Source organism: Phoenix dactylifera, unplaced genomic scaffold (genome assembly GCF_009389715.1).
Source record: "Phoenix dactylifera cultivar Barhee BC4 unplaced genomic scaffold, palm_55x_up_171113_PBpolish2nd_filt_p 000405F, whole genome shotgun sequence".
Lineage (NCBI taxonomy): Eukaryota > Viridiplantae > Streptophyta > Magnoliopsida > Arecales > Arecaceae > Phoenix > Phoenix dactylifera.
In genome coordinates this window covers 11,109-149,645 of record NW_024067847.1, presented here as the reverse complement: position 1 = coordinate 149,645, position 138,537 = coordinate 11,109, and the positions used below count along the sequence as shown (strand labels likewise).

Here is a 138,537-nt window from a genome sequence, read left to right as displayed (position 1 = left end):
TTCAGTATTGCAACAATGAAGGCTTATCTTGCAATGCCAAGGATGATCGTCCGTAAGAGGATAGCCTACCATAAGAGGACTGCCACTAGGAGTGAGCCTCCATTAAAAAGGGCTCAGAAGGGTTCATCCTCAGTCTCTCTGAGACCATTGATCGGAGTCATCCTAGCCTTGACTGAGGGACCTAGCCCTAATCCAGAACCTTAGGGTGAGAGATTCAAGCTCAATGCCAAGTTTGAGATCATTTCGTCCATCTACTCCACCCCTCAAGAGCCTGTCTTTTTTTCTCAGTCGTTTACCGCCTACTGTAGCTTCACCATAGCCTCCGTCATCTACTCCGACCTCATCCACCTCCAAGTTGGAGATATATTCTTCAAAATTGCCTGTAAAGACCTTTGACTCAGGGTTAAGGGACCCTCGAGTTGCCAAAGAGATGGTTTGTTCCATGGAGCTTCCTACAGACCGAGCTATACTTTGATCTTGGCACGTGGACGAGCTTGTCAAGGAGGCTTATGTATCTATTTTTTGGGTAAGCATCGAACTATCACATTTTATTCTTTTCACTTTAATTTTCTAACAATCTTCTTTTAACAGGAGACATATGGCGCCAAGTTTTTCGAGGCACTACATTGCAGCAATTGAAGAAAAATTAAAAGTCATTAAGCTCAGGTTGTTCGAGGTCGAGGTGAATTGAAGGTCGGGCTCTAATAGGATGATGAGAAGCTAAAGGGGGTAGAGGAAAAGGCAGAGGCGATGGAAGCTCAAGCTACAGCAGTGAGATCTATGGCCAAAAACATAGAGCTCCAGCAGGTTGATGCTGAGAAGAGAGCTCAAGAGGTAGAGCAACGAGCAACCGAAGCAGAAGAAAAGGCTGATCAAGTTGAAGAAAAAGTTGTTAAGGCTATGAAGAACTATCTAGTCTTAGAGGAGTTCAAGCTTGAGATCGCCACAGGCATAGCCGACACCTTCATGAAGGGATTCAAGGAATACTAGGCTTAGGTGGAGAAGCTTCTCCCCGAAGCAGACCTCAGTAGCCTCTGACCAGGATTATCGATGTTAATAACAATAACAATGAAGCAGGGGACTTACATCCAACCATCAATAACTAGGATTCAAAAGCCTTTTTATTATTTTCTTTTCAATGTTTTGTGCTCAGTTATTCTAAGCTTATTGTAAAAACATGTGCATATCAATGAAGTAAATCTTTTTCTTCTGACATTTTGCCAAGTATCAGCTCGAATGAAATACTTAATTTGTAGGTCGTCTTAGTCAAAATGTAGATCACAATTGAGCTCGTAAGTCAGCGTTATGATCACTGTAGATCCAAAATGAAATGGAGATAAGTGTCTCTGATTGGTTGTCTTACCCTCATCTGTCTGACATCACCTTGGAATTTTTGACTTGAATAGGTCGGTTTGTTGGCTTGTTTAGCTTTTAATATGTTGAGTTTTTTAGACAACTTCTGCTAAGGTGATTCAATCGAGCATGACTCTTTCCACCCAAGGCAAACATTTTGTTAGGTCTTTTCATCGACTTGCAGGTTGGTATAATAGAGGTCCTAGACAATTTTGGGTCGTTGTTGCCCAGCGATGCAACCCAAGAGGAGAGGGTAAATTAGGTCTGAAAAATTTTACTATTATGTGTAGCAAAAAAAGTAACTATTAAAGTGTTTGTGAAGTGAATTAAGATAAATATGTGCAGCTATAAATTTAAAGGAATGAATGTAAGAATGAGAAGAGAGTAAATAATACAAACACAAAGTTTTATAATAGTTTGGTGCTAAACTCATCACCTTCATTTATTATGCAAGACACCTTTTTATTAAATTTTACTATAATTTATTCTAAGATTACAGTACAACTGTTTTAACTTGGGCTTACAATCAAACCCAATTAATTTTCTATAAACCCAATCACTGCCTTTCTTAGGCTTAATTACCACTTACAATCCAATTTAAGGTTTGGATGAATTTTTACCCGAAGTTTCAAACCTCTTAAAACTTGTTAGACTCTAACAAAGAAGTTACAATCAATGTGAGACCAAAATACAAAGATCTTTAATGAAAAGAATAAAAATTCATTGAATTGCAAGTTGGATGCAAAGAAAGATCTTCTTAAATGCTTGGCTACTTGACTTGAACATTCACTTAATGGCTCTCCAGAATGGGTGGACGTATTCTTGGAGTTATATCCTGTATATCACTTAATGGCACTTGATATTCTTCTTTCCTTTATTTTTCTTGTGTCCTAATTTGTATCAAGGCATTTATACCTCTATAATTGGTTGGAAAATGATTTCTAGCCATTGGAGGGGAAAAATAGCCATTAATGATGAAAAAATCTATTCTAGGCTTGTAGAGAAACTAGTTGTTTGAACAATCTGATGCAGAGAGGTCGCCTCATACTCTTCAGGGATCGACTCTTCTGCTGCTTGGGTCGACTCGAGAAAGGGCTAATTTTTACTACGTTCTATCTTTTCCCTGAAATTATTCTAGAGTTGACTCGTGCTCGGCATGGGCTGACTCTTGCACTGCTTGGGTCGACAAGCAAAGGGGTTGTTTTTTATTGCATTCCATCTTTCACCTGAGACTGCTTTAAGGTGACTCATGTAATGCTGAGGTCGACTCATGAAATGTTCCAGTTTTCTCTAGTGTGTCGGGGTTGACTCTTGAAATCCTTCAAAAGCATGGTCTTTTGTCTAACCCTTTAGTTATTCAGGGGTTGGCTCCATATATCTTCGGGTCGACTCCTTTACTCCAGAACTTCAATAAGCCTTATAAAATTCTCTCTAACTTGGGCTTTTAAGTTAATTGCATCTCCATCTAGTCAAATTATTTTGGGATTATTTTTTCTTTCTTCACATATCTCTAAGTACTCCAAAAGCACATGATTACTAAGCTTATACTTAAATATTTTATATCATCAAAATCAAACTTTTGGGTCAACAACTATGCCCTTAGGAGTATCTAGAGTTCAATTCTTCGAGTTTGGCTCCTTAGCCGCATAGGCTTGGATAATGGAGGTCCAAGTTGATTATGAGTTGTCGCTGTGAAAGTAATTGGTTCTTTCACTAGATTCTTCCTAGACTTGTAGGCTTGTAGATTTGGATCCCATGCTTTTTTGGATTGTTCTTATCGTGAAAGTTGGTGATCTTTGTCCGACCTAAAGTACTTGATCACTTCAAGGGAGAATTTTGACCTAAAACACTTTGACAAGATTTTGGAGAAAAGAAAATTTTATTAATTGAAATTATAAAGTACAATCATTCAGCTTACTAATCATAAGCTCTTAGATCGTCCAACTTCCAAGTTTGAGGTACTGAGGTGCCATCGAGGTGTTTATGTTTGTATATTCTTGTAGGATCCTTTCCAGATCAAGGCTAGCTTTTCTTGCTCTCTAGGTTGTGATACTTCGGCCTTTTTGAGAATGAGGTCCATAGGTTTGGAATAATTTTTTCTTGACTCTAGAGTTGTAGTACTGAGCCAACCTCAATTGGTAGGTGGCCATTTGAACCCGAGCATGCTCTCTTGTTTCTTCAAACAGGTCCAAGTTTTCTCGAAGTGGTACAGAGAACTGCTAATCGAAATGTTCCACCCGAAGTGATGGTAGGCCAATCTCGATTAGGATCATCGCTTCTGATCTGAAGTCAGGTTGAAGAGCATTTCTTTCATAGGGGTCTGATGTGTCATTCGGTAAACCCAGAGGATGCCATACTTCTACCTAAAGCCCTTTTGCTTGATCCAGTCTCATCTTCAAGCCCTATAAAATTATTCGATTATTTATCTAGGCTTCTCCATTGGCTTGGGGATGCGTGATTGAGGGGAGTTGGTGATCAATTTTGAATTTGGTGTAGAAGTCCTTGAATCGAACATTGTCAAACTAGCATCCATTATTGATGATAATTACTCAAGGAAGACCGAACCTGCATATTACTATTTTTTGGACGAATTTCCAAGCCTTACCATCTATGATCTGAGCTAAAAGCTTAGCCTCAACCTATTTGGTGAAGTAGTCAATGGCCACCATCAGAAATTTTTGCTGCCCAGTCACTGGCAGGAAGAGCCTGAGGATCTCCATACCCCATTAAGCAAAAGTCTAAGGGGCATTGATTAGTGTCAACAGAATAGCTAGCCGATGTTGGATGTTCACATGTCGCTGGCATGGATCACATCTTTTGATGAATTAGCATGTTATTTTGTAGCGTCAGCCAGTAGTGACCTCGCCACAACACTTTATAGGCTACTGACCTCTTGCCAAATAATTGTTACAAATACCTTCGTGTACTTCTTGAAGTGCATAATTTTTCTTAGATGGCCAGAGGCATCTGAGAAGTGGTAAAGTAAAAGACCACTTGTATAACTTATATTCATGCAGGACATACCATGAAGCTTGATATTTTAGCCTTCGAGCTTCAACTCGATCTTTAGGCAACCTACAATCTTTGAAATAATCAATAAGAGTATCCATGCAGCTCAAATCAAATTAGTCTACATCACCAAGCTCGGTTCTCCGTCAATACTTGGCTCCTCAAGCACTTCGAAATAAGCAGCCTTCTCCAAGTCGATATCCTAAAGTCGCCAACTTGGAAAAGAGATCAGCTCCAGCATTCTCCAATCTAGGAATTTGTTGAACTTCAAACTTCATAAATATCGAGTATACACCTTTTACCTTTTGCAAGTCCTTAGCCATCGAAGGATCCTGTGCTTCATATTCTCTTGGGATCTCGTGAACAACAAGTTGTGAATCGCTGAAGGCCTTTAAATATTTCACCCCGAGCTCTTCAAAAGTTTGAGGCTGACGAGAGCCTTGTACTCGACTTCATTATTTGAAGGTTTGAAACCGAGCAGCAAAGCATATTCTACAATCACTCCATCCGAGAGGGTGAGAATTATCCCGGCTCTGATTTCGTCTAAGCTAGAGTATCCATCTACATGGAGAATCAATAATTTCTTTGGTGTGGCCTCCTTTTATTCACCCTCGGCTTCCTTTTCTTGGGAATGATACACTCTACAAGAAAGTGTGCTAATACTTGAGCTTTAATGGTTGGCCGAGGTTCTAGTAGAGGTTGAATTCTTCAAGCTTAACATCCCACTTTGCCAATCATCCTTAAGTTTCTAACTTCTACAGAATTTGCTTCATTGGCTAGTCAGTCAACATAGTAACTGAGTGGGCTTGAAAATACAGGTGCAATCTCTAAGCTGAAATAATGAGGGCATAAGCTATCTTCTCCAGCTTCGTATACTTTTCTTAACATCTCGAAGGACCTTGCTGATATAATAGGTCGGCTCTTAATTCTTTCTTCTCGAATTAGCACCGAGCTCATAGCGAATGATCCAAGAGGATTACCAAACTCGATGTGATCACTTTGGCCACTATGAGTATCCAAGAAGTTCACCAAACTCGATGTAGATCATTTTGGTCACTATGAGTATTCAGAAGGATCACTAAACTCAATGTGGATCACTTTGGCCATTACGAGTATCTAAAGAGATCACCAAACTTGATGTAGAATACTCTAGCCACTCTGATTATTTATGAGGATCACTAAACTCGATGTGAAATATTTTAGTCGCTACAAGATTCAAGAGGATCACTAGACTCGATGTGGAATACTTTGTTTACTGCAAGTATTCAAAAGGATCACCAAACCCAATGTAGAATACTTTGGCCACTACGAGTAGTCGGAAGGATCACCAAACTCGATGTGGAATACTTTGATCATTATAAGTATTTAGGAGGATCACCAAACTCGATGTTGAACACTTTGACCACTATGAGTGGAGCTAGATAGGGTTCATGAACGAGATCTACCACATCGAGAGCCGAGTCACATGCTAAACTTTCAGAGGCTATACTTCGCATACGATGCACAATTGAGATGCTGTTCTTTTAAAATTGGGTATCTTTTTGAGATCTATAACTTTGGACAAATATTTTAATAGGTTGAATCATACTAAAATTCTATTGTTTAGGCCCTAAAACGGACTGGTCAAATTGAAAGTTTTCTTTTTGGGTAAGACTTTGATCTGGCGTAGCTCTCTATCTAAGAAGAATCAAGTAGAGTGACAGAAGATAGAGTTGATATAGAAGTCGAGATCTACCTCCTCAAAAAAATTTAGCTTTTTTTAGAATATTTTATTAATCAAATTTATTTTAGGATATCTAGTCTTCTTCGAAGTAGAAGAGAAATCCAACTCAAATTGTGAAAAGAGAGACCTCACTAGCATTATAAATAGGGGTTATATACCTTGGTTTAAAAGGTGAAGCATCAAAGAAAGCAAAGAAGACTTAAAGCCCTACTTTCTAGATTTTTCCATCTTCTCTAGCTTTCTTTTGAGAGATTCGAGTTGAGCAGATTGAAAAAAATCTTCCTTCTTTCTAATCGGATAAGCGAAAGAGGAGACCGCCAAGTATAAATAAAACTTTTCTCCTGACTTTGATTTGGTGAGAACAGGAGGTGAACTACGATATTCTTTAAGTTGATTGAAGGCGGCTCGGCACTCATCGATCCACTGAAATTTTCTTATTTGCTTTAGTTCCTTGAAGAAAGGAAGGTATCTTTCTACCGATCTTGGTACAAATCTACTAAGCACAACTACCCAACTTGCCAAGTGCTCAACCTCTTTTAGTGTCTTTGGCGGCAACATCTCCCGCATAGCTTGGATCTTCTCTGGATTAGCTTCAATCCTCAAAAAAGTTTATTTGCTCGGATTAAGCTTCATGCGGTACTTTCTTAGGATTGAAAAAGCTTCTTCCAAATCGGCAACATGTTGGCCGGCTTCTTGACTCTTTACTAACATATCATCAACATAAATCTCTATGTTCTTGTAGATCTATCTTTGAAAATCTTGTTAACCAGCTATTGATAGGTCACTCCTTCATTCCTCAAACCAAAAAGCATGACCTTGTAACAATAAAGACCTTTGTGAGTAGTAAAGGCAGTCTTCTCCTTATTCTCGGAGCCTATCTAGATTTGATTGTAGCTCGAGAAGGTCAACAACCAATGTCTCAAAGTCGCATCTACGAGTTAATTGATCCTTAAGAGAGGAAATCTATCCTTCAGGCATGCTTTATTGAGATCGGTATAGTCGATGCAAACCTATCATTTCTTGTTGGCCTTCTTCACCAAGATGATGTTGGCCAGCCAATTAGGATTGTTGACTTCATGAATGAAGCCAACCTTCGAGAACTTATCAACCATGTAGTTAATGACTCGTTGTTTCTCTAGGGTGAAGCTCCTCTTCTTCTGTTGCATAGGTCCATGCACTAGGTCCATGTTAAGCCTGTGAATAATAACATCAGGACTTATACTTGGCATGTTAGATGCCGACCAGATAAGATATTTGTGTTTGCTCAAAGCTATTCTTTTAGCCCATCCCAGACATCCAAGCTTTTAATGGGAGCATTTCGATAGGCTATTTTCCTTGGAGTGTAACCATGTAATGTTGACGCGCCAATGCTTGGTCACCTCGGACTTCAACAATTCCATGCTTTGTAGGAAAACTCATCAGTAAATAGTAGGTTGACACAACAACTCAAAAGGTATTTAGTCTAGGCCAACCTAAAATTGCATTATAGACAAAGGGGACTTTGAACACTAGGAAGTCCAAGTTGGTAGTTGCCTGCCGAGGCTCACGACCATCAGTGACTAGAAGACTATGACACCTTCTATAAGAACAAGAGCTTCTAAAAAATCAATGAGGTGAGAGTTAATTCTCCTCTATCGATCCACAAGCAAATTCATCTTTTGGAAGGCATTATAAAACAACACATTGGTAGAGCTCTAGTATCTACTAAAATTCTTCTTACGTCGTAATTAGCAGTAGTAAGAGATAACTTCCCTAGTCCTTTGTCTCATCGACATTGCATCTTCTACTCGGTTGTCCTAACCATGATCTGGCATCTCTAGCCACAGGGCCTCCAAAGATAATATTGATTACTCCTGCTATTGGCTAGTTATCCTGTGGTTCTTTGGAAGGGCACCGGTAACGACCGAGGTGTCCACGTCGGATGAAAGCCTCAATCTCATCCTTCATTTGAAGACATTGCTTGCACTACAGGAAAACCAACCTATCCTAATGCATTTTTCGACCTTTAGCGACGCTTATAAGCGTCGGCTAAAGTTCAGCCGACGCTTCTAAAAGCGTCACCAAAGCATTGGTGATACCTGCGTGGAAAAAGTTTTTTCCGACGCTTTGGGAAAGCGTTGTGAAAGGTAGGTTTTTAGCGACGCTTTCTAGCGACGCTTAAAAGCGTCGCTAAAAGCTTCAAAGCCGACGCTTATAAGCGTCGGCTTTAGCCTTCAATTATTAAAAAAAAATTATTTTCTTCACTGGGGACCGAGTGTAGGCGAGAGGGAAGACCACCAGATTGAGCAGTGAAAAAATGCCCTGAAATGGAATCAGGAATTCTAGACTTTATCGAAAGCAAGAAGAGGAATTAAAGAAAAAGAAACAAATAGAATCTAATACTTACATAAGAGTTGTCCTGCAGCCAGAATTGAAGCTCGTCATTCTCCTTGGCTAATTCATCGCAAGACTCCATGGCTCTCTCAAGATCCCGTTCATACAGAGAGCACTCCTTCTCCAATTTGGCGCAGTGATTCACCAAATCAGCATATCCCGACGCCACCATCTCCTGCTCCTCGATGCACCTCCTCAACTCCTGGGCATTCATGGTCGCCTCTGCCTACCCACATCAAAATCAAAACTTCCCCATAAAAAACCAAACCCTAGAAACCCAGGAACAAGAAGAAGCCGCAAAAGATCAAAGAACCTGCACCTTATATTGCTCTACACGCTTCTCGGCCTCCTTGAGGCGCTCCTCAAGGACGAAGATCTGATCTTGGAGGCGGCGGTGGGCGTCTTTGGAAGCAAGGACCTTGAGGCGGAGGTTCTTGTCAGAGATTGGGAGGCCGAGCGAGTTCTCAATGGATTCACGGATGTACTCGTCGGTCTCTGGATCCATGGTCTCTTGGCCAAGAAAACGTATAAACCCTAGAAATCCTAAATATTTGGCTGCAGTCAAGAAGTATGGAACCTCGGAAGCCCGAGGAAGAGGGAGTAAGGCAGATCGAGAGAGAACCCTAACCTGGAGTCATCTTTCCTCCTCCTCGCTTTCCTGGAGTCATCTGAACGCGGTGGATTGTCGGTGCTGTAGGGAGGAGAGGAGAGGATCGAGAGGGTTATAAGAGCTAGAAAAGAAGGGAGAGGTGATGCCGAACTCGTAGAGCTTCATCTTCGTCTTCCCCCTGACCATCTTCCCTCCTCCTTTTCCTCCTCTTCACCTAGAGTCATCTTTCCTCCAGATTGGGGTTCGGGATGGAGGTGAGAGAGGGGGGGAGGCGGTGGATTGTCGGCGCCGTATGGAGGAGGAGAGGAGAGGAGAGGGTTATAACAGCTAGGGCATCTCAATGGGAGGCTGATATTTGAGGGAATTTGGCCTCCGACGACGCTTATAAGCGTCGTCGTAGGCCAAACCATTAACGACGCTTTTTAAGCGTCGTTGATTTCCAAGCTTTACCGACGCTTTTTAAAAGCGTCGGCAAGGTTCGGCGGTGGAGGGGGATTTCCCGACGCTTCTCCCTAGCGTCGGGAAAAAAGCGTCGGGAAATCACCATTTTCCTGTAGTGTTGATGTCATGGCCATGGTCCTAATGAAACTTGCAATATTTCTTCTTGTCTATTTTGTTCACCAATTCTCTCATCCTCTAAGGTGGCTTCAAATATCCCTCGATCTCCATAAGAAACTGGGCCCTTGGTGCATTGATAAGAATGTACCTCTCAAATTTCTAACATTGGCTCCTCAGCTGGTAGGAACTTCCTTCATCTCTTTAGAACTTGCTCCTCAGCTCATCCATTTCTTCACTGCTTCTCTTATTCCTTTTGGGGCTTATTCTCGACTAACTCACACCAAGTTGCCATCACGTCCTTGACATTCACATACTTCTTAACTCAGGCATGAAGTTCGATGAAGTCTCTTGGAAATCTTTTCTCCAAGAAGAAAAGAAAATGAGATAACCTTAATCCACTCTTTGTAGTAGACATCGCGGCTAATTGATTCAGATCACAAATCTCCAACATAACTGCATTGAAATGACTAACAAAGTCTCCAAAGGATTCTCCCTCCCTCTTCTTCATAGCAAAAAGTGTTTCAGAACCACACCACTGCTTTTTGTTGCTCATAAAATGAGCAGTAAACAGTCAGCTGAGTTGCTCAAACGAATGAGTTGATCCTGGTTGAAGGCTTGAATACTAGAACTGAGTTTTCTCTTGGAGTGTAGCAAGGAAAGCTCGATACCACACAATGTTGATGGTGCCTAGGAGCATTATGAGAGCTTTGAAACAATCTAAGTGATCCACGGGATCCGAAGCGCCATCATATGACTCTAGCTAGGGCATTTTGAACCGAGTTGGAAGCTGCTCCTTTATGATCTTCTGCAAAAAAGGTAGTTCAAAGTAAAGCCCAAATCCTTCCTGAGCCCTAAAGTTTTTCCCTCAGAGCTTCAATCCAACGATCTCCTTGATCTTCCAATCATGGTCAGCTTCTCTCCTAGAATTCTTTCCAGCTGGCATAGGGATGAAAGACCTGGAGTTGAATCCTTACCGAAGAGTGGGCTCGAAGAGTGATGTCTGTCATCCTTCTCGAGACTCATCAGTTTGGAATGATGACTCTGCTAAGTGATTCCCGAGCTCCTAGAATGAGAATGATGGCTAGGTAGAACTAGAGCCGAACTTGGATTCATATCGTATGCTCGCTATCAATTAGCTATCACTTGCTACAAGCCTTAGACAACTATTGTTAAAGTTTGAGCTTCCTGCATGAGCAGATTAAACTATTAAATAGTGATGGCAGGTGTTGATGATGGATGCTGAAATGATAGAGCTTGCTAAAGGCTCTATCAGGAGGAATCAAACTTGGGGAGAACCTTTCTTTGAGAAGCAGTTAGTGCATCATGAGTCCTTGACTTCATGGTTGAAACTCAGATCTCCCCAAACTTTCAAATAGGGAGCAATCACCCTTCCTCTAGCGCCAATCTGTTGCCGCTGGAATCCAAACTAAAGAGTTGAGATTGATAGGCAACTGAGGTAAAGAATTAAGGTCGAAATTCAGGCTTCAAGCTTGGAGGTTACACTAAAATGTTGGAGAAAATAGTTAGTCGTGGACGAATTTGAGTTCGGGCAAAAAGATGTCTGGCCAACCTGAAATAGAAAAAAGGGACTCCTCTTACTAGAGTTTGTCCAGTGAGGGACCATCCGATGCTTAAGTTTCCAAAATTCTTGAAAAACAAGAAGAGTTTGAGAGAGAGGCATGGTTTCTGGAGAGAAAGTAGAGAGAAACATACCTAGGGTCTTGCCCCCTTATATAGAGGGAGGTCAGCATCCATTACTAAAATTTGTGGAATATGCCTTAACTACTTGGTAATGGATCCTAGGTCATGCATATGGGTAAGAATTAATCCTGATCGTGTAGTAATGACTGACCACCCATAACGGGTTGTAACTGCTCCTGACTAAGCTAGATTGTGATCACATCTTTATTGTGCATTAATTGTCATTAATTAGGCTTGTGTTGTAGACACATGACTCTTCTTCTGATTGGTTCAACCAGAATGGTGCTTTGACTAATCTCGAGGTCAAACACTTTAGACAATACCGACGTCAAGTACTTCGGCTAAGACCGAGGTCTTGTCGATGAATACACACCATATCACATAGTACAAAGTGCTTTCCTTTCTAAGGGAGGAGAAAATATTTTTTGGTCTTTTTTCTTTCTTTGTTGAATCAGATATCTTATATTATATGTGAATAGATATTCCATAAGAATCGAAATATACAATAATCAAAAAATTGTGAAGAATATGTTGGCTGAGTCCCATAATGTAGTTTCCGTATGTTAGCCATATAAGATGCCATCAAATTAGCTACACTAAACTTCCTTATAAACACATGTCGCCTAAAAAAAAAACAAGCATCCGGTCACCAACAATCTTGAAGAACTACCAAAGACAGAGTACACTCCCTTATTTCTCAACATTTGCATATGTTTACTAGGAAAGCAAATAGGTCTAGTTAACATGTGCATGCATAAATTGTAAATCCCCCACCACCAAGGTTAATTACAAGTACATTAGTTTAAATTTGTGTAGAATTGTTATTAAAAGGATTCTAAAGGAAAAAAGAATTGTTACTAAAAATTGAAATCTCTTGCACAATGTTCTCCTAGAGATGCATACCTAAATTAATCAAGCTAAGGTTGCTTTAAGCCATCTCATCATGAGCCTTATTTCGGCTTATGCAATGCATGCAAATTGTTGAGGTGAAAAGAATATGCAATTGATGGAAACCCAACCAACAAATAAAATTGATCCTTTATAGTATTTTATGTAGACATTTTTGGTTCGAAATACAGCAATTTCCCCCTCAATAGTTAGAGTTGCTTATTAGAAGTAGTTCATATAAATGCTAGCAATTTAATAGGTAATGTTCCACCACTATAGTGAGACTTTAGGTAATAATGATTTATTTGAATAATTATGACCTAAGTGGAGTAGATATACAATAAATTCAAATTTTGGGCTTAGACATTTGCTTGATCTTTTTCAGATTAGTCACGTGCCCCACATGAGCCGCGTGCCAGTAAAAGAAAAAGTGGCTCCAACCATTTAAACAGGGACAATATCAACTTCTACTAAGTTATACAACCGTACTGAAAACTTAATTATTAAAATGTTAGAAGGTAGAGGGAAAGGATTACATTTTTTTCTAACAGGAAGGTTGCCGTTAAAAATAAAGAAAGAAGGAAAGAAAGAAAAGTGACCAAACTAGAATATATTGCAATAAAAATATTATTTGATGTAAAATGATCAGAAAAAGAAAGAAGTTTTGGAAATAAATAATTAGAAGGCTGTTTCTAAAATTATAAGAATGGAAAACTCTCCATTCAGTAAACCAAAGGAGTATTAATTTTCTTATTGCAAATTAATCCTTCCTAAGCGAAGAAGCTTTCTTGCTTGGTTCAGACAATCACCACTTTAGAAACCTTTATCATATTGATTCGGGAATATTACGTTTTTCTGGATGTATATATTCTGGTTATACACTTATACTATCACATAAGAAAAAGACTTGTATAAAATGCATAAGTTATAATTTCAATATCATTTCTAGATATACATATTTTATATTCTTGATGTAGTTTAGAAATAACAGCTCATATTTCCTACATATATCCAATTCTTAATAAGAATGCAGCATTATCTAGAAAAAAAATGCAAAGATGTTGGATTTTCAAATGGAAATATTATAGAAATTATAAAATTTATACATATCTTTTCAACTATAGTTGTATTGTACATAATTATGATTCACCCCGAATCCAACATGCAAAATAATTTCCCATTAATTGTCAACCCAGCTGCACCAAAATTTTAAGAAATTTTGAAGCAAGAACATTAGGATAATATCTAAGTAGCACAATATTGAAGAGAGTTGGACCACTCAAGTGTAGTTAGCATAAGCAAATTATGTGCACAAAACTCTCGTAGGAGGATTAAATCACAAGAAACAAAGAAGTTTTGAGACCAGGGGAAAAAAACTCGAATTTAGATTAATCAGATATTGGTCCCAAATGGCGCTGATATGAAGGGTCTTTTAGAAACTATTTTCTCACTTGCACCACTTGATAAACCCCCTGTCTGTATGCAGAACTTTGACACTTCTAAACCATTTTTAAGGTTGTTAGATTCATTAATTAGAATTATATTGCCATCCAAATTTCTTAGATATTCTCTATAAAACACTTCACGCTACTCTTCATTCAAAGGCTTCTTTTAAGAAATTTCTATGGCAGAAACTATGTTTTCCTAGCAGTGTCATCTAAATTAGAGTTTTTTTAAGGGGGCAACATATATAAGCGCATTTATCTTTCACGAGATACATTGCTTTCTTCTATTGCTCCAAACATTTTTTTTTTTTATTGTGCCGAATGATTCCTACAACTCTAATATGAATACATTCAAAAATATCAAAATACAGCATATCTCAGAGCATACTGGGCAGCTCACTCTTTTCAACTTAAAGAATGTCTCTGGAGTGGTTGGCCGCGTATGAGGCCACCTAATCTGCAGTCCTGTTGACCTTTCTGTAGATATGAGGTGGCACTCGCCCACACCGCCAACAAAAAGTTAATTTTTCTGAAGTGCCAAAGTGCCAAGTGGGATTCTTTTTTTTTCCCCTCAAAAGTTAAATGACATGATCACTTTTCATGGGTATTATTTTATTTTTATATACTAATGAAGATCTTCTTGGATCACGATAGAAGACTTTGTGAAGACAGTGTTGTGGGCTGTGGTCCACACCTGCAAATGATTACCACAGCCCAAAGACTCGTTCACAAGTCCAAAGAGAAGTCAGGCACTGTGTATTCCATTGGCTCTCCCCTAGCCACATGGAAATGTATTCCATGCGGATACCCAAAATTGGAGAAATTATATCATTATCTCAGTCATCTCATTTTCTTTCTATGAGTCTATTTTTGTGCGCTTATTTAAGTGAATAATTTATATAAAAAAAAAAGAGACGACTGATGGGGTGCACAGTTATATTGGTGCCCGCCTTCCTTGATCCCCCCCGGACTTGGTCACTTTGGCATTAGGTACGGAATATCCTGACCCAAGATCCCACTGTCGTTTTCTGCTGCCGTGCAAGGCGGCTCCTGGTCGTCTCATTCCCTGGGACAATATCTTCCAGAGATTCTGCCGTACGAAGACTCCTTTTACGTGAAACTCGCTTGCAAATGTCCCATAAGGACCGTGTCCTAGTCATCATATAGAGGCCCAAATGCAAGTTTGTACCGAGAAGAGAGAGAGAGAGAGAGAGAGAGAGAGGCCAGATGCATGAAGCCAAGACAAGCCCCGAAAGCTACATTTGTGGAGGTCATTCCAATCCTTGCACCAAACTTCCGTTTGAACTCACTCCATATATTGCTGGTAATTCTCAGAGTGAAAGAAATGTGGTGTTCCTGGGACCCTGCAAGCGTGCAAAGTTAGGTGGGAGAGTTTGGTTTGTTAAAAACTCGTTCATACTTCTTTCTTAACACAAGCAAGGCACAGCTCGGATCCTCTGCAACCTTGGCTGTACTACTTGTGCCAGAGTATTGTTGCTGGACGGACTCGAGCATAATTCACAGCCAGACTCTCAAGCTACAAAAGATCCCTTCAGCTTTGATGTGTTTGTTTTGCCACCCAGGGTTGAAAGTGAAATAAAGCTAAAACATGGAAGTGACTACTTATGTTTGATGCTTTTGAAGTGGTTACTGAAGTGTCCAATTTATGTCGTCTTTCTTAAAAAAAAAAAAAAAAAGATAAAAACTTTTAATTGGTTGGAGATGGTCCAGAGACACTATGGGCAACCTGCCTTCACTTTTCTCACTGCCAATGAGGGCCAAACACCCCTCTAAGTTGGGGAGGATCTACTATTCAAACAAGGACAAAAGCAACATTTGTAAGTGTAATAGAATAAACTGCTTTTGCATTTTGCACTCAGGATTCTGCCGATATTGCATATTTAATGTTCTTTTATTCCATGTTGATCTGAATAAAATTATTTGTATTTGCAAGATTGCCCTTGGGTTGAAGTCATGACCTCAAAAGACCTCACTGTTGGTGTTAGTATTTTCTCTTTTTGTTTGGTCCCTTTCTCTTTTCTTCTCTGCTTCTGGCGGATGGAGATCAAGCTCCTTGGCACCCTCGAGCAGTCTTTCTCTAAGGCCAATAGGAGGAGCCTCAATTCAAGATTTCTAGGATCGAGTCCAGTGGAATTAATGGTGGCGCGATCTATGGAAGGAAAAAAAAAAAGGGCATGCCTGTATTCTTTTGCCTTCAAGTGAACCCTGGCTTAGAATAAGCAGACGTAAGAAAGTCATTTTTCATCGCTTCTTAACTTAGCCGAAGGTCGTAGTTAATATGGAAGACAGAAGCCTAACAGAGGAGGTATATTGCAAATATAAATAACTTTATGATGGTTGATTTATAAATATGGATAAGGAAGTTAATATGGAATATTAGCAAAATTCTGAATATGATATGCAAAATTACTTTATAATAAAATAGTCATTTTAAAGCTGAAGGAGATTTGAAGTTTACGAAAAAAAGTACTAGTAAAACTAACACCTGTTATATAACCACCATCATAAAAGGACAGGAGGTGGCTACTGCCTAACTCCACCTTATATATTAGGTGATGGCAAATTTGGTCATATTAATTAACAGCCGTTACTTTTAAACTTTGCCATACAGTTTCAGCGGAATAAAATTCCGAGGTCATTTTTTGCTGCTTCAACATGAGCAGATACAGAGCTCGATCGCATGAATTTGTAAGTGATGGACGATATATTAAGGCCTTTATTGACACCTTACCTTTATTTTTGGTGAGCCTTGCCTTGGAAGTGATGGGTGATATATTGGAGCTAGTTTCAGCTTTATTATTATTAGGCTAAAAAAGAAAACATCATACATTTTGCATGAATTTACAAAAATCTTTCTATATATCTAATTGTTCTAATGTTAACTTTGCATTTTCAAATTGTTGCAATGTTGTCCACCCTCCTTCTAGTTAGGGTTAGAGCTCGCCGACAGTACTTGTCAACTGATATGGATATAACTCATCGAAATGCCTACTCGCCAGCCGATGTAGAGAAAAGTATCTACTTATTAGCTAATATTGATATAATTAGCTATTGATTGGATGTGTCATCAGCATCACTCCGACTAAAAAGCCTACCCTCAAATCCTAACCTTAACCTCATCCTCTACTCCAAATTTCCTCCATCCATCCTCCTACTTGGAGCGGTTTTCTTATGGAAGCCACCACCAAGTGCAATATATTGGAACTTCGAGAGCTCAGGAATAGATCCCATCGGAACAAAGAAAGAGAGCGAAAGAGAGAGGGGAAAGAGAAGAGAGGAAGGCTTAGAACTTTTGAGCTTCTTAATGGCGGACGCCCATGTGTCGCAAACATTTAACTCTCCACCCTCCCCCTCTCCTACATTCTCCCATAATGGGTAGTTGATGCAGTGTGGTTTGCTTTAGTTTGATGTATTTATGTGAAATTGGTTGGGGAGTAAGTCTAATATCTTCCTGATATATTTTCATCTAATAGAAAACAAGTGAATCTTTCCAAAATCGGATTAGTAAGCAATCTATCTTTTGTTTGCTTATGACTCATTAATTATAGGAGACGAGATGATGTACCAATTTTTTCTTCTCATTCTGGATACCTATCACTCATCAAAGCTTTGTGAAGCTATACATGAAGGACTAGTTCTCTTAGTTCTTGAAGATAGATAAGTACTTGCAAAAACTCATAACTAGGAGTATATTACCATGGAGCCATTTGGTCTCTTTATAATGTTAATCCTCCATCTCTATTTTGGCTTGTGAAAACTGTCATGGAGGAACAAAGACAGTCTAAGCACAAAAGGATGAAGGCTTTAGAACTTTTTTTTTTGTTGCTAAAAGGGCTTTAGAACTTTAACTCTCTCATCTATAGGATAAATCAATAGAAGTACAGTACTTAAGTAGTTGCCTAATGAAAGAGGTGGCGGTCATATGCTTGCTAATTTGTGTCTACTAGTTGCAATCGAATGCCAACCCAACATGTTCAAATTGAAAAATGGTCCACGATCTTAGTCCACTGGAACAGAGAAAGAAGGGACCTCTTCCACACCTTTTGTGGGGGCACCCAGCCTACGTGGCCCCCAAGATCCTCACCCATAAGAGTTACAATGGTGCCAAGGCCAACATCTGATCGTGTGGTGTCATCTACTTCTTCCTCATGGTGCGGAAAGAAAGGAAGAGGGAGAGGGAGAAGAAGAGGAGGAAAGAGAGGGAGATGGAAAAGAATAGGAAGAGGGAGAAGGAGAAGAAGAGGATAGGGCAGTGGTGACTGAGGCAAAAGGGTCACCGGCAGGGGCTATGCGGTAGTCTTAGGGAGGAGGGTTGGAAAAGGGGATGGAGTTAGGGTTGGGATTTGAAAGTAGGTTTTGTTCATGGGGGTGATGGTGATGATAGATCCAATCAACATCTAATTACCTCTATGTCAGCCGATAAGTAAGCACTTCTAGCAAACTATGCCTACGTCAACTGATAAGTAAGCACTGCTGGCAAGCTCTGACCTTAATTGGAAGAAGGGTGGGCAACATTGCACCAATTCGGAAAATGCAATCTTGGCATTTAAGCAATTGGACATATAGGGTTATTTGCAAATTCATCCAAAATGCAAGACATCATTTTTTTTTAGCCCTGTTATTACTTGCTCATAAACATAAAATATCTTGGCAGAAAGGAAGCATTTTATTTTCTAGGATGGCTTCCTTGATAGTGCTAAATCATTTTAATGGTACTAGACCACCTAGCTACAATATAAACACCCTACAGGTGCAATGTGACTAAATGTTCTAAAAGGTAGTGAAGCCAACAAGCTCTTGTTATCTGGATATGTGCCATATACTGTCAGTGGAAAAGGATGACTCTGGCAGAGGACCATGGAGAAAAAAGTTAAAAGGATGGAGGCCACGAAACCAAACTAGAGAATCCCAGCTGCTAGAAGTTGGTCTCCTTTAGTAAAATTATCTGGATGGGTTATATAAAAAAAATGTGTTGATAACACAATTTGCTAAGTGGATGGTCTCAAGTTGAAGAAGAACCAGGCCAGCAAGTGGTAAAACTTTAATTCTTACCAGGAGATAGAATCAATTAATCTGAAACAAATTTCTCCCAAGACCACATACATCCTCATCAATTATAAATGAAGAAACTAATTCGCCTCTTCCAAACAACAGTAGCTTTCTATTTGTGCACAGGGTATCATGATGCATAGGATTTTTATATATCCTTGTGATTCAATTGGATGCCTTCTTATTTATGTAACAAATAAAAATCTAAATCAGGCTTGCTTAAATATAGTACAGATCAACAAGCATAATTCCTTGTTAACTGAATAACATATGCACTAAGCTCTAACAAGCGCATTGCATAAAACTAAACTCAACGGTATAACAAGGTGGACCAGTTCTGTGTCTTTTCGTTACTTGATCATCAACTGATGCTCTCAAGGTTGGCCAAGAAGAGACGGTCTGTAGAAGCTTCGTGCAATCTCAATCCGCTCACGAGGATCATTCATGGTTTCATCTCTTAATGCTTGAAGAATGGCCTGCGTAGAAACTTCCCTGCAGATCCCAAATCCATAATCATATGAGCCATGCCAACAACAATCAACTCCAACAGGAAAACAGAATTATTCAGATCCTGATGACAATATAAAGTCATCTTATTCAACCATTTGTTGAGGGTATGTATTCTTGTATGGTAGAAAAGGGAAGCAACACACATCGTCTCATCACCCGCTAGATGAGGAGGCAAAGAGCAGGATGGACATACATGTGACAACTAGCCAATCAAAATTCTTATTGCATTGGTATCTCATGTTGAAAGTTAAAGGTGTTTCCTCCATTTTTATTCATAAGAGCTAAGGACAGAAATCACATGAAGTTACTAGTGATGTAAGCTAGCTCACGAATCCTCTCCATTACAACAGAAATTTGAAAAAGAGATGCGGGGATGGAGTCCAACCTTTTCATTAGAATTCTGTGAAGTGTTTTGAGGATGGGGCACAGCTCAACTGGAGCAACGGGCTTGTTTTCTTCAGGATGCAGTACACTTAAGCTGGGCTGACTGAGAAGCTCATAGAATGCATCAACTGCAGAGACACCCTGCATGAAGCAAAGAAGAATGTGAGTTTGTTCAAATGCATTAAATACAATATAGTGCTAAATCATGTGAGATACTTAGTTCTAGTTTAGTGAAACAAGTAAAATGTCTATTGGTTTAACACCAGTTCAGCAAATGCAAGGGAGTCAAAACGCAGAACTTGGAACTCCAGGAGTGATTGAGTACAAATATCTCTGATGATTATAAGAGTACCAAAGTAAAAGATCAAGAGGCTAACCTGAATCATCCCTTTCCCCTTGATGCTATCACCCATATCAGGACTCAGTTCCCCTTTCGCTAGCATCTGACCATACCATGAATTGCGACCTTTTAAAAGGGTTACATAGGTATCAGCTAGCAATGGACCAGCAAGTTTCTCTGGCTGCTCTGACAAGAGATGAGTAATAAATATCATCTCAGAAGTGCAGTGGGCAAAGTATACTGATTTGCTAGTTGCACTCTCATTTGTCAGAGCAGCTACCATCCCTGAAGAAATAAGACCAATTCGCATAAGCATGATTCCAGGAAGAGATTAGAATAGGCATCTTAAAAAGGATAGGTAAATTAAGATGCAACCATGAAAAGTAAGGTCTTGCTTGGTATTCATTTTTTTTCCTTTTTTTCATATTTAGAAGTGAAAACATGAAATCCGGTGCAAGAAAGATACTTGATTCCCTTATTTTTATTTTTTATTTTTAAAAGTAACTTTCATAGTTTATGGAAAAAGTAGAAATAAAAAATGTTTACTTTCACTATTTTTAAAAAGAACTTTTTAAGCCATGAAATCAAATCAAGTCTCAATTCTCATAATTTATTTCTGCCCTTGGCGACTACTACCTCGTTGCTTTCCACTCACACCTGCTTCACCAAGAAGTTCCTCCCTCTTCCCTCCCTACTGCCTCTTCCACCAAACCGTCCTCCCAATCCACAGCACTTCTCTGCCATGATGAAAACAATGGCGTTGTCAACAACAACAACATCCCACAGCGGGATGATGGGAGGAATTGGGAAGTATGTGAACGTCAAGGGTTATGCTACCCTCGCCAGCATTTGTTCAATGGGTATCCATGAGATGGATGACACAGAATTGGTGCTGCAATTCATGGTATATCTCACATATCCTCTACCACCTGATGATCGCCAGTGGCTGCATGCCTAAGATCTGCTATCGGAAAAGCATTGCAAAGGAAATTCCTATTTTGGCTTATCCGAAGCCTTTCAGATTTCAGCAGATGCGGGTAGAGCATCGTCACTTTTTGAAGTTTGTAAAGGTGGAACCTCAATATGACTCAGCTTTAGAAGTATTTGAAAATAAAGACTTCTGTTCGTCAAATTTGTGAAAAATGTCGACTGATCCGTAGGCGCGGACGAATTATAGTGATTTGTTCCAATCCGAGTCAAAGATTTAGGGAAAAAATAGAAACAGATTTCCTGTTTTATAAGGAAAGTGACAAGGATGCCAAATGCAGCCTAAGGGTAAGACCATATTAAAAAGCACTGAAATTATGTAAACTTGTGAAATGGTACTCAAATAATATCACCTTTTGAGCAATAACTATTATGATAACCAAAACAGGTTGGAGTTACAAACATGTTTAGCTCCATAAACTAAGAAGTGGACATTGCAAAATATGAACAATGGATGAAAATTCACAAGCAGTATCATTTCATGTACCAATCACTGGGATCAAGCTGATCCACCAAAAAGGGAGTGAAATATTGAACTAGTTCTGAAAGAATCATAACATTTCACAAGTAAATTTTGATTGAGTGAAATTTTAGTAGTGAGAGTTCACAGGTTGGATGAAGCCCAATAAGCAGAATGACAGTTAAATAATCAATAAATTCATGCCAAACAAATGACTCAACTGAATTGCTCTTAGACCAAATTAACAGGACTACACAAAAGAGTAACATGTAATAGAATAAGAAACAGTTCTCTTTGACAGGACATCACGGATGCATAAATAGAGACTAATCAATACTTTTTGATATATCTCCTCATCTAGGTCTCTAATCCATTCTTATCATTAATTAATATGGTCATGTTGTGCAAGTTAATTCCTTTTGGCTCTACCCATTCTTTCTGACCTTCAACTCCCTCCTTTTGGCAATCAGTGATATCTTCATAGACAAATAATCGTTCGAGCAATGAACCTAAAGCGGTGACTATTCCATACAACCCATATGACATGGCCCAGGTCCTAACTTTAGCTAGTTATTAATGACAAGTTATTATGATCCACATTGTTAATATTAGCGAGAGGAGCGAAGAAATTTATCGTCATCAATTAACTCTAAAGATTGGTGGAGTTGCAACACATCTTAGTAAGCCTGTTTTGACTCTATAACATTTTAAGTTCAGCAACTAAAGAGAATTTAAATATCAGCAACCATAGAATTTATCCAGTATTGATGCATAATCAAGTCCTCCTTTTGAAGACCATTATATTTATAATTAGAACATGTTCGAAACTCATGAACACAACTCTGCCATAAATTTATGGACAATAATAACATAACAGCTGCTCAGTTCTTGTTCTAGACAAAATATTTGACCTATATGAATTCAAGAATCTACATGGAGCTTCATAGATTGCACTAGAATCACCACATATTAGCAATCATTTTGAGAACCACCATAGATGCCCGTGTGTGCATCCTTCTGCAAGCTCATATATCTAGTGTATCAAGTTTTCACCTTCTAAGTCTAAATAGGAAACATCTCCTCACCATTCACTTACCTTTTGTTATTTTCTTCTTCTAAGAACCAGATGCTGAGAGGTATTGCAGATAAAAAATAGAGACATAAGGACAGGACTAACTTCTCATACTTCACATTCTTTACCACTAATGATCCAACTCATCAGGCTTAAGTCCATCCATTTGAGAGATATATTATGGTGAGCTGTGAAAACCAGTTGACTGAGTAATTTGAAAGCCCTCTTATATCTAATTATTCATGCATCTTCATGATAACTCATGTATTGTTGAACTTTTTACTGTTTTTCTTATATCCTGGCAATTTTCATCATCCTCTCTTTTACACTTCCTTCTTTTATGTGTTCCTTTTCCATCATCTTTTCATGCATTTTGCATGATCTTACTCTCTTATAGTTACTTGGCTTCTGAATGATTTAGAAAGAAACTATTTTGATGAAATTAATAGTGTCACATTTTTCCCTTAAATTGAGCATCTCACTCAGTATTTTTCCGTTTTTTAATTTTATAATGCATACAACACATTGCGTTGTATAGATATTAAGCAGAAACGATTTTTCCCTCAAAATCATCGTGACTGCCTCACTTAATGCTAGCAGTCTGGGCTCAAATGAATAGTCAATTAACTGCTAGAACTACTTTGAAAGTAGAGTTTATGACCATATATTTTAAACATTAGTAAGGCTGTTCCATAATACCAAGTTAAATAGAATATTACCACCCTTCATTTGTTGTCAGGTTACCAAGATACATTAAAAATATAGCCTAATTTATACAAAGCATTACAATTTTACACATTAAAATCCCCTTATATCTTTAGTAATTCTTCCTATTTATCAATCCTCCATAACATTGTTTAAAATTGATATAGTTATGAAAGTTTGTCATAAATAATATAATTATTTTTCCTTAAGGATTCTACCTATAAGAGGGAGGAGTATATAGACAAACATGTGCTTTCTCGGCCAAAAGAAAGGAAAACTTTGAAGTTAGATAATTGATTAGATGGTAAGAAAGAGGACTGTGATATATGATGGTTTATGGTAGTTGGTGCTAAAGAAGTGCCTACTTTTTAAATGATTGCCAGAAAGGGTCATATGGATAACTGATGCCTAGTATAAATAATAATGATCATTCAAATTTGTTCTCTAATGTCCTCTATGGTATAATTATATAAGGTGGCAAAATAAGAAATGGCTGGAAGAGAAATATGACTACGATGCACATTCATTAATCCTGCTTAAAAACCAATTCCACACACTTCTGAAAGGTCAATGGTTCATAAAACAGAACAAGAAGTACATACCTCAACTCTAACACCATAAGAAGATAATAAATTACTTTAGGGTTTCATATATCCTGATTATTTTTTGTGTTATTCAATGCCAAGACATAATTTGATTTGGGAAAAAAATATAAATAGAAAACTTTTGCAGTTCAAACTCTAAGATGAATAATAAATCAAAAGTTCATGGCAAGAAAAGGAATGTGAACATATGCAGCAAGCTTTACTGCAACTATAAGAAATGACATGAAGAGGAACTGCTATGCTGGTTCATAACTCTTGAGTTTACTGTGCATTATGCAATGGCCAACTTTAATATGGAAAAAAGGTGAAGAAAACTCTTGAAGCCTGATACGGATTTAAAAAGGTGTAAGATGCAGAGTTAACAGGCCAGAAATTTGTTAAGAAAATAGAGAAAAAGTAAAAAAACATTAAGCAGGCCATGCCCCTTTTCATGATCAACTTTTTATCGACCCTTCTACATGATGACTCCTACGAAGAATTTTGTCCACTGTCATTACAAATTTATAATATATAACATGTTCTTACTTTGCCACCACATGTGAAACCCTCCTTGTACAGACCTTTCCTACTCTTGTTGCCATATCCATATTATCTTATTTGTTTCTTCAAATTGGGAGTCAAAATATTGTCCCAGATCATCATACCAATAGGGACTCATACGACAAAGTCCCATAAATCTTCTGAGAAACTATATTGTAGCAATGCACAAATGATGACTTGTTGAAGTAACACTTCCCTGTAACCGCAGATAGGGCTAAAGCATAATTTCATCTGTTCTTTTGATTACTTCTGCTCAACAGCATCATTATATGTCTGCCTATAATCTATTCAATGACTCCATTATGCATTAGAGAACTAAAAAATATATGAATATTATTGTAGTTTATTTTTGTTTTCAAACAATGAAATATTGACAAAATATTAAACTTACCAGCACCAATAGCATATACATTTTTCAGGCCACCCATAACTTCATGAGTGACAAGATCACTATTATCCCACACAATGAAATGTGGTTGCCTCAAAAACATAGCAAGTGGTTTTCTCCACTTATCAGATCCACATATTCGAGCATTAGCGTATTCCTTGTTATAAATCTCCGAAGCAATGTTTGGGCCCCCAAGATAAAGAATGTTCTCAATTGGAACTCCAGCTGCCAGGCATATATTCAAGATTAGAAGAGACAAGAGAAAATGAACCAAAGACTCAAATGGGGATAATATCTTAAAATTTACAAGATCTAAAACAGTATTTCTGGATAAAGGAAAAAATATCTGGAAAAAAAAAGAATAAATAGATGTGTTTAAAGAGATTTATTTCTTTAAAGAAATTTAGTGATGAATTTTACTTACGGAAAAAGAACACAACAAATATATTTTTGAGATTACAAAAACAAGATGATCATCAAATAGGAACAGTTGTAAAGGGTCAAGTATATTTTTTTCCAATATCAAAAAAATGATATCATCAATGTATGACATCAAATTGAAAATTCTAATTTATTCTATGACAAAACAAGTGAAAACAGGGGTGGCACCACCATTTAGCTCAAAAAAAAAAAGAAAGAAAAAGGAAAAAGAGTGGAAGCAAAGCTATATGGATATTGTACTTTGTTTTCCTGTCTGGAGATAAGGTACAAAAACTGCAACTAAGTTATAAAAATACAAGAACAATAGTGAACTAACGTTTCATAAGTATATCCAATCTGTGGTTTGCGATGTCTTGGGACTTTTTAAAGAAAAAAAATGGTGCTCTTCTAATATTCTGAACCTATAATACATCCTAGAATACCAATAATTTTGCAGTACATCTCTGTTCAATCAAATATATGTTTATGTCAAAGAAGAACAGCCATAAAGACGAGACATAAAATTGAGACACAATTCTTAGAACAATTGAAGACCGATGTCTGCCTAGTTCCATAGATTTTCTATCTATCTTATTGTTGGCAGTTACAAACTGCTCACTTCCAACTAATTGGGGACTCAACAAGTGACAAAGCTAACAATCTAAAACCCCTTGCATGACCATTATAAGCCAGTGGAAAAGAGGAAGAGTACATACTTGCACATCTGATCATCTGTGTAGGCGTTACTATCCGCGGAACCGGATCTAAAGCTGCCTCAATACCCTTTGCCAGAGAGATTATAATTGGAACAGTGATTCTCTCCTTCCAGTATCTACTGATCTCCTCAAACACTTCGCGGGTCTCTGTGGAAGGCAAACCATTCACAACGATATCAGCATCCCATACAGCCTCTTGCAAATTCGTCACAACCTTCAGCGGGCAGAGTGGTGTGTCAATCATGTTCAAGCAGAAGCCATCCCTCAAGATCTCATCTGCATACAGCGTTCGATCCCCAAGCCTTGCTTCAACATATTTCAAGTATGCACAACGTCGAAGCAGACGCCTCAAAACATCCTCCCTAGAATTGATTACCTCAAATAGATGCTCTGCTGTGGACCTGTCAACCGTTCTCCCGGCCCGTCTCCATATCCTAATCTGAACCTTCTCACGAAAATGACCATAAGCATCTTGCAAGAGAGCAGCAAAAACACTGCCCCAAGCGCCGGCCCCTATACCCACAATCTTTAACAGATCTCCGTCAGACTTGCCGAGAAGGCGACGGAGCTCATCAAGCCTTTCTTCAGCACCATTGGAGCTGTGAATAGATCCATTAAAGCGAAGAGAACCACGATCCCTTTCAACAGTACCAACCATCTTGATCCAAGCAGAACACACTGAAATCTCCCAAGTTTGAAATTCCTTATATGTTCCCAGTAATCAAATTCTCTGAATCACAGCAAAAACAATTTAACAATTCAACCAACAGCAATTCTGAGCTTCAATACTTCTAACAGCTTTCAGCAAAACCCAGTTATCTAATTCTTTGGCTACCTTTTGGCTTCTCCCTAGATATCAGAATTTCTTCAGCTTTCACTAATTTTGTTAACAAAAAACAAACTTTATGCCTCTCCGACCACCCAGAACTCCCAAAAACCTTGATTCAAGATCGAAGAACTCGTCTCCTCTATGATGTAATCTGCCTCAGAACCCTCACAAAAACCCAAAAAGCTGTCTTTTTTGCAACAATAGTACCAAGTGACTCACCAGATCAGTCTTTCTCCAAGAGGTCGACTCCAAAACACTCAAATTTGTCCTACCTCCAAACTCTTACCAGATCAAGATAAAGCCCGCAAGTAAACTCAAAAAGTATACCTTTGGGATCGCCGCTGAAGTTTCGGTCATCTACCCCAACCAATGATAAAACGCCCGGCTTTCGTGTCGGAGACTCCAAAGCCGGCACCGCCCACGTGGTCTTCTCTAATCCTTTCACACAAAGCCCACAGTACCAAAACAAGGAGCCGGCATTGCGGTTGAACAGCAGATGGGCGGTTGGGCTCCTTCAATCTCTCTTATAAATGGGCGGATGGAAGCAGCGTTTGAGATCTGGCGGCCGAAGCTTTGATGGGAGAAATGGGGGAGGGGCAAGAGAGGAGGGGGAGAGGAAAGGGTTGGGCTTTTGGAGGGGTTTGGGAAAGCTCTTAGGACTTGGGAGTTGGAATTGGGTGGGGGCATTAAAGGCTTGCGTATTCCCAACGGCCGTAAGCAGGGGAGCTCTTGGGGTATAGTTGTTGAAGTTCGCTAGTGCCGGTACTCTCGTAAACACGCATAAAGAAGGATGTTCCGTCGGTATGTCCCAGGATTCCCCGCGGTGAGCCTTCTACATTATAAAATACTGTGCAGCATTCGCCGCAATTCATGGCATACAAGCAAATTCTGAAGCTATAGATGCGCTGATCTTAATTGTATTCAAAATTTTTATATTAAGCCTATCATATATGAATCTAACCTGAATATCTTATTGGGTCAAATATTATAGCGGTGGATTCGATCCGACCTGATCTTCTATTGAATTGGATCTGAGTTTAAAATTAGGATCTTCTATTGAATAGAAAGTTCACTCATGATCCGACCCGATCCGATCCATTTATATCCCTACTTTTGCATTATAAAATACTGTGCAGCTCTCGTGGCCAATATCAGATGAATGGCTATCAACGGTGATGTATTATGTATGTCTATCTATTGGGGGGAAAATGGACAAATACAATTAAAACATCCAAATCCGACAGCAGGTCGAGCTCATGCAGTCCGAAACGAGCTCATGCAGGCCGAGCTCATGCAGTCCGAGCCGAGCTCATGCAGGCCGAGCTCATGCAGGCCGAGCTCATTTAGGCCGAGCTCAGAAGGCCGAGCTCATGCAAGCCGAGCTCATGCAGTCCGAGCCGAGCTCATTTAGCCCGAGCTCATGCAGTTCGAGCCGAGCTCATGCAGGCCGAGCTCAGAAGGCCGAGCTCATGTAGTCCGAGCTTATGCAGTCCGAGCCGAGCTCAGAAGGCTACCAAGCACAGAAGGCCGAGCTGACCTCAGAAGGCCGACCTCGTCGTTCACATGCTGCGGCCATACCCTGCAGTAGCCTCACCGCACCATGCTTTACTTGCCGGCCACGCCACGATATATCAACCAGGGATCATACCCTGCTATGACTGTCAACGCCTCACCATTCCCAAGAATAGACTGCACTACGCACCACAAACAAGCTCTGGCTGCGCGCCATCTCCTCCCATAATAGGAACAGGCCATCCACGGCAACTCATTACTTCACACGCCCACGTCCAATCGTGACGGTAACCCATTAATTCGCCCAGTCACATCACGGGTAACCCTGCTACTCCCCCTATAAAAAGGAGAACTTCTTCCTCTCAAGATGAGGCTTCGGACTTCTACATACAGTCCATCTCCTTCTCCAAAATTAAGCCCCCCTCTAACTTAAGCATCGGAGGGTCGGCGCCGGAAACCCCGGCCACCGGCTTTTTTGCAGGTCCCCGAAGGACACAGCCCGCCGACGTACCGCCACCCGCCATTCCTGCACCGGAGCTCCTCCTTCTCAGCCAAGTGGTCACCTTCGGGTCAATTTCCAGCAACAGTTGGTGCTAGAGGAAGGGCCCGAGTTGTGGCCATGAAGCTAAAGAGTAAGGGAGCCTCTAACGCCTCCCGGCATCGCGTACCAAGTTCTGGACACTCAATCCAGAACCCATCACCAAGGTCTCTGGCGGATCCAGTCCCCCAAGTTCAATCAGAGCAGTTCAACCTGCTTGTTCAACAAGTCCAAGCACTCACTGCGGCCGTTCATGGCCTACAGCAAGTAGAAGACCAACCTCTACTCCCTCCTCACGAGCATGAGTCCTCAGGATGCCGCTCGCGACGTCACTTCTCTGTAGAGCGTCGCCACCACCGAAGCTCCCACCAAGCTCGACCCCCAAGCTGGGAGGCCTTGTCACGCATCCATTATCCTGAGAGCTCGCGCCGAAGCTTAACGCCTCAAGTACGGGAGCACCCATCTAGGCAGGGTTTGCCCCATGCCAAGCTGCAACAGGAGCCCCACCCAAGCTCGGCAGAAAAGTCGAGGACTTGAAGCAGCAGATACAGATGCTTCAAGATCGAAGCCCAAAGCGAGACGCCGACCTTGACTTTACAACAGAGTCTCCATTCCCTCAATGGATCATGGATGAATCAATCCCCCAGAGGTTCAAGATGCCACAGATTGAGTCATATGATGGCTCATCCGATTCTCTGGATAATTTGGAGAGCTACAAGGCCATTATGACACTTCAAGGAGCCACAGACGCTCTACTCTGCAAAACCTTCCCAGCGACTCTCCACAAGGCAGCTTGTCTTTGGTTCTCCGGACTAAAGCCCAGCTCGATTCTCTCCTTTGAACAGCTGGGCAGGCAGCTCGCCACCCATTTTGCCGCTAGCGGCGTCAGCGCCGGACCTCAGACTCTCTCTTCGCCATCAAGCAGAAGGAGGAAGAATCCTTAAAAGACTACATCAGTCGCTTTACCTCGGCTATATGGGAGGTTCGCGATCTCGACCAGTCAATCGCCATGTCAGCATTGAAGACTGGAGCTTGGTCCTACAAATTTCTTTTCTCCATCGAGAAGAGCTTCCCCGCTGACTTTGTTGAAATGTTGGCCCGAGCTTATAAGTACGCCAAGGCTGAGGAAGCCATAGCCTCTCGACAAGAGGCAGCCGAACAATCTGCCAAGATGCAGAAGACACGCCACGAGGAGCGCTCCCAACCAAGCAGCAGATCCCTCTAGCATGAGAAAGAGCCTCCTTGGCCCAAGAGCCTAGCTCACTCGAGGTCTCCCCTCCAAAAGTTTCAGACATACACTCCCCTCACATCCACCCGAGCAGAGATCCTCATGAAGATTGAGGGTCAGGGCTACCTCCGACCTCCATTGAGGATGCGACCGACAGAGTCGCGGAAGCACTCGAAAAAGTACTGCCACTTCCACCAAGATCGCAGCCATGATACGAAGGATTGCTACGAACTCCGTGATGAGATCGAGGCACTGTCCGCCGAGGTCGGTTGAGTTGTTTTGTCCGTGATCATGCCTACAGGAGAGAGCCTGAGGAACAAAACCTAGTTCCGCGTGAGGAGCGAGACGACAACTGACCTGTCGCGGGCATCAACAATATCATCAGAGGGCGGGCGAGTAAAGGTGTCTGAAGCATCGAGCTCGGAAGAAGAAGCTTCCTCAAAACATCCGTGCACTACGAAAGTCATCTCATTTTCCGATTAAGACCAAAAGAGTGTTGAGCTCTCTTTATGACAACGCTGTAGCTATTTCCTTCATTATTGCAAGGCTTTAAAAAGAATTTTAGTACATAATGAAAGCTCGGCTGATACCTTATTTTGTATGCCTTCCAAAGGATGAGCGCTCCTCTGGCTAGATTCACAGGAGATTCCATCCCAAGAAAGTACTATGAAGTTAAATCCTCTCATGGTCCAGAAGATCGAGCTCATGCAAGCCGAGTTCATGAGGCCGAGCTCAGAAGGCCGAGCTCACGAAGATCGAGCTCATGTAGGCCAAGCTCATGCAGGCCGAGCTCATGCAGACCGAGCTCAGAAGGTCGAGCTCATGCAGGCTGAGCTCATGCAGACCGAGCTCATGCAGGCGAGCTCATGCAGACCGAGCTCAAAAGAACGAGCTCCAAAGGCCAACCTCAAAAGGCCGGTGCTGAGCCAAGTCCTGAGGGACTTCGAAGCTCGAGAGCTATTAAAATGTCTCCAAAAAAATACAGGACGCCACTTTGGCTTCAAATAATTTTAATATTTTATCTATTTTCAGGTCGGAGAATCCAAAAAACGACCTACGAGTATCTCTATTTCCAACATCGCCCCGCTCTGAATAAAGGCGCACGATCGCCAACGGACGAAGTCCGTCTCCTGTATGTGTCTCCAATGATGCCCCGACCAAGCTCGGGACGCCAATTCGATGCCCTTCGACGACATTCGACGACATTCGATGATATTCGACGACTTTCGACGCCCTTCGACGACCTTCGACGCCATTTAACGCCCTTCGATGACATTTGATGCCATTCAACGACATCCGACGCCATGTCAACGTCGTTCGACGCCATGTCAACGCCGTTTGACGCCCTTCAACACCATTCAACGCCTCCTACGACAACACGCCCTGGTTTGAGTGGGGGCACTCTGCTGAGTCGACCACAAGCCAAAGAAAGCCGCTGAGTCGACCTAAAGCACTTAGCTTAAACTGCATGAGAGGTACCCCCTACTTAGCACGTACATCTCCATAGACAATTAGTTATATTACAGGATGATCGCGACTGGACTACTTTCTTCGCTCGAGCCAAAAAGCAGCTCGAACTCAGAAGTCGGGAGGTAGTGTTAGGAAAAAAATGGACCATCCTACAAATACAATTAAAGCACCCAAATCCGACAGCAGGCCTGAGCTCATGCAGGCCGAGCTTATGCAGTCCGAGCCGAGCTCTTGCAGTCCGAGCCGAGCTCATGCAGGCCGAGCCGAGCTCATGCAGGCCGAGCTCATGCAGTCCGAGCCGAGCTCATGCAAGCCGAGCTCAGAAGACTGCCGAGCAAAGAAGGCCGAGCTGACCTCAGAAGGCCGACCTCGTTGTCCACATGCTGCGGCCATGCCCTGCAGTAGCCTTACCGCACCATGCTTTATTTGCCGGCCATGCCACGACATATCGACCAGGGATCATACCCTGCTATGACTGTCAACGCCTCACCATTCCCAAGAATGGACTGCACTGCGCGCCACAAATAAGCTCTGGCTGCGCGCCATCTCCTCCCATAATGGGAACGGGCCATCCACGGCAACTCATTACTTCACACGCCCATGTCCAATCGTGACGGTAACCCATTAATTCGCCCAATCACATCATAGGTAACTCTGCCCCTCCCCCTATAAAAATGGGAACTTCTTCCTCTCAAGAGGAGGCTTCGGACTTCTACATACAGTCCATCTCCTTCTCCAAAATTAAGCCCCCCTCTGAGTTAAGCATCGGAGGGCCGAGGCCGGAAACCCCGGCCACCGGCTTTTTTGCAAATCCTCGAAGAACACAGCCCGCCGACGTACCGCCACCCACCATTCCCGCACTGAAGCTCCTTCTTCTCAGCCAAGTGGTCACCCTCGGGTCCAATTTTTAGCAACACTATCTATCTACCGTGGTCATTGAATGCTGCACAGTATTTTACACTACGAATTATGTAAAGCAAAGGATCTTGTTGGTATTGGGCACTTGGCAGGGTCTCATAGTGACCATGTGGCAGCTGGCACGAAGTGTGTTTCCGCATGGATTATTGCATGATGGCTTGTTTGTTTTTTCATGAGAAGTGAACATGACATAAGTGCATCTCTAGTGTGAGTTCTAGATCTTCTCTAATTCCGAATTGGAGTGGAGAGATCCAGTTCTAAGTCAAGGATTTTTCATGTTGGCTTGCAACTAAATAGAACCTACCATATGATGCATTTTGGAGCAAGCGCTCTCTTTTCGATCGTGGACCATTCAGTAATATAGAGACAGTGGTGTGGAACTAGGCTTATGTAGTGCAAGATCCAGACACATTAATGTGCCATTGTGACGCATTTGAATTAATCCTTTGAGAAGATGAGTTTAACACTGTTGCTACTAATTATGGAGATATGTTATGGCACAAATTTAATGCATGGACATATGCTAGAACGTATGGATTGTTGTAACTTTTTTGAAGATATGCATGCAGCACTCATTGCTTACACTCTTCTCCAAAGTGAAATTACTATGACAGACCTAAAACGAAGGTTTCATGGTCCGTTACACTTGCTTGGACTCTAAGCCCTTCATATAGTAGAATGCTATGCTACGACGAGACACAATGACATTGGTGGCCAGGTAACACATCTTGCAAAAAAGCTATCTGACGAGAACTTTAATGAAATGGGAACAGCATTAAGGATCATCTGAGCTATTTCTTGCTTTTTGAGATTGGTCCTATCAAACTTTCCTTGCTAATTTTCAGTGTTTTGATAAAAATTTTGGCTGGTAGAGACCAACACACAGCATATGACCCCTTTTATTTTGATAACGTGGATCATTAAAGGAATAATCTAGTCTCTTGGAAGTGATTAGATAAGTATTGTATTTTCATGCCTTCATTCTTAGACTGATCTAACAATACTTAGAGTCTTAAACACTATGAGCTTGTTTTCAACGGTATTCCATGAAAAAATATTGTCAGTCCAGTATTTACAAAGAGATCTAGGAAGTAGTACAAATAATGTGACAATTTGATATTTGAAATATATCAAAAAATATTTCAAAAAAAATTGTTTACATGAGGTTTTCCTTGCCATCTAGGGATGGGCGTGCCAAAAAATTTGTTTGACAAGTCAATGGTAAAAACAATTAGATACATGCACGGGCGTGCTACTGGTGTTAATGCAATTGGAAAGGGGGTGATTGAAGAGAAGCGCACAGGTCCAAGCATCTTGATCATTATGGACTTTCGCCACCATCACACTACCATTCGAGAAAGATTGCTTGGAATAGATTGTAGCTTGAGTACTGTAGGAGAAATCTAAGTTAACGCTGCTCTTATGATATTAGAAAGTAAAGCTAAGATAAAATAAGATTCATCATCTTACATTATGGTAGTGGAAAGATAGATGCCACTACTTAATTTGGATAAATATCCTTACATTGTACGTCACATGGCCCACTATTTCCATGCATAGTAGGTAGTGTTACCATTCTACTCACTTTTTTTTGGTAGTACACCCATCCCTCCTACATTGTGAATAGTAGACAACCATAGACTCCTCCATTAAATATCTCGCCTTAGGTTGATAGCTCTCACCCCTCTATACATTAATTACTTGTTCTTGCATCTTTAGTGTATCGGCCGGCACTCTTAGTATTTTGGCCTACACCATCTTGGTATATCGGTCATTAGATCACAGTCGGTCTAGATGTGATATAAACAAAACCCCCATATCCCAGTAGTTGATGGTCAGGAGGTTGATGGAATGTATTTGACACCACATCCACCGGCCTACTTTGGGACTTGATAACATTCAACTTGGCCAATTTCAAGACTATGGAGGATCTAGTAGGGGTGAGACTCAAACTTGAGTAGCAGATAGAATTGTCCTCCAGATCCTATTTGCTCCGTAAAACATGGGTGTGGTAGATACAATTAAGCATGATATAGATTTGGAATGCATGGTTGTTGATGTCAAGGAGGTGTGGTATCCAATATGGTGGTTGCCCCCCAGCCCTTAGGGTAGGGATAAGCTAGCCACACTATGGTTTGAACTATTGCCCCTCATCCGTCACTCCAAGAGGACGACTAGTTCCGGTGACAATGCTCTTTGTCAGCATGATCCCACCTATATTTTCCTCGACAGTCATCTGCAAGCCAGATGGCTGCAGCCTGTCTTGAACTTAAATATCGACCTAATGTTAACTAAATCATCATCAATTGCCTAATTTACTTTTACATTTGCCTGCAAGATTTATTCCTCATTGTCCCAGTCTATAGATTTCGAGAATTCCACAAGATAAGATTCGACCTCTTCCTTTTGATAAGCTGAAACTTGATCGTCAGGTTTCTTGCAAATCTCGACATCTTCATGATGTAATAATCGATGAGCCGATTCATCTATCGTGAAGATAGGATCGGCTAATTTTGCTACATTGTACATTGGAACGTGGTGTGCTTATAATACAGCTCTCAACAACAGCAACAAGTCTTGTAACCCATTCTAATACCGAAAATGAAGATGCCATATAGTGCTCCATAAGTAGCCTTAACACGGTTGTCACTTTACTTACAGTTGTTTTATTAATCTCCTCTTGTAGCAACATGAAAGTAGCTACACGAGGCTTTCATTACTGTCGAGGGATGGATGTGCTAGAAAGCTTGTTTGACAAGTCAATAGCAAGATTGGTAAATAGATACACAAGCATGCGATTGTTATTAATGTAGCCGAAACGGCAGTAATCAAAAAAATGATACAAGAGTAGTGCAAGCAGATGTTTTGACTTTCAATAATTTTCACCATCATCACACCACCATTCGAGGAAAATAAATTGGAATAGACTATAGCTTAGGCTAGGATAGAAAAAATCTAAGTCAACATTGCTCCTAAGGTACTGGAAAGTAAAGGATAAAGTAAATCTAAGACAATAAGAATCATTGGCATGGACATCGGAGGGTTTTTATTTCTAGAATACAATCTAATATTTATAAGTAGCTCTAATTGATTGTTAAGTTGGATGTCATTATTTATCTTAATTATTTATTCACTATTATGCGTTGCATGCCTTACTATTACTATGATAAGTAGTGTTACCCCACCTCTCACGTCATAGGTAGTAGAAAATAAGTAAGAAAAAAGATAGGACTAGCTACCATGCATAGCAATAGTATCATTTGCAATTGAGGATGGGTCTCATTCAAGCACCAAATTTATGAACAAAAGTACGCCTAGCATCAAATTAAACCACCATACTGTAGGAATGTTACTGTCTGTGAGTACATCTACATGCACTGTTGACCAAAAATCTGGGCTAAAAAAAAATGATATTTGTAAAATGAAATGTATGCTAGCTAGTGTTGGAGTTAGCAAGGTGGTCACGTGATAACAAGAAAAGAGTGGGGAGAATAGAATTTTAGGGCGAAAAACATTAAAAACCATATAACTTTGTATAGTAATATTGAATATAAGAGTTCAGCCTTAGCAAATTAAAAAAAAAAAAAAAGAACTATTATGTGAGCATTGAGAACTGGTGGAATCAAAACAAAAAACTACGATAAAATAATTAAACTTTTTTTTTTTAGAATAAAGCATTTGCAAAATGACAAATAAGCTCTGATTGGGACTTTTGACAGAAAACAAAGAATTTGGGGGGACCAAACAAATCAGTAGTTTACTTCCAATCCAATGCTAACAGTACACATATCTGTTGAAGGGGTAGTGCAATAAACGATTACGGTCATCCATCAACATCATCATATATCATGTGATATCAACGTATGATTTATTTTTTTAATTCTATATATAGCATATAGTTACTCATTAGTTGGAATTTCTCTACCACCCCAGCCACATTAATGATATTAGCATTCAATTTCCCTGTCCCATGGAATAAATCCAATGGGCCCTCGCCAATAGCGAGATGTGCCCTTAAACTTAAATCATCCAACCAACTGCTTCAGTTTATTCTGAACCACTTGTCCTTTGCTTTAGTGACTGCATGCACTTGAGTCAATGTCATGGTGCAGTGAGTAAGCCAGATTTGCTCAAATCATTAACAGGGTTCTGGGCTATAAAAGCCGAGACCCAGTATGTGTCGTGGCCTACTGGAACTGTTTGAAGAAGGCTACTTCCCATCATCATATATATAAAAAAAGAAAGAAATCACTTTGAGTTTGCTCTTCTCTTGGAAAAAATTTCACACCACTCATTAGACAAATGATGGTTGAACAACAATAAAACCACCGAGAGCCATGTGAAGTGCATGCATATTTTTTTGTTTATGGTAGACAGCGAAAGAAGAAGCCATTGCTTATTTGATGTGCCTCTCCCATGTAATTTTGTGAATAAATAGGAATATACCGATAATATTTTAGTTTTATTTTTCTTTTTATATCTATTTTTTAGTTATTTAAATTCTTGCAGACTTCACATGAAACCAGTCTACAGCTAGTTCTAGTGATTCAATTAAAATGTTCACCGAAGTATGGACTCGAAAGCCTTGCTTTGCAGATAATTTAAGACCTAGATACCATAACTCAGTTGCTGTTGAGCTACGGAAATCTTCACACACCAGTAATGAAAGCCCTAAATGTCAAATTATCCTCCATGCACCTGCCCAGCTATCTAGTATTAGTACCATAACCCCATGCACTTCTGAATCACCCACAGCCCATACCATAGATCACACTCAAAAACGTTACCAGATAAAGTTGGGGTGCACATCAGATTATAAGGAATACCTGAATGCCATGAAAAAAAATGAGGAGCAATATTTTGTATTCTAGGCATTTGAATCCGTTTCACAACATACTTAAACATCTGCTAAGCAGATAAGAACTAAGAACCAATCTTCAAAAAGGCAAATACTGATATCCGGCGTCCCTTTTTGCCTTTCATTTTGGGTAGAAATGAGACACGCTCAACATGGCACTGCTTCCAGGGCGAAACACATTGATCATTGAAAGATTTCCTGTAAATTAGAGCCAACTGCGTTTCCTAAACATCGGGCCAAAACTATTAAACACAGGAAATACAATCTGTTGCTCAATAAGCTGCAACCCCATTCAGAGATTACAGAGTCTGTGCCGTGCTGGTGATAAATGTTTTGATAAAAGTCACTCCAATATCCAAGTGACATCATAGACTGCTGAGGATTCTAGAATAACATATGTAAATAGAATGGCAGCTAAAATTATCACATGTAAAAGAAAATATGTTTTACCATAATAAAATAGCTTCAATACTCATAAAGTATGTCCAACCATAACATACCAGCAGCAAGTTTTCAGTTGTAATGAAAACACAGTCAGGAAAGTCATAAAAACAAGAGTGTGGAAACTCTTCAACCCATGCTACAATAACAGGCACACCACAGTACAATACCAAATAGGAAAGTCGTCTAGTTATTTAATATAACGGCCTCACAAGGCACTAACAAACCACGATCGCAGCATCAGGCGGCCGAGAAACCTTCAATTTTCTATATCATATCATCATGACAGCCAATGAGATGATCCATAGTGATCACTGTGAACCTGTTCTTTTGCTCCTGGAGGCAAAAATAAAACCACCTATTAGCAAAATGAAGATCAGCCTGAAAAGTGTAAATCCCAAAAAATCATGACAAGGAAATGCAAATGTCTTGAGATCAACAGCAACAGAAAAAAGGCACAAACCCATCACATTTTTTGGAAGACATGTGCAGCCCCCAAGGAGCATGTCCGGTCACATGCAGGGCCAGCACAGGCTCCCCCTGGACCGGATCCAGTTCAAGGTTGGTTGATTGCTAATCAGAATCTTCATAGTATTCTCCATCAGAGAGCTCATCAAGGGCCCTAATATCTAACTGATAGCGAAGGATCCCACCAATGCCGCCAAAGCCCCTGCAAAACTGGGAGCCCTCTTGAGATTTGTTGGTAACAAACTCGAGGGAGCAACCAAAACGCCTGTACTCATTCGCAAACCACTCCAAGAGAGACGTCTTCTCTTGCACTTCCAGCTCTGCAGATGTTACAGGATCTCGAAAGTTGTTCTGATTTGCTTCTTGATCCTTGTTCAAATGCTTTATAATGATTTCCCCACTCGTGCTGTGCTTTAGCACATATCTGTTGATATCCAAATTTTCCCACACAATTAGGATCTCAACGGCACCCATTTCAAGAGCTTTTAGTGTATCATCCACACCAAAGACATATTTTCCAGTGTCTTGGCTTATCTCCTCAAAATACTTTCCTATCAACTTCTTTTCCTGTATGAACTTGACATTCGATAGAATCTCTGACGACAATTCAATGGCCTGATTGAAACCATTCTCACCTCCATATGAGACATCAACCACGTTGAGAATCTTAGCCTGTAGGCGAGCATCAAACATGTCGGACTGACTCAACTCTGTCTTAAAATCAGCAGAACCAGCCAAAATTAACCCAGCAACATTTGGTTGACTGGTAGAAGGATTGATATAGAATTGCGTAGCCAGTTCAGCCGTCTTGCGGACATAGTTATGACGCTTCTCCATACGAAGGCGAGCAAATCGCAATGCTGACTGCCCTCCTCTTCCATGCTTCTTTGGAAGATCCACGGAGAACTTGTGAAGCACTTCTCGAGTATTGCCACTTAAAGTGCCAAAAAGAGTTCCATTTCCATCCATTACTATGAAACCAAACTTGTCATCAGATTCAAGAAGCTCGTTCAGTGCCTCAGTATGAAACTTGTTATCACAGAGATACAGCGATGCATTAATTGGCTTGAATGGCTCAAAATCTATGGTGACCTTCTTTTCTTTCCCATCTTCAGTAACAATGGTACCCGTATACAGAACTAGTCCATTGGAAGGAACCTTGTTGTAAAGCTTCAACCTCTGCTGAGCAGAGGTAATGGCAGCCAACACAGATTGTCGATTGACTCTGCTTTTGATGTTTGAAGCGGTTCCATATTCATCGCCCAACATTTTAGCAACCCGAGAGATTTGATCACGAGGTGGCATGATGAGAGAGATCATGCTAGTGCCATTACCTCTTGCAGTTTCCAATGCTTTAATTAATTTCTTAATCTTCCATATCTCAATATTCCTATCGGTTTCATGTCCATCAGCCATTTTAAGAAAGCTCACAGCACAAAGGTCAGATTTCTACCTGCATAAATATATTATCCATAAATATATATGCTAAGAAGCCACATCATGAACAGAATAAAGAATTATAGAAAGTGCAAAATTGATAAATATATTTCTTTAAGAACGGCAGTAGACTCTTAAACATTATATAGCATGCTGTCTACAAAATGTTGGAAAGCACAATTGGAAATGTTGGCACAAAATAAGTGAAAATATAATGAAAACAAAATTGAAACAGTGATGCACCTAATGGTGACAGCACATGTCATGATTTGATAATTTGATGTACCATACAACTGCTCCAGAGCACATAATGAAGTAGAAGTCTTAATTATTTAGGATCATTAAAACCACCTCTGTCATAGATCATTGCCCATATGTTAACAAGATCCAAACTGACACTATATATCGAGCCAAGGCATTTCTAATGTAGTAGTTGCATGACCGTCGACAAATAGATTGATTGCAATATAAATGAGATATATTCTAGTTTCATATGACCTGTTTGTAATTCTGATAAACCAGGAGTCATTTGTGACGGAACTTGTTAAAAAAAAAATCAGATTCAAAAGGAAATGGTATTTAGCTAGTATACTAAAAGTAAAACAGGGACAACCCCTCGTTTTTAATAAAACATGTCCAATTATATTTGAGGTTTATTCTCCAATTTCAGCAAGTGAATATCAAAAAAGCAAAAGGTAAGTGAAAAGCCTTTAGGCCCAATGTCATCACCACAAACATAGGATAAGATCAGATATATCAGAACTCATGCAACATTCCTCTCCTATTCTTGGGTAATCTCTCAGGCAGTTTCACAATTAAAATTGATAAATTTTTGACTTCATATAGGTGTCAAATCATATAACAGAGAACCATTCTTAAAAATTCTTTGGTCAATCATAGTATGGTTAATTGGTGCGACATTAATCACTTCAAAAAACTCTTTGTCAATTACATTTAGTTGTACGAGTATGGAGAGATAAAAAATATTTAGTATATCAAATGAAAGATGCAGCGGAAATGAACTCCAAGAGTGTACTGATCAATGTATCAGAAAATGTTACTGAGAAAACTTATCCATAAAGTACTGAAACTACATATATTGGGTGATAATGATGTTGTATACACATATAACAGGCACCAAGGCTCTTTCTGATTGCCAGGAAAATGTCATGAAAAGAAAGTAGATTAATCCAAGAAAAGAAAAGAAAGCAATTAGAAGCGTCCACATGTTTGGTTGAATAGAACTGCAATGAAACTTACGAAGGAAGTGACTAAGATATGGTTAAATTTTTATGATCCACTTATCTTCTCACTGTTTCTTTCCAAACTGCATTTAGGACAACAAAATTTTAGGACCCTTAGGCAAAATTTAATTTTTTTTTAAAAAAAAAGAAAAAACATTATTTGATCCTCCTCATCCTGGTTTTCTTGTTGTTATCAAACAATGGATAAGAAGATTCCCTCTTAAATTTCTCTCTCATCATCTCAGCAAACAGCAACCAACAAACCTAAGAGATGATGATAAAATTGGTAAAATTTAAGAATAAAAATCACTGACAAACTAGATAAAGCTTAGATGCTATATTGGAATAGAACAAAGTGATCACTACCTATTGAGGTGCTTAGTCTTGCAGGTTGTGAATGGGGAAGGGGAAGTTTAATATCCCCTGTTCACCAATATGGCAAGCAATATCAACAAAAGAAGCTATGGCATTAAAGAGTAGACACATAGTGATAGGCTTGTTGGGCATGATTACCACAGAAAAATCACATATGCTGACCTAGAATTAAAAAAGAAATCAACATTCATGCAGAAAAAAAATTAAAGAAAGAGTTATACACATGCATACCTCAAAAGTTAGGAGGCCCCAAAAAGCAGGGGCTTGGGCATGTATGGGTTGGTTTACAAAAGTGCAGGTAAAAAACCTAAGAACGCCTGGAAAAATTTCTGAATTGACGGTCATAAGGCCTATAGAATATCATAGAGATGAAAGTACAGAAATATCTATGGTTTGTAAGTTTTTGGCAATGCAAATGCCGAGGCGAGAGGTACAAGAAGTTACTAAGAAAAACTTGGCTAATGTGTTCCTCAACATTCAAAATTATAATTCAGTAAATTGATAACTTCAGGACTCCAGCTGCTTAAATGACCATTTACACATAGCTTGCATTTTCCTATTAGGTCCTCCACAGAAGTTTCCACTGTCGATGTGTGTTGTGCAGCTAGCTTGTCCTTCAACCATGATAACCCTTAAACAGACCTCAAATCTATTAATTTATCATAACAAAGTGATGTGGACCATTGAAACCATTGCACTGAGTTGACCACCTATTTAGAACCAAGAAGATGGTGGAAAAGTAAAAGACACTACAAATAACTTTAAATTTAAATGAATTTCAGTTTATCAATGAACTTCAGAGAAATACCTATTAAGAACCAGATTTACATGAACCCAAAACTAAGGTTGATCTAGAAGAGAACTCAGATATAAAGAAAGAAGTTTGGAAATTAAAAGCAAAAGAATGCAAAAAAGGACAAAATTCAGTTTAATATTTCAAAGCAGAGAATTGAAGGAAGGCCGATAATTAGTGGAGTAAACCACAACAAAGAATAATAATCTTTTATTAAATCATTTTCTAAAATTCCAGAATATGGGGAGGTGTGCTTCTTATTCAATTTCTCATCCTGGTAGTCACAATATGAACTTCAAAGCAGAGAATTGAAGGAAGGCTGATAATTAGTGGAGTAAACCACAACAAAGAATAATAATCTTTTATTAAATCATTTTCTAAAATTCCAGAATATGGGGAGGTGTGCTTCTTATTCAATTTCTCATCCTGGTAGTCACAATATCAACTTCTAATCAGGTTTGTATTTTTTGAGATATGATAAAACAAACAAGAGAGAACAAGATAGGATCCACATGGATGGTATGCTTAATCTTCAACCTTTTCTAGGATGACCACATACCTAAGAGAAATAAAATTCTTCTTGTATTACAGCAACTGTTCTTGTTAAAGAATTCTAATAGACCACAATTAGTGAGCCTAACTATGCTAATCAAGTTGATAAATTAACATAAGGGTCTTCTCCAGCCAATAGTTGTCAACTGAACCCATAGTGACCATTCTGTACTCAAAGTAAGTTCCCTTGATATCTTTAACAAAAAAATGTTTTAAAAAAAAGGATCAAATCCGAGCCCAATTTCTTTTCTTTCAAGATGGTCCAACAGGAAAACTGCATGCTTGCATGACTTGGATAAAGTCTCGAGCTTTAGCACAGTACTTCGGGCCCTGGGCGAACGAACAGCTCCTTCATCTCTGAGGGACAACTCCTTCACTTTTAAAGCTACGCCCTCATCTCCTTCCCAATCTTCTTACCAACCACAATTCTCTCAATAGTGGAAGTATATTTTCGAGTGGAACGTGCCCATCTCCATGTGAGATTTTCAGGATTCAAGTATCCATCATAGCTTCCAACCTTTTATATATTCTCTCTTTTCAAGATTTTCAAAGCTTGATAAGTGGATCATGGATGCGAATAGATTGTTCCTTCTAATATAGTAAAGAAGATAGTAATGTTGGATCCATCGACAAAACAGGGAAGTTATTCGAATTTTCTTGGTCCAGATGCGGAATTGAATTCTCATCAGCAATTTCCGGCAAATGGCTCCAATTGGCTCAACCCTAGCCCCCTAGTAATGAATTCACATGGAAAAGTTTGTTTCCCAGCGATTACAACCTTGGATACCCAATTTTAGATCAAAGCAAAATAGCATCTAATTCATCAAAGAAACCAACAGAATTAATTACTTGTTATTAATCGATTGTTATATATTATCCAGCAAGGGTAGGCCAATAACTCCAATCAGGCTGATCACTTGCTGCTTTTAGCTGGGAAGCTAGTTTCCTAGCAGCTATAATCAGAAGCATGCAACTTCACAGCAAAATGCAATAGCATGCAATCCTTTCAAAGAGGACTATGTACACCAATAAATCTCCTACAGTTCAAGCCACACCACTGAGACGCTGCCATAAGCATCCTAACAAACAGACATCTTTCCCCTCGAGTTTGCAATCAATAAGCATGTACACAAAACTTACTAACTCTATATTACAGGTAATCTTTTTTTTGGCCAAAAAAAATACATTTAAGCAGATTGAATTCATAAAAGGATCATAGCCACAAACAAAATCATCCTACTGGTTCTATTTTCCTTGGGGTTTTTAAGAAATCCCATACAAACCAACAGAATCAAACAAAACATAGAACAAATAGACACAAATTAAAATAAAAACTGAAAACCCTAGCATTTAGGAATCACATCTAGGATTCTCCTCGCAAAAAGAAAAAGAAAATTCATAGCAATCAAGAATCACCAATACATAGTCATGGATCTAAACCGGATCCAAGTGCAATCTAAAGAGAAATCCATACCAAAGAAGCAACAGATTAAGATCGGATCAAAGAGAAATAGATTAAAATCCAAACAAAATCAATCAATCAATTATAGCAAATAAAAAATTAAGACATATACTTGGAGAGAACGGAGGAAAATAGAATCAGTAAGGGAAAAAAAAAAAAATCGATAGAAAAGAGAGCGGAAGAGACAACCTCGGAGGGCTGCTGCGATCTTCAGTCTCGCGTCGACAGGCCCCAGAGACTCAAGGACCGAGATATTCATACTGGGGCAGACATTACCGAGGCCTTCATAACCGTTATCTTTTCGATCTAGCGGTCTAAAACTTTTCAACTTATTAAAATAAAAGAATGTTAAAATTGTAATACTATTTAATAAAGGAGACAGTGCCGTGCCAGGTTTTGATATCGGGATGTGGTATGGAGTATGGACGCGTTTTCCCTTGCCACCATTTTAGTAACAAATGCTTTGCTTGACGGCTCAACCCTCGCACCTCCTTGAGTCACATGACACGTGGGTTAGCTCAAATGCCGCGCAGCCCGCCCGACCTATCCAAGCTCAAAGCATTTCGGACGGGTCTTAGATCTGATTTTTAATCCCGGCAGATCGGATTAAATCTGAAATTGGAGCCTATTTATTAAACAGATCGGGCTTGAGTTTAAATTAATCCAGTCTGAGCTGAGTCCATGTTCTCCTCTTATCTCTTCTTCTCCGAAATCGGAAGGTCATCTTGAGGTTGAGCTTTGGATCCAATTCATGCTTGTAGATCTCTTCGCAATCCAATCTTCTCTTCCTCCGATGCTAATGCCAACGTAGATCTCCTAGGACCTAGTGCTTGTTGGTGAGAATCCAAGTTGGCCTTTAGAGTTTCGAGATGGAAATTTCTTGGGGAAGGGGAGAAGGGCTCCGTGCCGATGATGGGGGAGAAGGGCTCCCTTCCAGGAAGGAACTCAATCCTCCTCAACGACGAGACTGTTGTGGCCTTCGGCTTCTTCACCTGCACCAACTTTTCTACTATCGGATCCAGGTTAGATCGAAGAGCCTAGGGATTTCTACCTTGAAAGAGTTGGTTAGCTTAAATGGCTGGTTGGGAGAGAGGCCACCCTCTCGCTCTCACATGGTTGAGGAAACATCGGGCCGAGGTCAAATTGGATTGCCGCTGCCGCAACTTCCCTCTTGCTCTCATAGCCATATGAGAGCAAGAGGAAAAGGGGATTGGGAGTGGACTTGATATTAAGGGCAAAAGGAGTAATCGGGCCGTTGATTTGTGCTGGTGGGCTTTTTTATGAAAAGTTCTGAGATATGATCAGAAGTCTAAAGCTATTGGACTCAGGCTTGGGAAATGAGCTTGAAGACTAGGTTGGGCCAGGCTCGGGCTTGAATAATTTTGATCATGCTGGGCCTGAGCCTAGTTCGAACCCGACCCGACCCACCTGAGAAGAAGGTCTAATCACTGGCATCATGGCCTTATGAGAGGATCAATTGCATCATAAAACATCAACATGTACTGTTTTGGTAACTTGCTACTTAAGAGGACTTATAGTTAATAGGTTTCTTCAGCTCAACTCGGCTAGAGGTGAGTAGATGTGTTATCGGCTAAGAAAGTCGAGTTAGGCTCAAGGGTAATGGCCTAGTTGGGATAGCAAGTAAGGAGAATGGGAGAGAAGGATTGCAATGGAGCCAAGATATCTTGATGTTCAAATATCTCAGATGAACAAAATATTTGAAATATTTGTCCAATTATAAAGCTCGAGAGAGGTACTGATGTGGGCAGGCATCTTGGGAGGATTTACCATATAATTTGATGTCAGTTTAGCTGGCTACCAACTATTAAATATTTGAAATTAGTACTAGTTTAGGTGTTGGATATAATGTTTAGTGATTAAAGTATTTATTTCAAAACAATTATAAGGTATAGAAAGAAAAATCTTCGGTGATAATTGGTAGTTTGAAATCACTTCATGCATTCATGCCCATAAAAGCTAATTAAGAAAGCTGGTTTGTACCTAGAGGTGGCAATTTACTCTGCCATATCAGGTATTGACTTATTCTGATCCTGATGGGCCGAGTTTTACCTGACCTGCAGGATGGGTCTTCATTCTAAAACCTATAGTGGATCCAAGACAAGTGCAAATGATGGCAATACCCATCCCAAACCCGCCCCGATTATATACAAGCCTTTATGATTATGATGATATGATGATAATAGAGAAAAAAATATTGTAATCAACCATGAGAAAGATTAAACATGTGTGTGGGAAAGAAAGAATATGTAGAAAATAAGAATTTTGTGGGAAACTTTCCTACCTCAATATTATGAGGTGGTCATCATATATACAAAAGATTACAAGTAAGATGATACAAAGAAAGAAAGAATTAACAAATGGATCTCTAGTATTAAATCCTAAATTTATGTTATATACAGAATTCAAAATTCCAAATTCAAACCTCAAAGTTCAAAAGTCAAAATTTCTTGAATAATAGACACTTGGTATGCGGCTTGATATGGGGCTGAGATGAAGATATTGTCAACACCCCCTCCCCCCACAAACTAAGGTAGGTACCACCGAGAGCTTGGAACACAATTGTTAAAAGTATTGGAAGACAAATTCTTTGGTAAATATATCGGCGAGTTTGTCATTGGAGAAGATGAGTCAGGTATTAAGCTGACAACGAGTCACTCGATCTTGAACAAAATGAAAGTCAATTTCAATATGCTTGGCCCGAGCATGAAACGTGGGATCGACGGTGAGATATATCGTAGATAAGTTATCACACCAAGTATAGGTAGTTGAGAAAGTGAGATACCCAACTTCTATAGTAAAGATTAAATCTAAATTAGTTCAATAGTGACATTAGCAAGCCCTTTATATTTGGATTTGGTACTTACTCGCACCATAGTGAGTTGCTTTCTAGCACTTTAGGATGTGAGATTTGGACCAAGAAAAATATTAAAGCCATTTATAGAATGTCAGTCATTAGGATTACCGATCCAATTGGCATCGAAATAGACATGAAGAGAAGAGTATGGGCTTTTGGTTAAATAAAGATCATAGTCGATGGTATGCTTCAAGTAGCAAAAAATATGCTTGACTGCAAGCCAATGCATGGAAGTGGACCTATGCATGAATTGACATACTTAGTTGACTACAAAAGAAATATCAACATGCATAAGAGTAAGATATTAAAGTGCACCCACCACATACGATATTGGGTCAGATCAAAAATTGGCAAACTATCAGAATGAGAGAGTTGGAACCTAATAGATATAGGTACTGAAATAGGCCTAGAACTATCAATGTAGATTTTGAGAAGAAGATCAGAAATGTACTTTGATTGGATTAGATGAAATTAAGAAATAGTAGCCTTAGCCTCAATGCCTAAAATGTAGTAAAAAGTGCCTAGATCCCTTCATAGCGAATTCAATTTGTAAAGAAGAAATAAGATCATCCAACGAGCAGTAGAAGTGCTAATAAAAATAATATCATCGACATAAATCAAAAAGAGTGCCATATATTCTTTGATGCATTTGATAAAGAGTGAGACATCAACATTAGACCCACGAAAGCCAAGAGTATGTAAGTGAGAGTTCAGCTATTAAAACCAAACATGTTGTGTCTGTTTAAGACCACGAAGAGAACATCATAGCTTGCAAATATAAGTGGAATGGTTAAGATCAGTAAAACTAAGAGGTTCTTTCATATAAATATTCTCAGTGAGATGTCCATGGAGAAATGTATTTTTGACATCCAACTGTCGAGTGAGCAAACCTTCAGAAACTGCAATAGAAAGAACACTAAAAATTATGATGGGCTTGATAATTAGACTGAACATCTCATTATAATAGGCTATAAGATAAATGCTTAGTTGTTCATTTTTCTAGTTGATTTCTTTTCTTAGTTTAAGGTACACTTGGCTTGCTAAAAAATAATATTTTTTTATTTGTGGTCTCTATTATTGTTCAAAATTTGGATTGTAATGTTCTATATGTTGGACTTATTTTGTTTAATGTTATGTGGCATATTGAGATATATTTTTTATATTCTTTTTTTATTTGTTTGATTTATATGCAAAATATTCTTTTGTGGTATGAGGTAGGTATGGTTATGTTGTTTCCAATTGTAGGACATGTATCGATAATAGCCCCTACCTAACCCACCTTTGCCCAATGAGTGAGGTGGGATGAGGGATTGGATGCAGACGTAGCTGACGAAAGTGGAAATATAAAGAAGTCTACTCAAATCAGCCCAAAAAGATGGAGCACAGGATTAGCCATAGGTCAATGATAAAAATGCCAACTTGCCAAATTGGAAAATTAGAGATGACGGTATTGACCTGCTTGAAACAAGATCCTAATTTATGGTAGTATGCTAGTTGGAAGTTGGGTGGTCAAAATGAATGGGTTGCCCTAGCCAATTATTAATCTCATTATGGTAATTAAAGGAAGATTGAAGGGAGGCATGAGGTTATTCACAAAGAAGAAAAAATGAGCACTAAGAAGAATGATGCAAGGTTTATTTATAGGACAAGGCATGCTCTCACAGAAGATGAGATAAAATCTCCATCAATGCGAAGAATAAAATTGAATTCCTATAAATATTGTCGATCCTTTGAGTAATGTTTGAACTATTTAGATACCTATGAATAAGTCCATAAACAGAAATGCAGCAAGAACAGACAATTTGAAGGAATGAAGGTATAGGGAGTTTATCAAAGAGGATGCTTTGGTAAAAAGAACATTATTCAGTCAAAATCACGATGGTATATTTTCAAACTACAATCACTGAGAAAATGATAATGGGCATCCCGTCAGGCTCTTGATTATCGGCAAGCAAGATATGGGAGACATTGCTTACATTACATATCAGCCACCTAAAAAGTAGCGATGAGCAAGGGCCATATGAACCAAGTTGGACTGGTGAAAGTTACGTGATCCTTGCTAGATGGATAGGATTCGGTCATGATGAATCTTATCAAGCATGAAGGAAATAGTCAAAGTTAGAAATTTTGGCTACACAAGCCAAATGACTAAGATAACCATGATCAGCCTTGAGGGGAGACGAATCGGTCACAAAATTGTCTTTAAAGGCAAGAAGACATTGTTGCAAAGCGATCAAGGAAAACAGCCAACACAAGATATGAATGTATAAGATGAAGGAAATGAATGATGTGCAAGGGTCAATAGGGGATAGCAGATATTGTTGATCGTGTGTGTAGTTGCTAACCGATATTAGTTACCAAAACCGCCAAAGGTGGTGACTAGATGTGAACTATACATTCCCTTTGCAACAGGAAATTGGAAGTGAACTCACCTGACAGTCCACTGCAGATTTAAGGGGGACGCTGTGTATCATGTCACCCCTTCTCCTAGATGGCTTCAATGGCATGATATGAGACTTTGCTATGATCTAAGCATCAAAACCATCATTAAACTCTGGTCTACGCATTCTAAAATGCACCAGATCAGTGTGGATTTTCAATTCACTTTGTCACGATTTTTGCCACCATTTTTGCCACCAAAAACAATGAGATGAGGGAATAGAACCTAGATAAGCTAGTAGGATGAAATTATCTAGAAGAGCAAATGTGTTTTATCTTTAGAAAGCCTAATATCACTTTATATTAAATAGAACCCCATCTATGTATCTCCTTATATATATATATATATATATATATATATATATATATATATATATATATATAGAGAGAGAGAGAGGGAGTTAGGCACAAGATGGTTGTATTTATGTATTGTAAGATAGGGAGTGCAGATATAAGGTTTACAATTTGTGTTTAACATAATATCATATATGGATATCAAGACCTTCATAACAAGTATGCACCTGCAACAACAAAAGTGACAACAATAAGAATAGAGAAATCCATCAAGATGGGAACCACTATAAACTTATTAATAACCATGGAGATATCTTCTTAGTATCCTTGTAGCTTATAACATAGATACCTTTAGATAATTCGTTTAGAAAATATTAGTTGATAACGGTTATAAAGTATATACAATACATCTGCTATATTTTTTGCACGCATCCAACAGGCATCGCTAAATCTCTGAGTAAAGGTCTGATTCGACCAAACATTATCGAAAGTTCTGCGACTCGCACATTTGGTTCTCAATGGGTCCAAATTTTAAGCAAGGCTATTTTAGCAACAAAGATGCTTTTCATGAACCTAAAAACTAATGGATTAATGAAGGGGTCCTACTTTATTGGTTATGCAAACCAAGCTCATGAAAACTGGGCAGACAACTTCATGATTCTCCTAAACTTAGAGCCTAGACGAGAAAAGAGGGCAAAAGGCAAGACAAAAGAAACTGCACCTTTTCGGAAGGCAAAATTTGGAAGTTGAAGAACCTAATAGAGGCTATATGTTAGCAAAATATTGAAGAATAAGCTGTCATTTGTTTAGAAAAGGCACCTGTAGTAGGAAAAGTTTGGCAATTTATCTTTTCATTAAAAATAAAATCATTCAACATTAGAAATAAGGTGCCAATTGAAGAGTTGTTAATGATTAAGTGTTGATACTAGAGGCCTGTGTTTGATTCCTGCCTTCACCCAACAAAGGAAGGAGGCACCCTGCTTCTGCTCCTCCTACTCTCTCTCTCTCTCTCTCAAAAGGGGGCGCGGGGAAAGAAAGAAAGCATAATACCTCCACATCATCTTGTTTTAGATAATTAAAACAACCCCATAGTTGACCTCTCTAGTTGTTATAACTCAATTTTCATCTACTACTAAACCAAAAGGACATCCAATATACCACACGAAAGAACAATCAATATTCTGTGAATAAGGAAAACATAAGAGAACTACCACACAGAAACTATAAATTCAGCCAGTTGAGATCCAAAATGAAAAACCATGCAATAATGGTGCTAAGCCATAATTACAAGAAATGTTTCATATTTTTACTTAAAACATACAGTTACAATGGATACCTGGCAAAACACAAATGTGTTGAATATGAAATTATTGAAAACTGAATCACCACCTGGACCCCTGATTTTCAACAGTTGTTTCCCATCAAACATGAGAAGTCCAAGTACAGCCAGCTTATATATACTCTGGCCAATGATATTACTCCACATGACCCTGGTGATGAAGTTCTCTCCCCGCCCATCAGGTGGTCTTTCCGTTAGTTCATCACTTGGAGGCTCTGATGTTAATGCTAACGCACCGAACATATCCATAATCTTGTTGACCCAGAGCAACTGGACAGCAGTAAGTGGATCACTCCCTAAGAATTAAATAACATGAGAAAAAAGTGATTTAAAAGGCATTACAACTTAAGAGTCCCTAAAAAGGACGGCAAGAAAGGAGTTCCAATGAGGATTTGGTGTACCTGTGATGCATGTAGAAACAAAATTGACCATCAGAGCAACCACATTAACTGTCAATTGGAACTGTACAAACTTCTGGATATTTATGTCAACCACACGACCCCATTTGGCTACATTTATAATGGTAGTGAAGTTGTCATCCACTATGATCACATCAGCACTCCCTTTTGCTACCTATGCATAACATACGGGTTGAAGAAATAGCATAAAGAAGTTAAAAATAGCTGCAATTATTAATGTAATAATAACACAGCAAGAATTTCTAATTTAAAGATAGAAGAACAAGGCTTCAGCGTCACAGTTACTTAGAATTTTCACAATTGTACTGGACCGACAATTATCACATAGGAGCAAAAGCTCGGATGAACCATTTTGAGGCTTCAGTTTTCAACCAATAAGGAATTCTCGCTTTATTTTCATACGGAATGCGCATGTCCTCTGCCCATCCTCATTAAAAAGTTGAAAAATCTAATAATTAACTGCGATGATTTTCATCATTTTTCAGGTATATTGAGCACTTGAAAACATTTTTGCTTTCTAGAGTGCTACTAACATTTGTTATGACATTATCAGCTTACGTTGGGTAAATAGGGACATGTCAACAATGTTAACGAAGTTCTGACATGAATTCACAGCAGGATTTTTAGTCGAATGTTGTGTAACTTATTATTGACTGCATTCTGAAAGGAAAATGTTCAGGTCATTCCAGGAACAGATCAAATTCTCAAAGCTTTCTTACCATCTTTTCTTAACTTTCTAAATTATTTACAAATCAAGAAGCTTATAAAATGCAAAGGTTATATATACAATCAACTTAACCCACCATCCTCCTTCCCAAAACACGCAGACACAAAAGGAACATTCGATAAAAAAAATTTGTAAGAGTAATAATAGTTAAAAAATTGGCATCATAAAGTGCATATGCAAAAGGAAAGCAATCCTATCAGGCAATATCTCTTATATCAGCAATAACAGCTTACAGCTTCAATGAGATACTCCGATATTAGACCCAAGCTATTATGTTGCTGATACAACAATATACCCCATAGCTATAACGCATGCATGCACACAATAACAGATACCAAGGTACGCCGTTTCGATACTAGGCCCCGTATCAGTGCCACTTTGTCATTGTGTCGGTATGCCCGGTACAGGGGGCAGTTTGGTGTACTCAATGTCGATACGCCTCGCATACCATATTACCGGTGTCGTACGTCTTGTACCATATGATTCGGTGCGGTGTAGCGTACCATGACAGATACCCTTAAAAACAGTAGGCCTACATGCCACTAGCAACCCCATTATGGTATCACAAAACCTTGCTGCTCTTCAACATATCCAAACTTCTCAAATAAATGCAATCAGCTTGAACTCATAACAGGGTATATGGAACCAGAAAACACTGTTCTCTGAATGCTATATAACAAGGCCTGTCAATCTATGTCTCATTCATTTCAAGTTAAAACATGTGGTAGCATGTTATAGAGCTCCTCACCCATACTCATCACTTAAGTGACCTTTCATCCGTTCATCCTACAAAAGCATGTAGATTGTTTTCAGAAACACCACGGGTGCATCTTCAAACCCTTTAATGTGGAAACACACTTGCAGCCATATAGCAGTCAAAGAATTAGCAAGATCATTCTTTTACGAGATTACACGTAAATGTCTTTCATGAGCCATGTTATCATTAACTTAGATTGTTAGACTTTTCAAGCACCTAAGACCACAGAAATTTACAAGCAGCAGTCATCCTATCTTATAGTATCTCATCCACCAGCTGCTTATCAAAGCAATACAGAACATACAGTTACAGCTTGGTACATGAAGTATAGGTTAGCCTGCTTTCTTTTTTTAAACCTGTCTCACTATCTTAAGCAGCCTATTGTTTCAGTTCAAGATGGCCTGATTATCTTATTTGTTGATTATTTCGGTTTTCTTTTAGGAATTAGACAGCCCAATGGACAGAATAATGAGAAGAAAAGTATGTCCTGTTTCAGGCCAAAGGTTAGAAACTGTGGTAAATGATAGTATTGAAGCTTCTCATTGCAGTAGAAATCTACAAGCTTCCTATAAAACCGAAGGAATATATAGGACCACTCAGAATCTCTTGTCAAACATAGTTATGCATCTGTGTATCCTTGTCATGAATTTTTAGCTCATTTCTACTGTTGATATTATGAAGACAGTTCGGAATGTGAGTATGTATGGCACAAAAAAAGAAATTATATGTTAAATGAAAATCACCACAAGTATATAGGATAATTTACAATATTATATTTACATGGAATTGTTCCAAACACGGTTCAAAGTTTCACCAAAATCTCCGGAACCAAAACCGGGATATTTCAATTTTGACTAGAATCAACACAAACTTTGGCCAGTTCCAGGATTTAAGCCAAAACTAAATTATGGGTCTGCATATTGTACAAGTTACTTATGAAATTTCTTTAAATTTTATAGATATTTTTGAAAATTAATATCTTATTTAAAAAATTAACGTTTCAGTGTAAACTCAGTGAGGCAATACATCCAAAGGTCCATAGACAAAATAATATACTTTAGAATGATCTCTAATATATTTTTTTGAATTATTTTATCGTTCTCCATCTCAACATCTTTCAGAAAGCATGGCCCTAAATAGAGCGGAATGGAGAAAAAGGATTTATGTAGCCAACCTCAACTAGTTTGCGATAAAGTCCTAGTTGAGTTCTGTTAATTTCATTTTTCTCCATATTTTCCCCTAATATTAATTGATAATTCTGGTTTTTGTAGGATATCCACTGCAACTGATGAACCTAAAGCTTAACCACTCTTGACTGCTGAAATCAAAACCCATATGGTTGCACACAAAAAAAACTGCAGTTAGTTTGGACCAAGATTCCTGTGTTATTGCTTGTGCCTAAGGAGAGTTAAAACAAGCATTATTCATGTAGGGTTTAGGGGCTCCAAACACAAGGGTTATATGATGCTTAATGATATGCAAGAACCATAAACTATATCCAGCAAAAAAGCACACGAGAAATAGGATAAGTTCATTATCTTAATTTTCCAGATGTCTGCAATTCTTGTAGTTTCTTGTAACCAAGCTGTTTCATTAAACATAAAACCTCCAGTTCTAGCCTTTCAAACTAAAAGACAATTATAACAACATCATCTCCAGTAATGGCCTTTCAAATATAATAAAATCACCTATCTGTTACTAAGCTACATGCAATTCTGAATACATGTAACTTAAATTGAAATATAAACTCATTTGCTCAGTTCCAAACAACCTTGCGGTTGAAATTCAAAAAGGGTACAAAACTGCACTTACCTTTTAAAAATTAATGGATCATCAACCAACTCCAAAAAAAGTGGTCGGTAATTATATCAACCAAGATTTTTTATTAATCAATTATATCTTAGCAATTGGATGGATCAAGGTTAGCCACTTGTTATTTACACAAAAGACAATACATGGGTAGTTTATTGCTGGAGTTAACTACCTAGAGAAAGTTAGTTACACAAAAAAATTATCCATATAGGAGAACAATCGGCAACCACCCATAAGAAGATACTAGCGCAAACAATAAAAGATCATAGTTATTAATGGAGATAACTACCAATCTACATTATAAGAAGGAAGAGAAGCTCCATTCATGATCCCTCACGCTCTATACACATTCAATGGATATTCAGAAAAATGGACAAGGCTTCTAAGGCTATCCAATGTACCTTTTTTCTTTTCTTTTCTCTAGAGTGTAAGTTCGACATACCCTAGAATTTATCTAGTAGTTCTTACTCACTTTTTCATGGTGTTTCTCAATTCATTCTGCATTCTTCATTTATTATGATCATTGTTTCTATGATGATAATTATCATAAAAAGCATATGATTCATATGATAATTATTATTCTAATTTAGAAAATGATCATTATCATATGAATGAAGCACGAAATAATTTTCAAAAGTTCAGGGACAAACTACCTCAACACATCTCTAATGTTATAGCCAAACATTTAAATCATATGACAGATTTTAAGTCCTCATTGTCGAGGAATAAAAAAGAGCCCACCACTTCTCTCATCAATCATCGCATGCTCGACATCAACCAAGTCAAATTGTTTTCTAATAGAAACATCTTTATAACTATTTGACCCATGTATTACATGGTTGGTATATAAAGTCATGGTTTCTTTTTTGCCACTATAACAAATAAATCGTCATATTAGAATATATAACTGCAATAATAAACAAGAGGAGCCCATTCCAATTCCTTTCTACTGGCATTGATTTTCCCTAGTGGTAGATAATGAATAAAATTCCTTTTTATTAAATCCTAATTCAATATATTTTTCAACTAAAATAATTTATATTAATAGTTATGACACAAATTAAAAAGTATATATACTCTTCATGTGAGAGAGAGCATTCTACAGATTCAATCTAATTTTGTGACGACTTTGGATCCTCTCTAGTTTGGCATTGAACTAGAGAGGGATGACCTGCAAACATAGCAGTCCATGTATTGCATGGTGTTTGTAATTGCATCAGCCCCATTATTTTACAATATGCTTTATAAATGTGTAAGATCATCCAATCATGGCTATCGTGCAATATATAAATGGTTGTCATTGCAAATTCAAATCAGAAAGGATCCAAATACAAATTTCAGTGTTACAAAAAAATCCAAATTAATAATATAAGGTAAATTTGTAGCCATTATAATGATTAATAGTGATTTTTAGTAGAGAATCGTTGTAGTAACATTGTTATTGGAAGCTTGCTTGATATGCAGTATTTTTCTTTTTTAATAAGAGAATCATGTGGCCTATGACATTTGATAATTTACTATATAGTACATAAAAGGCTAGAAAATAAGTGTAGACCCACCAGCAGTAGTCTATTATGGAGATAGGTACGATAGATGGTGGTAACCGTCATCATCATCATCATTGTCAAGACATCACTATTTCAATAGTTACTAAAAGGAGGGACATCTAAGCATGAATGCAAGAGTATTGAACAGTATACTATGTTGTTGTTCTCGCGTGCTAACTTGGCAGGATATAGTTGAAAATAATTTTGAATTTATCTGAATTTTTAACGAGAAATGCTTAAGGGCATCTGTCCTGTAACTGTTCAATTAACCAGCCCTACATGACAATTTTTCTTAGTACTGGCTCCAATCACATGTTAGCATGTTAACTTGACAATATACAATAAAATAATATATACAATACTACCCATATTGTAGAAGACGAGGCAATTAATTGGATGCATCATGGCTTGTGTTTACATGAGAGTCAAGAAAAGCATCATTCAAGAATGTTGTTGGGTTCCCATCATCATTAAGGGCTACATGGTGCTTCATCATATGCAAAAATCCGTGATAAAAAAGAGCACATCGAACCACCTTTGGGCAAGATTATAATAATTTAGATAGTCTTTGGATATCTGTAACTGAGAAATGCATTTAAATGAGATTATGTTTGGTTGTAGTTGCTCCATTTACAACTATAATTTCAATGCTTGATGTAGTGGTTTTGTAGTTGCAGAAAAATAACATCACATATTTGTTTGCCTGTATATGATAACTGTAGATGTAATTGGTTGTATTACAAAAATGGTATTAATTATGTCTGCACCGGCCAGTAACCTTGCTAGGATTTAAACCCATCATAAAGATGTTTCCAACGATTTTTCTAGTTGCAGTAGCTTGTCTTCGGCGAATTTGGCTATAAAACAAAATACTGCGAATGGACCTCCAAATGTAGTTTGACCCACAAGAATTTCATCAACTTATAGCAATCCAAACACTAGAAAAGAGCTACCTCTTATAGTCCAGATTCATATAAACCTAGTTGCAAATATCCAAACACACCCTTGATTAAGTTGATGGCTGGAGGAGGCTTAAACTTGTACATGATACTTTCATGAGTGTTTGACCAGTTTATGGTATAGTTTGTTTGCAAAGTCATAGTCCCAGGTGTTTTTCCAGTATAGTAGATAATCCAAGACTTAAATACAGATATTAGAGTGTGCTATAATTGTTTATCATTTTTAGTAAACAAGTGTCCTATTTATCTGTTGCCATAAACAAGCTAAGCTTGCTCTCCCTATTTCCCTTTGGTGTTGATTATTTCTATTGCTAAGATTTTGAATAAAATTACTTTTACATAAAGCCTACTCTTTCATCCCCCCTCCCCCCACCCAAAAAAAAAAAAAATCAAACTTTTCAATTAAAATATTTTTCTAAAGTGGATGATTTAGATTAAACAAGAAGAAACATCCATGAGAATTCTAATACAGCCATTATTTGCCAAAAGCTTTAAACAATGGTTATACAGTGTTTCCTATGGATGAGAACATGCTCATGTGTGTGATCTATCAATTCAATTTTCATGGGGCTTAGGCAAATGACTAAACAACAAGAATCAGCACGGGAAAAAGAGTAGAGAAGGGATGAGCATATAGGCATGTATGAGTAGTCGAGAGCCGGTATTCTTTGCAGAATACTCCAACCATGACTAAAGAGACAAACAAAATATGATCAGAGAGTAATTGCCAAATTACACTCAAATCAAGAATCAAAATGTCATTTCTTTTTTTAAAAACAAAAAAACTTTCTTTTCAACTTAAGCGCCTCATTCAAGAAAGAATTAATTCCAACCATAGGACTAAACAAATACATGAAATAGGACCGGATAATAACTATTAAACCACAGTTAAATCAAGAGTTGAAATTTTTTCTTTGAAAAAAATATTTCTTTTCAACTTAAACACCTTGTTCAAGAAAAACTTTTGCCTACGTACAATAAACATCAAGGCATAATAACCCCACAACGTTATTCGCATTTGAATTGTAACGTGGTAAAACTCAACTTGACCTAGAACGCTAACATTTAACAATCGGTAGGCTTGGTCTACGCATATTCAACCTTAACTAGACCAGGCTCAAAGATGAGAAAAGTAAGAAACAAGAGTGCAAACCGATGCATATTCAGGTAGAAAAGAAATGCTCAACAAAGGCCAACCTGAATCAATATTCGAATTTTAATTCCCATTACACATGTATCACCTTAACCATGACATGAAAGAGCAAAACCTGATCATTGGATAGAAGGAGACTTGTAAGGAGACTTGCGCATTGAGAAAAGCAAAAAGAATAAAAATATAAAACAAAAGATCTTTAGTTTGGCCAATAAATCCTTGGTTGAATGGTTGGCACCCATCTTCCAACTTTTAGGCTAGCTCTTCATACAGGTCAGGAGTACAAATATAGATGGTTTATTAAAAAAATATTATTAAACAAAAAAAAAAGCAAACAAAAAGTTGCAAACTAGGTCTACACTAATTTGCTAATAGAGCCTCTTACTAGATGCTCCAAGGACTATGGACATTTGCCTTCTTTAGTTGAATTTAGTTCAACATTAGGAAATGTTTTAAAGCTCTTGCTTGAATAATCACCTCTTGTCATCTGAGTAATAAGTCTCCCAATTAACAAAGCCATGGTTCTGTGAGCTTTTTAGTCTATCTAGGTGCCCATATTCCAACCTAGGTGGGTGGGGTGAATATCAAATAGCAAGAGAAGATTAGCCCCTCCTTGTCTCAAAAAAGTGGGGAAAACAAAAGGAGATGGAAGAAATAAAATAAGCTGGAGAAGGGAAAAAAGAGGATTAATCCAAGTTGAATGAGGAGGGATAAACCAACGAAAAAAGCAACCAGATGGATCAAATGCCTCACTATCATTGCGCTGGTTCGAGGATTCTGAATGATAGCTTTGAGCATCCAGGATGATATCTTGTTCATTGGCATGAAGCTTACTAAGTGGTTATAGTTTTAAGATCCTTTATGACAATTTGATGGCATTTAAATATTTTAGGATTGCATTTCATTCAAGAAAAAGAAGTGAAATACAAATACTTCCTCCTTTTAAATTCTTATTTTTGTCGGCTAAAATTTCTGCAAAGAAATCTAGGCACAGGGCTGGATGTAAGAACAAACAGGGGCCTTACACCAGGAATAAATCATAGCTACCTTTCATATTCATGGTTATTCTTGGCATAAGCAGGTTTAACTGGAATAAGTATTCCTTTTTCATTTATAATTAGATCTACTTGGCCAGCACAAGGCTCACCCTGGATTATATCTACTTTATTCACAAAGCAGATTATTCATGTAATAACAGTCTTTCCTTGCGATATAAAGGAGGAAGGCATGGACTGTTTGGTGGAAAATGCTTCACAAAGAAGTTCTTGGCTTGCCAACTTACTGCTCAAGCACGTGCTGTCTCGCAACTCAATGTTCAACCACTTGCAATGTATCATACCAACCCCTTGAATTGCAGTATTGCACTAATCATTCATCCGATCTCACAAAGAAAGCATTTTCTGTCAATCAAACAAGTACGCCATGGCTTGTGAGAATACACACTTAAGAACTCAACTAATCAATAAACTCAACCATCCACACAATACCTACCTTACCCTACCTCAGAGCCTATGGATTAAGAAAATTTCCAAAATTAGGAAAGATACCATACTTCACCATGAGGTTTCATAAAATTAGAATTTCTGCCTGAAAAGTAGTTCCTGACTTTGTCCCAGGATCCATGATCTAGTTCAACTGTTTGTTGGTAGATCCTTCTCTAGTCAAACTAATCAGCCTGCTTAAAATCCTATTTTGTTACTAAACAGATATAAAAGCTCCACAGCACTTCAAAGATATAGTCATCAAATAGCAAACATTTTTTTATTAAAAGCTTACTGCACAAAAGCTCTACCATCTACAGCAATATCAAACTAGGTCTAAATCTACCAACCATATAACTACCAAATTCCTTTGGATGTCCATTTATCAAAGAGATGATGAGGAAATATTGTAGTTGCAGCTATAATCTGTTAGCTTCAGATTCCGATACTGGAGTCCATGTGACGAAACCTTGCATAACTGTCATGTATCCATGTAAGCAAGCATCAGATCTACACTTGAACAATAATCAAATGATACCCATTGAGTGATCGAAATAAATTCCTTGACACTGCTGTCTTCCAAGCATACAGAAGATGAGACACAGAAATTTACTAGCTGGTGAGATCTGAATTTCTTTCCACTGGGGCTTCTTGCTCCTTCCAGTTTAAGGTACTTGCCTGGCCAGAGGTTCTGGTTAGTCATCCCAACCAAAAATGCAAGAAAGTCTCAACAGATCAGGGTACTCATTGGGTTTGAATCTCATCAGGGTTTTGCAAAAATGTGACACAAGATCTACCACCTTTAGCTATGGACTACTTGGATGTCTGGGTACATCCCTTGCAAGAATGCATTGAAGAGGTCACAGAATTCCAAAAATAGAGCTGTAATTATAGACAATGACTCTTTATTGATGTTGGATTTAGTTTTGTTTTAATTGCAAGAATGGCCCACTCTGTAGCCACTTTTAACACTTAGAAAGCTTCACAAAAGTAAGGACCAGTATAACTGACATAAGAAGCACGTTTAACAAGGCAGCAGTTTGGCAAACTATATAACTCAGTAGTATTTAGAACTAACAAGATTTATTGAGAACCATCAGACCTGATGGAGCTAATTTTATGCATGCTTGAAAAGCTTCATGCTGAGCCAATGAAAGTACACTGCCACGACAAGTACAGGTAGTGTCAAGGGGACCAGTAGGCAGTAGTATCTGCTAAAAAGGAACCGCATTAACAAAATATTAACCAATAATGGAGCTGCAGCATTCAGTTGCATATAACAGGGTAAGTGCATTGCAAATTAACCAAAGGAGGTAAGAAATGTACCTTTATTATGAAAAGATAAGCATGATGTATTATGTTAATACACTGATTCACCTTTCTGCATACAAGTTCTGAGATTTCATCCTATGTCATTAAAATTGATTCTCAGTTATTGTTTCTCCTCGTTATTTGTAATTCCATAACAACAAAATCTGTTCTCTGTAACTGTTCTCCTAATCATTTGATAAATAAGTATTGCTCATAAGATGAGCAATCCAATCACGATATATGAAACAACCCCTCAAGCAAATTGGGTGGATGATGTTTCAGATCCAATGATGAGAAAAGAAAGAGGAAGCATGGGCCCGTGCAGGATGGGGACGGTTGAGAACAATGTAAAGTAAAGATGAGGAAAATGACAAAAGAAAAGGCAGCATAGAGAAGATAGAGGAAAAATATAAATAAATTAAGAGAAATAAATGGAGGAAGAGGAAGGAGGGGGAATAAACTCGAAGCTTTTTATCTAGACTCTCTGCAAAAAAAAAAAAAAAGCTGTCCCTTACATACTAAAGAGAGACTCATTCTATTAAATCAAGAGTCTGAGTCATTTTAGTCCTCTCATAGGATAAAAGATAAGGACAAAAAAAAATGCATGCTTTTCAGCCAAACAGCTAATTCCTGCATGTCAGAAGATAAAAGCAACGGAATCTTCAGATTCTGGTTGCCCTTTTCCTCCTTAGATTTGCCGCTTGAAATCACTAAAATCTGCCTTAATAAATAATGGTTGGAGAACCAACTATTTGAATATGTGAGGATTCTTATGATTTAAAATCTGCCTTAAAAATATGAGAAAAACCATATGCCGTGCCAGAAAAACAGCAGGCCCAAATTTGGATATTTGTGACCTTCGCAGTCCAAATAAGGGCCAATAAGATTTGTTGTCCAACATTAGGTCCCCAAAATGGGGCAAGCAGCTGCTTTAAACCATGGTGTACAGAATAAGATTTGTTGTCCAACATTAGGTCCCCAACATGTGGCCGCAGCAGTTGCTCTAAACCATGGTGTACAAAATCGTTACATCTCCACTTCTTTCTGCAGACATTGGCAAACTTCCCATCCACATAACTTTGCAGTATTTTCTTCCCTATATTTGTCTTAGGAGATATAACATTTTTGAACACATCTTATCAACAGTTGAAGTCACTAGTTGCCAATCCTGTTCTTAAAATATATCTGATGCTAGACAATAAATCATCTTTTAAGTCAAGCCCAAACATCATGGCATACCACGCTATTTCAAATAGACTTTAACAATGAGGCATCCATACACTTTCACAGTGTACAAGCAGAACAGATGATACTCATATTTCAATATTCAACAATGAATTATCCATATCCAAAATAATGGCATTCAAATGGCTAGTGAGATAATGCTAATTTCAGGACCAATCTAAGATGATAAGATAGTAAATGCACATCTTCTACAATTTCATACCTGTCACTCTGAATGGCAGATAAAAATATATTCTCAGATTGTGGAAGAAGCTTGGATAGTATAGCAGCATAGGAAAATCCCACAAATGAAATGAACCCAAATGCAATAAAGATCAATCCCCAAAATTGATTTGCTTTCAAATGGACAGGTAATGATATTGACTGTCCTGACATGTTTCTCCAGTCCTTCACGATACTATCTCAGCAGAAAATCCACTCAGTGTAACACCATAAGTAGCACTCTGTTACTCCATCCTGCTGATGATAAGAAATAAATAGTTATAATTTTCATGTTAAAAAGAAAAAACCTAAGTTAAAAGCGACCTAACCCATTCACTGCAAGAAAAAATTCATAATGATACTTGGTTGGGGACTGCACGCACCTTTTAGAAGTACTTTAAAAGCAAAATATTATTTGAGACTATGAATTATAGAGCTTGACATAAATGCAGTGTCGTTTCGCCAAAAGAATTCAAACATGACAACGGCATGATAATACGATATGACGACAATGCAGCGGTCGTCATTGATCAAGATGGAAATCCAAAAGGAACTCGAGTTTCCTACGGGTTCTATTTGCCTTGGGGTCTTTAAGAAATCCCATACAAACCAACAGAATCAAACAAAACATAGAACAAATAGACACAAAATTAAAATAAAAACTGAAAACTCTAGCATTTAGGAATCACATCTAGGATTCTCCTCGCAAAAAGAAAAAGGAAATTCATAGCAACCAAGAATCACCAATACATACTCATGGATCTAAACCGGATCCAAGAGCAATCCAAATAGAAATCCAGATCAAAGAAGCAACAGGTTAAGATCGGGTCAAAGAGAAACACATTAAAATCCAAACAAAATCAATCAAGCAATTATAGCAATTACAAAATTAAGACAAATACTTAGAGCGATCGAAGTAAAATAGAATCAGTAAGGGAAAAAAATCGATAGAAAAGAGAGCGGAAGAGATGACCTCCGAAGCCTGCAGCGATCTTCCGGTCTCAGAGTCGATAGGCCGCAGAAACCCGAGGACCGAGGTATGCAAACCGGGGGAGAGGAGAGACTTGTTCTTCTGAAAGCAATACCGAGGCCCTCATAACCGTTGGATTTTCGATCTAACGGTGTAAAACTTTTCAACTTATTAAAATAAAAAAATGTTAAAATTGTAATACTTTTTAATAAAGGAAACACTGCCGTCCCATGTTTAAATTTCCGGACGTGGTATAGACGCGTATTCCCTTACTCTAATTATAGTAACAAATACCTCATGGCCCAATCTCACCTACATTTATGGCCCAGTAGAGCTGTCTGAAGTAGAGCTGTTATAAAAAGCTGTTTGCTGTTTGGTAACTACATTCGTAAAGTACTGTGGTACTTTGTTTTGTATTTGGTAAACAAACTGAGATAATACTTTTGTATAATAAAATTACCATAAACGACATTGCATAGTATGATACAACAGAACATAATAAAATATAACATAAATTAATACATAAATACACGATATAGTATAATATTATTGTAATATAAAATAATATTATGTTAATATAGCATAATAGTAATATAATTATTAGAGTAAATTAATATTTGGTAATATAACATAATATTAAATTATTTAACATAACATATTAATGTATTATGATATAATGTAATATATATTATATTTATAGTATAATACAATAATAAAAGTATAAAATATTATAGTTATTATTATAAATTAATTTCTCATAATATAACATAATATTAAATTATTTAAAATAATATATTAATATATTATAATGTAATGTAATATAATACAATATTTATAGTACAATACAATAATAAAGTTATAAAATATTATAATTATTATTATAAATTAATTTTCCATAATATAACATAATATTAAATTATTTAAAATAACATATTAATGTATTATAATGTAATGTAATATAATATAATATTTATAGTATAATACAATAATAAAGGTATAAAATATTATAATTATTAGTATAAATTAATTTTCCATAATATAACATAATATTAAATTATTTAACATAACATATTAATGTATTATGATATAATATAATATGTAATTATGTTTATAGTATAATACAAAAATAAAGGTATAAAATATTATAATTATTAGTATAAATTAATTTTTCATAATATAACATAATATTAAATTATTTAACATAACATATTAATGTATTATGATATAATATAATATGATATTATATTTATAGTATAATAAAAAATAAAGGTATAAAATATTATAATTATTAGTTAAAATAATTTTTCATAATAATTTCCCATAATTTCCTATAAAATAATTTTCCGCGGTCCAGGGGCTCTTCTTCGTGGTCCACGCTCGAGGAGGACCTCAGTGTGGGCCGCGAGGTTGATGATAAAAAAAAAACAATAGATTGATTTTGGAAGGTATGGAAAAGGATTAAATTTTTTTTCTTCTAAAATGTGGCTCAAGAGATGCATACAAAAATTGAAAAGAAAAATACATTTTCTTACGGAAGGAAGTTCGACGGCTAGGATTATTGGCTCTAGCAGATTTTTGGATTTATAAAGGGACAAACTATGTGATTATGTTATTTTAATATGGGCATTTTTGTCAAAAATACAGCTTTCCGAAAAAGCTGAAACAGCTTCCTTCCAAAAGCTCCAAATTGGAGCTTTCTCCCAAAAGCTGTTTTCAGCTTCCCGCAAAAGCTGAAATAGCTTTTTGAAAAATTTACCAAACACAGTTTTTCATCTAAAAGTACTTTTGGAGGGTCAGAAAGTGCTTTCTAGCCCTCCAAAAGCTCCCCCAAACAGGACCATAGTCGATGGGCCTTTTCAAACGCCGTGCAGGCCGTCCAACACATCCAAATGCAAAGCATTTCAGACAGATCTGAATCTGATTCTTAAATCCGGTAGAACGGCTCAGATCTAAAATTTGAGCCCCTTCATTTAAATAGATAGGGCTCGGTTTAAATCGACCTAGCCCAAGCCAATTCCATCTTCTCCTCTTCTCTCTTCTCCTTCAAAACTAGAAGGTGATCCTAAAGTTGAGCTCCATACAGGGCAGGCCCAACTCTTAGGCGACTGACGCGGTCGCCTAAGGCCCTGGCCCAAAGAAGGTCCACGGCAGGGAAGGCCTCAACGACAAAACAGAAAAGAGAAAAGCCCTCCTTAGTGAGTTCAATATAGGCTGGCCCACTGCAGGGAAAGCCTCCAAGACAAAACAGAAAGAAAAAAAACCCCTCTTAGTGAGTTCGCCTTGGGCCCCAAATATATTGAGCCGCTTCCGACCGCCAGATCAATTCCATGCTTGTAGAACTCTTTGCAATCCAATCTCCTCTTCCTCCGATATTGCCACTGTTGTAGGTTTCCTAGGGCTAAGTGCCTGCTAGTAAGAATCCAAGTTAGCCTTTAGGATTTTGAGGTAGAAATTTTTGGGGGGAGAAGGGGACAAGGGCTCGGAGTCAATGATAGGGGAGAAAGGCTTCCTTGTAGGATGGAACTCGATCCTCCTCGATGCCGAGGCTATTGTGGCCTTCAGCTTCTTCACCAACTCTAACTTTTCTGCTATTAGGCTGAGGTCCGATCGGAGAGTCTATGGATTTCCACCCTGAAAGAGTTACTTGGGTTCAAGGGCTGGTCGGGAGAGTGACCTCCCTCTCACTCTTAAATGGCTGAGGTCGAATTGGATAGCCGCCTCCATGACCTCCCTCTTGCTCTCACAGCCATATCAGAGTGAGAGGAAAGGAAGGATTGGGACTGGACTTGATATTAAGGGCGAAAGAAATGATCGGGGCATTGATTTGTGTTAGTAAGATTTTTTTATGAAAAGGCACAAAATGCAACCTAAAGCCTGAAGCTATCCGGCTCGAGCCTGGGAGCCGGGTTGGATCGACCTTGGCTAATTTTGGTCATACATGGGGCTGAGCCTAATTCGAACCCAGCCCGACCCAACCAATAAATAGGTCTAGTCACTAGCATCACAACCTTATGGGAGGACCAATTGCATCATGAAACATCAACATGTACTATTTTCCTAACTTCGTTAGGCTGCATAAGAGGACTTATAGTTAGTAGATACCTTCAGCTCGGTTCGGCTAGAGGTGAGCAAATGTGTTAATGCTTGGCTAAGAAAGTTAGCTTAGGCTCGAGGGTAGTAGCCTTGTTGGGATCGCAAACGAGGAGAATAGGAGAGGCAAATTGTGGTGGAGCCAAAATATCTTGATGTTCGGATATCTCAAATGAACAAAATATCCAAAATATCTGCCCCATTTATGAAGCTTGAGAGAGGTACTGATGTGGGCAAGCATCTTGGGGGGATATACCATGTAATTTGATACCAATCTTAGTTGGCCACTGTCCACTAAAAATTTGAAATTAGTACTGGTTTAGGTGCCGGCTATAATGTTTAGTGATTAAAGTATTTATTTCAAAATAGTTAAAAGGTATAGAAAGAGAAATCTTGAATGACAACTGGTAGTTTGAAATCACATCATGCATTCATGCCCAAAAAAGTTAATCAAGAAAACTGGTTGGCACCTAGAGGTGGCAATTTACACCGCCACATTGAGTATCAACCTATTCCGATCCTGATGGGCCAAGTTTTATCTGACCCGCTAGAGTTCGAGGCGGAATGGGTCTTCATTCTAAAATCTGCAATGGATCCAAAGCAAGTGTAGATAATGGCAATACCTATCCCGAACCCGCCTCGACTATATACAAGCTTGTATGATTGTGATGATTATGAGGATAATGAAGAAAAAAGTATTGTAATCAATTATGAGAAGATTAATCGTGTATGTGAGAAAGAAAGTATATGTAGAAAAAAAATTGTGAGAAGCTTTTCTATCTCAATATTGTGAGATGGTCATCAAGTATATTTATAGTTGAAAATATACAAAAGATTACAACTAAGATGATAGAAAGATAGAAAAAAATAACAAATAGATCCCTACGAGCAATCCAAAATTTATGTTCGGTACAAAATTCAAAATTCAAAATTCAAACCTTAAAGTTCAAAATTCAAATTCAAATTTCTTCAAATCATAAATCCTTGATATATGGCTTGATATGGGGGTGAGATGAAGATACCACCAACATACCCACCCCCTGCTACAAGTCAAGATGGGTACCACTAGGTGCTTGGGATACAACTATTGAAAGTGTTGAGAGACAAATTCTTTAGTGAATATATCAGCGAGTTGGTTGTTAGAGGAGATGAATCGAATATGAAGCTGACAACAAGCCACTTCTCTCTAACAAGATGAAAGTCAATTTCAATATTCTTAGCCCAAGCATGAAACATGGGATTGGCAGTGAGATATATGATAGGCAAGTTATCACACCAAAATATAGGTGGTTGAGAAAGTGAGATACCCAATTTTTGTAGTAAAGATTGAATCTAAATAAGTTCAACGGTAAAATTAGCAAGCCCTCTATATTCAGATTTGATACTTGATCGCGTCATAATGCATTGCTTTTTAGCACTCCAAGATATAAACTTAGGACCAAGAAAATATTGAAGCCTGTTATAGAATGCCAGTCATTAGAATTACCGATCCAATTGGTGTCGGAATATGCATGAAGAGAAGAGGATGAACCTTTGGTTAAATAAAGGTCATAGTCAGTGGTATGCTTCAAGTAGCAAAGAATACACTTGACTGCAAGCCAATACATGAAAGTGGGCCTATGCATGAACTAACATACTTGGCTGACTACAAAGGCAATGTCAGGATGCGTAAGAGTAAGATATTGAAGCGCACCAACCTCACTACGATATTAGACTAAATTAGAAAGTGGCAAACTATCAGAATGAGGTAGTTGGGACCCAGTAGATATTGGCATTAAGATTGGCTTAGAACTATCCATGTTGGTTTTAAGAAGAAGATCAAAATTATACTTTGATTATGTTAGATGAAATCTAAAAGTATTGGTCTTAGCCTCAATGCCCAAAATATAGTGAAGAGGGCCTAGATCCTTTGTAGCGAATTCAATTTATAGAGAAGAAATAAGATCATCCATGAAGTAGTAGAAGTGCCAATAAGAATAATATCATCGGCATAAACCAAAAAGAGTGCCATATGTTCTTTAGTATGCTTGATAAGAGTGGGACATCAGCCTTAGACCCACGCATGCCAAGAGTATGTTAGTGAAAGCTCAATTGTTGAAACCAAGCATGTGGTGCTTATTTAAGACTATAAAGAGATCGTCATAGCTTGCAAACATAAGTGGGATGGTTTGGATCAGTGACACTAGGAGGTTGTTTCATATAAATATCCTTAAGTAAATATTTATGGAGGAATACATTTTTGATATCTAGCTGTTCAATGAGCCAACCTTCAAAAACTATAAGAGAAAGAATAGTGTGAATTGTGACGGATTTGATAATTGGATTGAACGTCTCATCATAATAGGCTACAAGATACATGCTTAGCTATTTATTTTTTTAGTTGGTTGCTTTTCTTAGTTAAGGAACATTTGGCTTCCTAGAAAATAATATTTTATTTAGGGTTTCTATTATTATTCAAAATTTGCATTGTTATTTTCTATATATTAGACTCTTATTTTATATAATGTTATGTGAAATAATGAGATATATATTTTTTTTTATTTGTTTGATTTGAATGCAAAAAATGATTCTTTTGTCGCGTCACTTATGCCCCAACCCATTCCATCTAACTCTACCTGCCCAACTCTGCACTGAGGCAGGCATGTGGCAAATATGGTTATGTTATTCCATTTGTAGGACATATATCAGTAATGACGTACCAGACCCACCCCTACCCTACGATGAGGTGGACTGAGGGATTGGATGCAGATGTACTTGACAAAAGTAGAAATATAAAGAAGTTTACTCAAATCAGCTCGAAATAGTTGGAGCACTCAATCAACAATAAGCCGATGATAAAAAGGCCAATTTGCAAAATTAGAAAGTCGGGGATGACAATATTTCAATCATAAACTGCTTGAAATAAGGCCCTAATCTATGGTGATATGCCAGTCAGAAATCAGATGGTCAAAACGAATAGGTTGCCCAAGCCAATTATTAATCTCGCCGTGGTAATTAAAGAAAGATTGAAGGGAGGCATGAGATTGGTCAGAAAGAAGAAAAAATGGGCCCTAAGGAGAATCGCGTAGGGGTTATTTATAGGACAAGTCTTGCTCTCATAAAAAATGAGATAAAATCCCCATCAATATGGAGAATAAAATTGGATTTCTATAAATATAGTAGATCCTTTGAGTAATGTTCAGACTATTTAGATATCCAAAAATAAGTCCATGAAAAGAAACACGACAAGAATAGATAGTTTGAAGGAATGAAGAAGGTACAAGGAGTTTACCGAAGAGGATGCTCCAATAAAAAGAACGGTACTCAATCAAGATCGTGACTGTAGATTTTCAAATTGTAGTCACCGAGAAAATGATAACAAATATCCTATCAACCTTTATATCATCGACTACCAATATGTGGGAAGTTTTGTTTCCACTACATATCAGACACCTAAAAAGCAGCAATGACCAAATGCCATGTAGAATAAGTTGGATGGGTGAAAGATATATGATCCTTGCTGGATGGATAGAATTTGATTATGATGAATCTTATCAAGTATGAAGGAGATGGCCAAAGTTAGAAATTTTGGCTACACAAGCCAATGACTAAGATAGCTGTGATCAATCTCGAGGGGAGACGAATTAGTCCCAAAATTATCTTTTAAAAAAGAAGATATTGTTGCAGAGCAATCAAGAAAACAACCAATGCAAGGCATGAAAGGATAGGCCGAAGGAAATGAACGATGTGCCAGGGTCGATAGGGGATGCATATTAGTCTTACAGTTAGAAGATTTTGATGATGGTGTGTGTAGTTGGTAACCAATGTGAGTTACCAAAACCACCAAAGTGGAGACTAGATATGAGAAACAACCATCTGAGTAGATAATTATTACATTTGTGAGCAATTATAATGTATTAGTATAAATTAGTGGAATTACAGTTTATCAGATTAGATTATTGGACAATCAATTTATTGTTATTTTATCATTTTATTCTATGAGTAGGGATAAGCTTTCCTATCATAGCCCAAAGTTACATCCTTTCCATATTTTAGTACTATGCTCCTACCGTAGCCCTATGCTACACCCTTTCCATCATAGCCCGACGCTAAACTCCCATCCATATCCATCTACTTTAACTGGTGGTATAACGGTGGTAAAAATTCTTGAATGTCAAGGCACCTAGACCTATGCTACTCTCTATCCTTCATTCAACCCACACATTTCCAGCTAACCCAATATCGGTGGCATGCCCATGCATGTATCTAGGCCTCGCCCAATCAAAGCTTGATGCGGCTCCCTTCTATCTTGACCAACTGAGCTTCCTAGGGATCTCGAGTTCCCTGCCTCACCCAAAACAAGATGGAGAGAAAGGGCGGCAACAAGCTTTCTGGCATGCTCTATGGGATCTTATATAGTCGTCACATTATCTCTGATGGGACACTACACAGTCATCATCATGTTATTTCCAACATAATAATTGCATAGATGCCATCATACCACTATCAAAGGAAGCCACAGAAGTAGTTGCAAAAGAAGTGGCTACTATACTGGGGCAACTTTTGGAGTGGTATGTAGCATCTTCAACTCTTATAGCGAGGCAGTTTGAAAAACTTGTTTTCATGATTGAAAGCCGATTCACGAAGACACAGTATATATCGACAAGTCCTATGTTGATGACAACCTCTCCATTCTTCTGATGGACAAATCCGCCTATCAGTTAGCATGTAAAAGTACTGCACTGCATAAGGAACTAGAGTTGGAGACTTCATCTCATTAGAAGGTCATAGCCGAAGACTATACCATGGAGGACTTGGAATCTACTGACCGAGCTATTGCAGAAGTCACATCAATAGAGTTGCAGCAAACCAAATCATCACATAATGTTTTGGCTAGTACCTGGCCGAAACCATAGAGTGTCGGTCGTAGAGAGATTCAAAGTGTTGATGGTAAAGTCGTCAAATCCTTACCAATAATATCTCTTGATCACTTGCCCAAAAGTAAAGGGTAAAAGTTTGACGACTTTATAATACTAGTTGTATACAACACAAAAGCTGGAGGATAGCCTTATCAAAAGAAGCTTTCAGAAATTTTCTCTGCAGTGCATGTCCCACATGTTAGAGGGCAACATAACAACGTTAGGACTGATTCGGCCTTATACCCAGCATTATAGATGATAAAAGAGCTTTATGTTATACGAAATAACCACTAAAAGATCAGAGAAGTGGTGAATTCGATCTAAAAATGGAGTAAATAATAATATTATATTATAGTAAACAGTACATTCTCTTTAGTTTTGGCCAAGAGGCCGATGTAAAAGTATTGCACTACTTTCTTCTATAGTCCTCTCACGACTCTTTTGAATTTTTTCCACTTTTTTTGAAGAGCTAGAGGCATCAACCTAGAGGCAAATACTCAGGGGAAGATATTTGCAAGATTATAGTTATTTTCGGGCTACACTTAGGGACTAGATTTTCCCTTGTTAGCGTTCAAGTTGTATTTATTCTTTCCTTTAGGTGTTATGCTTTGTGAACATCAATCACAATTTGCTTAGAGGATTTCAATGTTGTTCTTCCTTGTTGGCTAATGAATGATTGGTATTAGAAGCTCTGGCTAGCATGTGTTGGAGATCATCGATCTGATTCGCTGAAAGATAAGCCTAGCGTCGATAGAGAATAAATACGCATAAGGTGCAGAAAGAGGTTCTGCTACTTTATTACATTTGGCTAACATAAATAGTTATACATATATGAATACAAGGCCGAATAGGCTAATACTATCATGGTGCTCACTTTACTTAAGATGAGAAGCCCTTCACTATTTTGGTGGAGAGTTAGAAGGATCTGATGTTCTATTCACCACAATTCATCATTGATAGCAAGAAGGGCAAAATAAGTGATGTGGGTAGAAGGATTGCATACCGACATAGCTGATAGAATTAGAAATATAAAGAAGTCTGCTCAAATCTGCTCAAAAAAGGTAGGGCATAGGATTAACCATATGCTAGTGATAAAATACCAACTTGTCCAATTGGAAAATTAGGGATAACAATATTCCAATTGGGTAGAGCAAGGCCCCAATCTGTTGCAATATGCCGATTGAAAATCGGGTGGTCAAAACGAATAAGTCGCCCTCACCAATTCTTACTCTCATCATTATAATTAAAAAAGATCAAGGGAGGCATAAGACTAGTCAAATAGAACAAAGAATGAGCACTAAAGAGAATGATGCAAACATATTTATAGGATGAGGCGTGCTCTCACAAAAAATGAGATAAAATCTCCATCAATGTAGAGAATAAAACTAGATTTCTATAAATATGGTAGATCCTTTGTACAATATACGGACTGTTTAGATACCAAAAAATAAGTCCGTAAAAAGAAACACAGCAAGAGTAGACAATTTGAAGCGGTACAGACAATTTACTAAAGGGGATGCTCTAGTTCAAGGAATGGTACTCGGTCAAGATCATGACTGCAGGTTTTCGATATGAATTTATCGAGAAAATGATAAGGACATCCCGTTAGCCTCTTGATCATCGACAAACAAGATGAAGAGGACATTGTTTACATCATATATCAGCCACCTAACAAGCAACAATGAGCAAATGCCACGTTAGGTAAGTTGGATGCATGAAAGTCATGTGATTCTTGCAAGATTGATATGATTCAGTCATGATGAATCCTGTCAAGTATGAAAGAGACGACCAAAGTCAGAAATTTTGACCACACAGGCTGAATGACTAAAATAGCCACAATCAGCCATGAGGGCAAACAAATTGGTCCTAAAGTTATCTAAAAGTACAAAAAGATCTTGTTGCATAGCAATTAGAAAAGCAGCCAATCTTGACATGAAAGGACAGATCAAAGGAAATGAATGATATGGAGGGACTAATAAGGGATGCTTATTAGTCTTACAATTATTGGATTATGATGAACATGTGTGTAGTTGGTAACCAACATTAGTTACCAAAATCGCCAGAAAGGGAGACCAGATGTGAGAAACAATCATTGGAGTGGACAGTTTTTGTATTTATAGGTAGTTACTATGTATTAGTATAAATAAGTAACATTGTAATATGTTGCACCTTTGAACAATCAATTTATTCAATTTATCTTTATTTTTTTTTGTATCATTTTATCCTAAGAATATGTGTAACTTAGCTTTTCTATTGTAGTCCAATGCTACACAATTGCCATTGCCCGCTGCACTTCCATCATTGCCCAATGTCATACCTCCATCCATATCCATCTACTTGGAATAATAGTGTGACAATAGTAAAAGTTTTTGAAGTTAAGGTATCTAGATCTATGCTACTCTATCCTCCATTCGACTTATACCTTTTTGGCTAACCTGACGTATTTGATATACACATCTAAGCCTCTCTTAGTCAAAGCTTAGCACTCCACCCTTCCACCTTGACCGATCGAGCTCTTTAGAGAACCCAAGTTTCCTGGCTTGCCCGAAACAAGACGGAGAAAAGGGATGACAACACTATTAAAAACTTAATTTGAATTCACACCCCATTGTTATAAAATAATCGAGTCATGTTATCAAATTTTGGATATCATATACACTCTAAGCAAGGGTAACCTTGCTTTTAAAATGCCTTTAAATTTATATTTATGATCAATTTAATTGAAAGATAATTAAAATCTAAGCATCGGCTAGGATTTTGGCTTTGGCAGGAGAGGGAGTTAAGGAGAGAATACATGAGAAAAATATGTGAATCCAAACATGAAACAGGAATTAACAAAAGTTATGTACCCAATTCTCTTTATATTCCTTACTACATATATAATTTCTCTCTCTCTCTCTCTCTCTCTCTCTCTCTCTCTCTCTCTCTATATATATATATATATATATATATATATATATATATATACTGGTGGTTCAAACATAACTACAACCGAGTTTGATAGATAAGAATTTGGAACCTAAATAGCAAATTTGATTTCAATCTAATAAGGTCATTGAAAACTTAATTTGGAGCAATATTCCATTATTATAAAAATAATCAAGTGGGATTATTAAGTTTCCGAGTATCATATACCACTCAAGCCTCCATAGGCAATTGATTCCATTATTGCCTTACGTAGCAGCAGGTTGAGCTAAGATATTGGGGTGACTTCAGACAACCGTACTTAGAGCTAGGTGGCAAAGTTTGACCTACATCCGCCAACCTGCAAGAACCCGCTTTGAGTAAATGGATTTGGATGGGGTTTCTTTAGATAATTCAATTATACATGGATGAGTTCAGGTTTAACCTCCAAACCGTTAAATCACCTAGGGTGATCCTATTGGGAAACAAGCAACTCAAAGACCCAACATAGTTTATAATTATTTTATTTTTTTATATGGTCGAGTTCATTAAAATAAAATTAAAAAAAAGGTCACAAAGAACCATGAGATTTTCGGATATTGGATTGCATTTTAGCAAGTTTTATCCTTAAGTAGTTTATGACCATCATATATCCTAAATTTTAATTAGTTTACTGTGATTTGATGGGCAAAAAAGGACCTTGATCTGGCATAAAAAAGCAAACCCATGTAGTTTCTGAATTGGAACCCAGTCCCAGCCCTTCCATTTTTCCATGAAGAGGTAGTAAGTTTACTTTCACAAAGTCATAGGAATGAGGTGCCAAAAAACTGAACTGTTAGAATCATATAATGATCTCATTGAGCTGCCAGCACCCTAGTGCCATCAGATAGCTGTGTCAATATATATCTAGAGCTGAAGCCTCATAGATTTCAAAATATAGATGGTGAGCCACGATTACTAATCTATACCATTTGTATTCATAGGCCTGTTCTGAAATAATCTGAATCCCGGTAGAGTCAAGAAGACAACCTGCACAGCAACATAAGGATCTATCCTTTTCTCTAGTCATGCTTTCTAGGAAGAGAGGGAGGCAAGAGAATCAGAGGAAATTGTTTGGCTCCGTGCTATCAACAGTTCCATGTTTCAATAGCTGGCTGACCATTGGCTTTAGTAGAAAATGAAGTATGAGAAGCAGGATTACTAAATCTTTCTTAGTTACATAGATTGGAATGCTGTAGATTTCTTTTTTATTTTTTTAGCTTGGTTACCAATTCTTACCTCCCTAACGCATGCACGATGTGTTACTAAACACAAGCCTATAGGCTATAGTAGAGGGAAGGAAGAAAGCAGGAGAAAGGACAAAGGCATCCGAGGGGCCAAGGGAGTCTCTAGATTCCATGGTTCCAAGATTTACGGGGGTCTGAAGTCCATCTTTTTAATTGGGTACCAGTGTCTCAGAAAACTCAGGGATGGGAAAACAATGGCCTCCACCAATTTATCACATTTCTATCTTCCTTCAATTTATATATTTATCAACTCCATCTATGTGGTTGATATAAAATATATATGGTGATTGGATATGTCCAATCAAAGCCTTTAAAGTTTACGAAGAGAGAAAGTAATTTGAAAATAACGTGGAGGCAAAGAAAGACTAAGTACTTTGTTAGTAAGCTAATCGCTCTCTTAAAGTATCTAGTTTTTAAGTGACAACAACATGGAGATCTATTTTTTTAATTATGTGGTATCTGATCCAGTCTGATATCATAGTTAGGTTTTATGAAAACTGGTTTCTAGATCTAAGCTAGCCATCTAGTAGAGCAGGAAAACTAGGAATTCATCTAAATAAACTAATCTATTATTGATCAAGTCTGACTATAAGTATGAAGTGCATGAAAAGTTGATATCAAGTGCACTCACTCGATCAAGTCAGTAGGCCAATGCCCAACACATGCATAAACTAGTCAGCTATATATTACAAATTTCTATGGTCAACATTGTCTCTAATCTCGCTCCCACTAAGTTTATGTGTCAATAATGCTGGTCCTGTTCAATAAGCTCAAAGTGACACCATCAAACATTGCCGAGTCAGGCTTGTACATGTATAAGATGAGCAGCCCAAAGTTAAAATCGATATTTGTCGTCTAAGTACTGGACCCGTACCGGTGCTACACTAGCATCGTATATATGGTACGAAATTTTTTTGACGGACCGACATTTGGTACGTCATCCGTACCAGGTACCAAAATAATATGGTACATCATGTACCATTTAGTTTGGACCGGTACGGCGTACCATGATTGAAATTTTACATATAGGTAAATTTCTGTTCTACCCAAAGCGGATCCTAGACAAGGATATGCTGGGCCTTCTTGTACTATAAGGCCGAAACGGATTGCTTGGCTGCTCCGCTGTAAATTCACAAAATACTAGTTCTGTTCCAACCAGAGGCTGCAATACCACCACTTGGAAAATGTGATTGCTCGAGGGTTCTGGTTAGTCTTGGGACTCCAACTAACCAGTCATTCCAGGCAGGCTCGAAGCATTGCAAAACCAAATGAAAATAAATGGTGTTTCAACGATGCATTGAATGTTTTAAATCCTGTGGGATGGAATTGTTCTAGTTTTCTCGTCTATCCTGATACTTGAGATAGGAAATGTCCCAAGATAGGACACGGCGAGACATTTATGTTCCAACACTTGAGATGGTATCCCGTCCCACCAAGATTGAGTCTATCGCATCCACTAAAACCATGATGGATAAAAACCCTTTCCCACTGAAGTATGCGTTTTTTGTGAAAGCGAATTGAAACCAATGCGGCTCTTTTGAGAGATCTAAAGTCCAAACTTGGGGAAGAAACGAGACGCGCGCGCGCGCGCGCGCAGAGAGAGAGAGAGAGAGAGAGAGAGAGAGAGAGGAGGGGGGCGGGTTCAAAACAAAAGGAAAAGGAAAAAAGCATAAATTAATGATTCTTCTTAATGGTCTGCATCCACTCCTTTCATATGATTCAATGCACCCTTGACTTCATTTTCTTACAAGAGAGCAAATATTAGCAAGAGAGGAGTTCGAAAACATTTATAAACTTATTCAAAGGGAATTCAACTTGAAAAAACCAGCGAGAATTCAATAGTTTCTCAATATTAGCAAGTTTCTCAATAGTTTTCCTTTGATTTATATCACATCTCCATATGCTTCCTATCACATATTTTTCTGTACGATCTCATTTCCCATCTTCCGCATTGGGATTCTTTCTCAACGGTAGTCTCTGTTCTTCAATTTCATATTGTTTGTCACATCAATTTCCTCTACTGGAAACCATAACTAGTTATAATGCAAATTTCAAAAAAAAACATTTTCTTATATTTTATTGCTGGAAACCCCAAGAGCCAACCAGTTGGAAGAATAAACTTTTAATTTAAAATATTAATAATTTATAAACTTATATACACCAACAGTATTGTCAGGACAAGAGACATCTGAGAAATCAGATCATTTCTGAAGAATGCTGCCATGCCAATAGAATAGGGTTGCATAAAATTAACTCCATACAGTGTTTCCACAGGAAAGCAGAAGGCTGGTGGGTTGGATTACAATTCTCTTTTTTCGTTTTCGTGTGCTCTCCTGCCCAGTAATTAAAACCTCTATTTTATTTTTCTTTTTTTTAAAAGAAAGAGACACCATATACCTCCTGAGCCAACTCAAAACAACCACAGACCCATCACAAACAACAACAATAATAAAGTAGAAACATGGAGAAGTCACCACAGAAAGCAAGTGCTAATAATCTACAATTTATCATCAAATTCTACTCAAGTAGATGCATAAACATAAAAAGTCAATATTTAACTGCCAAAAAGATTTTTACTTCTTTTCTGTTTTACAGCAAGAAAACAGAATCGCAAAAGCAACCTTTCCAAATTAGTATTGACTTCATCAACTAATTCGAACTAGAAACCATCACATCCAAACAAAACCCTTGCAAAACAGTGGGAGTTTGTAAGCATGGAATGATGATTTGAAATATAGTGCGTATATTATAATAACTGAATAGCTCCTAAAACATCTATAAACCATGATATTATGAAATGATGAACAACTCACTTTGTTTCCTTACACCCCTTCTGGACCACTAGGGATTGGCTCATAACCATTTTGATCGCAAACCGGCTGCTTGTTTAGTTCTACTGGAATGCACTTTAAGATGATTGCATAGACCATGCCGATGGCTCCAATCAGTATACTGAGCAACCATAGCTGTGGGCTCAGCGGCACCGTGCTTGCAAAAGCACCAAGGAACTGCACTATTATTACCTGGAATATGATAGTGGAAGCTAAGACAGCTGAAAAGATCCAGCTGCTGAATATTCCACGGAACACGTTAATCTTTTCCATCTGCCGGCTATTTATTTCATTAAAGACCTGAAGCAATAAGAACCGGTTTAGAAATAAATAAATTTGCAATGATCGAATAATCTGATGAAGGAAAACAAATAAACAGGATGATCATAAGCTGCTTCACAGCCATAATTAAACAAAAAAAAGAAAACTTAAACTGGAAATATATTCAGGATTTCAAAAATATATAGTGAAGATAGCTAGTTGCGCTTTGTGAGACCCCACATTGGTTCTTTTACATGCTGTTAACATGTACCGGACACATTTATTATTCCACTAACATCCAAAAGATGATAAAACACCACCAAACTTCTAGAAAGTTTAGCTTAATCTTTTAGAAGACACCTTTTGAATATCTATAATGATTATTCTTCTTGATGTCCATTGACATGAAAATGTTAACAAAATATGCTAGGAAACATGCACGGGACAGTTTACAGCCTGGAAAAGTATACATGAACTAGGGTAGAACATCTTGAATTTGGAGCAAATGGTAATCATATGTTCTTATTATTACGTCCATCCCTGGTCGGGTACAGTTTCCTTTCTTCTCAGAATTAATATGCACAAAGTTGCAGAAAATGTTTATTTCAATGAAATTGCAAGAAACTTGCTAGTTCTCTCAACAAGAAATTCAAGCATCTGGCAAGATATGCACAAAGTTGAAAAAAATGTTCACTCCAATAAATTAGCTTGAAACTTGCTAGTACTCTCAACAAGAAATTCAAGCATCTAGCAAGGCATAGGGGTGTACTATAAATAGCATGCATGAGCAGTGCCTCTGTGTGTGTGTGTGTGTGTGTGTGTGTGTGAGAGAGAGAGAGAGAGAGAGAGAGAGGCTTGTTGGAAAAGTGTACATTCCCTTTGCAATAGGGAATTGGAGGTGAACTCACCTGACAGTCCACTGCAGATTTATGGGGATGCTGTGTTTTGTGTCACCCCATCTCCCAGATGGTTTCAATGGCATGATATGAGATTTTGCTATGATCTAATCATCAAAACCGTTAAATCCTGACCTACACATTCTATAATGCACCAGATCAGTGTGGATTTTCAATTCATTTTGTCACCACTTTTGCCACCAAAAACGATGAGATCAGGGAATAGAACCTAGATAAGCTAGTAGGATCAAACTATCTAGAAGAGCAAATGTGTTTTATCTTTAGAAAGCCTAATATCACTTTATAATAAATAGAACCCCATGTCTGTATCTCTTTTTATATTTTTTTTAGAAAAAACCTAGAGAAAGTTAGGCACGAGATGGTTGTACTTATGTATTGTAAGATAGGCAGCGCAGATATAAGTTTTATAATTTGTGTTTAATTACATACATATAAGTAATATCATATATGGATATCAAGACCTTCATAACAAATATGCACCTGCAACAAGAAAAATGACAACAATAAGAATAGAGAAACCCATCAAGATGGGAACCATTATAAACTTATTAACCACCATGGAAAAATCTTGGTATCCTTGTAGTTTGTAACATAGATATCATAGATAATTAGTTTGGAAAATATTGGTTAATAAAGGTTATAAAGCATAATAATACATCTGCTATAATTTTTTATGCATCCAGCAAGCATCACTAAGTCTCTGAGTAAAGGTCTGATCCATCCAAACATTATGGAAAGTTCTGCAGTTTGCACATTTGGTTCTCAATAGGTCCAAATTTGAAACAAGGCTATTTTAGTGATATAGATGCTTTTCATGAACCTAAAAACTAATGGATAATTAAAGGGACATACTTTATTGGTTATGCAAACCAAGCTCATGAAATTGGGCAGCCAACCTTCATGATTCTCCTAAACTTAGAGCCTAGATGAGAAAAGAGGGTAAAGGCAAGACATAAGAAACTGCACCTTTTCGTAAGGAAAAATTTGGAAGTTGAAGAACCTAATAGAGCCGATACATTAGTAAAGCATTGAAGAGTAAGCTGTCATTTGTTTAGGAAAGGCATTTGAAATAGGAAGAGCTTAGCCATTTATCTTTGCATTGAAAATAAAATCATTCAACAATAGAAATAAGGTGCCAATTGAAGAGTTGCTAATGATTAAGTGTTGATACTAGAGGCCTGTGATTCTTGCCTTTACCCAACAAAGGAAGAAGGCACTCTGCATCTGCTTCTCCTACTCTCTCTTTCTCTCAAAAAGGGGTGGGGGGAGAGAAAGAAAGCATAATAACTCCACATCAACTTGTTTTAGATCATTAAAATGACCCTTATAGTTGACTTCTCTAGTTGTTATACCTCCATTTTCATCTACTACATAACCAAAAAGACCTCCAATATACCTTTTTAAGTTCACCATTATCTTTTTGTATAATTGAGGAATCCTCAACACCACATTTGCTCTAATTGTACATTTGCAGCACTTCCTCAATAAGAATCTATCAAGATTTAGGTCGTGCATGATTGTCAAGATTTAAACTGTTGTTTTCTCCGACATGCTTAATATGATGACAACATTCTCTTAATATGTTCATGTCAGACATGTCAACCAGAGATGCACATACAATAAACCTTTTTAGTTTCACCACTATCTTCTTCTGTAATTAAGTGATCCTCAACACCACATTTTAATGGTTCTTATTGCATTAAAAGTACATTTGCATCTCATCCTCAATAAGCATCCATCCACAATATTTAGTCGTGCAGGACCATCAAGAGTTAAAACTGTTTTTCTCTCTGACCATGTTTATTATGATGACAACACTTTAATATTAGACATGTCAATCAAAGATGTGCACATTTCAAGACATTTCCGTGTCTGTAAATATTTTGAATATTTAGAAAACTTGCCAATAAATTAGAAACAAAATATCACTTATGCTTGTAATATTGCACGTACAAGAATCCTCAGTTCTATCTTGCATTCATAACTTCTTCATGAAGTTACCATACACATCATTTTCAAGGTCATACTCCTCATGTATCTCATGAAGTGTAAACATTCATGCCTCATCTCAGCAGACAGGTATTGGGACAAGAGAACTGCAGTAGGAAGGATATTGAAAAACTATGAAGAGTTTTATCTCTAAAGTAGCTTATTGGGAATAATATATCAGTAATAATACAAATGAATGTACATTATACTTTATTAGGTAGTAGAGTAATTAATTTCTTTTTCTTATCAAATGAAAAATGATCAATAAATCGGAACTAAACTCTTCCTTCAAATTAGATAAATTTCACATAAACAGAAACTTCATACTCTAGAATAAAGTTTTCCATTTCAACTTGGTCTTTATATTGATTAAACTGATAAAACTCCCCAAGTCTACTTGTTATAACATTCCGTCAAACCAGGTAGTCTGCTAATGCCAATGATAAAGAAAGTATTTAGTGTAATAACCTTAGAAACCATATACTATCACACAACCTCTTCTCCAATATAATCATTCTTTATTGACAATGGGACTTGTTGCTCTTTTCTATCTTATGCACTGGCATTCCGGTAGAGTTATATACCAAAAGAGATTTATTGCAAACATAGATTTTCAAAAACCTAACAAACATTATTAGAATTCTGTGAATAAGCAAAACACAGAGACGCCTACCATGCAGAAACTATAAGTTCAGCCAGTTGAGATCCAAAATAAAGAACTATGCAATAATGGTGCTGAGCTGTAGTTACAAGAAATGTTCCATATTTTACTTAAAAAATACAGTTAAAATGGATACCTGGCAAAACACAAATGTGTTGAATATGAATGTATTGAGAACTGAATCAGCATCTGGACCCCTGATTTTCAAAAGCCGTTTCCCATCAAACATGAGAAGTCCAAGTACAATCAACTGATATAAACTCTGACCAATGATATTTCTCCACATGACCCTGGTGATAAAGTTCTCTCCCCGCCCAACAGGTGGTCTTTTCATCAGTTCATCACTTGGAGGCTCCGTTGCTAATGCTAAAGCACCGAGTGTATCCATAATCATGTTGACCCAGAGCAACTGGACAGCAGTGAGTGGAGCACTCCCTAAGAATTAAATAACATGAGAAATAAGTGATTTAAAAGGAATAACAAGTTAATAGTCCTTAAAAGGGCAACAAGAAAAGAGTTTCAATGAGGATTTGGAGTACCTGTGATGCATGCAGAAACAAAATTGATCATCAGAGCAACCACATTAACTGTCAATTGGAACTGTACAAACTTCTGGATATTTATGTAAACCGCACGACCCCATTTGGCTACATTAATAATGGTAGAGAAATTGTCATCCATTATGATCACATCAGCACTCTCTTTTGCCACCTGTGCATAACATACAGGTTCAAGATTATACATAAAGAAGTTAAAAATAGTTGTAATTATTAACGTGATAATAACGCAGAAAGAATTTCTAATTTAAAGATAGAAGAACAAGGCTTCAGCGTCATGGTTACTTAGAATTCTCACAATTGTACTGGACCGAAAATCATCACATAGGAGCAAAAGCTCAGACGAACCATTTTGAGGCTTCAATTTTCAACTGATAAGGAATTCTCACTTTATTTTCATATGGAATGGGCAATTCCACTGCCCATCCTCATGAAAACGTTGAGTATCTAATAATTAACTGCGTTGATTTTCAAAATTTTTCATGTACATTGGGCACTTGACAACATTTTTGATTTCTAGAGTGCTATTAACATTTGTTATGACATTATCAGCTTACTTTAGGTAAATAGAGACATGTCAACAATGTTAACAAAATTCTGACATGAATTTACAGCAGAATTTTTAGTAGAATGTTGTGTAACTTATTATTGACCACATTCTGAAATGAAAATGTTCATGTCATTCCAGGAACAGATCAAATTCTCAAAGCTTTCTTACCATCTTTTCTTAACTTTCTAAATTATTTACAAATCAAGAAGCTTATAAAATGCAAAGGTTATATATACAATCAACTTAACCCACCATACTCCTTCCCAAAACAGACAGACACAAAAGGAACACTTGATTAAAAAAATTGTAAGAGTAATAATAGTTAAAAAATTGGCATCATAAAGTGCATATGCAAAAGGAACGCATTCCTATCTGGCAATATTACTTGTATCAGCAATAACAGATTATAGCTTCAAGGAGGTACTCCGATGTTGGACCCAAGCAATTATGTTACCAATACAACAATATACCCAATAGGTACAATGTACGCATGCACACAATAACAAGTACCAAAGTAAGCCATCTCGGTACTAAGATCCATTTCGGTGCCACCCTATCAATGTGCCGGTACGCCCAGTACGAGGGTCGGTTCAGCGCACCGAATGTCTGTATGCAATCTATACTATGTACCAGTATGCAACCAGTATGGTACAATACGCCCTATACTGCCCAGTTTGGTAAGATATAGCATACCATGGTAGGTACCCTTAAAAACTGTAGCCCAACATGCCACTAGCAACTCCATTATGGTATCACAAAACCTTGCTGCTCTTCAACATATCCAAACTTCTCAAATAAATGCAATCAGCTTGAACTCGTAAAAGGGTATACGGAACCAGAAAACATTGTTCTCTGAATGCTATATAACAAGGCCTGTCAATCTATGTCTCATTCATTTCAAGTTACAACATGTGGGAGCATGTTATAAAGCTCCTTACCCATACTCATCACCTTAAGTAACCTTTCATCATTTCATCCTACAAAAGCATGTAGATTGTTTTTCAGAAACACCAAGGGTGCATCTTCAAACCCTTTAATGTGGAAACACACTTGCATAGCTGTATTGTAGTGAAAGAATTAGCTAGATCATTCTTTTACGAGACTACACATAAATGTCTTTCATGAGCCATGTTATCATTAATTAACTTAGGTTGTTAGACTTTTCATGCGCCTAAGGCTACAGAAATTTACAAGCAGTAGCCATCCTATCTTATAGTATCTAGTCCACCAGCTGCTTATCAAAGCAATACAGAACATACAGTTACAGTTTGGTACATGAAGTATAGGTTCGCCTGCTTTCTTTTTTAAAACCTGTCTCGCTATCTTAAGCAGCCTATTGTTTCAGTTCAAGATGGTTTGCTTATCTTATCTGTTGATTATTTCAGTTTTCTTTTAGGAATTAGAAAGCCCAATGGACACAATAATGAGAAAAAAGGTATGTCCTGTTTCAGGTCAAAGGTTAGAAATTGTGGTAAATGATAGTATTGAAGCTTCTCATTGCAGTTGAAAACTATGAGCTTCCTATAAAAACTGAAGGAATATATAGGACACTCAGAATCTCTTGTCAAACATAGTTATGCATCTGTTTATCCTTGTCATGAATTTTGAGCTCATTTCTACCATTGATATAATGAAGACAGTTGCGAATGTATGTATGGCACAAAAGAAGAAATTATATGTTAAATGAAAATCACCACAAATATACAGCATAATTTACAATATTATATTTACATGGAATTGTTAAAAACATGGTTCAAAGTTCCACCAAAAGCTCTGGGAACCAAAACTGGGATATTTCAATTCTGACCTGACTCAATACAAAACTTGACCAGTTCCAGGATTTAAGCCAAATCTAAATTATGGGTCTGCAGATTGTACAAGCTATATATGCAATTTCTTTAAATTTTATAGATATTTTTGAAAATTAATATCTTATTTAAAAAATTATCATTTCAATGTAAAATCAGTGAGGCAATAGGTCCATAAACAAAATAATATACGTTAGAAGAATCTCTATTATATTTTCTTGAATTATTTAATATTCCCCATCTCAACATCTTTCAGAAAGTATGGCCTATGCAGAGCAGAATGGATGAAAAGGCTTTACGTAGCCAAACCCAACTAGTTTGGGATAAAGTCTTAGTTGAGTTGAGTGGAGTTATTTCATTGTTCTCTATATTTTTCCCCCAATATTAATTTGTAATTCTGGTTTTTGTAGGATATCAACTGCAGCTGATGAAACTAAAGCTTAACCACTCTTAACTGCTGAAATCAAAACTCATATGGTTGCAGAAAAAAAAACTGCAGTTATTTTGACTTTTAATTACTTATATATGATTTTTCAAGTGTCATCAACTTGCACCTTACTTTCGTGAATTTTTTTCTTCAATGAAACTGCCCAATCGTATAAAAAACATGAGCTGAAAATAATGAGATTCTGTGCTTAAATCATGGTAACAAGAAATAATCACGAACAAATAATGTATACCTCTGTGCCTGCAATACCCATTGCTAGACCAATGTCCGACTCATGCAATGCTGGTGCATCATTAGTTCCATCACCAGTAACTGCAACAACTTCATTAAACATTTTCCTCAAGTTTGTCACCAAGGTATGTTTGTCCAAAGGCAAAGACCGAGCCATGACCTGCACACAAATATCTTGACATAAAATAGTTGTTTCAGATATTTCATCAATACTCAAAAAGTCAAAATAGAGCAATGCAACGGCAATGTACAACTTGAACAATTTCCCTCACTGATTCACAGTTGGAATAATTTTCACTGCATGGAAGGTCTCGCTCTTCGATGACATGACATTTCATTCCAAGCATGGGAAATTGGAAATGGTAATCAGTGAAGTTGTAAAATTGTCATTGCATTATCTACTAGAGAATGATATGGAACCTGAATTTTAGGTATTAATTCCTTCATTTCTTCAGGGCTCTTGCTGCGAAATTCTGGTCCTTCTATAGCTAAACCATCCTCTGTCAATATGCCACACTCTTTAGCTATGGCTTTAGCTGTATTAATATTGTCTCCTGTCACCATCCTCACTTTGATACCAGCAGCTATACAAGTCTGAACTGCATCCTTGACACCTGGCCGCACTGGATCTTTAATGCCAAAAACAGCTATTAATGTGTAACCATCAGCAGGAATTTCTTCTCCATTATGATCGCCATGCATATCCTTAAAGGCCAAGCAAAGCGTTCTTAATGCTTCACAGGCAAAAGTATTAATGACATCTGCAATATTCTTTTTCTGCTCATCAGATAATGAGACTGTGTTTCCATCACTATCAATTATCTTGTCGCACATCTGTAGTACAATTTCTGATGCACCTTTGCAGAAAGCTCGAATTACCCCACCAGGTAATGAAATGAGGACAGACATCTTCTTCCTAACTGAATTAAAGGGCTCCACTCTTAACTTTTTGCAATCTCGATGTTTGGTATCAAAAAGTCCTTCCAAATCCAAGCCAAATTCCAGAAATGCCGTTTCAGTCGGTGTACCCAGAATGGTGTTTTTACCATCTGTTCCTCTTACCACCTCTGAACTAGTATTTTGAAATATACACTGCAGAAGGATGTCTATAACATTTTCTGACATCGCACCTCTCAAATCATTAGCAGTTTCCTTGCCTCTAAATGATTTAGATACTTCACAGAGCCATACCTTATCAACTACCATATGGTTAGTTGTCAGAGTACCCGTTTTATCAGTGCAAATGCAATTAGCAGATCCCATTGTCTCACAGGCTGATAGGTGTCTCACAAGAGACTTCTCATCCATCAGCTTCTTCATTGCAAATGCAAGACTCAATGTCACAGCCAAAGGTAGTCCTTCAGGAACTGCAACAACAATTATAGTAACAGAAATTGCAAAATAATCCAGTATATTTAAAGCATCATCCGGAGCCCAATTTAGTATGCCAACATGAATGGCCTTGTCCACTATAAACCTCACTAACAGGACTAAGAATGTTAATGTGGCAAATGCCAAACCAATCTTCCCAATAATTGTCGCAACACCATTTAGCTTAACCTGCAAAGGTGTTTCATCATCCCCACCCTGAGTTAAAGTCTCCATTAAATTTCCCCACTCTGTCTTCATACCAACAGAAGTCACTAGCATTTTAGCAGACCCATCTTGCACTTTAGTCCCAGCCAGCACAAAAGGGTTTTCATGAGAAATATACACTGGCTCACTTTCTCCAGACAAGCTTGATTCATCTATCAACAAGGCATATCCAGATATATATATTCCATCAGCAGGAACTATATCTCCAATTGATAGATCAACAACGTCTCCAACTACCACATCATAAATAGAAACCTTTTGCTTGTAACCATCTCTTGTCACTTTAATAAATATCTTTTTCTTTTCTCTATCTAAATCTCGAAATTGCAATGATTGCTTATAGTCGCTGACTGCAGTAACTATGACTACCAGGAAAATACTGAGTATGATTCCAAGCCCATCATACATACCCTTTGGCCACCCTTCTGTTGCAAGTCCGACAACCACGGAAAGCAAAGCACATATCATAAGAATAATTAATGTCAAGTCATGCAATGCATCCCATACAAACATCCAGAAGTTTCTTGCGGGCTTCTCTACATATTGGTTGACGCCAAAAATATTCTGCCTAATGGATAAATCACTTGTTTTGATGCCATCTTCTAGTGAGACAGATAGTTTTCTTGCTAACCTACCAACTCCTCCATGGATCTTCAAGATCTTGGTGTTGTGTCCACGTGCAATAGATGCCAGTTCATCAGGATTGATATAAAAACCAGCTTTCCTAACCTCTTCTGGAATCTGATATTCAGTTTTAGCAGCTGCATAGAGGAAAGATCAAGCAGTGGATAAAAGATGTGATGGGAGGAACTAAAAAGAGCTGAACTTAATAATTTTAGTTAAGATAGGCCATACCATCAATAAATTGCAGAGCAGCCTGTTGTACATAGAGGGCGACTCGAATTTTCTCCTGGTAAGTAGACAACAACAAATGGTAAGAATATTATGCCTTAATCTCGTGTTGCAGGGAAGCCAGTCCAAAATGGTAAAACTACCTCCTTGTCATCGCTATCATAACTATGAGATTCAAATTAATGAAAAAGTTGCATGATAAGAAAAGTTAAAGTATCTAGTGAACCTAGGTGGGTATAGGGAACAACTTGAGTGATGAGGACTAGTTGCATAGTGATCGGGAACAACTCATCCTCATATAGATTTTACCATTTGCAGGATTTTGTTCATAAGATTTATTAATAAACTGAAGGTTTTGGACTGGAATTTAGGATGAGTGTAAGGAATCCTATGTACACAATATATCCATATTCAAATTAGTGAATAAGCAATCTAGTTGTACTTGCACATAAAAGAGGAAGAGAAGGAAGATGGGCCCCTTCTATATTTTAGGAGAAATAACATATTTACACGTATATTGTTGGAATACAACCCCCATCCTAGTTTTCTTTTCAAGCTTGTCATGACAGCTTCTGACACTTAGCATGACACAATGGCTCATCCTTCAATCCTTGGTTATTGGAAGCGGGTCCGATCCGGGCATTAGGAAGGTCTCCTTAAAAAAATAATAAAACAAGACTCAGGAAGCATGTGGAGGGACCGGTTTCCAAGGAGATTTGAGAGTGGGAATGTCATCTTTCATAGAAGATTCGTGCTAGTAAGCTTTAATCTTGACAAGTTTATTTTTACTTGCTCACCAATCTAATGTCAGGATCACTTTGATAAATATAGCTGAACGCTGGCTGAAACCCCACATCATGTTTTCCATTTGCCATCAGAAAATTTACTGGATGCAAACGACTAAAGAATTTAATCAAGATCACATGAAAACTTCAGATCTGAAGTCTGATCAGAAATTTAACAATTGTAGCTGGAATCTGAACCTTTCAGATCAGTCTCTGACTTGCACCTGTTTGGATCTTTGATCTCGCTTTCATTATAAAGGGCCATCATGTTTCTTTACTGTTTCATTATGTTACCACAAAGTTATGCCATAAGCCAACCCACTGTATGCGATCTGACAGTTCTGACACAATCAACATAATTCACCTCTAGTTCATTCCAAAACCTTGCAAAAAGTATTTCATTTTCCACTTATCAAATACATGTGATATTTTTTATTCTCCTTTGGATATTTTTAAATTCTTGAGTTATATCTTACATTCAGTGTCCCTGAAACTTGCACCTCTTGGATTTGTATAATCCTCCATCATAAAAGGGCCTCCAAATTTCAAAGCTTTAACATGTCAGTGCCAGTACTACCTCATCAGGACTGGTTAGGATATTTCCATTGGTTCATCAAAATATTTGTAAAAACTTTTTATTTTTCCTGTTCCAGTCTTTTCTACTAGTTTCTTACCCCCTGTTAAGGGTGTTTGTAATTTATGAACCCCTCTAACAACTGCTTATGGATGTTTTGAGTAGTGTGTGCTTGCTTTGCAATCTTTACCAGCCACCTCCTCTGTCCCATCCCTTCTGAAATATCTTAGTGGATTCTTGAATGATTAGATGTCCCTCTTACTCTTCGCACCTCTAACATTAGACACATTTTAACATTCAACCATGATTTTGGCCCATAAGATAAAAATAACATTCTAAACCATATTAAATATGCATGGCGATTGCCATGAAGCAAATCCTAGATATATGCTCTTCATCATCTGAAAAGATCTAACACACAAATAACATGGACTAGCATTATATATTTATGTTCAATCAACCCAAAAAATAAAAGTAAAGAAGTACAAGATATAAGGTAAAAACTACAATAAACTATATAATCAGTTGAAAATATATGTAGTTTAAGGGAATGAAACACATGCTCGCATGATGTCTCAAAATTTAGCTTAGATGTATTTTTATCCATGCAGTAACATATCTAATTTTCTAAACTTGAGGAAAAAGGTATGCATACCACCAAACTTTGGTTTGGATGGTACAAACCCTTGGCATTTTAGGCAAGGTACAGGGGTTCGACTACACAGCATGTTGACCCTCGTTTCAGCCCCCATAAACTCTGCGCCCTGGTACCCCAAGTGCTAGGCACAGTTTGCCTAGGGGTCTGGGCTTCGGCCTAGGTGGGGGTGTGGGTATTTGGTAAGGTGTGGGGTTAGAGCCCCTCCATATCCTAATTTATTAAAAAAAAAACTAATACATTAAGCATTATTGGTGTAGTCTACCAACTCCTCACCAGCACAGTGCACCATGTAATACAATGTTCTACAAAACAATGCACTGATCCATGTGCGATGAATTATAGTAGCAAAGGTTTATTCGATGTATCATGGGATCAGTGCAACATTCAAGAATTGAAGAAGTCAGAATTGTTAATGATAAACAGAACGTATAATAAAAAACCTTCTATAGAAGGTAAAAGATGCATGGTCCTAATAATCTAAATGAATAAGATTAGAGGAAGAGGTAATCTTTATTATATTGGACACATGTGAGGACCCGCGCAGGTATGTATTTAGTCCCACAACAGTCATGCACTAGGGTAGATCTTGGATATTTATACATGGCCAAGAAACCCAAATAACACATTCTAACTAGCCTTTTTGGATGAGATCCTAAGTTGTTATAAATGGTATTAGAGTGGACCCAGCCCATGGCCCATGTGAACTAGAAGACACTGCAACACGGGCCCATTTGGATTGACCACGAGCTGATCGTGGTATTTGTGACTGAATTTGTAATATCTATGATTGGATTTGAATGAATTTAGACCCTTAGCCTGGCAAGGATACCAAAGATTAAACCTCCTCAATATGTGAAATCTACGTGGGCGTATTTAGTCCCACATCGACGATGCATTGGGTAGATGTTGGGTACCTATATAGGGCTAAGGAACCTAAATAATACCTCCTAGCTAGCTTTTTTGGTAGAGGCCCTAGATTGTTACCAAATAGGAAGGTTAGAGTTTCGCCAACCCACATCCCATTTACCTAAAATCTAGCAATAAAGAAAAGACAATGCTTATATCGAAGGCCATAAACATAGCCACGGAACCTACGCTCCACCCATATTTCATGCTCCATCCTAACTTGATCAATACATTGGCTTGAATCAGCTAATAACCTTAAAATCTATTTTCATAAAAGGGTGGAACAAGAGAGATGTGAGGTTGGGTTATTTGACTATCACTTTGGAAAAAGGCTAGAGTGACTCTATAGTGCATATAAGCAGCAAGTTCAATAACGTAGATACATTACATGTAACATGATCGAGCTTTGATATTTTGGTTTCAAAGCAAGTTTAAACCCTTATTATGAATATTGATTTTTGTTTCTTTATAGACTGTTTGTAAGCAAAATGGGCTAAAACAAGAAAGAGAGGTGGGGGAAAGAGAGAGAGATTAAACTTCACAAAGAAGAAGAATCAGAAAGGATCCATTTGGTTCGCAGAAAGAATTTTTCCTCACTAGAATATTTGTCATGAAAAGATGATTCTTGAGAATATAATGCCTGAAAAAATGGTTTTGACATATTTGGTTGATCATTAAAAAAAAGGCACATTTCAGAGTGGCTTATGTTTGGTTGAATATCTACTTTTCTAAAAAATTATATGAAATACCTATTATACCCTTAATAAAGGAAAAAACCTTATCCATGAATTTTGATGGCTTAAGGGTACTTTTGAAACAAAAAGAGACTCCAATTTCCAACCAGTGAAAAAGTAGTTGTCCCATGTCTCCCATAGGTTTTTCTTTTCCATGAAACATGGAAATCGTATTTCCATAAGAATGCTATTTTTCCATCTCTCTCCTTTGAAAACTCCAACCAAATAAGAAATATTTCTTTATTTTTATGTTGACCACACTCCCCCCCTTCTTCTTCCGCGAACCAAATGAGTCCAAAGTGTATTACTACAACATGATAGGCATGTTCGACAATACATTAATGTGAAAATTATCGAGGAAACTATTACTATAGTTTTACTTACCACCTATTTTATTACTACTAACTAAACTCAAAATCCATGTGTTGTAGGCATAATTGTAAAAAAAGTTGGGTGGCTCCAAGAGATGGACCGAGCAAATCACCTAGGTTATCACCCAGGAACAAAGGAAATTGCCCAAGCAATAGATTTAGTGCAAAGTTACACAGTCATTCTTTATTTCAACTACTTCATTATATCATCACGTTTTCTTATGTTTCATGAAACCAACATTTTAACATGCTTTAAAATATGCACGGTAAAAACACTGTCATGACACTCTCTAGTTTGTATATTGAACTCATAAATAAAACATAAGTAATCACATATGCTATTAATGCCTTTGCTCAAGAAATGCAAATTGCCAAAGTTCCTTAATAGTCAATTCTACTAGAGACTAGAGGTTGGCTCTAGGGTTTCAAATGGAAGGCTTTCGTGTAACTTGGTTAGTTGTTCCACCTAACTTATCTTACACTTCTAATACAATTTTATTTTATCTTGAGTCCAGTCGATGTGTTTGACTCCTTAAAGAGTATTCACACCTCATTTATGAATAAAAATTACAAGATCAAAGATAATACATGTACAAACCCATGAGACATGTATGGATTTTGTACATACAGATATATGTTTAAGTATATGCATACACACTTGTTTAAAATGTTGCATGTATTTTCATGCATATATACTTATATAGTTGCATGTGTATCTATTTATGTTCATAGACAAATGCACAAACATGCATATGCCTTTGTGCATATAATGACAAGATAAGGCTGCCTAGGCATCTTGAGAGATTTATATCACCCTAGCATCCAACTAACACTCTGGTGATAAGTTGATATCAAGGTTTTGGCCCAATTTCAGGTAGCGGTCATTTTTAGCTGAAATTGACGAAGACTAGCTATAGATGTTTTTTTTAAAAGCTTAATTTTAGTGTTGATATCTTATTGTGGTGATTTCCTTATTTATTTAAGTACAAAGTCTATATGGTGCCAATATTTAGTGGTTTCTCATTGCTTTTCTTTAGTTAAAAAAGGGAACAAATAATAAACATAACCCTTGATGAGCTAAGGCCTCTTTTTTTTTTTTTTTTTTTGGTAAAAAGCGGTTACTCATTCATATAAGTCTAACCTGAGTACACCCATCTAAATCGCGTGAAAGTAAAGACAACAAAGCAGAAGGGACATCTGAGTCCAGCGTCCACAAAAAGTTCCCGGAGTGCCGGGCGACATAAGAGGCAATCCAATCTGCAGCCCTGTTCGCCTCCCTAAACACATGAAAAGCCTGAAAGCCGCCCAACATCTGAGCCATCCTGCGTGTCTCCCGGATAAGGGGGTGACCATCACCATACCTGTCCACCCCCCGGATCCAGTCAATCACCACCACTGAGTCCCCCTCAAGGAACACCCGCTCCACACCAAGCACCTGCCTAGCATAGGATAACCCCTCCCAGGCAGCTCGCAGCTCTGCCCCAACAACAGTGAGGCCAGGTGTCCGGCGCCCGCCTGCAACAATCATCCTTCCAAAGTGGTCTCTGATCACAAAGCTAATCCCTCCAGTCACGCCATCCGCAGACCTACTGCCGTCGAAATTTACTTTGAGATAACCAGGGGGTGGGGGTACCCAAGAAACAAGGGCAAAACATGGCGCTGAAATAGCGTGAGTACCCCAGGTGTCCCTGTCTATCCCAGAGGAAATCACAACGGAAGTCGCAATAATCTCTCTCGCATGACGCGCCGCTCTGTCTACCACCATCCACGGAGGCGCCCGCCTCCCCTCGAAAATACCAGCATTCCTGTCCAGCCAGATATGGTAGGACAGGTATGCCCTAAGAATCCCATCCTCAACAGACCTAGGACACCTCATGGAATCTCTCAATAGCTGCAACAGGTCCTGTGCTGATCCCACCGAGACAGGTAGTGGCACCGATGACCTCCGCCATATCTCATAGGCCCTGGGGCACCGCAGAAGGACATGCTCGATGGTCTCCTCACTATCACCACAAGCCTCGCAATGCTGAGGTACCCGCACACCGCGCCGGGCTAATAAACTCCTGGTCGGAAGGCAACCCCAAGCCACCTTCCAGATGAAGAGTGCCACTCGGGGATGAATCCGTAGCCTCCATATCCAACTACCCGCAATCTGACGGCCTGGCTCCCTACTGAACAGGGCAAGAAGATCTCTGACCCGCACTCGCGACCGTCCCGTCGCCCTCCACACTAATCTATCAGACTCCCCCCCCCGTGGGGACTGGCAAAGACAGAACCAGCTCCGCCAACTGCTCTCCAAATACCTCCCGAATCAACCCCACCCTCCAACAACCCCCCTCAGAGTCCAGTAGATCGCTGACCCTGCGCCCTGATAACCTCGCCACATCCACCAAGGTCGGCAAACGACAGATCGGCCACTCGGTCACTACAATGGCCCTTATTACAGAACTTTATAAAGATTATTGTGAACAACTACATATAATACATTTCATAAAAATAATATTTTCTATCTAAAATAAATATAACATTCCATAACCCCAAATATAAGAAATAAATGCCTCTTAAGCTCAAATATAAGTAAGAAATGCTAAATTCAATATAATAGTGAGCTCTCCTAAAAAGTGAAGAAAAAGATTTGGATATACTAGGCACTAAAAAGTTTCATGGTTGATGAACACAATAAATTTTGAAACAAACAAAGCAAAGTACGTTGTCTCGATACCGGGCCCCGTACCGGTGCCATCCTGTCACTGTGTCGGTACGCCTGGTATGGGGGCTAGTTCGGTGTATCGAGTGTTGATACACCCCCCGTAGCATGTACAAATACCAAACTGGTACAGCATAGCCCGTACCGCCTGGTTCAGTATAGGATGGCATACAATGAATCAAAGGTTATAAATAATATATATTGCAGTACAAAATAACAATATACTTAGGAATTTGACTTATGTAAAATTAACTTCAGCCCAAAATTGTTGAAATTGCAAAAATAAAGAACCTATATAGCACAAAACACTTTGAAATGTCATGTAATAATTTTTCTTGGCTTCTTTTATATTCATGTTAGTTTTTTGTTTATTGAAAATCTAAAACTTGGAGTAGAACTTCTAAAACCGTCAAAATGAAGCTCCATGGACTTACTCAAAGCGGAAATCGAGTTTCCAGACCTTAGTTCCGAAATTTTAGAACTAGTATGTAGAAAATGGTGCATGTCCCCCATGGACCCAAAAAGGAAAAAAAACAAATTTATATATAGATAAAGACTAAAGTCTTTCTGATTAAAGGTATTTTCGTAAATATAACAAAATGTGGAGTCAAAAGAGGGTTGAAGTGTTACACCCAAGAGTTTTCGTTATGATAGTAGAGATTATTAAGGATATCATCATTCAATAATCACAACCATATATAGATCCCCAACTTTGAATGTTTGGGACGAGAACCAAATGTTTTTGCTTGAAATTGTGTTTAAAATAAAAATAAACTTCTTCCCTTCAAACAAGCTGAAATGGGGAAATTAGTATGCAAATCGTAGAGTCATACTTATATGTTGAAACTGATTGCCAAGATATTAGATATTTCCAAATCACACATGTTGACTGGATATTGGAGAACATAAAAGTGTTTCAAGAACACAAAAGGGTTTCACTAGTATCATTAGGTTTGGGAGGATCATTTGACCAACTTGATGTTAATTTAAATCTAATTACCATGCAGATCCAGGCACCTCAATACATTATTCACCTCTTAAATATCACGTGTATGGACACTTCAACCATATACAAAACAGACACCCTCCTGTCACTGGATGTGCATATGATGGGACACTCAATTCATTGATAATTTTCTTCTTTAGAGGACGACAGCCCTTTATAGCTCACATGATCCAAAAAATTGACTGTATTTACCAGATACATAAACCATTTTCTCACCACAAATAAGTCCAACTCAGTTGGTAATGGTGTTGATCATATGGTTTAGACTAAATAATGGACACCCTCTCAACCTCTTACACATCATTGTAGCAGAAAAAATGGCCAATAAACCCATTCAGACCAACACTGAGTTTATTCAGTAAAAGAATAATAGCTGTTGTAATGACCATTATTAGCCATTACAATGGAAGATAATGGACAATAGCCGATGGGAAACTTCTGCTATTTGCTAAAGTGACCTTTACTGAATAAAAAATTCTTGCAGTAGCGTAGATATTTGAATTTAAAAGTATTATGGCATGATTGAATAATGGCTAGGCAATGGCTACTATCTAGATTCTGATCATAATTGTAAAACATCTTATTATAAACCTTGCTTTCTACCATTGCAATCCCATCAAAGGTGCTGCACACAAAAGCTGAAAACTTTTAATTGCTGATCGGATCAAAGTCATTTTGGACGATTCAAAGGTGCCAAAGATCGATGTGCCCCCCAAAGAAAAATTCAAGTCAAAAGTCCATTCAAAAACTTGCCACTCCTTTCCATCTGAACACATCCTAAAACATTTTCAGGTAACATTATGCAGCCCATGTTCCTCCAAGATTCGAAGTTGGTGCAGTTGAATGCCATTCAAACATGATCTGACCAAATACGCTGTTGATGCATGGGCCCTACAAAAGATTTGGTAAAACCGGTATGGTCGGCATGAGATTTCCAGCCATATAGGTGGACCCATTACTACACCTAACCCACTAAGGGTTCCCATTACAGACGTGTGCTGACCTCCACCTCCCGCCACTAATACTCTTCCCTTTTTTGTCGCATACACTAATAACTGAAGCTATTTACGACTGACTGACTGAGGCTTTGTTGGTTTCATAACGGGATAAGGAACGGAAGACGCAGAACGAACGAACAAGGCGTACGACATAAATTAAGGGATCACTTTCAAATCAATTTATTTCATATCGTTTCCTCCGGGAGAAACTTCATGGAAGCTTCCTCCCCCCCACCCCCCCCCCCCCCCCCCCCCCCCAAAAAAAAAAAAAAAAAACTCATAAGGAAGGGGAAAAGATATTTCCGTTTCACACCCATTCGGACGCGAGATTTTTTTTTTTTTTTTTTTTTTTGGCCTCGACGTTCGAAATCGTACCATGCGGAAAAAACGAGCTACAGATCCAAATTATTATGGACTCCTCTTCGTCCAATTTTCTATCTCAAAATCTCTCATGCAACCCCTTTCTTAATATAAAGAACTGTAGGGACAAAAAAAAGGAAAGAACTTTTTTTCCATGTCTACAGAAAGTACCGACTCGAGAACTATTGAAACAATAAGATTTGTTAAGAGAAAAGAGAGAGCTTCTCCATAGATCGCAGAGAGAGAAAGAGAGAGGACAAGTGGCAGGGACCTGGATCTTGCGCTGCTTGGCCTGGGACTCGGAGCGCTTGTCGAGATCGGGGACCATGCGGAACCGCCGCCGGTGGTTCCTGACGATCTTCCCCACCTGGCTCCGCCACCGGCGCTGCGCCTCCTCCGACGGGTTCTTCGGCGGCACATCGAAGTTCTTCCTCAGGAACTCCTCCATCTCCGCCCCGCCCCTCGCGACCTTTTTTTTTTTTTTTGCGCTGGAGGGATTCCGAGCTAGGGGTCAGAGTTTATTAAAAGCTTTCCCCCCTTCGAAAGCCACGATTTTTTTATATGCATATGGCGTTTGTTTCGGCCGGCGATCAGGACGGGAAGTAGTGGGAGGGTCAGAAGAGCGAATTTGTCAACTTTCTTCTCATAGAGAAATACATCCTGCACCGCCATGATGTTGAACAATCTTCCATGCCAACGTCCGGGATCCCGCCGCGATGTTGACGATTTCAAAATCTAGATCCACAGGCCCAGGGTAGAAGACCTACCGAAAACCTATATTTTTCTGCATAAATATTTTCCAAACAATATTTAGGTAAAAAATAATTAATTTATATTCTTTTATGTATTAAAAAATTGTTCCGAAATCTATTGATCCATATTCTTTCTCTATTTTCCATAATAGAAAATAGATAAATTATTATATATAATATTGTATTATATAGGTAATATATTATATTATAATGTACTATGATATTATAATAATATTATATTATATTATATTAGAATATGATACATTATTGTAATAATATGTTATGTTATAATAATAATATATTATTTATACGTTTAGCAAAATATATATATATTATTTATATGATAATATATATTATTTTATTATATGTTATATTATTATAATATATAATATATTATATTATATTGTATTATACAATATAATAATAAATATAATATTATATTATAATAATATTATTATTATGAGGTTAGGAGTATTTTAGGAATAAAACAAATAGAGTTATTTTGAAAATGACTTACCACATCCTCGGTGGTAATACTTTTCTTTTATTTAGGGGATAAATATTATTTATGAGAAAATAACTTATCTAGCTAGAGAAGTGCATAGGAAGATTAATAGAAAAGTTAATCAATTTTTTCGTAATATTTACCTAACAAAAAATGGCCCTAAAGAAAAGTTTAGTATCCTCCTAATGTGCCATGTGTTGAGCAACGGATGCACCATGTGCCTCTTTTTTTTTTTTCTTGGTGACAACGACATATCCTTATTTAGCCACGAGTTTAGCTCCCCCCTCTCCTCAAACGCCATATGTTAAGCTCTAGATGCACCGGCAACCTCTTTTTTCCTTGGTGACTACAATCTATCTTTGGTTAGCAGCGTAGAGGGAGACGGACGCCTAACCAGCCAAGCATGGCTTGGAGAGATAGGGGGTGGTAGCCCTCTCCTATTTCTCTCCCTCTACCCGAAGACTACCACCACCACCATCCTATTTCCTTCAAAACCCTCTCTTTGCTCTCTTCACCCCTCTTCCCTCTTCTCTCTCCATCTCCCCACTTTCTTGGAGGGATTTGAACCCCCTCCTCTCTTCATTCGAAATCCTAACCCTAATTGCTCTATCTTCCTTCTTTATCGCTCTTTTTGCTCCAGTCTTTAGGGGTTTCTAGGGGAAAATCCCAATATCGTCATTACCATTAAAGAGCTCGCGAAGTCTCTTTACCTACTCTCTTCTTGTGTAGGACATAGAAGGAGGATAGAGACATACAATCTATAGATGCCGAAGGAGGTCTTTCAAAATTTACAAGGCTGCCAAGCCGGAATAACTAAAACTCTCACCGCCGATCCCCTCTATCTCTCACACTCTCTCCCCTCTATCTCTCACACTCTCTCTTTCGATTCTTGGCAAGATTTGGTGTTTCCTCTAGGTATTCAAGAGAAGATGAGCGTTCTATTCTAGGCAATGGCTATAGAAATTCTAACAAAGGTTACGGCTTGAGTTTTTCTGTTCCTCTCTTCCAAATGGTAACACTTCCTCCTCCCATATTTTATAATCTCATTCCTTCATTTTTCTTTTTTAGTCTCCTGTTTACATTTTTTTGGAGTTGGATAAAATGATTACTCTAATATAGTTTTTTATGTTAGTTAGAGTTTGTTTGAGATTCCTCTTTTCAATGGATTGAATTCTGTGTTTGGAATTTCCACTTGATGTTATAGTGACAAATTTCTTTTTTCTCTAAGAAAGAATCAAATATAGTTGTAGTTCTACAATAGATGTATGTATTGTTGTGATTTCTACCTTTCCTTTTATAAAAATATATCGTGCTTGGAGAGCCCAAGACGGTTTGACTATTTTTAAACACCCTCCACCCCCTTCCTCTATTTTTTTTCAAAAAAGAGGCTTGATCTTTTCCGGCACAAGCTGCTTGATAATGATATCACACATATTAGGTGGTCCGAGTGAAATAGGATTGTAAGCAAAGTAGGGAGATCTATGAGAAGAACATTGTATCTTTTTTATGGTTGTAACAATACAACCATCACTAAATTCTTGCGATTCTTGGTGGAGATTATTTCCATTTTCAATGCAAAATTAAGGGCTTATCTTTAGTCTTAATGCAAAAATTATAAATTATGAGAAGAAGTTTCACTTGCGTCTTCTCCCTTGGAAAGTGAGCTCCGAGTCCGATCATTTCAAAAAAACTTATTAGCATTTTATGTATCATCCAATGTTTAACTATAAATTTTGCTGATCCTTACCACTCTATTAATTTTTCATATTGTTTAACTAAATCCTACATTGCATGCAGGGATTACTTGCTAGTATATAGTGAACCGAAGCATGACTGTAGCTCTCCACTACCTAGTTCTTGTTTTTGTTATTTTTTTATTTTCTCTGAAATTTATATAGATCAAGGGGCATCTAACTATGTATGAATTTATGTGCAGTGAATATTAAGATTTTGTCCATTATCAATGTATAGTTGGAGCATCATTGGGATCTAGAGGGTCTCGAGGTGACTCATATCTTTAGAGAGGTGAGTGATGCTATAGATTAGGTGGAATCATATGTGGCCAGTTATTTTGCGAATACTATCTAGGAGAATTTATCTTTGATCTCTATTCAATTTCAGGATATTTTGTACTCGAATGAAATGTATTTATAGTAAAATGGTATAACCCACCTTCTCCCTCAAAAAAAATACTATTTTATAAATAACTTCACTATTTTGTTGGACAATTCTTAAAAATGAAAATAACTATTTTATAAATACTATTTTATAAATAACTATTTTATAAATAACTTCACATGCTAATATGGTAGTACATCATTTAAAAATGAAACAACTTTAAATCAAAATCAATCAATTCTTAATAGAAAATGTTAAAGTGCTTAGGTTGCACGTCCTGCGTAAGAGTTGGAGAATGGGATTCGGTAAAATGTGCCCAGACACCACTAGATACTAAGCACATGATATGTAGCAGTGGTCATTTTTGCTATTATTTCTAGTGAGACAATAAGGACTCATTCGAGAACCTTATTTTCATAGAAATGCTACTTTTCTATCTTTCTTCTTTGAAAACTTCAACCAAATAAGAGGTATCTCTTTGTTTTTCCGTTGACTATACATTTTCTCCTTTTTTTCCACAAACCAAACGAGTCCTAAGAGATGCGACTTGGACCGAGATTCCTAGGTCATTGCTTGTGCCTAAGAAGAGCTAAAACAAGCATTATTCATGTAGATTTTAGGGGTTCCCAACACAATGGTTATATGATGCTTAATGATATGTAGGAACCATAAACTATATCCAAAAAAAAAAACACACCAAAAATAGGGTAAGTTCATGGTCTTAATTCGTCAGATGCCTGCATTTCTTGTAGTTTCTTGCAACCATGCAGTTCCATTAAACATAAAACCTCTAGTTCTAGCCTTTCAAACTAAAAGATAAGTATAACTATATCATCTTCAGCAATAACTTTTCAAATATAATAAAATCACCTATCCGCTACTAAACTACATGCAATTCCGACTACATGTAACTTAAATTGAAATACAAGCTCATTTGCTTGGTACCTTTTAAAAATTAATGGATCATCAACCAACTACAAAAAAGTGGTCGGTAATTATATCGACCAAGATTTAATTAATCAATTATATCTTTGCAATTGGATGGATCAAGGTTAGCAACTTGTTATTTACACAAAAGACAATACATAGATAGTTTATTGCTAGAGTCAACTACCTAGAGAAAGTTAGTTGCACAAAAAAGTTATCTGTATAGGAAAACAATCGACAACCACCCAAGTGCAATAAATAAAAGATCTAGTTATTGATGGAAATAACTATCAATCTACATTATAATAAGGAAAAGAGGCTCCATTCATGATCTCTCACCATCTATACACATTCAATGGATATTCACAAAAATGGACAAGGCTTCTAAGGCTATCCAATGTACTTTTTTTTCTTTTCTTTTCTCTAGAGTGTAGGTTCAACATACCCTAGAATTTATCTAGTAGTTCTTAATCACTTTTTCATGGTATTTCTCAATTCATTCTTCATTCTTCATTTGGTATTATCATTGTTTCTATGATGATAATTATCATAATAAGCGTATGATTCATATGATAACTGTTATTCTCATTTAGATAATGATCATTATTATATGAATGAAGCATGAAATAATTTTCAAAAGTTTATGGACAAACTACCTCAACACATCTCTAATGTTTTAGCCAAACATTTAAATCATATGACAGATTTTAAGTCCTCATTGTCGAGGAATAAAAAAGAGACCACTTTTTCTTTCATCAATCATCGCATGCGCGACATCAACCAAGTCAAATTGTTTTCTAATAGAAACATCTTTATAACTATTTGACCCATGTATTACATGGATGGTATATAAAGTCATGATTTTGTTTGCCACTATAACAAATAATTCATCATATTAGAATATATAACTGCAATAATAAACAAGACGAGCCCATTCCAATTCCTTTCTAGTGGCATTGGTTTTCCCTAGTGGCAGAAATTGAGTAAAATTCCTTTTTATTAAATCCTAATTCAATATATTTTTCAACTAAAATAACTTATATTAATGGTTATGACACAAATAAAAAAAAATATATACCCTTCATGTGCGAGAGAGCATTCTACGGATGCAATATAATTTTGTAAAGACTTTTGATCCTCTCTAGTTTGGCATTGAACTGGAGAGGGATGACCATGATTGATCAACTATCCCTCCTTCACTTAATACCAAAATGAAGAGGATTCTAAATCTGTTTATAAATGGGCACATGATTAATAGTACTCGAAGAGTCGGGATTCTCTTTAGTTCAAACTTGGGCTAGAGAGGTCAACCAATCCCACAAACATAGCAGTCCGTGCATTGCATGGTGTTTGTAATTGCATCAGCCCCATTATTTTTGTGAGGACCCGTGCGGGCGTGTGTTTAGTCCCACATCGGTTATTTGCTGGGTAGATCTTGGGTACTTATACAGGATCAAGGAACCCAAATAATAACTTTCGGCTAGCCATTTTGGATGAGGTCCTGGGTTGTTACAAATGGTATCAGAGCGGACCCGGCCCATAACTTATGTGAACTAGGGGACACTGCAGCACGGATCCATTGGGGTTGACCACGGACCGATCGTGGTGTTTGTGATTAGATTTGAATGGATTTGAACCCTTAGCCTGATGAGGACGTCAGGGCTTGAACGGGGGAAGTATGTGACAATTGATGATTTATATATATTATATAAAAGGCTAGAAAATAAGTGTGAGGCCACCAGCAATAGCCTATTATGGAGGTAGGTATGATAGTTGGTGCCTATCATCATCATCATTGCCATCACATCATTATTTCAATAGTTTTTGAATGGAGGGTCATCTAAGCAGGAATGCAAGACTATTGAACACTATAGTATGTGGTTGTTCTCACATGCTAACTTGGCAGGATATTAAAATAATTTTGAATTTATCTAAATTTATAATAAGAAATGCTTAAGGACATCTGTCATGTAACTGTTCAATTAACCAACCCTATGTGGCAATTATTCTTAGTATTAGCTCCAATCACATGAAAGCATGTTAACTTGACAATATGCAATAAAATAAGATATGCAGTACTGCCCATATTATAGAATACAAGGCTATCAATTGGATGCATCATGGCTTGTGCTCACATGAGAGTCAAGAAGAGCGTCATTCGAGAATATTGTTGGGTTCCCATCATCATTAAGGCCTACATGGTGCTTCATCATATGCAAAAATTCGTGATAAAAAAGAGCACATCGAACTACCTTTGGACAAGATTATAATCATTTAGATAGTCTTTGGATATCTATAAATGAGAAATGCATTTCAATAAGATTATATTTGGGTATAGTTGTTTCAATGCTTGATGTAGTGGTTTTGTAGTTGCAGGAAAATAACATGACATATTTGTGTGCCTGTATTTGATAACTATAGAAGTACTTGGTTGTATTACAAAAATGGTATGAATTGTCTGCACCGGCCAATAACCCTGCTAGGATTTAAACCCATCATAAAGATGCTTCCAAAGATTTTTCTAGTTGCAGCAGTTTGCCTTACGATCAATTTGGCTATAAAACAAAATTCTGCACATGGACCTCCAAACGTAGTTTTGACTCACAAGAATTTCATCAACTTACAGCAATCCAAACACTAAAAAGAAACTACTTCTTATAGTCCAGATTCATGTAAACCTAGTTGCAAATATCCAAACACACCTTAAATTAAGTTGATGGCCGAAGGAGGCTTAAACTTGTAGTTGATACTTTCATGAATGTTTGCCCAGTTTATTGTATAGTTTGTTTATAAAGTCATAGTCTCAGGTGTTTGGCTAGTATAGCAGATAATCCAAGACTTAAATGCTATAATTGTTTATCATTTTTAATAAACAAATGTCCTATTTATCTGTTGCCATAAACAAGCTAAGTTTGCTCTCCCGATTTCCCTTTGGTGTTGATTATTTCTATTGCTGAGATTTTGAATAAAATTACCTTCACCTAAAGCCTGCTTTTTCGTAACCACAAGATGATATCTTGTTCATTTGCTAGAAGCTTACTAAGTGGTTATATTTTTAAGATCCTATAGGACAATTTGATGGCATTTAAATAATTTAGGATTGCATTTCTTTCAAGAAAAAGAAGTGAAATACGAATACTTGCTCCTTTTAAATTCTCTTTTTTGTCGCTAAAATTTCCACAAAGAAATATAGGCAAAGGGTTGGAAGTAGGAATAAACAAACACAATGAATAAATCATAGCTACCTCTCACTTTCACAGTTATTCTAGGCATTAGCAGGTTTAACTAGAATAAGTAGGACCTTTTCATTTATAATTAGATCCACTTGGCAAGCACAAGGCTCACCCTGGATTTATATCTACTTTATTCACAAAGCGGATTCTCCATGTAATAACAGTCTCTCCTTGCGACATAAAGGAGGAAGGCATGGACTGATTGGTGAAAAATGCTTCATAAAAAAGTTCTTGGCTTATCAACTTACTGCTCAACCACCTACTGTGTCTCGCAACTTCATGTTCAACCACTTGCTGTGTATCACACCAACTCTTTAAATGGCACTAATCCTTTGTCCGGTCTCAGAAAGAAAATATTTTCTGTGCATCAAACAAGCACCCCCTGGCTTATGAGCATACACACTTAATAACTCAACTAATCAAGAAACTCAGTCATCAACACAATACCTACCTTACCCTACATCAGAGCCTACTGATTAAGAAAAATTCCAAAATTAAGAAATATACCATACTAAACCATGAGGTTTCATAAAATTAGAATTTCTGCCTGAAAAGTAGTTCCAGACTTCGTCCCAGGATCCTCGATCTAGTCCGACTGTTTATTTGTAGATCTTTCTCGAGCCAAACTAATCAGCCTGCATAAGATCCGGTTCCGTTATCAAATAGATATTAAAGCTTTCGAGCACTTCAGAGATCTAGTTACCAAATAGCAAATAGTTTTTTATTAAAAGCTATGCTGCTCAAAGCTCCAAAGACAAAAAAGTTCCACCACCTACAACAATATCAAACTAGGTCTAAATCTACCAACCATATTAGTTCCAAATTCCTTTTGATGTCCATTTATCAAAGAGGTGATGAGGAAATATTATGGTTGCAGCCATAATTTGTTAGCTTCAGATTCCAATACTGGAGTCCATGTGTGTGATGAAACCTTGCATAACTGTCATGTATCCATGTAAGCAGGCATCAGATCTACACTTAAACAAAACCTTGCATAACTGTCATGTCTCCATGTAAGCAGGCATCAGGTCTACACTTGAACAAAACCTTGAATTACTATCATGTCTCCATGTAAGCAGACATCAGATCTACACTTAAACAAAACCTTGGAAAATGTCATGTATCCATGTAAGCAGGCATCAGATCTACACTTGAACAATAATGAAATGATACCCATTGAGTGTTCGAAATAAATTCCTGAACACTACTGCCTTCCAAGCATGCAGAAGATAAGACACAAAAATTTACTAGCTGGTGAGATCTGAATTTCTTTCCACTGGGGCTTCCGCTCCTTCCAGTTTAAGGTACTTGCCTGGCCAGAGGTTCTGGTTAGTCATCCCAACCAAAAATGCAAGAAAGTCTCAATAGATCACGGTACTCATCGGGTTTGAATCTCATCAGGGTTTTGCAAAAATGTGACATAAGATCTACAACCTTTAGCTACGGACTACTTGGATGTGTGGGTACATCTCTTGCAAGAATGAATTGAAGAGGTCAGAGAATTCTAAAAAAAGAGCTATAATTACAGACAATAACTCTTTTTTGATGTTGGATTTAGTTTTGTTTTAATTGCAAGAACGGCCCACTCTGTAGCCACTTTTAACACTTAGAAAGCTTCACCAAAAGTGAGGACCAGTATAACTGACATAAGAAGCAGGGCGGTGCAGGATGGGAAGGGTTGAGAACAATGTAGGGCTCGTTTGATTCGCAGGGAAAGAATGGGGGAAAGTGTGGTCAACGGAAAAGTAATGAGATGCCTCTTGTTTGATTGGAGTTTTCAAAGAAAAAAAACGGAAAAGTTGTATTCCAATGGGAATATGATTCCCACATTTCATGGGAAAGTAAGAGGTGGGAATCACTCTATTTTTATTTTTTTCTAAAAAGATCCTTCAGCATTAAAGAAGTATTAAAGAGTCATTAAAGATCTAATTTTTATTAAAGGCATAATAGGAATTATATATAACTTTCTAGAAAAGTGGATGGTCAACAAACATAAGTACTTTGAAAATTTGTCATTTTTCCATGGTCAACCAAACATGCCAAAAGTACTTTTCTAGGCATCCTCTTCCTAGGAATATATTTTCTAGAAATCATATTTTTAGGAGGAAAAATGCTTCTCGCGAACCAAATGAGCCCGTAAAGAAAAGAAGAGGGAAATGACAAAAGAAAAGGAAGCATATAGAAGATAGAGGAAATAAAGAAAGAAAGAAAGAAAGAGAAATAAATGGAGGAAGAGGACGGAGGAGGAATAAACTCGAAGCTTTTTATCTGGACTCTCTGCAAACAAACAAACAAAAAAAAGCTGTCCCCTTGCATGCTAAAGAGAGACTCATTCTATTAAATCAAGAGTTTGAGTCATTTCAGTACTCTCATGGTATAAAAAAGAAGGACAAAAACAAATGCACGCTTTTCAGCCAAATCACTAATTCCTGCATGTTGGAAGATAAAAGTAACGGAATCTTCAAATTCTGATTGCCCTTTTTCTCCCTAGATTTCTCACTTGAAATCACTTCTTTCTGCAGGCATTGGCAAACTTGCCATCCACATAACTTTGCAGTATTTTCTTCCCTATATTTGCCTTAGTAGATATAACATTTTTGAACACATCTTATCAACAGTTGAAGTCACTAGTTGCCAACCCCGTTCTTAAAATATATCTGATGCTACACAATAAATCATTTTCTAAGTCAAGCCCAAACATCATGGCATACCAAGCTATCAAATAGACTTTAACAATGAGGCATCCATGCACTCTTCACAGTACACAAGCAAAACAGATGACACTCATATTTCAATATTCAACAACGAATTATCCAAATCCAAAATACTGGAATTCAAATGGCTAGTGAGATAACGCTAATTTCAGGACCAATCTAAGATGAAAAGATAGTATATGCACATCTTCTATAATTTCATACCTGTCACTCTGAATGGCAGGTAAAAATATATTCTCAGATTGTGGAAGAAGCTTGGATAGTATAGCAGCATAGGAAAATTCCACAAATGAAATGAACCCGAATACAATAAAGATTAATCCCCAAAAATGATTTGCTTTCAAATGGACAGGTAATGATATTGACTGTCCTGACATGTTTCTCCAGTCCTTCACAATACTATCTCAGCAGAAAAGCTCCACTCATTGTCACTTTAACACCATAAGTAGCACTCTGTTACTCCATACTGCTGATGATAAGAAATAAATAGTTATGATTTTCATGTTAAAAAGAAAAAATCTAAGTTAAGAGCGACCTAACCCATTCACCGCAAGAAAAAAATCATAATGCTAACTGGTTGGATACTGCAAGCAGCTTTTTGAAGTACTTTAAAATCACAATATTATATGAGACTATGAATTATAGAGCTTGACATATATGCATTGTGGTTTCGCCAAAAAAACTCAAACATGACAACGGCACGATAATGCGATACGACGACAACACAGCGGTTGTTATTTGTCAAGGAACTCCAAAAAGAACTCGAGTTCTTGATGCTATCACTTGGAAATTGAGACAGTCGAGTTTTACATAAGAACAAAAAAAAAGAAATAGAAAAGAACAAAATATCAAAGCATAAACAAATAAAAGCAACAAAATGAATAAACAAGAAGATTAATAGTACTAAAGAGGATTGATCGACCAGCCCTCCTTGATTTAATGTCAAACTAAATAGGATTCAAAATCTTTTAGTAAAAGGGCACATGATTAATAGTACTTTGAGAGTCAGAGTTCTCTTTGATCAAAACATGGGATGGAGAGAACTAGTCCAGCAAGCACAGTAGTCCACACATTGATGGTGGTTGTAATTGCATGAGCCCCGTTGCATATCACAAAATAGTATGATTTATAAACCATGCGACATCATCCAATCATGGCTATATCGTGCAATACATATATGGTCTTAATACAAATTCAAACTTGAAACTAGGGGGGATCTGGATACAAATTTCAGTGCTAAAAAATCAAAATAATATAATATAAGATAAATTTATTACCATTATAACGACTAATAGCTTGATAGAAGAATATCATTATTTGAGCCTTGCTTGATGTGCAGTATTCCGCCTTTTTTTCTTTTAAGAGTACTCAGTGGCCTACCTAATTTCAGGAAAAAAGAGCATTTTAATCGTGTGACGGGCGAGTTACTCCTAAAACTTTGGCACGTGATTCAACCTCTCGGTGTAGTAAAACTCACTTTAGAATCCTATATGGTCCTTCCTGTAGTAGCCAAAGTAATCCACATTGAGTTCAGTGACTTCTTGGATCACAACTCCTCCTAATTAGGATATTTAACTCTTACTAAATCAAAATTAAAGATGAAAAAATGCCAACTTCTCTATCTTGTGACTAAACTAGGTTGCTTTGCTTGGAAGCTGATCTTTCCATTCAATCTGAAGAGATTCAATCCTTCTACTCCTAGTTTCTGTAACCTTCCTCTTGATGATGCAGCCCTGTTAGTTTTCCTGTTCCATCCATAGGCCATCCATAGCTGGTAGCACCGATTTCTAGCCGTGGTCTTCTTTGATCAAAGATCTTAGCAACCTGCTTCCGCATATGGACTCCATGGTAAGGCCACTCCTTGCCATTATTTCCCTTTGATGATAGTCATGACAACTCCCTTGCCAACTCAATCTTTGTTAATCGCCCAATGGAACTAAAGGACAAGAGTTTAGCTTCTTATAAGTGGTATTGACTTTTTGTATCATCACCAACACAAACTTATTGTGGGTATTATGATGTTACTTCATCTAGATAAAAGTCATAAGTTCTATATTCCTTATGTCCTTGAAGCATTGGACATAAACTCCTTTCCATCCTTTATGAGTTGAAACTTTTTTTCCCACCAATAAAATATTGTATCTTGATCCTAGGTAAAAACTCCCAAGTGTGACTTGTCAGATATCCAAAAAAATTGCTTCGCATGTCACCTCATCAATATATCTCTCAGTTATTGCAAATTTGTAGATAAACTGCTTAGTGATCTTTATCTCAATATTTTTTTGAATTCAATCAAAAGGGTAGAGATGCGGATGAGGCTTGATCAGCAACCCTAACTTTTCAACTTAACTTTCAAATATGAGGTTTTTTTTGGCTTTTGGGACTATAATAACTTTGATAGTACATTGCTTCACCTAAATCCTTAAGTAGAAGAGCTTCTCTCGCACCTTTAGATCTGCCTCAATTACTGTCTTGGGCTTTCTTACCATCTGCCTTAATTTTGAGTCTCTTTGCTTAACCTCAGGTAGTTCCTCAATCTCAGACATATTGAGCACACTTTTCCTTTCTTCGACTGCAACTCGGTTTGCAACACTTCTCCTTAATATGCACATTGATTCTACAATAGTTACACTAATTTTTCTAAATTATGTTGTCTTGCTTCTTGCTATGTTCCCTTTATATTTTCCACCACTTATCACTCTTCTTGTCTTTTCTAGGCTGGTACTTCTTCTTGATTTCTACAACCTTCATGCTAGCTTCACTAATATTGTCAACTTTGAGGAGCTTCAGCTTCTTTTGGATGCTATTATGGAGAGCTTTGATGTACTTCATGAAAATAGCATGATCATCGATGAAGATTCCAAGTAAGACAGCTTACTTGTAAAACTAATTAGCGTAATCCTAGATCATATTTGCCGTAGGTACTACCACTAATTCATTGATCTTCCTGATGGCCGATTGAGTAGAATTGCTTTTTGATCAAGTCCTTGAACTTGCTCCAGTCATATTAAAGATGTGGTTGTTTCTCATATACAAACTTCACTAGGTAAAAGTATGGTTGGAAAGCTGGAGACAGGCAAAGCTTCCTTTTGGACACTTATATTTCTATAAATGGTAAAGTAGATCTCTAACTAGTCTAGCCTCTATACATCGACAGTTTCATCATATATAGGAATCTCGATTCAAGCTTTGGCTTTGAAAGGTTGGAGAGGGGGATTCTCAGTGCCCCCTAGTTGCTTATCGTTCTCACTAAATTGTATATACTCGTCTCTAGACGTAGAAAATAGCTTTGCTACAAGACCTAATGGTACTTGTGTTGAAGGTGTGACCAATTAAGATACGATTCCAGTTAGGTGGACAATATTCTCCTCCATTTGTGTGAGATATTTCTTCATCTCATCATCCATTTAGGTAGAATTAGTAGCCATCCTCATCTTTGTCCTTTAATATACTTTAAGTATTGATAGCCTTCTCTAGTCTGCTTGTATCGTATGTGCATTTGGACCATATGCTAAGATTCTCACAGAACTAGAGGATCGAAGCTCTAATACCAACTTAATCCGATCGGAGATAAGATATAATTTCTCAACTTGCTCAATTCGAATCTCTTGCAATTTTTTTAAAAAAAAAAGTAGAAAAATGGGTGAAAGTAAGATTTCCATCTTCTTTTCTTTCATTAATGAATTACAAACCGAGATGCATATACTCTCTTTTTATATCAGTGAGATCCCTCCTTCCATAATTCAGTCGGATCTCTCTTTTGGTTAAAAAAAGATATTCTAGAAATAGACATGACTAATAACAATAATTATAAAAAAGTTAAAATTTTATAGTGGTAGATCTCGACTTCTACGTCGACTTTGTCTGTAACTGCTTCGCCTAATTCTTACTGAGTGGAGAGATATGCTCGATCAAAGTCATTCCTAAAAAAGCTTTAATTGATCTGTTTTGAGATTCAAAAATTTAAATTTAGTTCTAATTATTCGGTACACCACATCCTTTAGGATGTGGCAGTATATTATAGAGCTTGAGAAATTACCTATTTTTTTTAAAAAAAGAGCATCTCAATTGGATATCGTACAAGCAAGTTTTGGTATGATTTGGCTTCTCGATGTGGCAAATCTCGCTCCTAGACCTTGTTCAATCCTTTTTATAGTAGTCAAAGTAGTTCACATCGAGTCTGGTAATCATCCTGCATCGATTATCAATCATAACAATTATATTAGATTGTTTGTATGAGCAAACTATGTAAACATGTATATACATACACACAAGTATTTTAGTATATATGCGTATGTGCATGTATGCATTTGTTGATGCATGTATCTGTACATTTACATGGTAAACATAAGCATGCATATTATATATACATGTATGTGCATATATATACATATGTTGGTACATGTATTTGTTTGTATAGGTTTGTGTTTATGTATGTATAGTATATGAATATATCTATATGTAGTTATATGTATACATGTATTTACATAAAAGACTTATTTGATTCACAAGAAAAGAAGGAGGGGGGAAATAGGGTCAACTGAAAAATGGAGAGATGCCTCATGTTTGATTAGAGTTTTCAAAGGAGAGAGATAAAAAATTAGTTTTTCTATGAGAATAAATTTCCATATTTCATAAAAAAGAAATCGATGTAGGATATGAAAAAGTTTAATTTCCACTGGCTGAAAATTAGGATAATATTTTTTCTAAAAGTATCCTTAAACTTTTAGGTAGAATGGGGTAAGTTTTTTTTCTTTTATTAAAGGCATAACAGATATTTACATAACTTTTTCTAGAAAAGTAGATACTCAATTAAATATAAGTCACTATGAAATGTGCCACTTTTCTACAGTTAACCAAACATGCAAAACACTAACTTTCAGGTATCAACCTTCTACGAAAAATATTTTAATGAGGAAAAAATTCTTTTCGCGAGCCAAACAAGTCCATAATCCAAGTGATTCTCATGCGCATTTACTATTATTATCAAAATTTGTATTTTGGTTAGATTTATTTGGTACCTAAATTAAGGATCAATAAATTAGGGATACGAGTACCCAAACATTAAGCCCACCATTAATGACTTCTATCTAATCTTAGAAGATTGTTTATACTCATCTTGTGATCAAGATAACCAATCAGAAAATTCTTATCATAGTGATGCCACCCACTTCATCTGATTTCAACAGTCCTCCATGAACCATTACTTTTGCAACTTTCTACACCCTTAGCAGCAAGCAAATCAATGGCTACCTGCCTACCAAGAACATACAACTTCATGAATCTTCCATCCCTGACTTAATAGAGAGCAAAGTTATTGCAAGTAATAGCTCACTTTTAATAAAGAATGACAGAATATAACATAGGTAGGAGATAAGGAAGATTCTCCACTAGCTAAAAGGTGTGATATTATGCTATCTTAAATATTTTAGTTGCCTATTAATAATTGTTAGCTCAATTAGTTGGCAACTCTTAATATGAGGGCTTGCCCTTGCTTTTTGCCCGTAATGTTTCACTAATATGACATGGGTAGAAGATGAGGAAGAAAGTTCACTAGCTAAAAGGTGCAAATTATGGTTTTCTTAAATATTCCAGTTACCTATCAATAGTTGTTAGCACAGCTAGTTGGCAACTCTTGGCTGAGGACTTGCCCTAGCCTGGAAGAAGATTTGGGGTTCAAATTCTGGATATTACCCAGAAAAAAATTATAGTTTCTTGAACTTGTAGAATCATATCAAGAAATCGGCACATAGCTTCGAGTATATAAAAGCCAAAACATAAATATATGAGAAATACCTAGCAATAAATGTTAATTACTATTTTGGATCAATCTTTTTTTTTTATTGTTCATTGAATCCAATTTACCGGCTGTTCCTAAATAGTTGGGATAAGACGGAATAGGTCTTGCTAGACCGCGTGGCCCACTAGATTGGGCTGCCCATTTGGACTGGAACCAACCCAAACGTTGTCCATAATTTTGCGTGCTGGAGAGGGTCGAATGTCCGAGTCTTCAAGGACAGTAGGGCGCATCCGAGGGTGATGGCGGATAGAGCTTTATTTAATACGATGGAGGTCATCGACACTACTGAAACATCATCCTCTTGGACGACTATAGAAATCTAAGGTTCCTAATCTGTTCTTACAGCGATCAGCACCACGACGCCAAACTGGTGGCGGCTGGAGGTTGACGGATCTTCGATACGTCTGTCATCAATGACGAGCGCAGAGCTGAATGGGAGGGCAATATCTATGCAAGGCGTGTGTTGGGTGTGGACCGTATTTTTCTCGAGGAGAACTCAGCTACAATGATCGAGTAGGTCCAGTTGGCGATGCGCTGATGATGGAAGACCGCTGTTTCACGACATCCGTAGACTCTTGGATGGGTGTGGCTCTTATTAGGCCACACATATTTATAAGGAGGTGAACGGTACTACTAATTAGGTTGTTTTCTTCGTGGCTTACCACTCCAAATGTTTCATCTAGGAGAATCATGTGTTTGTGCCTGATTCTTTGTGTCTTTTTTTTTTTTTTTTTGCTTCTTCTGAATTTGTTAGTTACAACCGCACCCATCCTGTGTGAGCCATTGTACAAAAGGCAAATTGAAAAAAAAAAGAAAAAAAAGGTCGTATCCATCGGACGGCCCCGATCGAGTTAAAGATTCCAGGCTAGCACCGCGACGTGGACCCAGGCTGTAAAACCCTAGCCCCCCAGCTGTCGTCTAAAACCCTAAATCCCCGGTCTTTCGCCCTCTTCCCCTCCCTTGCGTCTCCAAAACCCTACCGGAGAACAGGGGGAGAGAGGAGAAATCCTAGAACTCCAATCCTGTCTTCGTGGAAGCCTCGGTCAACAGGGCGATGGCGCTCTACCTCCTCTTTGAATCCGCCTCCGGTTACTCCCTCTTCCAGGCCTATGGCCTCGACGAGATTGGCCAGAATACGGAGGCCGTCCGGAACTCCGTCCTCGACCTCACACGCTTCGGAAAGGTCGTCAAACTCGTCGCCTTCCACCCCTTCTCCTCCGCCCTTGATGCCCTCAACCAATGCAACGCCATCTCCGAAGGTGAGCTCAAAACCCTGCCTTTGCTTCCATGCTTTTCCTATTTAGCGCTCGATATCATAATTTTTATTGGATTTTATTGAAATTTTTAGGGCTCATGACCGATGAGTTGAGGAACTTCTTGGAAATCAACCTCCCGAAACCAAAAGAGGGGAAGAAGGCTAAGTTAAGCCTCGGTGTCGCGGAGCCCAAGGTTGGGTCCCAGATCTTTGAAGTTACGAAGATTCCTTGCCAGAGCAATGAGTTCGTACTCGAGCTCCTTCGTGGTGTGAGGTTGCATTTCGACAGGTTCATTAAAGACTTAAAGGTTGCATTTTCCCACTTGATTCAGTAGTTTATCTCTGTTATAAATTCTACTGACTTTTCATGGAAAAATAATGTTTTTCTGTTCATGTTGTTTGTCGTTATAGCCGTCAGATTTGGAGAAGGCTCAATTAGGGTTGGGGCATAGTTACAGCAGAGCGAAGGTCAAGTTTAATGTTAATCGGGTGGATAACATGGTTATTCAGGCCATATTTCTCCTCGATACACTCGACAAGGATGTTAACACCTTCTCCATGAGAGTCAGGTTTGTTTTCCAGAATGCTCTAGTCTGTGTTTGAGCACTAGGTTAAATGATCCAATTGGTTACGTGCTAAAAGCTCTATCTATCTTTCCCCTGGAGTTCATTTTTTTTTGTATTGTCTGTGTCATAACTTATTCTTTAAACGTTTAAGTAAATTGCTTCAATCAGTTAAGTGGGTTGTATGGCGCATGTTTGCTATTCTCCATTCAGACAAGACACTGATTTGTTTACGAAACGGTTTTCATTTTATAGGATCTCCTATTCATCAACAAGGCTGTTCCTTCTTTTTAAAGACCAACCCATTTATTATATATGAGATAATGGAAGAAATGGTGAGCTGTATCAATGATTCTCAATGGAGGAACGGGGTTTTTTTGACCAATTCTTGTTCAAGTCCGAAAAATCTGTTCGAGAAAGAAGAAGATCAATTAGGGTCGAAAGTTTGACAGCTGGTGTTGATGAATGAATAGGAAAAGAGAAAACACGGTTTTATCAATGTTGACAATGAATTAACATCATTTCTACTAGCAAATGGGATTGTATAATGGTAGCATACCATTTCGGCAGGTTTACGGCACTAGTATACAATGTGTTGGCATCCTTTGTGTCTATCTATACCTTAACATTCCGACAAAAAACTGCTATGAGCTCCAGTACTAGTATTTGAAACCTCCAGAATGAGTGCCAAACTGGGTTTGTGCACCATATACGGGGATCGGTGGTTCATGAAGGGCTGTAGCATCCATTTTGCACTCGCAAAAAACCAGGCCACGGCACGCTAACGGGGATGCAAAGCATTTTCCGTTGATCAAATATCGGTTATCTCCTTATATAATGCTGCATGTTTTACTGTTATGAGAAATTTGACACAAGGTAGAGTGATATCAGTTGATGTCAACTAATACACAATAGGTGCTAACCTGAACCTAATACAAAGGGATTGCGCCAAGCCTAGCTAGCCTTGTCTCCTTGCCGCTATAAGATCTATTTGTGCATGATTATCTTTTTTTGCTCTCATTATATGATTTTGCAGATGACTAGCTACATTTTGTAGAATGGCTGATGAAAATTTTGTGCTTATTGTTGATAGTTAACACAATAATAATTGATGCATGGCATGCCTTATATGTGGAGGACAAGGGTCTAATTATGTCTGGCTGCAGATGACTGTTTTTGTTGATGGCCGATTTTGGTTGAAGCTGTCCCAGACTCTTTATGCATAAATTTTTATTAGTCCAATTGTTTAAGACAATAAAAATGTTAGAAAATAGATCCGCCTTTTATTATTATTCTTTTAAAGAACTGTACAAGTGAAATAGACATGTTGAGGCCTCAGAATCAATTCTCATTGTAAATGTCTTATCTGTTTCATGGTATATAATCACTGATTATGTATCTTAGGCTTGTGCAACTCGAGATTATGGAATAGGAGAAAGCTAGTGTTTTCCCCTTTTCAGGTTGGGGGTATATCTAAGTTGCTAAGTAGGTCAATATACGCTTAGTAATTTTATAAGTTTGCAAGGAAAAAAATGTCTGGAATTCTATATGCTACCGAGATGTGCAATGGTGACCTGGTCTTACACCTGGTCTTACATAGACCTTATTTTTAATCCATGCAGTGGTGAAAATTGCCTCTAAACATTTGATTTACCTCATTGTGCAGAGAATGGTACTCTTGGCATTTCCCAGAGCTGGTGAAGATCATAAATGACAACTATCTATATGCCAAAATTGCAAAGTTTGTGGAGAACAAATCAGAGTTATGTGATAATCATATCCCTGCATTAGCAGACATAGTAGGTGATGAGGACAAGGCAAAAGAAATTGTAGAAGCAGCTAAAGCATCCATGGGTAACACATAATATGAGACCACTTTCCTGTTGTAATATTTTGAAGTGTTATCCTCCATTTATTCTTCTTCTCGCCTTTTCAGGACAGGACCTGTCTCCAATTGATCTGATTAATGTTCAGCAGTTTGCTCAGAGAGTCATGGATCTCTCTGAATATAGGAAGAAGCTGTACGAGTATCTTGTCACAAAAATGAATGATATAGCACCAAATCTCACATCTCTTATAGGTGAAGTTGTTGGTGCTCGTTTGATTTCCCATGCTGGGAGTCTTTCAAATCTAGCAAAATGTCCTTCGTCTACTCTTCAGATACTTGGTGCTGAGAAGGCACTTTTCAGGTTAAATTTCCCACCCTAGCACCTTCGCCTTTAGTCATACGAGGTTAGCATCAACCTTGGTCATTCAATGAAAAAAAAAAAGAAAAAGAAAAGGCACCATCTATACAGGGATAGGGTGTGCTCGAAATTTGAGTCATCTTATGAACGTAAATTTTGGACATTCCTTCAAACTATGGAGGATACTGTTCAAGCAGCTCTTGCATGTAAAACAACTAGGTTATTTTTGCAGAGGTCTTGTTCAATATTTTGCACTTACCAAATAGATTAATTGATATGGTATCGTGCCTTTCCTGAAATTGCAGTTTAAAATATTTACTTGCAGTACAAGCCAGTTTAGCGAACTTCAATCATGTTGAACTTGTATTATTTGCATTATTATTTTCTTTTGATGTCTATAGAGCATTGAAAACTCGAGGAAACACTCCGAAGTATGGCCTCATCTTCCACTCTTCATTTATTGGCCGGGCATCTGCTCGAAACAAGGGCCGTTTAGCTCGTTACCTTGCGAATAAGTGTTCTATTGCTTGCCGTATCGATTGCTTCTCTGGTTAGTCTTTGTTTGTGGAGGATGTATCATTTTTTATACATGTATATTTTTCTAGATATTGTGTTTTGTAATTAATCAGTAAATAATACATTCAGAGATGAATACGTCTATTTTTGGAGAAAAGCTACGCGGACAGGTTGAAGAGAGATTGGACTTCTATGACAAGGGCGTTGCACCTCGCAAGAATGTTGATGTGATGAAAGCTGCTGTTGAGAATATGGTCTCCCAACAGGCTGATGGTATGGGCCTTTCACTATCTAAATCTTCACACATAAATGCTCCAGCAGTAGCAGAGAACTTTTTGACATTTTGGAAGTTCTCATTTTTTTTCATAGTGTGCAAGTCCATAAACTGCATGCTCATCTGATTGATAATCATCTATTCTTTGTCAAGGTTGGCCAAAACAAAAGGCTTTTTTAAGGTGACGAGACTCTGTATTGCCTGTGGGGCGCTAGGCACCAAAAAGGCACCTGCCTGAAGAAAGCAAGATGCTAAGCTATTAAAAATTCAGCAAAAATATATTAGAAATAAATATTACATGCAAACAATACAGGCATTATCATAATAGTTATGCAAGTTTCAACATCAAAAATCATAATTGTGTAATTAGATGTTTCACATCTTTCAAAGCATCACATCAAATGCCACTTCTCATATCATGTTTTTAAACAGAAGTCAGCAAAGATAAACCACTAGACATCTTTTAGTAAACTGAAAAAATTCAAACATGATAGGAAAGTATCACTTCCCAAATATCATTTGATGCTTCTAAGAAAAAAAACATAACACAAAGAAGTAAATCATTGAATATCCTTGAGTAGCCCTTCATTTGTAAGAACTCCAATGGACAAAAGTAAAGCTGACAAAGCTTTAAAAGAATGGGCGAAAAGGGCTAGGAAGAGTTTTGCTGGATATTGGAGAGGCGCTTCCTGGGCTCTATCCCAGAGCTCGGCTAGGCATCACCATAGTAAACTCACCTTGCTTGGGGGTTGCTGAGGTGCTCAGAGGCTTCCTCACCTCACCTGAGTGCCTAGGCGAGCACCTGGAGTGCCTTTGACAACACATCTCTTGGTTGGAGAGTCAGTTTTTTGATGCTTCCAATACTAATTTCATCTGTTCAGAAGCTTATTTGGATTCTAGAAGAAGATATTGGTCACTTTGCAATAGCATTGAATCCTAATTTTTGTAATTTCTCAATACACCTTAGCCTTTTTAGTTCTAATCTGCTCTGTTACTTAATGCATCTGCTTCTTGTTTATTACCTTTCTCACATCTGATTTTTCAATAAAGCTGCTTTCATTTTCACATTGTCAAGTGGTAGTCAGCAAGCTAGGCTTTGATATGCGCTGACAAAAAGAACTGTCAATTCAGATGGACATACGAAGGATGAAGCTTCCGTGAAGAAAAGTAGGAAAAAGAAATCTAAAGGGGAAGTTGTGAATGGTGAGCCCATGGATGTGGATAAGCAGACTGGAGTTGTTTCTGATGGGGAGGCTCCTGCAGAACCTGAAACTGAAAAGAAAACGAAGAAAAAGAAACACAAGTTGGCAGAGGAGCAACAGGAAGACAGGGTGGCTACAGAAGCAGTGAATGGGGCGAATGGTCATGAAACACAACAAAATGGGGCTGCCAAAAAGAAGAAGAAGAAGAAGGATCAAGAAGAATTGGACGGTGATGTCCAAATGGAAACTGAAAGGAAAAAGAAAAAGAAGAAAAAGGCAAAAACTGAAGACAATGAGTAATTATGAGATTAAACCAGCACGGGTTCATGTTTATGCATTAGCTAATAAATCCTGCTGAGGCTCGTGTTTTTGTCGAGTGATTGTTTTTGCCCCTAAAAATTGTTTGAGCTGCTGAACTTAATGGGCATGCAATGGAACACCCATTCCAATGTTAATTTATTTTGTAGTTTTTAATCCACTTGTAACTGAGTCTCAAATTGGGCTTTTTCAAGTGATCGGATCCTGCACCTTTGGGATACAAATGTTTTGTTCTCATATTTAGTTGCATCAGATTTGCCTTGTGTTCGTGGTAGATTTTATGCTTCCACCACACAAAGTTAACTGGCTTGGTTATTTTAGCTGTCTTTATTGTTCAGCAGTCCGCGATCTCAGAGCAAAGACAATGATGATTCGGTGAAGACAGTTCCTGTTATAATCCATGGCTTGTGATTGCTCAAAATTAATTTCAGATTTTTTTTTTCAGTGTTCCTTTTTTCTGAGATAGAGACATATGACACTGAGCCGTTTTTTTCTGAGCTTATCATTTGCGTGGGTGATGAAGAGGCCAGCAAGGGTGGTAGAACTTTGATAGGAAATAATGCTGTTGGGGTTGTTTCAGTCATTCAGTGTTGGTGTCTTTTTTTTCATGTGCAATGTGGTGCTTGGTGTGAAACATTTTCCGTTGGTAGCTTCTAATGCAAGAACTATGAACTCAAGTCTATGCAGGTTCTAGCATATCTAGATAGCTCCCATTCTCAAATACTAGTAAAGTATAGAATCAGGATTCCTAACATTTAAGGTCACCTTTGTAGCAATGCTGATTCTCCAGGTAGCAAGAGCTTTCAGGAAGAATTTTATGATGAGAAACGCAAGAATTAAACTACAAAAGCAAAATTTCCTATGAAGCTTATGCTCAGAAATTAGAATGTCAAAAGCCCACGAAATTATGTATAATAACAGGACGTTAGGTATGGAGCGATCATTCTTAGAACCAGAGTGATGTAATGGAGGTAATAAGATCACCGTGTTTGGTTGCACCATAATAATCCTGTGTGGTAGTGATTTCAATTCATACTCGCTTCTTAAATCACCGTCCTTAGTGATGGAATACATGTCCTTAAAATCGGATATCCAAGATCATCCTAAATAATGATCTTAGGCTGAAATTTGATGGAAAAATGCCCCCCAATCTAGCCGAAAAAATTAGTATATATTGTATACTATTAATATATTACATTAATATTATATATATTATATAATATTATAAGGATATTTTCATATATTGTATGTATGATGTATATTATATTATATTATTAATCAATATTATTGTTATATTATTATTCAAAGATCAATTTCAATGATAATAGAAATATATTATTATGCTTTATATCTATATATGAAATCATTTAATATATTACTTCTATTTACCCTTATTTTCCTAATCAAATAAATGATAGTATTAAAGAATAATATATTATAAATATAAATAAAAATATTAATTCTATAATAACAAAGTATGAATATATATTTATGTAATTAATAATTTATAGGATTAATAAACATATTTTTATGCAATATATTAAGATTTTATTATAATATATTCTATTTGATTAATTAATATATTTTTATGGAATATGTTAGGGGTAATTTTGGAATTATATAGTTGGTAATCTTAGATTTTCATGAAATACCAAATAAAGTATTTGTGGATAGCCAGGGATCTTTATTTACCGAAATATAGCATACTAAATATGGTGATCTTAAATCATCGGGAATTAGATCACCCTAGGATAAGAAATCATGGGTGATAATCATCTTGATGATACCATTTAGATCACCAAATGCCACCTAAAGGGTTCCTGTAATTCTATGTACATGCAAAGCTTTTGCAAGAGGGATACGTTTACTAATTTCTAGAAGCTGTGCAACATATGGGTGCTAATGAGAAGCTATCATGTCATGAGACGGTAGATGGAAAACTCAAGACTGTTTCATTCTTTCCTCTCTTTCTAATCCATTTCAGCCAAACTCCAATCAAACCCCCACATCTAATCCCCTCTTTTCTGAGATTCCCTAATCTCTAAAAGAAAGCCGATCTAAGACTAGAGCCAAAAGGTTAGGGAAAGCTCTCTTCTCCATGTTATCTTTCTTTCCACTCGAGAGCTCCGATGCCGCCTCCAACCAAGCAGTGATTTATATGTGTTGGGGGGAAAAGCAGATCGACCCAGAAACCCATGAATGCATCGCCGGCACGTGACGAAAGCGCCCGACCTAAGGACGTCTGACCTGGAGGCGCCCGACCTGAGGGCGTCCGACCTGCAGTCGCCCGACCTGAGGGCGTCCGACCTGGAGGTGTCCGAGTTCAAGATGCTTAAATGGAAGCCCGACCTTAGGGCTCTCGATCTGATGCCCGACCTGGGCACCCGACCTCGGCATCCTCGACTTCGGAAGTCCGACCTCGCTATCCACCTGCAGCGGTCACATCCTTCTGTAGCTCGACCAAGGACCACGCCCTGCTACTGCTGTCAACAATTAATGCGCATGGCCTCCACTGATCTCCGGACCACTCAATAATTAATGCACATGGCCTCCACTGATCTCCGGCTCACTCAACAATCAATGCGCGTGCTATCTACAGATCTCAAGCCCTCCACAGCAAACAGCTGACCTGCTTGGCTACGTCCGATCAGTCACGACGACTCATTGGTTCTGGCCTGATCTCCTACGACAATGCATTAATTCACACGGTCGTACATTAATTCATACGACATGCTCAATCATGATGGTAACCCGTTTGCCCCGTCACATCACAGGTAATCCTGTACCTCTCTATAAAAAGAGAACCCCTCCATCTTAGAAGGGGCTGGACTCTGAAACTCTAGGATATATTTTTCTCCCCCTCCATACACTCGCCTATTCTGACTTAAGCATCGGAGGGCCGGCGCTGGAAACCCCGGCCACCGGCTTTCTGCAGGTCCCTCGGAGGACGCCGCTCGCCGACGGACCGCCACCCGCCAACTCACGCCGGAGCTCCTCCTTCTCAGCCACTAGTCGCCCCCGGGTCCAATTTCCAGCAACAGTTGGCACTAGAGGAAGGGCCCGAGTTGTGGCTATGAAGTTGAGAAGCAAAGGAGCCTCCAATGCCTTCCGGCGTCTCCCACCAAGTCTTGGACACTCTGTCCAGAATTCGCCGCCTCCGGCTGACTCAGTTCCCCAAGTCCAGCCGAAATAGTTCAATATCCTGGTGCTGCAGGTTCAAGCCTTGGCCGCAGCCGTCCAAGGCTTGCAACATGAGGGAGCCCCACCTATGCTGCCTCCACAGGCTCAGGTCTAGCCAGTGCTTCCTCCAAACGGACTGGTGCTCTAGGGCCAAAATCCCCATAGCTCCTCGAGAGCCAACGATGGAGAACGACGCTGTTGCCAAGGCTCAGCCCGAGCGTCTCCTCGGAGAGAACTGCCAGGGGGAGCGTAGACAGAAGGCCGCAGCGCTCGGAAGCTGAGTCAGCCCCGGACCGACATGAGTCGGAGCAGACTACTATGATAATCCTCCAGGTTGGGGAGCTCGACAGGAAAGTCGAGAAGCTTGAGCGCCAGATTGAAGCGCTCCACAGTAGGAAGGTAAGGCGCGAGGGTGACTTTGAGTTTACCACTAAGTCCCCATTTTTCCGCCAGATCGAGGATGAGCTGGTCCCACCGAGGTTCAAAATGTCCCAGGTGGAGCCCTACAATAGAGCTGCCGACCCCCTCAACCATTTGGAAAGTTACCGAGCCCTCATGGCATTGCAGGGGTCCTCGGAAGCTGTGCTCTGCAAGGCCTTCCCAACAACTCTTCGGAGAACAGCTCGACTCTGATTTTCTGAATTGAAACCGAGCACAGTATCCTCTTTCGAGCAGCTCGGCAGGCAGTTCGCCACCAACTTTGCTGCTAGCCGACATCAGCGGCGAACGTCGGATTCCCTCCTCGACATCAAACAAAAGGAGGGGGAGTCCTTAAAGGATTATCTCGACCGTTTTACCGCCGCAACCTGGGAAGTCTGCGAGCTTGACTAGTCGATAGCCATGTCGACACTTAAGACTGGGGCTCGATCCTACAGGTTCCTCTTCTCCATCGAGAGGAGCTTCCCCGCCGACTTCACTGAAATGCTGGTCCGAGCTCGGAAGTATGCGAAGGCCAAAGAGGCTATCACCTCCAGACGGGGCACGACCGAGCAGGCCTTAAAGAAGCAGAAGAAACGCCGCGATGAGCGCGGCCGCCCGAGAAGCCGGTCTCCCCGCCGAGATAAGAACCTGCCTCGGCTAAGGAGTCCACCTCGGCAGCGGGAACAGCTTCGACCAAGGTCCCCGCCTCGACCAAGATCTCCACCGCAGCCACGAGTGCCTTCAGGAAAGTATGAGAACTACACTCCCCTCAATGTTCCCCGGGCAGAGATCCTAATGGAGATAGAAGGTCGAAACTAGTTCCGACCTCCACCCCCGATGCGGGATACCGGAGCTCGGCATGATCTTAGGAAGTATTGCCGCTTCCACTGGGACCACGACCACGACACGGAAGATTGCTTCTAGCTCCGGGATGAGATCAAGACACTTATCCGCCGCGGGGTACTCAACCGGTTTGTGCGGAACCGACGTGAGGAAAGGAGGCCAGTGCAAAACGCCGCACTGCCCGAAAATCTAAATGAGAACAGGCCTATCGCCAGTACCATCAACACTATCGGAGGAGGAAGTTCAGCTGAAGATCCAACCAGGAGAAAGACCCCTCCGAAGCGTCCACGCGGACCCCCGAGGCCTTCAACGACGGGGTAGCACCCATGCGGACCCCCGTAATGCACGACCCAGGGGTAGTACCTACGCGGACCCCCTGGTGTGCAGGCGCGCCTAAAACAGACTATAGGCCAAAGAACACCGCTGAAAGCCAACTTTAGAGCGGAGTCGCTTGCCTCAACATGAGATGCCCAACTCCGATGGTGCGAGAGGTATATCCTACCCAGCACCTACATCATTGTGCTTACTTGCTTATATTACAGGACGGTCAACGAAACCCCGACTAAGGCCGGGATGCTCTCCTGAATCGATCACGAGCCGAGGTTCCCTCGACCTCGCACGTAATCTCCTGACCGAGTATAGGAAGCTCCTCACCGTCAATCTTCGGCTCAATCTTGCTCCAGACCCCCCTGTACCCCTCTATAAAAGGGGAACCCCTCCATCTTAGAGGGGGCTGGACTTTGAAACTCCGGAATATATTTTTCTCCCCCTCCATACACTCACCCCCTCTGACTTAAGCATCGGAGGGCCGGCGCCGGAAACTCCGGTCGCCGGCTTTTTGCAGGTTCTCCGAAGGATGCCGCTCGCCGATGGACCGCCACCCGCCAACTCAAAATTCCATTTGTTTACTGATTTATTCTAAAAACCGATCAAATTAAAGGTCATTATAGAATTTGGATCCTGTTGGTGCTCTGAATTCAACAGATGTTTTAGGAGCCTGGTCTCAGCATGTCCTCAATCCAATTTTAATGCTTGTTTGAAATGACAAAGGTTTTACTTCTTTATTACAAGTGTTGTTATCATATTGATGTACTCTTTTTTAAGTAAATATATGCTTTCTCTGCATTAATGGCACCTGAAATGAAAATTTTTCAATAAAAGATATACAGATATATGGTAGACTATTGACAAGAATATTGCTCTATATTTAACAATTATATATTGCTGGAAGAATGGTGCTGCATGGTACTCAGAACTCTTCGTTTTTGGGGTGGATATACATACATGTTAAGCCATCCTTTTATTATTTTGAAAATCATTTGATAATGCACAGACTTTGAAGCTCATAAATTCTCTTTAGTTGAATTTTGGCATGGATATGAGTTGAAATGGCACTGTGAAAACTTATTTGAGATTTTTTTTTTGTTTACATAAAAATGCATAAGTTTCCAATTCTTCTAACAAGTATTTTAGTGCAAATGCTTGTATGTGATGAAAACAAAACAAAACATGTATTTGGAAGGAAATGAGTTAGGTGCTGCTTGGGTGGCAGCATCATATTACGACTGAACCAGCTTCCTATATGGCATGTGACACATAAAACACAGTTTATACCCTAATAAGAGCTCATTGATCAGATGATAAACTAGAAGACAATGCCAACCACAAGGCGTGCATGGATGACTTGAACTGCTTGTTTACTCTTCCTTCACCTCCAAACTCTTCTCAAATGATGAGGCAAATTGAAGTCACAGAACATTGTAGGAGCTATTTGGATTTACTATTTTCATGTGCCTTGAAGTAACATCAAGCACAATACACTTGTTTACTGCAAAAAAGCATCCATTTCGGAAAAACTCTTACAACTCATACCACCTTTGTTTAAGAAACACTACAAGGAATGTAGTTTCTGTTTTCCTTCCTGCTCAGAAAATTCTCTCAGAAGATGCTCCACTTCATCCATCACCCCGAGTTTATGGAACCAGCCCGCCATGACCTGTGATGCTTCTGGGCCAAGCACAACACCATCACCCTCCATCTCCATCAGAAAGGCTAGTGCTCTGTCAAGGATGTTCTCCTTCTCGTAAGCACCCAACATCAAGGCAACACATTTGTCGCTTGGTTTCAGCCCAGCACTCCTCATGTTCTCCAGTACGCTGCGAGCTTTCTCGCTCAGACCTGCCACACAATAAGCATTCACAAGAAGAGCACAGAGTTTACTGTCAGGAACTATTCTTGCAGATTGTATGGTCTCGAACACTCTTTGAGCCCCATCAGCATTGCCAGTGATGGAATAAGCTCTAAGCAATGCCTTGTAAACTTCCCTTCCTGCAAAAATCTCTAGAGCCTCCATTTCTTTTACTAAACTCTCTGCATGTTCTAGCATTCCAGCCCTAATATAGGCCATAATCATTGAGCCATAAGCTCTTTTATCTAAAGGTATGCCAAGCAATTTGATATATTCAAATGCTTCCCTGGCCCGATTAAGGTCTCTGGCCTTGCTGTACATGTGAACTAGGACGGTGAGGGTGACCTGATCGCATGCAAAACCTCTATTTTTCATGGCCTGGAATGAATTCTCAGCATTCTGCAAAAGATTATGCTTTGCATATGTGCCAATCAATTTGGTATAGTCACGCACATTAGCTTCGAAAGAGTCATCCAGTAAGGCATATTCCATTACCTAAGAAAATAAATGATGTTAGGACTAGTATATTTAATAAATTGATACAAGTTCATCTATAAGAAAACACAACGTAGGAGAATAAACTATCCATCAGACTAGTTCTAGTATCATACATGGAAATGCAATTGTATCATGATACAGATACAAAAAAGTCACCTATATAATCATCTGGAATGATGATTACCTTCGACTTTTTCATTTTCTTCTACTGAAAGCATCGTCCAAAAGAAGAATGTACCTCAAATTCAGCCAAGAAATTTAAAACAGGTCCATAATTTAAATTTCAAACTTGACAAGAAAGGATGTGAAATTAACTAATGCAAGAGGAAGGAATATTTGACAGATGGAAGCCATTCCATCAACTGCTAAAGTTTTCTGGATTAATTTTCTCTTGCCATGATATTTTTTATTATGTAGATATACATTATTTATATTGGAAAAAAAGATTATATTGATAAAAAAATGGCAACCGGCCAGAAAAGGCCATCTTTATGTAGGTATTTACCATGTTGGAAAACTATTGATACACAATGACTCAAATCAAGACTCTGCTCATACAGGACTCCTTGGCACCACAAGAGATCTTTGTCAAGCTGTTAATCTTGTAAGCTGGCGTATATGGACCAAATGTCATCAAAGAGTAATCCCATGTTTAGCTGACTTTCCCACTAGGCTATTAGGTAAGTCGAAAGCCAATAAATCTGCCAGGCAACTGTTGCCTTGCAGTTTATATTGCATATGCAAATGTACTTCCAACACAACAATAGCAGAGTTTGTTCTTCTTTCCATCATGCCTCTGCTTAATTAATACCCTTACAAAGTGCCTCTTTTGAACGTTAGGACCTGCTCTAATCATTGAACTCATCCATACATCATATACCACATTTGGCCCAGTTCTTTGGTTTGCGTAAGCACATTTGAAGAAGAAAACCAAGTCTTACCAGATAATTATAAAATAATAACCACATCACAGCCATATGATAAAGGATTCTGATTTAAATTGAACAGGTATGGGATATGTATGTGGGATTGTAGATAAATTGTTTATGCTACTATGAATAGATGTACATATATAACTAAATCTATTGTGAATAACTCAATCAGTTACTGTATAATCTGCCTGGATGTTAGATGGCTCATCAAAAACCACATATCTTCTCAGACCTGGTTAACTCAGAAGAAATTTTTATGACAATCCAAAATTTGTTTATGATGCACCTTAGGTGTAACCTATAGAACGTTTGCCTACCATCCTTGCTAATACTAGGAAAGTGCAATACTGTCCAGTACATAAAACAAAAACTGCAAGTAATTACTACAGTAGAGAAAGGAAAACTAAATATGATAGTTTTGTTGAATAAGGAACACAATATGAATTGCTTGGATTCATAAACCAAGCCAAGCAATTTCACAAGCACAAGCACTGAATGATGTAGAATCTGAAATTGTCCTTCTTATCTAAATGGTAGCAATATGCTTGCAAACAAAACTCAAGGCACATTAGAGCAGAACTATAGAGGAGTATTTATTAAATTGATAAGGAAAGAGATAGCAACACAAACGGGATGAAAAGGTAATGACCTACCTCCATGAACAGTGGATTTTCCATTCTCTTCATTTCTTTGAGAACTGACAACCAGTCAGCTCTCCTGGGCTTCATGACCTTTACCCATGCAGCCAAAAGGAGAGGCAGGTTTTCATCTTGAGGAGAGAAGCATATGATGCGCCTCATGAGGGCCTTGCAGCGTTTAGTCATCTTCGGAGGAAGTTGAGAAATAGCCTGTTTCTGGGCCTCTGTTATGTCAGGTCCTATGTCAGACCACTTGATATTTGGTTGTTTTTCACTCTCTTCAACTTCTTCCTGAAGGGAAAGTGTTGCTGACTTAGGAGAAGACATAGGATAATGAAACTTATTGGGAGGCTGTCGGACGTATGTACCAGAGAAATTTTTACATGGAAATTGCTGAAAACTTTTGGTGGTGGTATCGGTCAGGATTCTTGGTGGGGGAATGGTGGATAACATGAATGAAGAAAGGCGAAACATAATGATGAACAGGAAACCGATTCAAAATAGTGTATGTACCAAATTAGCTCATTCTATACATGGTCTACAGAGGTGAAACTAAGAGTCAGCAAGTGGAAGCTGAATAGAAGGGAAAGAATGGGGAGAAATGATAAAAGTATTGACAAGCGTATTAAGCATCATCTGACTGTTGAAACAGGACAAAGATAGCTAGAGAACTTATCTGTGATTACATCAAAAAAAAAAAGTTAAATTTTCCCTCTTTTGTAGCAATGACCCTGCAAGGAAAAGCAATTGAATGACTCCACATGAAACCTTTGTCATAATATTTTCAAATGGATTAAAAATTTAAAAATTATTACAAATAGACAAACTTTAATGATGAATAAACCAAAAGGTTTATCAGAGTAATTTATGTAATACACATATAGACTGATAATTAACATGATAAATATACATTCCCAACCAGAAAAGAAAGAGCTATGGAAAACCTAAATACCAAGACACAGTTTGAAGTGAATGTATCAATTGGTATGCTATAGATACAATTGACGCAGCCAGTTCCTAAGCATTTGTGCATCATTTAAAATTAAATACCAAGACACAGTGATCTTGGTATAATCTAAATTTTCTATTTTTTTTAAAAAAGGAAAAAAATAAGAAAATAACTCAATCAGAAGAACACAATAAATTAACATCTCTAGAAGTACAGCATATAAAGCTCAAATTGGAACCAGGATTTGATAGATTACTTCTTTATATGTTGGGGTTCGGCATACAGGCTTCTGAAGCCTAGGGTGGCTCTTAGCTGTTTAATAAATTCTAACAGTCAGCCTTCTCTGCTGAAAAAACCTTCAGAGCTGGAATGGACGTCGAACCAAAGCTGTGCCAGTCAGCTCATACAGGCACCTTCTGGTTGAAACAGATGTATGACTTTTAAGACACTAACTTTTTCTTTCAAATGCTTCTTAAATGTTCAGTTAGTAATCACAATAAAAGATGACTTGTGGTGTGGCGAAGGAATGCTAGCAGACCAAATAAAAGTTCGTCCTCCAACCATATGAGTCATGTTCTATTAAAACAAACATCCACCCAACATGAGCATTCCAAAAACAGATAAATTCAGCCAAGACCCAGATCATCTGAAAAATCTGATCCAGGATTAATGACACTGATGCTGATATCTCAAGCTCGAGTTAAAAGAACAAGTAGGATGCTCGACAATTGAGTTGGTCGGCAACCCAACATGGAGAATGGAGCAAAAGTTATTAGGTCAGTTATAATATAGTATCAAATGTATCTAAAATATGTTTCCTACACAAAGTTCGCATCCAAGTAATAGGTGACGAAAGTCAATTTATTAAGCTTCAACATTACAAAATTATTTTTTCCTTAACATATGTATAAGAATATCAGAAGCATAAGATATGCAAGAGAAGAAAATATACATCTTAGAATGGAATACATGTGCCATATATAATTATAGTAATGGAATACATGTTTTTTCCTTAATCACATGATTCACAAGCATTTAATCAAACATTATCCTCCCACCACCACCACAAGAATCGACAGCAGTCAACACATATTAACTAGTGTAACTAAAATAGTTCCTTCACCTTTCAACTCATAGTCACTTGACCACCCATGAAGGGTACTGAGCATCAGAAAACGTGACTCCATTTTGTTGGGGTATTTCGTCGAACAAATGGCTCACATTCACAATTTTACGAAACTATTGGAACAATGTGCTCCAAACGGTGACGAGCATCACAAAAATGATGAGGGAACACTATCATTAAGCTTAGATCCAGCTTACAAGTTAATCAAAGGGGTATATTTTATACGAGATTATGCTTGGTTTTATGAGAAGGATGGGAGTACTTGGTTGTGCGTCGGCTCTCCTTCTCCTGGTGTTTGTCGGCAGCCAGCCACCCTGTTTTGCTGCTCCTTCGCCTTGGTTTAGAAGGATACGATCGCGTTGCAAACGCTGCAGAACGGGACGGGAGTTCAAAAGAGGAACGGGGAAGGAATGATGTGAATGCCTTCAACGAGACCGATGCATGGTGGACTTCGCGTTCACCATGACAAGATGGGTGGTGCGCTAAAAACTGGGAAAGGCCAAAGCACATCCTTTGGTCAGTGCTCGGATCATCGCGCCGACGTGGCAGTTGGTGATTGGGTGACTAGATGGTACCAGTCAACACGTGACACGGTGTATTCTCGTGTACTGCATGAGTCAGGATGATACTGTAAATGAGTAAATCTACCATTCGACCGTTTGCAATTACTGAAAAATCTACCAAAGTATTGAAGGTCACCATAAAGTGGAAGCTGTCTCTATTTCACAAGTAGACATAAGCCACCCATCATGGTCTAAGATGATTGGCCCACCCGTGCCCCAAAGTCTAGAGATGACAATTTATGATCTGGCTCATTAACCTGACGTGCAAATAGAATCGGATTTGACACAAATAATTTAGATCATAAATGGGTTAATTTGTCTAGACCTACTTATTAAATAAGTCGGATTCAGGCTGGACTTTTAACCCAATCCATTTTGATCTGTTTAATAAATGGGGCAGGTCATGACCCAATCCATTTAATTTATTTAAGATGTGAGTACAAAATATTTGATTATGATACTAATAATTTTGTAAGATATTGCTAAACGAGTATTTTTATTGATCACTTTTAGTCATGCGGAGAAAAGGGAATATTTAAATAAGTTTGATTCTTTATCGGATCGTAAAAACCTACTAGATGACTACCGGAAATCCCTGCCTTGATCATTTTCGGAAAGCGCCTTCCGGTCCTCAACTGGACCTGTCACCTGGGAATTGGACGTTACCCCCCTGCCCCCTCGGGGGGATTTACTTTTTTTTGGAATAGTCAATTTGTTTTATAGGAAACTCAATGAGTTTGAAAGATTAGAGAAGTATGAAAGAACAAATTTTAAAGTTGGAGAAATATTTGAAGTATTTTGGAAGCTTTTGTAGTAGAGGAGTCGATCCCAAGTGAAGAAGAGTCGACCCCAAAACTCCAGAAGTCGACTCCAGGACTTCAAGAGTCGACCCAAAAATTTTAGTTGTTGACCCTAGGACTTCAAGAGTCGATCTCGGGATTTTGTAACCTATTTAATAACAGATTGGGTTTAGATCTAAATTTTTGACTTAGTTAATAAACAAGTCAGATTTAGGTTGATAAAATTTTTGATCCGACCCGACCCAATTGCCACCCTTACTAAATTTCTGCGCCTAACATTAATGATTAATGCACCATCTCGACACTAGTTGAATCAATAGATGAGTCAACTCATACCAAAAATAGCTTATTTGTTTGGTCTGGTTCTGAATTTTAACATGTTAAAAAGCCAGAAATAAAATAAGATAAAACTGAAAAAATAAAAACAAAGGTCTATTTCTTACCCATTTTAGGAGTAGCAATTTATGAGTCAACTTGCCAACTTGACCTGCAAATAACCTCTTTTTACCAAGTTTAGGTTTGGCATAAAACGGATATAGATTATAAATGGGTTAACCCGCCGAGACTTATTTATTAAACAGTCTAGGTTAATATTTAAAACTTTAACTTATTTAACCATGTAACTCATTTAACCTAATCTAGCCCATTTAATAAACTTATGCGACTAGGGCCCAATTACCTTTTTCATTAAAAGATTAAATTCATATTTAGATTTTTTTGACCTATTTAATAAATGGGTGGCATTCATACTAAAGATTTATGATTTGATCTGTATTCCGCTCGCTCAATACCTGACTCAACCCGGCCTGATTGCCACCCCTGGACCCAACTTAGGTACGGGGCATTAGACTGAAAAATATTATGAAGGAGATAGGTGGAATGCAGTCATTGGAATCCCTTGACCTTTCAATGAACGAACTTAGGGGCACCGGTCCACAGAGTTTTTCATGTTTTCATCTTTTTACTTCTTTAAGCACTTTGAATAGGTCTTATAAAAAATTAATAATTCATCAGGAAGGATTCCAGTAGGCTCTATCCACTTATCTTGGCAATGCAGATCTTTGTGGCCCCCCCAGTTACCAAGAGTTGTTCTTGCACAAACAATTTTTGGTGGTGGTGATGAAGATGAAGGTGGCTATGAAATGTTTATGATTTAACCTTTGTATGAAATGGGATTTGTGGTTGGGTTTTGGGTGGTATAAGGTATATATCGTGACATATGCTTATTTTGTATGATTAACAAATTTTTAACAGACTATATCTGGACGTGCTGGTAACTCTGGCTAGATTGAAGAAAATGCTTACGGAACTTAAGGTGTGGAGCCAGTTTATATATGCAGCAATGGAAATGGAAGGGTTGGTTCATAAATAACTTATGTTAGGGTTATCATTTTGTAGCACTAATGCGAATATTATTTATTCTGTTTGAACTCACTGATTAATAAAAGTATCCATGTAGCATTTAATGGGCTTGCGCACAATTTTATCATTGATTGCTTGGTCAAATGTAATACAACTTTTACAATCCTACCACCACAATACAAAAGGTTTAAGCTAATTAATAACTATAGAAACAAATTTATTTTGAAAAAAAGATGTCACATCCCTAAACCGAAATCATAAGCCAGGGCCGCGGCAACTGCCACATACTCATAGAGAACTCTCCCTACAAGCATATAAGGCATTCCAACATAATATCAAATACATCGTAGCAGAGATAATTTAAGTAACTAAAAGCTATAATTTAGTTAATTAACAAATCCAAGTGATAAATAAAATTTAAAATTCTTATATCAATTAAACTTCAAATAATAATCTTACAAAAATATTATAACAATAATAAATCTAAACTATGTAGATATTGTTGAATGTTGCTTCTAATCTCACTGTCATAGTAGGGTCTAATTCTGGAACTAAGTATCTGCATATGTAAATAGAAAAGGAATAATGAACTCAACAACTTAGTAAGTAACGAATGCCTCAACTTTTCATATAATAATATAAAATATAATTAACAAATATAAATTACAATGAATTGGTTTAAAAAATATATTCAATCCGTTTCAATCACCAATCCAATAAAACCAATATTTTTCAAATATTTATAAATATAATTATAAATAGATTCGAAACAAATCACATTCACTAAGTAGTCTTTAACTATGACTATACTTATGCCATGTAGTTGGGCCAGAAATAAAAACAAAACTGCACTTATACCTTGTGTAGTGGGCCATAATATTGTACTTACACCTTACGACATGGGCCAAAATACCATTTATATCCTATGGCAGGGCCAGAAATAAAAAATAATGAGCTCAACAATAGTCAGTATGCCAATACATAATTCCTTATTAGTAGAGGCCAGAACATAGTCAGGCTGAAAGTTCAAATATGATACATATCATATTTCTTTTTATAAAATAATATATAAACCACAATCCAATCAAAATATGCATATACAATATATGATCATTGAACAATATAATAATAATAATCTAAAAAAATATTACTTCAAAATTGCATGTCTATTTTTCATTCAAAACAAAAATATCATATAATTTGTAAATCACATATAAATTGATTAATAATTTATTTGATGTTAAAAATAATATTATATGAATAAATCTAGAAAAGGTAGAATATTACTTATCTTGTACAAACAATGAGCAAATAAATCCAATTAGTCTTGAGATTTTTCTTCAAAATCTAATATCCGAAATTGTATTTTATTAAAGTTTAATCATAATCATTTTAAGAATAAAATTCTAAGTTTTGACATCCTCACAATGCTAGCCAAGCTAGAGTTTCCGACATCCCGGTTAGACCAATCAAGATGATTTCATCTCATCATGGTCAGCCTAGGGTATAGGTGGTTTATCAGAAATCAAGGTGACCAAATCTAAGAGTGTCTGACAAGGGTCAAGATGGAGACTAGCATGTCGCTCGATGGCCATTGATCAGGATTCTTCAGTAGGATCGATCCAAAATCACTACAAGGAGTTCTTACCGAATTTGACAACCATAGAGAGAGTAGAGAGAGAAAGTCTAGGTAGAGAGAAATAAGAGAGAGAAGAAATAGGAGAAATAGGGCATCATCCTTCTTAGCCAATTTTGGCAATCACCGGTTAGAATCAAGGCTTCAAGGACCTCTGAAGAAGGAGAAAAAGGTAGATCTGGAGATGTCGGGTCCTTACCTAACTTCTAGTGGCAATTGGCTACAACCATGGTGCTGGTGATGGCCGACAAGGCGATAACCAGGTAAGAAAATCAAGGAAATCCAATAGCAAGAACTTTGATCAATGTTGAGTTAGCTAGTGGGGTGGAAAGGAGGTTGGGAGGAGCTCTAAATAGCACTCAGACGAGCCTAGGATCCGCCCCAAGGTCAAATTCTATCTAACAAAGTCGAGAGGAAGAAGACTCCCATCGAGAGTCCTCTTCCCTCCTTGCACATGCCAAGCACGTGCGCCCTTTTTTTTTCTAGGCCAACTCTTACATCAGGGCTAATTAAGTGGATCGGGCCTGTTCCTTATTACGATGAGTGTTATGTTCTCTCCCCCTTAAAAAAATTTCATCCCTGAAATTTTTTGTACCTATAATTTTGAAGAGATGGGGAATACTTTTTCGATATCAGGTCATAACATTTTTCAAATCAAAGTCATTATTTCTAACTAGTTTCAAAATAATTCAATGCACCATGTTTTCACTGCACAACTCTATTCCTAACCCACAAACATACTAGTGTCAAATTTTGATTTCTAAAGTTTCCTATTTATTAACACATGTTTTTCTATATTTCAATCCTTATAAACACTTCTAAAATTTGATAGTTTATAATTTTTTATTTTTTATTTTTTCTCCTCTTTTGATCATACAAATCCTATCTCAATACTTTAATGTACCCTAATGAAAGTTTAGTATATAACTTAGTTTCTTATAGACTTCACAACTTAATATGTCATCTTATAAAGCAGTGGAGAAGGGAAAATTAGTAACACTTGAATCATATAAGAATAAATGTTAGAAGCAGAATAATAGCTATCACCATTGCATCAAAAGCCTGCTCATCCTATTGTGTGAGAGCATAGACCCTTCTTTGGTATGGGGATTCTAACTTTTATCCTTATTTTGTTGAGCTGTCTGAACGGACTGATTTTCATTTCTTTACTAATATGCAGCAATTCTATGGCCCATCTTGCCACATCTAAAAAAAAGGCACTAGTGATCCAATGGAAATCCTTGTCAATGTGAGCTTTGCCACACCTGAAACACTTGACGCCATCCATTGTCCAAGAATTATTACTTGCTAATCTCTTGTTTGAACTTCCGATATTTCTATTACTCTATCCTTCAGATTCATTGTACGTATTTCTTTTTTTTAATTTCTTTTCTTCTTTGTCATTGACTTCCCTTTCAATTATTAATATTTTATTCACCATAGTTGCATAGGTAGTTAACTCATAAAGTACTACTTGTTTTCTAATTCCAGTCTTCAGTTACATCTCAAATTTATGCACTTGATTTATCTCATCCTAAACCAACCTTGGAACAAAATTAGTCATCTTTGTAAATTAAACCTCATATTCCGCAACCGTCATATTTCTTTATTTTAGGTGAATAAATTTCTGCTCTTTTTGCTTCCTCATACTTCAGGGGAACTAGTTATCATAAAATACTCCTCGGAATCTTTTACAAGTAAGGCCCTATTTGGGAGAGCTTTTGGAGGGCCAAAAAGCACTTTCTGGCTCTCCAAAAATACTTTTAGCTAAAAAATGGTGTTTGGTAAATTTTCTGAAAAGCTGTTCAGCTTTTGCGGGAAGCTGAAAACAGCTTTTGGGGGGAAGCTCCAATTTGGAGCTTTCCAAAAATGCTGTTTTCAGCTTTTTCGGAAAGCTGTATTTTTGACTAAAATACCTCCATTTTAAAAAAAAAAATCCTCCCAAAAACCTCTCTCTCACGGTCTCTTCCTCTCCCACCCAACCCCATTCCCTCTCCCCTGCCGCCGCACCCTCTCCCTCTGCCCCGCCGTCGCACCCCCTCCCTCTCCCCCGCCCCCATGGTGGGGAGGTGCCGAAGAAGAGGAAGACAGGTGGTCTTCCCCTTCCCACGGCCGCCGCCGGCGACGATGTCCTTGTCACGGTAAGGGACGGTGCCGAAGAAGAAGGAGGTCCCACGGCCCCCCTCCCGCGTCTGCGAGGCCCCGCCGTCGCACCCCCTCCCTCTCCCCCTTCCTGCGGCCGCCGGCGGTCACGACCCGCCCCCCTCCCGCGTCCGCCACGGCCCGGCCCGGCGCTGTCGGCCTCGCGGGAGAGCACTTCCCAGGGGGCCAGCCGTGGCCGCCGCCGGCCACGACCCGGCCCCCTCCCGCGGCCGCCGCCGGCCCCGGCCCGGCCCCTCCCGCGGCCGCGGCGGCCTGGCCCCCTTCCGGCGCCGCCGGCCGCGCGGGAGGAGAAGAAAGGAGAACGGGGGAGAGGAAGGAAGGAGAAGAAGAGAAGAAAAAAAAAGAAAAGAAAAAGAAAAGGAAAAAAAAGACGAAAAGAAAAGAAAAAAAAGAGAAGAAAAAAAATTTAAAAAATAAAAAAAGAAAAAATAAATAAATAAATATTTATATAAATGAATGAATGAATGAATAAATAAATAAGATAATAAATAAATATATTTCAACATTATTAATTATTTACACTAATAATTATAATATTTTATACCTTTATTATTGTATTATACTATAAATATTATATTATATTACATTACATTATAATACATTAATATGTTATTTTAAATAATTTAATATTATGTTATATTATGAGAAATTAATTTATACTAATAATTATAATATTTTATACCTTTATTATTGTATTATACTATAAATATAATATATATTACATTATATCATAATACATTAATATGTTATGTTAAATAATTTAATATTATGTTATATTACCAAATATTAATTTACTCTAACAATTATATTACTATTATGCTATATTATAATAATATTATTTTATATTACAAAAATATTATACTATATCGTATATTTATGTATTAATATATGTTATGTTTTATTATATTCTGTTGTATAATACTATGCAATGTCCTTTATGGTAATTTTGTCATACAAAAGTACTTTCCCAGTTTGTTTATCAAACACAAAACAAAGTACCACAGCACTTTACGAATGTAGTTACCAAACAGCAAATAGCTTTTTATAACAGCTCTACTTCCAACAGCTCTACTTCCAACAGCTCCCCCAAACTGGGCCTAAGGCCCTGTTTGGGGGAGCTTTTGTAGGGCCAGAAAGCACTTTCTGGCCCTCCAAAAGTACTTTTAGATGAAAAACTGTGTTTGGTAAATTTTTCAAAAAGCTGTTTCAGCTTTTGCGGGAAGCTGAAAACAGCTTTTGGGAGGAAGCTCCAATTTGGAGCTTTTGGGAGGAAGCTGTTTTAGCTTTTTCGGAAAGCTGTATTTTTGACAAAAATGCCCATATTAAAATAACATAATTACATAGTTGTCCCTTTATAAACCTAAAAATCTGCTGGAGCCAAGAACCC

The 138,537-nt window shown here is 37.9% G+C and overlaps 7 protein-coding genes and 2 long non-coding RNA genes across 20 annotated transcripts; 2 read left to right on the top strand and 7 right to left on the bottom strand.

The window, feature by feature from the left end:
- Positions 1-7,098: 7,098 nt before the first annotated feature.
- On the bottom strand, positions 7,099-9,059 carry LOC120105965. The gene is made up of 4 exons (XM_039118756.1): positions 8,778-9,059; positions 8,472-8,684; positions 8,337-8,386; positions 7,099-7,279 (listed from the first exon to the last, which is right to left on the bottom strand). Exons 1-4 carry the CDS (start codon positions 8,961-8,963, stop codon positions 7,099-7,101), a joined length of 630 nt encoding a protein of 209 aa, XP_038974684.1. The 5' UTR covers positions 8,964-9,059.
- Positions 9,060-18,768: 9,709 nt separating this feature from the next.
- On the bottom strand, positions 18,769-27,389 carry LOC103722847 (probable glycerol-3-phosphate dehydrogenase [NAD(+)] 1, cytosolic). The gene is made up of 5 exons (XM_008813545.4): positions 25,858-27,389; positions 24,725-24,946; positions 20,002-20,249; positions 19,626-19,765; positions 18,769-19,222 (listed from the first exon to the last, which is right to left on the bottom strand). The coding sequence occupies exons 1-5, from the start codon at positions 26,513-26,515 to the stop codon at positions 19,105-19,107; spliced, it is 1,386 nt and encodes a 461-aa protein (XP_008811767.2). The 5' UTR covers positions 26,516-27,389; the 3' UTR covers positions 18,769-19,104.
- A 10,251-nt stretch (positions 27,390-37,640) lies between these two features.
- Positions 37,641-44,407, bottom strand: LOC103722848 (eukaryotic peptide chain release factor subunit 1-3-like). 2 transcript variants are annotated; one of them, XM_008813546.4, is made up of 3 exons: positions 44,172-44,407; positions 38,115-39,572; positions 37,641-37,987 (listed from the first exon to the last, which is right to left on the bottom strand). In XM_008813546.4, the coding sequence occupies exon 2, from the start codon at positions 39,533-39,535 to the stop codon at positions 38,225-38,227; it is 1,311 nt and encodes a 436-aa protein (XP_008811768.2). In that variant the 5' UTR covers positions 39,536-39,572; positions 44,172-44,407; the 3' UTR covers positions 37,641-37,987; positions 38,115-38,224. The 2 variants fall into 2 exon arrangements, with proteins under 2 accessions (XP_008811768.2, XP_008811769.2); XM_008813547.4 differs by having other exon boundaries at positions 38,122-39,572.
- Positions 44,408-50,789: 6,382 nt separating this feature from the next.
- On the bottom strand, positions 50,790-63,676 carry LOC120103791 (calcium-transporting ATPase 1, plasma membrane-type-like). 10 transcript variants are annotated; one of them, XR_005508208.1, is made up of 6 exons: positions 63,515-63,676; positions 62,543-62,796; positions 60,887-60,945; positions 59,586-60,462; positions 51,331-51,502; positions 51,069-51,199 (listed from the first exon to the last, which is right to left on the bottom strand). XR_005508208.1 is itself a non-coding variant. In XM_039118749.1 (3 exons), the coding sequence occupies exons 1-3, from the start codon at positions 58,375-58,377 to the stop codon at positions 50,897-50,899; spliced, it is 531 nt and encodes a 176-aa protein (XP_038974677.1). In that variant the 5' UTR covers positions 58,378-58,463; the 3' UTR covers positions 50,790-50,896. The 10 variants fall into 10 exon arrangements, 2 of the variants coding, with proteins under 2 accessions (XP_038974677.1, XP_038974678.1); XR_005508203.1 differs by having other exon boundaries at positions 60,887-60,995; positions 63,515-63,651; XR_005508204.1 differs by lacking the exon at positions 59,586-60,462 and having other exon boundaries at positions 60,863-60,995; positions 63,515-63,622.
- Positions 63,677-78,167: 14,491 nt separating this feature from the next.
- Positions 78,168-98,116, bottom strand: LOC113461363 (probable calcium-transporting ATPase 8, plasma membrane-type). 2 transcript variants are annotated; one of them, XM_039118748.1, is made up of 8 exons: positions 97,761-98,116; positions 88,394-88,448; positions 86,363-88,299; positions 85,944-86,102; positions 82,888-83,059; positions 82,485-82,783; positions 78,503-78,820; positions 78,168-78,376 (listed from the first exon to the last, which is right to left on the bottom strand). In XM_039118748.1, exons 1-7 carry the CDS (start codon positions 97,935-97,937, stop codon positions 78,512-78,514), a joined length of 3,108 nt encoding a protein of 1,035 aa, XP_038974676.1. In that variant the 5' UTR covers positions 97,938-98,116; the 3' UTR covers positions 78,168-78,376; positions 78,503-78,511. The 2 variants fall into 2 exon arrangements, with proteins under 2 accessions (XP_038974676.1, XP_038974675.1); XM_039118747.1 differs by having other exon boundaries at positions 78,168-78,820.
- A 573-nt stretch (positions 98,117-98,689) lies between these two features.
- On the top strand, positions 98,690-100,801 carry LOC113461362. The gene is made up of 2 exons (XR_003383587.2): positions 98,690-99,758; positions 100,544-100,801. It is a non-coding gene; the product is annotated as an uncharacterized LOC113461362 (long non-coding RNA).
- Positions 98,983-103,237, bottom strand: LOC113461361. The gene is made up of 2 exons (XR_003383586.2): positions 101,039-103,237; positions 98,983-100,976 (listed from the first exon to the last, which is right to left on the bottom strand). It is a non-coding gene; the product is annotated as an uncharacterized LOC113461361 (long non-coding RNA).
- An 11,226-nt stretch (positions 103,238-114,463) lies between these two features.
- LOC120105954 (nucleolar protein 56-like) lies at positions 114,464-120,119 on the top strand. The gene is made up of 8 exons (XM_039118746.1): positions 114,464-114,797; positions 114,887-115,101; positions 115,205-115,362; positions 117,023-117,210; positions 117,293-117,545; positions 117,944-118,092; positions 118,188-118,331; positions 119,464-120,119. The coding sequence occupies exons 1-8, from the start codon at positions 114,593-114,595 to the stop codon at positions 119,832-119,834; spliced, it is 1,683 nt and encodes a 560-aa protein (XP_038974674.1). The 5' UTR covers positions 114,464-114,592; the 3' UTR covers positions 119,835-120,119.
- A 5,856-nt stretch (positions 120,120-125,975) lies between these two features.
- On the bottom strand, positions 125,976-131,125 carry LOC103722851 (pentatricopeptide repeat-containing protein At1g01970). The gene is made up of 3 exons (XM_026799870.2): positions 130,889-131,125; positions 128,567-129,282; positions 125,976-126,978 (listed from the first exon to the last, which is right to left on the bottom strand). The coding sequence occupies exons 2-3, from the start codon at positions 129,023-129,025 to the stop codon at positions 126,187-126,189; spliced, it is 1,251 nt and encodes a 416-aa protein (XP_026655671.2). The 5' UTR covers positions 129,026-129,282; positions 130,889-131,125; the 3' UTR covers positions 125,976-126,186.
- Positions 131,126-138,537: the final 7,412 nt, after the last annotated feature.

Coding starts and splice junctions, on each gene's coding strand:
- LOC120105965 (XM_039118756.1), bottom strand. CDS start 8,963: ATGGATCCAGAGACCGACGAGTACATCCGTGAATCCATTGAGAACTCG. Junction 8,685..8,777: donor AGCGTGTAGAGCAATATAAG/GTGCAGGTTCTT, acceptor TGATGTGGGTAG/GCAGAGGCGACCATGAATGC. Junction 7,280..8,336: donor TTCCCTCTCGCCTACACTCG/GTCCCCAGTGAA, acceptor TATTATTCACAG/GCTTAACATGGACCTAGTGC.
- LOC103722847 (XM_008813545.4), bottom strand. CDS start 26,515: ATGGTTGGTACTGTTGAAAGGGATCGTGGTTCTCTTCGCTTTAATGGA. Junction 24,947..25,857: donor ACAGATGATCAGATGTGCAA/GTATGTACTCTT, acceptor TATGCCTGGCAG/CTGGAGTTCCAATTGAGAAC. Junction 19,766..20,001: donor AGGGGAAAGGGATGATTCAG/GTTAGCCTCTTG, acceptor TGCTTCATGCAG/GGTGTCTCTGCAGTTGATGC.
- LOC103722848 (XM_008813546.4), bottom strand. CDS start 39,535: ATGGCTGATGGACATGAAACCGATAGGAATATTGAGATATGGAAGATT.
- LOC120103791 (XM_039118749.1), bottom strand. CDS start 58,377: ATGGGAATTAAAATTCGAATATTGATTCAG. Junction 51,503..58,347: donor AAATTCGAATATTGATTCAG/GTTGGCCTTTGT, acceptor TGTTATGCATAG/GTAGCAAAAGGGAGTGCTGA. Junction 51,226..51,330: donor TGTTTCTACATGCATCACAG/GTACACCAAATC, acceptor TTTAATTCTTAG/GGAGTGATCCACTTACTGCT.
- LOC113461363 (XM_039118747.1), bottom strand. CDS start 97,937: ATGGAGGAGTTCCTGAGGAAGAACTTCGATGTGCCGCCGAAGAACCCG. Junction 83,060..85,943: donor TGGGTATTGCAGGCACAGAG/GTATACATTATT, acceptor TGTTATGCACAG/GTGGCAAAAGAGAGTGCTGA. Junction 82,784..82,887: donor TGTTTCTGCATGCATCACAG/GTACTCCAAATC, acceptor TTTAATTCTTAG/GGAGTGCTCCACTCACTGCT.
- LOC120105954 (XM_039118746.1), top strand. CDS start 114,593: ATGGCGCTCTACCTCCTCTTTGAATCCGCCTCCGGTTACTCCCTCTTC. Junction 117,546..117,943: donor GCTGAGAAGGCACTTTTCAG/GTTAAATTTCCC, acceptor TGATGTCTATAG/AGCATTGAAAACTCGAGGAA. Junction 118,332..119,463: donor GGTCTCCCAACAGGCTGATG/GTATGGGCCTTT, acceptor CTGTCAATTCAG/ATGGACATACGAAGGATGAA.
- LOC103722851 (XM_026799870.2), bottom strand. CDS start 129,025: ATGTTTCGCCTTTCTTCATTCATGTTATCCACCATTCCCCCACCAAGA. Junction 126,979..128,566: donor AAAATCCACTGTTCATGGAG/GTAGGTCATTAC, acceptor TTATTTTCTTAG/GTAATGGAATATGCCTTACT.